This window comes from Dryobates pubescens, chromosome 18 (genome assembly GCF_014839835.1).
Source record: "Dryobates pubescens isolate bDryPub1 chromosome 18, bDryPub1.pri, whole genome shotgun sequence".
In the NCBI taxonomy this organism is placed as follows: domain Eukaryota; kingdom Metazoa; phylum Chordata; class Aves; order Piciformes; family Picidae; genus Dryobates; species Dryobates pubescens.
Window position 1 is genome coordinate 8,833,196 of NC_071629.1, and position 142,535 is coordinate 8,975,730.

General features: G+C 43.2%; 3 protein-coding genes across 6 annotated transcripts; 2 read left to right on the top strand and 1 right to left on the bottom strand.

Moving 5' to 3' along the window:
- Window positions 1–2,937: 2,937 nt before the first annotated feature.
- Window positions 2,938–42,263, top strand: MTM1 (myotubularin 1). Of its 2 annotated transcripts, none has more exons than XM_054169521.1 (16): window positions 2,938–3,035; window positions 4,534–4,690; window positions 13,885–13,956; window positions 15,639–15,711; window positions 17,197–17,291; window positions 18,288–18,398; window positions 19,317–19,418; window positions 26,590–26,673; window positions 27,880–28,029; window positions 29,798–29,986; window positions 33,118–33,303; window positions 34,296–34,502; window positions 36,693–36,785; window positions 37,587–37,700; window positions 38,051–38,227; window positions 39,781–42,263. In XM_054169521.1, the coding sequence occupies exons 3-16, from the start codon at window positions 13,894–13,896 to the stop codon at window positions 39,946–39,948; spliced, it is 1,812 nt and encodes a 603-aa protein (XP_054025496.1). In that variant the 5' UTR covers window positions 2,938–3,035; window positions 4,534–4,690; window positions 13,885–13,893; the 3' UTR covers window positions 39,949–42,263. The 2 variants fall into 2 exon arrangements, with proteins under 2 accessions (XP_054025496.1, XP_054025497.1); XM_054169522.1 differs by having other exon boundaries at window positions 39,784–42,263.
- A 965-nt stretch (window positions 42,264–43,228) lies between these two features.
- MTMR1 (myotubularin related protein 1) lies at window positions 43,229–81,629 on the top strand. Of its 3 annotated transcripts, XM_054169404.1 has the most exons (17): window positions 43,229–43,480; window positions 46,183–46,288; window positions 48,400–48,423; window positions 50,606–50,656; window positions 51,965–52,040; window positions 52,933–53,027; window positions 53,206–53,313; window positions 53,705–53,806; window positions 54,494–54,577; window positions 55,225–55,374; window positions 55,682–55,870; window positions 56,712–56,897; window positions 59,607–59,813; window positions 60,634–60,726; window positions 65,775–65,888; window positions 67,852–68,028; window positions 80,736–81,629. In XM_054169404.1, the coding sequence occupies exons 1-17, from the start codon at window positions 43,362–43,364 to the stop codon at window positions 80,898–80,900; spliced, it is 2,046 nt and encodes a 681-aa protein (XP_054025379.1). In that variant the 5' UTR covers window positions 43,229–43,361; the 3' UTR covers window positions 80,901–81,629. The 3 variants fall into 3 exon arrangements, with proteins under 3 accessions (XP_054025379.1, XP_054025380.1, XP_054025381.1); XM_054169405.1 differs by lacking the exon at window positions 48,400–48,423; XM_054169406.1 differs by lacking the exons at window positions 48,400–48,423; window positions 50,606–50,656.
- A 6,239-nt stretch (window positions 81,630–87,868) lies between these two features.
- CD99L2 (CD99 molecule like 2) lies at window positions 87,869–118,133 on the bottom strand. The gene is made up of 11 exons (XM_054169519.1): window positions 118,013–118,133; window positions 99,478–99,543; window positions 98,143–98,181; window positions 96,881–96,976; window positions 95,784–95,861; window positions 94,972–95,064; window positions 93,129–93,191; window positions 92,027–92,059; window positions 91,813–91,932; window positions 89,188–89,253; window positions 87,869–88,727 (listed from the first exon to the last, which is right to left on the bottom strand). Exons 1-11 carry the CDS (start codon window positions 118,068–118,070, stop codon window positions 88,663–88,665), a joined length of 777 nt encoding a protein of 258 aa, XP_054025494.1. The 5' UTR covers window positions 118,071–118,133; the 3' UTR covers window positions 87,869–88,662.
- Between the last annotated feature and the right edge of the window lie 24,402 nt (window positions 118,134–142,535).

The following is a 142,535-nucleotide window of genomic DNA, read 5'->3' on the forward strand; positions in this document are numbered from 1 at the left end:
CAATGAGGTTCTTCCTCGTATTTATTATTTGCACTGCCATAGTGCTACAGGATCAGGATCAACACAAAAGACAGTCCTGCCCTGAGAGCTTTACAAAGTGTGTAAAGTGAGGACTGAGGAATACAGGCAGGAGAGGCAGCATGAAGACATGTGACGCTGTATTGTAGACATTACAGCAGAGAAAAGTTTTAGGGAGAATTTTGAAGAAAAATTATCAGTAACTTTTGGGCTGTTTATAGGAAATAAAAGGCAGCCAAAAGGATGCACAAAAGGTGAGGTGAAGACAGCCTACCAAGATCTCCAAAGTACAATAATGTGGGTAAGAATTGTTAGAATAGACTGAGCCAGCACTACAGGGATGAAAAGAGAAGAATGACATGGTGAAAATGACAAACTAAGGAAAATGATCTTTGTAGAAGTGTTCTCAATAAGCATGACCAAGACAAGGTTATACTTTCCAAGCCCAAAGGAAAGGATGCTGCAGTAACTGAGATTTCAGAAGGTGGGAGTTTAAGCCACATGAAGATTTAGACATAGTCTGAATGTAAAGGGCTAGGGAAAGGTCTGAGTCAAAGATGATTATGTACGGGAAGAAAATACTGTAATAGATAAAGTAGAGAGTACTTCTGGGAGAAGACTCAACACTATTTAACTGTACTGAGCTTAAAATGACATTAGGGTTGTCAATTAACCAGTTTTTATCCAGATGGTCCAGGGATTGGGGCTGGAGTATTTGTGTGCTGTCTGACCCAGGCACCATATGCTGCAATACAAAGGAGCGAGGAGCAGGCTCAGAAATACAGAGGCACTGAAAACATCCCAGAACCCCACTCACACACACATTTATTAACATGTGCTCTCCCAGGTTCAAATAGCCATCAGGTGAGTCATCAGTCAGGTGACTCAAAGCGTGTTTCTTCCAGATCACATCATCTTCAGGCATCTGACCATGCAGGTGTAGGGCTCAGGAGGCGTTTGTGACTGCATGAAGCAGATGGTGAAGTCCCACTGAACAGTCATAAGAAGGTAATAGAGACACAAGCCAAGAGTTTAGGAAAGCGTGCCAATCTGCAATGAAGAGGCATAGCTGTGAAAAATCTGAGTGAAAATTGCTGTTTGAACTGTAGTTGTACACATTAGCTGGAGATAAACCACAGAGTGACTAGAGGAGTGGCCCAGTGGGAAAGGCCTGGTTAACATCTACTGGAGGCTGGGAGGCACATAAGAAGAAAATCCCACAAAATGTGCTGATAGGTGGTTTAGGAAATGAGGAGGAAAAAAAAGGGAGAGGACAGTGACTGAATAAGACTTACGTCATTTGACAGATTAGGGTGGAATAATAGTTGTGGTCATTAAAGGTCATATAAGCAAAAGGACTTCTGAGACTTTGTCTTTGTAAAGAAATGCAAAGGGCATAAGCCAGGTTAGAAAAGATCTAGGGCAAAACTGATAGAAAAAAATTTATGAGAGAGTATTTGTGGAGGGCACTTTTAGTGATCTGAGCTGTGAAGTGTCATCAGAAATGAGTAAGGCAGAAAAAATAAATCTTTCTAGTTCTCATGATGTCAGAGAAAAGCTTTAAAATGTGATCTGAATGAAACCTTGAATGAATGATTAAAGATTTTCTGTGTGTACCTACATACATGTAGACCAACAAATGTATACCTATAAATATAAATGTAAATATGTATATAGGTATACGTATGAACCAGTATCTTGATTTATGATTTGCAGTTGGCAATACCACACTGGAATCAGCCAAAGCAAAACTTCACAACCACATCAGTGAATTTTCTATTACTGGAGAGAGGATGTCAGAAGCAAAGGCGTATCATACCAGAAGACAATAGAAACTGCTGCCTACATGAAATGAACTAATGTTTAATCTCCTTTTGCCCACTGCTTGGTTCTGCTAATTATTAATGTAAAACACACAGTTCCATGCTTGTTGTTGAAAAATATTTTTATTTCAGAAACAATTTTTCCATCATAAGAGAAGCCAACCCAATTCCTTTGTGTTTTTTTTTTGTTTTGGTTTGTTTTAGAATTCCAGATGTAAATTGTAGTAAAGGAGAGACCTAAATGTAATGAATACAATGAACACAATTAATTTTGCAACTATTGTCTTGCAGCTCCTTCTGAAAGAAACAACACATGCATGGATGATTTCAAAGCACCTTCAGTTCAGTTAGCTTTTCAGATGGTGTAACTGTTTGTTCACAGACAACAAGCAGCTGTTAAATTGAAATAGAGAAAGACTTTTCCAAGAAAATATGGAAAAGCAGAGGTGATGGTGGTTGGTTTGATGTTTGCAAACCGGCAGGTGACCATCTTCTAAGGGAGTTAGCGCTGCCGTGGTGCTGGTGTGAGGTGGGCACTGGGCTGTGAGTAGTGGGTTAAACTGAGTATGAAGCTTGTAATTGTTTGGAATCGTGAAGAAGCCCCAAAGTACTCTTGGCTTACATTATTTAAAATCCCCCCCCGCTTTTTTCCCCCCTTTGATCAGCTCTTCTGTAGTATCCAGTCCTGAAAGCAGGGAGAGGCATTGTCTCTCCACTGGCAGGAGAACAAGTCAAGGCTGGACACACTTATTTCTTAACTAAAAAATAATTCATTTTATAATATTGAATACATTTTATAATGCCACAATCCCCTTTTCCTGAGAGCACAAAGTATGAGATAGCAAAGGGTCCCTGAATCACCACCTTGCCCTCTAGATGTACGCAGCTGCTCTCTGTGCGGTGGCAAGGAGCCATTTTACAATGGATTTAAAAAGAAAAAAAAAAAAATCTGACACAAACAGAATCACAGAATCAGAATTAACCCCTCGCCCCTAGGCTCGCCCCAGGCCCGCCCCAGGCCTACACCTCCCGGCAGCACCCACGGCCCGCCGCTCCCGGCAGCCCCCGGGGAGCCGCCCGGCGGGGCGGAGCGGGCGTGGGCCTGTCACGTGAGCGGCCGAGGTGGGCCCGCGCGGGGCGGGGAGCGCTCGGCGCCGCACTCGGGCCCGCGACGGCGTCGGCGGCAGCGCCGGGGTGAGTCTCCGTGGGGCCCGGGCTGGGCAGCAAGGTTACCTCGGCGGGCTCCGCCTCTGTCCCCGCACCCCCAGCCCCTCCCCGCGCCGGGTAGCCTTTCCTCCCGTGTCCCTGCAATATGCCCTAGCAGGGGCTGTTGCTGGACCGGGCCTTGTCTCCCACCCAGTCTCTCAGCCTCAGGGCACGGCACCCCTCGCGTGCCCTTTCGCCTGCCTCGGCTTCCCGGAGTGATCTGCGGGTTGCTGGAAATTTCTGTCAGGGCCGCCCTTTAGTTCCCCGAGCGCTGTGGGCGTCCCGCATCCCGGCGGGCCGCGGTCCCTGCCCGCCTGCCGGGAGTCACCTGTGGACGCCGAGCGGCTGGCGGGGCCCTGCGGCCGGTGGGACGCAGCGACTGGGGCTGTTCGTGCTGCTGGCTCCGGCTGCTCCTGACTCACGCCCTGATGTGCTCAATAAAGTGTAGAAGCGAGACGTTGCTGAAGCGCGTAGCCCATTGTCATAGCTTAGCAGAGATACCTTGGAACTGTAATTTTTACCTTTCCCGTAAAAACAAATGATGTCCTGTGACAAGAAAATATTCCGAGTGCTCTTGACTTGCTTTCAGACTTTTCAGCCACGGTAATGTTAATTTCTGATTGGCTTAGATTTTGGCTAGAAGCATGTGACTTCAGTGTTCGCGGCTGAAAAGCTGAACCCTTCCATTTCAGAACAAACCTTTGTAATTGATTTAAACCAAGAAGTCACTCTTGAAGATAATAGCCTGATTCTACTTGCTGTTTTTTGTGCTGTGACCATTAAAAAGCTCAATTCCTCATGTCACAAGATAGGAGATACAAAAGTGTTTTCAATAAAGGTGGTTTTGTTTTGGATTGGTTGCCCCCCTCACCCTTGGTTAGAAGGAGACTTCCAAAAGACCACTTTGACAAAGAGACAGGCTTGTAGCATCGAGGCTGAGCAAACTTTGGGGTTAATGTATTTCTGATAACTTACAGTTACAATATTAACTAAAAATAGTTTAGATTGCAAAACTAATTTAGTGGGAAGTAACTGTAAATCTTTAATAGTGTGTGTGTTCTCTTAAAGGAGACAACACACTAATTTTTCTAAGAAGTTGAATTGAGTAAAACCAAGGTTTGTTTTGTGATCATTTCTTTCTGACTTTGTCAAGTCTCATAGCAGATTTCATAGGAAAGTCATTCCTGAATGTATTTTGGAAAATAAACAAGTGGCAGTATTCTTGGGAATGGATGAGAGAAGAAGCTGCAGAAAGATGCAGATGCGTGGGGAGCATAAGCATGGTTAAACACCTGTGTAAGATTTGCATGCCAGAAATATTTCAAACCTCTATCTTGAAACTTCTAGAAGAGAAAGTTCTTCTAAATTCCAATTACTTAATGCCAAACCTCCTGACACAAAATAAAACATGAAAAGAACTAGTACTGTTTGTTGAAATATTTTGGCAGTGCTAACAATGTCTTCCTACCTGTTCCATATCCGTCAGGGGCCATCTACAGCACGAAAGTCAGAGACTGTTCCAAAGTCAAAGGAATGTGCACACTGTTGTCCTCTCATCTCATACTGAAGTGGATGTCTCTGTATTTTCTACAGCTGAAATGACTTATTAAACCCAGGGGCTTCTGAGCAAGAGGAAAACAAAAGTAAGTGTTTTCAAGTAGATTGGCTTATGCCGTTGTGTAAGATCAATTGTGTGGTTTTTTCAACAAATTCTGAGTAGTTGGTGTGTAACCTCTGCTGGGCTGTTGCAGGTAATGAATAGAAAGGCTGCATGCTACAGACTCAGTGTGATGTGACTGAATCCATCAATGCATAACATATGTAGGCAGATGTGGAGTACAGAAGTGTCAGACTTTGTGTCTGGTGAAGTACCTTCCTGCTACTTGAAAAGGGGCACACCCAAAAGTCTGGTGCTGCCTCAGTGATGACTTGGGCATTTCTGTATTCCTAGGGATTGAAACAAAGAATCATTTGTAGATGACTTCATGCTAATTATTAGTCTACTTTTCAAATAGACAAAGTCAGAAGGGTATTTTCTCTGTGCTATTATGTGTATTCAGAGAAGCAATTCTTGTAGTAGAAGGAGGAACTAAACAGGGCAGATGAAAGAGAGCGAGTCTGATGCATGGGTTGTAGGTGTTCTCAAAAGAAAGTCAGAGGAAAGCCTGAGTAGGGGGTGTCATTTTAACAGTTACAGTGCCATTTTTTTAATACAGTATATCATTATATAACAGATAGAATTTCCATTTCTCTTGTGGAATCATCAGTTAAATCTTTAGCAATAAAACTACAGTGGCCTAAGGGGATATCTTTCAAGAAGAATGAGCAGAGAGCAACTGAAGGCTTTCTTAATAGAAAACTTTGAAGCTGTGTTTGCTGTCCCATAGGCTTTCCTGTCAACCGCATCAGCTTTTGACAATGTGGGAGGTATACAGTCCTTGCAGGGGATGCAGAGTAGAGAAAATAGGGTGGGTTTAGAAAGCCACAGATCAGCCTTCAGGCATAGGTTTCCTACAGATGTACTGCTGATTCTAGAGGTAGTGTGACAAATGGTTCCTAAAAAAGCACCACTTGCTTCTGTCATGCGATCTAATCTGGCTGAATTTAACATCTGCTTGTACAGTGCTTCATGCATAGAGGGGAAACTACTCTGTTCTTTGATCGACTCACATGAGTGAACTTCAACTTCAGAACTCAGTTACCAGTGTAAATACTAAGAAAGAGTCAGGAAAAGAGATCAACATGGCAAGCGAAAGATACTACAGATAGAACAAATACAGGAGAAGCAATAAGTGAGTTAGCATTACAGGGAATAGACCTCTGACAATTGGTAGAAAATAGGCCTTAGCAATAATTATGTTTATTACCACTGAAGCAGATGCTCTTTTCCTTGATGTGATATAAAGCATGAGAAATACTTAACTAACAGATCAAAGTCCATCAGCAGATAAGTTACTTGGTGTCCATGATGGCATGCGTCATCCTGCATCATCTCTTCTTTGTGAGAGAGCTTGTAATTCTCTTACAAGAAAGCTTGGAAAGATAAAAGCCTGGGATATCACCCCAAGCTATATTTTCAATATAATTTGAAAGGAGGAAGCAATTGAGGTGATAATTAGAAAAAGTAATGTTAGAAACTTTTATGTTAGGTCTTGTTGAAAGTTTTGGTTTACTTTGAAAATAACACTGGGAGTCAAATTCCGTAAGAACTTAAGACAGTAAAATAAAAGCTTCAAACTGAGGCAGGAGAAATATCAGTTGAGACAGAATTGAAGATTCTTTTACTCCCCCCCACCTATTATTTATTCAATACCTGGCTTCTGTCTACAAGCTACAAGAGTTTTTATTTTATGTTGTTAAGGAAACATATACACAGAAGTGTAGAGAATGTGGTGGCACTGAGAAAATACTTGCCTAACTTACTGCCATTTGTACAGCTTTATTGTCAGGCTATTATTTTGTGTTTGTGCAAGGTCTTCCTTCTAGTGTCTTCAAAAATAACTTGGTATAGTGAGCGTGTAAAATAGGCGTGGGCAAACAACTGGCGCACATCTAATTTGTTTGCTGAGTTAGCAGTCACTTGAGTGTTGTGAAATTTTGTTGCTTTGCACTTGTTCATACTGAGTCTTTTAGGGACAGTGTTTTACCCTTTCCAATACAGGGCAAAAAAGTGAAAACAAAATGCTTTTTCTGGGAGAGGGAACGTTTCTGATCCTTCACAAACAAATTCAGCAGTCTACACCAAGTTTTACAGTATGCTGTTTACTGTCCAGCAGAGAATTGGCAAAATGAGAGATTCTGGGGTGCATTTTTCTTAAAGAGAGGAAACCTTCTGGAGAATTAGGATTTAGCAAACAGGTAACTCCAGCATTCAGGGTCAAGCCGGATGGGGCTCTGAGCAACCTGATCTAGTTAAAGATGTCCCTGTGCAGTACGGAGGTATCAGACTAGACAACTTTTGAAGGTCCCTTCCAATGAAGCAGTCCATGATTATTTAAAGAAACTAAAGGTTTTCTTCAATAACCCTCTATGTTGGTGTCTTTCACTGTTGCAGGAAGCTTTTATGTGGGTTCTTTAAAATTTCATTTGGAAATAAATATGGGCAAATATTTCTGTGGTGTGGGTTTGGGGGGGCATGGTGTGTTGTTTTTTTATTTAAACTTACCTGTTTGAAATGTATGTTCTGCCTTATGCCACTTTTGGTAGCTTTTTTAAACTTTGGAGACTTCTCTTATGTTATTTTTGTTTATTGAATATAGTCCCTTTGTGTTAAAATATAACTGGTTAAATGAGTGCCAAAGAGATGTATTTATTTCAATGGACTTGATTAGTTCCTTGTGGCACTTGGCTCTCACTGTTTCTTTTTGGTTGATTGGTGCTGTTTGGTTAGAGACAGCTGCTGTCTGGAAAACTGCCCTTATTGCTGTACATATTTCTTGTGACTTGTTTTGTGTCCCTGTGTATCTTTATATGTAATTCTAAAATTTTGTTAACCTTTAATGAGATGAATGATTACTCTTGATTTCACTAGATTAAGTTCTCACTTATTACAGTTAAAGCTGATGCTTGTTTTGGTGACTGATATAACTCGGATGCTGTTCTTGGCTAGACCCTTCAGAACTATTGCTTTCCCATATATAAGTATTTTATTTATTTAAGGGATTTTATATTCCTTTCTGTTTAATGCATAGAATTTTTTTTTCCTTCTCCCTTCATTGTTGTCTTAAGCTTAACTTTGCTGCTCTTTCAGCAATTCCTAGAGTCTGCTCTACTTTGTATGATATTTCTGAAAACCTGTGTATTACGTATTATCTCTTCTGTGCAGTTGTGGTGCTCACAGATGTGGTTTTGGTGTTAGGACTTTGTATTTTATGCTTTTAATTGTATTACGGGAAACCCAAGGCAGTGTATTCATACTTGCTCTCTAAGTGGCTCCTGTACCAAATAAGACACTACAATCTTTAACACCAGCATACCTCCTCATTATAAAACTGCTTTTTACATATTTTTTTTGTCTTGCATCAAGTGTCATATAACTGTCCAGTTGTAACTGTAACTCTTCTTAGACGTGCTGTAGTTGTTTTCTGAATCACTGTGACAGCAACTGAAATGGCTTAGTAAATTCTGTAACTGTGTTTTTAGGAGAGACCTTGAGGATGCGTAGACTTTCCATTCTTGCACAAGTCATAATCTGGAGCAGGATTATGAGAACTTTTTGGTGCTGACCTGTGTCATCTTCCATGCTGTCCTGTGTCATTGTTATTGGTGTGTGAGAGAAAATGTTCAGTGCAACTTCTTCTTGTTAATTTTTACTGTATTGGTAAACCTGGTAACTTTCTTATCCAATTACCTATATATTGTATATATATTTATACACATACACACAAAATAATGTGTCACTCATGTCTTTTCATCATGTTTCCCTCTTAGTGCATTCTGTAGATTTCTTCTTACATGATAATTTAGCAGTTTCATTTCCTCAATCTCTGGGTTAACATATTGAACATTATAGACTATATAAAGCATGAAAACTTCATTTTTCATTGTGTGGTCAGAATGGTTATTGTTCCCAATGGTTGATACAAACATGAAGGTGTTTTCTGTTGTTTTGTTATTTATTTGTGGGGGTTTGTTTGTTTGTTCCCCACCCAGGTTTTAATACAGTGATAGAGGATCAAAAATATTAAATGTGTAGAAAGTGGTGCTCACAATTACTTAATGCAGTTTACTTGATCTCAGATGTTTGTGTCTTAATCCCCTGGCAGATGCATCTTATGTTGTGTTTGGGCACAAACTAGTTCTTTATACATGTAAAGATTTTATGTTTATGCAAGCATGGCTCAGTTATACAACAGTTACAGAGTGTTTGGTGTGATTCTGGTGTGAAGATGTAGCCTGAAAAGGACCAGTAAAATGACAAATGAGTTTTAGTTTGTTCCTGGATCATAAACAATGTAAATGACTTCCACTAGGCTGTTGTCAATCTGAACACAGTTTATAAAGAGTCTCAGTGGTCTTTCCAGGCTGTCCTGCACACAATCTTCTAACCTGTTGACAGTGAATAGCCCCAATGAAAATGGCCATTTCAGGTTCCTTAACCCTCAAAATCTTATTTACATATTTTAAAGTTAATTTAGATTTTTCTCTGTGGACATATGCTTGTGTCTGTCAGCATTTACTCATAAAGAGCAGATGGGATCCTTGAATTGACTTCTTAAAATCTGGCCTTCAGTGCCTACCCTTTCAGATGTTGTTGTGCCTCCATTGCCTTGAATCCTAGGAAGTGCAAGTATAAATACCATCTTTAATGAAAATACAGATCCCAAGTAGTTTAATTGTTGTTGTAAGGTCATTGGAGCCTGGATTTCTTGGTAGTGTTACTATATTAAGTTCTGGTAACTTTAACAAAGCTTTGTTTGTTAGTGTAAGTTAAATCCAGTAAAATTGCTTTGTCTCTTTGCTGTTCTGATTTGTTTTAAATTTTCAGAGTAATTGTACTTCTGTTTGGCTGCTGACAAATGTGAGCTTTGTATGCAGTTTTTGTGCAAGTAGAGAAGTGCATATGGTTGATAGTGGGGAATAAATGCGTTTGCAGTGGAAAACTACTTGCAAGATTTTTCTCAGTGTGGAAGGACTACTGCTGCTCTGTGATAATGAAATTTGTAGCTATTTTAAGATTATGATGGAGTAATGTTTTTTGAATTGTTCATGGCAGTATTACTCTGGGAGGTTGCCAGAAGCTGCTTCTACAGTTTGTCAGAAAAAGAAATAATATTATAAAAGGAAATATTTCATGTTCATTTTCAATGTTTTTGAAAACTTGTTTGGTGTTTTTTTTTTTTTTCATACAAAGAAGGTCACTTCTTTAAGGGTGTGTTCTTTTTGGATGGGTACTTTTAAATGAGAACTTAATCTTGTCTGTTGCCTGAAGATGATAGAAGGATAGAGTAGTTCAGGTTGGAAGGGACTTCACAAGGTCTCTAGTTTAACACATCGCTCAAAGCCAGATCAGACCCAGCTGCTCAAAGCTTTATTGAGCTGGCTCTTAAAAACCTCTGAGGATGGAGGTTGCAACCTCCCTGGGCCCTATTTTCACTGCCCAGCTGCTCTTACGGTGCAAAAGAAAGATGCTTTTTTATTCCCTGAAATCAAGCTGGAATCTAGTTTGGTTTGGTTTCTGTTGTGTCTTGTCTCACCACTCACCACCTTGAGAATCCTGGCTCTCTCTGCTCAGTAACCACCTCAAAGGTACTGGTGGGCAGCTGTGTGTTCCCACTGAATAAAGCTGGCTGTTCTGCCTGAGCGATTCCCAGCTCCCTCAGCCTCACATTCTAGTGCAGGTGTTCCAGGTCCTGGTGCTCTTGGTGATTCTCAGCTGAACTTATTGCAGTTTATCAATGCCTGTCTTGTTCTGAGGTCCAAAAGTGGATACTGTTCAAAATGCAATCTAGTGGGTCTAATCTTAATTTTTTGACTATTATTTACTTACAGAATTCAGGGAAATGTGGGTAGTTATGAATATGCTTATTAATATTTGGGTTAAGTGTGATTTCATTTCAAAGCAAAACTTAGTTGGCATTAAAAGTATTCTTCCACTGATAAACACACTTGCATTAATTTTAGTGAAAATGTTTGATGGATTAAAAAAAAATAATCTGACAGATAATAACACCTTACCTTCAGTACATACTCAACTTAATTAACCCTAAATAAATCTAATTTGCATCATGGAAGTGTTGGAAATTGAAATATTCTATAGAAATTGAAGTCAGTGAGTGAAATCATTCTTCCTGTAAAGTATGTTTAAAGAAATCAGTCTCATGGAGTGTTGGGGAAATTTTACATGGAGTAAACTGTGGTGGGTTGAAAATTGCCCCCCAACATTAAATTTGCTAGACTAGCTCAGGTGGAAGCAAATGAAAGCTGTATTTACAAGCAAAACTACAATCTACAATGCACTGCAACAAATATGTTCAAATATACAATATTTAGAGATATTTACAATTGTTAAACAGCACAAGGATCCCCCCGGTCTTTGGCTAATAGCTTCTCCCTCCTTGCCCCTTCTTACCCCCCTGTACATAAAAAGGCCAAGAGAAAGGGTAGCCAAAACAATGCAGCCAAGGTCAAGCAGAAGCCAGTTAGTATCTCTCTCAGAGTGAAAAAGCAAGAAGAAGAGAGGGAAATTTTTTACATTACTAGCTTAAGTCCATTATTTTTCCATTGGGATTGTTTAGTACTGCCATTATTTTCCTTTTTATGCCCAATAGTGATTTATTTGCATTTTATTACTTTCTGTTCAAGATCTGTGAAAATTTTTTAAAGGCATAGCCTGGAACTACCACAGAAACTTACACAGCCAAAGTTTTGCAAGAGCCGCACAGACATTTTGCTTGTTGCAAGCTTGGAGAGGAGCTGAGCTACAAATGTTCTAGGAAGAGAAGGTTTTCTGAGAATCTGAAAGGATCTCTTTTGCTGCTTTCAATTTACACCGAGGTTTGGAAAAGTTGTGGTCAGTGTTCTGGAGTCAGATGATTTATTTCAGAATTGTAACTCACCTAATGTAATGCTACAGTTGAGCCAAAGCTTAGTGAATGTGCAGGAAGGGAGGAAACTTTTCAAACACTGGTACTGCAGAGCTACGATACAGTTGGAGGCAGTATCGAAAGGCATAAGGTGTGTCCAAAGGAGCTTTTGTTCTGATGCGTTTAGGCAGTGGGTTGTTACTGAGGTGAGTGTCCAGGACCCTGGGTGGGCTTGTGTGACCTCTGCTGAAGCTCAGCGTTCTGTAGTTTTTCTAGTGGGGTGGCTGTGGTTTCCAGACCAAACAGCTAGCTTGGGTGTGCCAGTACCTGCTGCAGTCAAAATTTCCATTTTGCAGTACAGATCTATTCAGGGTTGCCCCATCTTTTAAAATCACTTTTCTGGGGCTTGTTTATGCTCACTTGTCTCTCATGGTTGATACAACCTTAATTTAAATTTATGTGAGTTCTAGTTAAAAGCACTTTAGATGCTGGCATAGGAAAACTGGGGCTGCTGTGCTTTTGTTTCTGTCTCACTTGGCATTTCTTGACATATGAACAAAAATCCCTTTGTACAGAAAATGTTTTAAAGCCAGCTTCTGAGTAAGCATACCTTTTATCTTTATAAAGGTATAAGCTTTTATAAATTAATGAAAGTCATCTAAACAAATATTGGGTGTTCACAATTTAACATAGCAATATTGAAAAACTTAATCCACTTTAAGTTTTGTAGTAGGTAAGATATTCCAAGGAAGGAAAAACTGATATTTTCTTCTCTGAATTTTCCAAACTTGTCTTAATTTTCTAGTCAAAGCATTAGTCTCCAGTGTTACAACAGTTTTTCTGTGGAGAGTAGTTTGAAAGAGCAATAATGTTGATTTTCTAATAGCTTTTTCTTTAGGTTGTTGGTCTTGCACTAGAATGAGCTCGGGATCCTGTTTCTGTATGGGAAAAAGCTGAGAGTGATGGAGACCCAGAAAGGAAGTCCTGTCTCCCTGTGACAGTCCCACAGCCCCTTGTGGTGTTCAAAAGCATTTTTCTGTAATTTCTCAGTTTAAGTTCTTTTGTTATGTGGAAGGGTGTGATTTTTACACTGCTGAGTCTTATCACCGAATATTGCTGGTTTAAACACAATGTCAGGTTTCTTGTGTTTTCCTTATGGAATATTGAAGACTTGGGCATGGTTTTGTCCCTTCTTCCTGCACAGACACATTCCTGTGTTGTTACAGTAGTTTCAAAACGTATTGGACGTTGCAGTTTAATCTGTCACTGTTGCTTGTGCGGGACTATTGCAGCCTCACTGAGCCCACTTTCGTGCCGGAGCATGGGCTGGTTTGTTGTGCAGAGATCTGTGCAAACTTCTTCCAGTACTAGGAAGGGAGACAAAGTACTTAAGGCTTCAATGTTTCATTTATGGAATAGAAACAAAGAATCACTTTCTCCCCAAAACAAAGGAAGAAAAACTCTTGTTCAAGATTGCTGTAGGATGTCGGATGGGCTCGGTGAATGGAAGGGGAATTACAATTTGGTATGAATTTACAGTTTGGAGTAACTTCAAGTATGAGTGTTTTGCCAGTGTTTGTTCTAGAAGTCCTTCGTGCAATGTCAGGAAGTGATTAAGATGATGAATCCTGTAGCATGCAATTCTGTCTTTAATCAATACCATTTAACATAAGTAAAATCCTTTCCCTTTAAGCATATCAAGGCTATTCAGACCAGAAGGCTGGACACTCCCCCTTCTGGTGTGCAAACTGCAGGTTCAGTTTAGGAAATGGGGGATTGTTTTTAAATGGAGAAGTACTGTTGAACTCCTCCTTTTTCCTTCTCTTTTTCTTAAGTTTGAAACACTTGAGTGTTCACTGACATACTTGTGAATTCAAGAGCTCAGCAATAATTTTAGTTTGTTCTTGTTTTCCTAAATGACAAGTCCTTATACAAATGCTCCAAGTAGGCTGCATTTCTTACTGTGTGTATCCTGTCACTTAAAACAAGCACTCTAATGTCTGTTGACTGAACTAATAATAGCATTCAAACAACTGAATTCCCAAATACTCAGCTTGAGTCAGAATCAAGTAAGAATCAATCCCAGAATTAGTTAAGAATTTCTTGCTAGGTTTGGATGCTTTTAAATAATGACCTTCAATTACAAGGCATTATGTAAGTATTATTATTATTTTAATTAATATAAACTTGCAAAACATTCTTGCAAGCTCTTGGATGTCTGCCTGTGGATCTCTAAAGTCTAAAATCTTTCCTATAAATAATACTTAGTCCAGGAGGAAGTTTTAAGTGCCTAATTTGTGTTTTCTCATCAGGTACTCGGTATGGCCTCATCATCAATGCCTAAATATAATTCTAACTCCCTGGAAAGTTCCTCAAGTAAAAGGGTGAGTGCAGCTTTTTTTTTTTTTCCCCTTCCCTTTTTATGTTCTAATTTTGGAGGTCACAGATCTTCCATGTTTGGGTAGGAAAAATAAGTATTTGAATGACTTTTTTCTTAAATGTACATACTTAATTTTATTGATGAAGTTCCAATGCTTTCAACTGAGTTGATTTTAAACAATTCAGAGTGAATGGGTAAAATATCCTCTCTATCACAAGATATGAGAGCCTCCTTAAAATCAGTTCCAGTGTACTTACTCTTATCTTTGCTATTCTGTGGCACTCTTAAAAATGTTGGCACTTAGATGCTGTGGAAAGATTCTGTGCTGCAATTGATAAGTGGTAACGCATTGTCTGTGGGTGGCTCAGTTTTACAGTGTTCATTTGTAGTGGGAAATACATTAAAGCAATGTAGATAACCCCCATAATCCCCCAAAGGGAAAGAAGGATGACCCAGGGAACTATAGGCCAGTCAGTCTCACCTCTGTGACTGGTAAGATCATGGAGCAGATCCTCCTGGAGGCACTGCTGAGACAGAAGAATAATGAAGAGGTGATTGGGTACAGTCAGCACAGCTTCACCAAGGGTAAATCCTGCGTGACAAACCTGGTGGCCTTCCATGCATAGCCAGCAGGTCGAGGAAGATGATTCTCCCTCTCTACTCTGTTCTGGTGGGACCCCACCTGGAGTACTGCCTCCAGTTCTGGAGTCCCTAATACAGGAAGGATCTGGACATGCTGGAACGTGTCTAGAGAAGGGCCACAAGGATGATTAGAGGACTGGAGCACCTCTTCTGTAGGGACAGACAGAGAGAGCTGGAGCTGTTCAGTCTGGAGAAGAGAAGGTTCTGAGGAGATATTATTGTGGCATTCCAGTATCTTAAGGGGGGCCTACAAGAAGGCTGGTGAGGGACATTTTAGGGTGTCAGGTAATGATAAGACTAGGGGGAATGGAACACAAATAGGAATGGGTAGATTCAGATTGGCTGTTGAGAAGTAGTTCTTCACCAGGAGGGTGGTGAGACACTGGAACAGGTTGCCCAGAGAGGTGGTAGAAGCCTCATCCCTGGAGGTTTTTAAGACCAGGCTGGATGTGGGTCTGAGCAACCTCATGTAGTGTGAGGTGTCCCTGCCCATGGCAGGGGGGTTGGAACTAGATGATGCTTGAGGTCCCTTCCAACCCTAACAATTCTATGATTCTGTGATTCTAAATGGCATACCCCTCTGCTTTTTGATGCTGCATGGCTGAAGAAAATGCTTTTTTGACATTTCTTCCAAACCAGATTATTTTCTATTAATCATTCTTAAAGGCTATTGACAGGGAGAAAGTCCCAAATAAGTAGTTTGCTTGTAATAGTGATTGTTGAGTGAATTTGTTCTTGCAATTTGGAAAATTAAATGCACAAAACTTTCTGAGAACTTACAGTATAGAAATTTGATTCCAGTTTAATGCAAATGTAGGTAAATACCCTTTTAGAAGGAGAAAGGCTAAAACACGCTTGTGTTGCAGAGCGATTCAACCTTTAGATGTTTAGGATAGCAGTGCATATTCCTTGTTTGTCAGTTTCTGCTGTGGGGAAACCCTGTTATTTCCCATGCAGAAATTGCTTTCAAGAGTTTTTTCAAAATCTTAAATTTGATGAAATTGTAAAGAAAATTGATGTGCTGTTGTATTTCTCTTTCTTTAGACTCTGAACGATGGAACTAACTGGGAACACAATGAAGAAATACCTCGTCTGCCAGGAGAGACTAGAGTCACAGGTATGAAGCTACATAGCTGCCTAATGCAGTATATGTTTAGGAGTTGACATATAGCTGTGTCTTACTGGAGTGCTTCATAGTTTAGACTGGTTTGGTCTGGGTGTTGGAATAAGTTATCCTAAAACATCTTGAATTTTTTGAAGCAATTGTGATAGGGACTTCTTGTTCACTTACCCAAATAACTTTAAGTCTTAAAAGTTGTGATTTCTTTACATAGCATATCCTCCAATACACAGAAATTGCAAGTCAAGATGAGTTGCAATTGTATCTACAGACAAGGTAGCACATGTCTTAGTGATGAGCCCCTCTAAGCTTTTTGAATTCAAGAGAATACTCCGTGCCACCCACTATGTATTGCTATCTTGTGCAGTAGTGTGGAACCTTAGCTCAGAGTGTGACTGCCCTAAGGACAGTGTTATGTTTCCTTGACACGACATGCACGTAGCTAGTATGCACTTGTTAGCCTTCACATACAGCAGTGTTGTAGCATAAGGAAGATTATTGTATTGCGTACACTCATTTCTTACTTGATGAAGGCTCTTTCTCGGGCGGAGCCTTTCACTCCTGGAAACTGGCACTGAGGTATCAGGATGCAACTGAAAGTGGTCTGTCTTCTGTTTGTGAAGCTTCTGATTTCCCCCTACCGAAAGATTTCTTGGGTGGGTTTGTAAACAACATTGAGGTGAAACCAAAGTGGTGATTCAGAGGAAGTAGTTGTTTTTAATGAGGGAAGCTGTGGGGAAGGCATGAGGGAGAGGCTGTGGGACTAGGATGAGTATTTGATGTGATCCATACAAAAATTGTTTGTGCTTTGGGGCAGTGTGCTGGAAGGAGGTTGCTTGTTGTGGACAGCGGATAAATAGGTTGGGCTAAAGAAATTAGTGGACAGAGAGAAATAGGTGGCTTGTAGTGCTTCACTTAAGTCTTTAATAGCACTGCTTCAGTAAAATCTTTCATTTTGAGTAGTATGTGTTAGCACTTAGTTACTGTCCTTGCTGAAACTGCTTATGGCTGTGCTGTGTTTGATTGCCTTAAATTGAAAGTAATGTTTGTCTTCACATGGTGAATTCCCTAAACACTTTGCCACTTGAACAGGGTACTTCAATGCAGAGAACTGAAAGATGTAACAGTATCAAAAGGAGAATGTGTGTGTTCTGGGATAGTGAATGGATTGGTTCAGTAATCATGGAGCAGAGTAAAATCTACATGCTGTTCTGTGTCCTCTCTCTTACGTAGTGCTCAGAAAGAGAAGCATACCCATGTAATTAGGGAAGGCTGCTGAAATCTGGGATGTAACTTTGGCAATGTTAGTATGTGAAGCTTTCCCATTTTCTTAATCCAAGTGTAGACCATTCAGATTTACTGCTTTTTAAATTCTTTGATCTCTTGGAGTGGCTCCTGTGTGTAAAACTCTTTATTTTACTGCTACTTCACTGATGCTTTTTTTTGTTTGGCAATCATTAAGAAATGCTGTGTTTCTTACAGACAAAGATGTTATATATATGTGTCCATTTAATGGCCCTGTTAAAGGAAGAGTGTACATCACAAACTACAGGCTGTACCTAAGAAGTGTGGAAAATGTGAGTAATGTGCCAGTTACTTCTGTGGGATAAGTCAGTCTTAAAACCCCTTCCCTTCACCCAAACTGCTTTTTTTTTGTGTGTATGTGTGTTGAGTACATTTTGGTTTAGTTTTTGCATCCATCTCTTTATGGAATTGCATGGGAGGCTTTTTCCTTGAAATGGTCAGTAATGTATTTAACAACCTTATCTTAATTGTGTAATGGCTAAATAGTAATTGCCTTTGTGCCACTGAGAAATCTGTATAAAAAAGGAAGTTCTTTAAAGTAAAAGGTGTTGTAAAAGTGTGATTTCTGCCTGGTAAATTTACAGTTTAATCATGCTGAACTGGTACCTTCATCTTTTTGTCTGTTGGAGCTTTTTGGTTCCCTTTACACTTAATCTGTGACAGATCAAGGATAGCAATCGATGATGTGCAATAGTTCTTAAAATGGCTATGAGTAAACCATGATTTTGATTGGCCATTCTATTGGAAAATAAGAATACTTTGATCAGTAGAAATTCCCATAGGTTGGGAGGAGTAGTAGTGTGTTTGATAAGCAGTAATGTGAAGGAGTAAATGCACTTATTACCTGTCTCATCAGAATTAGGTACATTTTTATAACTATTGAAGTTAGAACTTTCTGGTTGTAACTAACTCTGCTAGTAATTTCTTTTTCATTTGTTCTATTTTATGTATCAATAAAGCAGTCTTAGCAAGGAGAGGGCAATCAGAAGTATGTAGCAGAAGGCATCTTTTAGGGTGTGGCCACCTTTATGCCTGCATGCTGTATTAGGCATGAAGTATTTTTGTTGCATGTGAATTGGATGATGTTCAAGGCTGTGGAGTGACTGTACTGATTTCATAACATACTGGGAGGGGAGACTCAACCAAATGCAGAAACATTTGCTTCCTGTGTGTCTTTCACGTCTGCTTTCTATTCTAGAATGCATAAGAAGAATTTGCTTGAGTCATCTTCTCAGATTAACCTTTCCTTACTCAAACTTCCCTTGCAGGATCCAGTTGTGGTATTGAATGTTCCATTAGGTGTGATTTCAAGGATTGAAAAAATGGGAGGCGCTTCAAGCAGAGGGGAGAACTCTTACGGATTAGATATCACCTGTAAAGTAAGGCTCTCCGGTAGTTCAATAGAAAATGAAATTGAGGTTACTTTTCTTTCTGCTTGCCTATTTATGGGAATGAAAAACCCCATGTTCCTCACAGCTGAGTTTAGAAAGGGCTTTTTGGAACCGGACAGGGAATACCTTTTGTATAAAGATTATTTAACTGTCGTCTCGGCATGCAAGGGGAGGGATTGGTCTTCTTTTCAGAATCACTAATGCACAAGCTTTGCACAGGAGTCTTGTTTTGGGGCATTATGCCTGCACTGTCTCATGATTTCATTTGTTCTAAAAGTGCTTCATTTTTTGTTTTTTCTAATCCTAAAATCTTTGAAGAATATCTTGAAAGTGGCGGGGGGAGGGGTGGTATAAGATGTAAAGGCATTGAAAATCTTACTAGCTTGCTCTCCTTAGTCTCACCAAAAATAGTTGCTGTGAAAAAAATACAGTCATAGGGGGGTTCCCTGTGGATAATTTAGGATCATTTGACTCATTAATGGAGTGTGTATACACATTTGATTTTTAGCAGTTAATGTGCAGATTGCTTGTTTTTGACATTAGTGATGAGAAAATAGCTAGGGTCAGTGTAGTCTAGACAGATTATTGGCAAATTTTCATTTTGAAAACAGAATAACTCCCATCCTGTAAACATTCAGTAGCCCGTGAGACTTTTGAGTGGATCAGATCCAGTCATTTCTAATGGCTTTATGCCAAAGCAGTGTTTGCATCACACAGTGTGGAACTGCTTTATTTGTAGGATTCTTAGGCTCCGTTTTATTTTATAGGATAAGAAATAAAACCGAACAGTCACAATGGTTTGCAAGCAGATTCTGAATCCTGTTTAGAGTATAATATAGCATTTCTACATCAGATAAAAGTATCTTACTGCTTTGGTTCACTTAGAAGATAATGCCTTTGTTTTAGGATATGAGAAATTTACGGTTTGCATTAAAACAAGAAGGGCACAGTAGAAGAGATATATTTGAAGTCCTCACAAAATATGCTTTTCCTCAGTCACATAACTTGGTAAGTTACATTATTTATACTATTGAGTTATTTTGATGCAGTGTTCTTGCCAATTAATTTTAACTTTTTGATCCACTGATGTACATTGTAGCTGCTTAAAGAGAGTAACCACAGAATCTGGTGTCAGCATAAAGAGAGTTACTGTTTTTATGTTGAACACTGATCCGTACAGATCTGGTCCATGCAGATCTCATTGCTTAGAGAGTACAAGTTATCCACCCTCACTGGGGAGTATAGCAGTACATCTTACTTAATTTCTTGAAAATGTTGAACTGGTGGGCAGCCTCCAAGGCAATGATAAATATAAGTCACCAAGGGTTTTACTTCAGGAAAAGACATGGTAAGACAGCAATTGTTTTACTGATGAAACTGAAGAAGAATAGAACAGGGGGCTAATGCAGTAATTAATTCACACACTTTTATTTCAGGTGAAACATACAACTTAAGGAAGGAATTGAGTGGCAGTGATGTTAGCTAGCCACTACCTTCAGCTTCTTTGCCAAAATCTGTGCAGTGTGCTTGGTGAATAATTTTGATACCTCTTCAGTAAATGCCTTTTTTGGTCTTTTGTTAAACTCAGTTTACATTTCAGTGGGGTGCTTTCCTTTAGGATAACTCTGTAAGAGCTCTCTGTGCAAAATGGTGGAGGGTTTTGCTAGGAATTCTTAAGAACTCTGTTCAGAGAATTGTTGAGTCTATGAGGCTACAGGAAGGATCTTACTTCCTTCTCTAAAGATACATGTCACTCAGTGGGCTATGCCCAATATGTAATTCTTCAAAGCTTTTTTCCCTCAAATTTTGCATCCTGTATGCATGTAGTCTGTGGAATGAGAACATAAGATAAATGCTTTTGCTTAGAATATTTTGTAGTGCTGTAGTGCATAGTCTTAAGACATTAATTTTCTGTGTTTGGGTAGGTGTGGGAAATACTCACAGAAAACTGTTGTAGAATAAGTTAATTTAAGTCTACTGCTGGCATTTTATGTGTCTTACCATAGAGAATGAGTTTAAAGCATAACAGGATACATGGACTTTGAAAGGGTGATGGAAAAATGACAGCAAGAAGAAATAGCAAATCAGAGAAGTTTAGGTTAGAAAGAGCTGCTACAGATCATCTGGACCAGGCTTCTCTTGCAAGTAGGGCCTTAGATTTGGTTATCCAGTGCACGGTCAAGTGTAGTCTTGAACATTTCCTGCCAGGCAGATTCCATCATATTTATGAGCAATCTCATCAGATACTTAATTGGTAAAGAATTTCTAAAGTTTTTGCGTTGCACTGATGGTTGTGGTACTTGGTGATGGTTTAGTGGTGTCCTGCCCAGCTACAGGGCTTGAATAACATGGTGGTGAGATGGGGACTTGCATTAGGTTTTGTCATCCAAAAAGACCTAATGTTCATCTCTAGTATTGGTAGTAAGTACTGTGTGGAGTACTACAATTCCTGCTTTGGTGGTTAATCCTGTTGAACCTAGTAAAGCTCATCCTTACATGGCCTGGCCCATTTAAATGTAACATCAACAGCAAAATCTTGGTCAAGGCAGAGGCAATTTTGCTTTCAGATTCAGTGAAGCACAAATCTTGGGAATAGTGCTGCTATGGAGAATGGCTGTACCTCTTGGCTGTATCTCTTGGGCATCTCTAGAGCAGAATATAACCATTAGTGATTCTATAGCCTGTGATATATCACAAATTTACACCTGTCCTTAGTCACTAATGTCACAATGTGAATAAGCTCTTAACTTTAAAATGAGCTAAGCAAGTATGTGATGTTTTTGGGGTGTTTTCACTGTACCCCAGCAAGTGATTTAAACTGATGCTGCCACAGGTGGGTATTTCTGCCTGGTTGTTCATTCCTGCCTTGAGTTCCCCTGCATGAGTTTGAGGCTGTGTGATGAACCAGACAGGGAACTGAAAGAGGCTAAACCAAGGAGGAAAAAAATAATAAAAGCTTTGGCCTGAGTAATTTCCTAGGAATTTACCAACCATACCTTATGGCATGGTATCATTGACATCTAGGGGTGGATATGAATGAAGGGGAATGACAGGACTGCCTCTTCCAGTGGTTAGTTTAGAAAATGGTTTCACTGTCTGAATATGTCAGCATGTCTGGGATGCCTGCCTTCTCCTTTGAACATATGCTCACACTCTGACCATGCAGATCTTTTACAAAGAATGTGCTGTGGCTTCACATGACAGCTGAGTGAGGATGGCAACCTCTGCTACTCAAATGCTGAGTTCTTGCTTTTCTCTGGCCTCTTTCCCTCTACCTTCCAGCCATGTGGTTTATGATTCCCCTCATACCAAAATGACAGTTTTATAATCCCTGGGTAAGCCAATGTAGTTCATTTATGCAGCACAAAAGTCTTCTGTCTTCTGAGTCTTGTGCCACTTGGAGTAGTTTGAGGAGATCTGGTTTCAAATTGGTGTGCATCAGAACGAGTGCAGGCGAGGGTATGTGAGTGGAACAAGGAGCTGGAAGGAGAAAAGAGGCATACCTCATTTTTAGCAGTGTTAAACTGATAATTTTGCTCAGATCACCTTGTGGAACAGCATTCTCAATCTCCATCTGGTTCAGCAATACTGATGCTGGTGCAGCTGGAGTGGAAAGAAGGAATCATCAGGACAGTAAAGGCCTAAACTTCTATTGTTTTCGCTTTTAATAGTATATCATATTTTTATCTGCCTGATTTTTATCTATATTGGACCCATATCCTTAGAGCTGATCCTAAACAAGAACTTTGATAGATGCTTTGCTTCCATTTTCTTTATGGTATAGCATTCTTGGACAAAAAACTTATTTTGAAGGGTTTTGTCTACCATCCCAAAAGCAGCGTTTGAGAGCCTGTAATCACAGATCTGTTTGCAGCTATTCGTGAGTCTCTCAGCATTGTCATATGTGCTTACTTCCAGAAACTAATTCTTGTGGCTCTCCAGTTTGGGCATAAGTTGGATTCAGATCACCTTAAATCAATAACATAATGTAAAATCTGATAGCTCTTCTGATTGACAGCTTGGCTGATATGGAACAAACAGCTGCTATCTGTAATCCTCTGCTGCATTTTCAGGCTTTTGCTAATTGAAAGAAAATCATTGCTGAAAGTTGTTTTTTTTAAAAGCTGAAGAAAACACCAAAACCAACCAGACAAAAAACCCCACCCAAACAAACACAACAAGCAATGAAATAAAAACCCCCATGCCCCTAAATCAAATGTTTGTAGTACTTCACAAAAGATATGTTTAGTCTCTGTCGTTTAGTTTCTACATAGCAGCTGCTTCACTTCCTGATGTTTTCTTCAAAACAGACATCATCTTTTTTTCTGAGATTATTTGCCACCATAATACCTGCATGATACGTATTTATTTCTACCCATGATAGCTCTGTTTCTGTCTGACCTGGACCTCTCCCATGCCTGATGCAGCTAGTTACCCTGCTAATTTGAAATGTCTGAGACTCTGATCATGCCAGTACTGCGGTTGGATGGTGATTTTTAGATGGCAGTGAGGCCTGATGTAGGTGCCTGTCTGATTTTGCACAAAAACCTATCGCTGAGGCTTCATTCTATATTACTTACATCAGTCTCTGCATATTTGCAAATGATCAGAAGTTAATTATGTAAATACTGCAACATCTGATCTTAAGATGAACAGGTAAGATGCAACTGGCAGAGTTGTGTAATGACATATTAAAGATAATATCTTTACTTTTAAACACACTGAGAAACTGAGAGTCTTTTCACTGAGTAAAAGCTTAGTGATTTATGCTATATGAAAAACATAAACCAGTAAGGTTGAAACAGGAAAAAAACAATTTGCTTTGTTTGCATGTGTTTAACACCTCCTTGTTCTAGTTTTGCTTTCTTCTTCTGTAATGCATAAAGATAGGTAATATATTCAATAAATTCTCTATCTGTTCTGTATCTGATACATGCTCATACACAAGCAGAACGTGTATTTATCTGCTGAGATTCCATAAATAAATATATAACTATTTGTAAATAGACTGCTTGCCAAAGTGTGTTGTCAGACTGCAGCTGCTCTCTCCTTTATCTCACAGAACTACATTGTGTTATGAGCAGTCAATGTATCACATACTATTGTTGTGTGCAAAATGGTAATGATAAATTGAATGTTGAAGGCAAGCACTTAGTCTGTAGCAGGACTGAAAAAGAGGCTCTGTGTTGAAATTGTGGGTTAGCACCTGCAAGGAAGTAAACAGAATTATTTGCACAGTGAAGCATAAAAAGTAGCTTACCAAAAGTGTTGCAATATTTGAAGAGATTTTTGAAGTGAAGTAGTAGCATTCTGCTTTTAGAGTATGAATGCAATGAGATCCCTCCTTCCATTCTATGCAGAGTCAAAATCTTAAGTGATTTATTAACTCTTACTTGTTTTTAGCAACTACAGGTATTGATAAGTCCCAAGCCTTGCCACCCCATAAGTTTTCTGAGTGTTTACACTTCTAAAAATTTCTTGCCTCTTCATGCTTTCCTTGATTTCTTCTTTCCGTTTCCTTTGATATACTACTGGAAATTGGTGGACTTCCATCAGACATACAGTGCTAATTTTCATCAAACTTACAACAGCTATGGCTTTATTCAGTTGACAAACACTGATTTATTGAGCAGGTGATCTGCCTGAAACTTGTCCTGTTGCTTGTGCTTAGTATCCAATCAAACTAATCTGGATTTGGCTCAGGTATGCCTGTACAAATCACAGTTGTGCTTTCTGATTATACGTTCATTATTTTAAAATGCCTGATGATGATACAAAGAACCCCTCATTAAAATATACTTTTATTTCACTGCATTATTGTTTTGAACCTGAGCAGCTCTCCTGTGCAGGTTTTGGTTTTGTTAATTTCCAAAAACTTTTGTTGGAATTTAAATGTGTCTGGTGAAGCTGCAGCTGATTTAATTCCTGGGAAAGTAGGCTAGGTGCACTAGGAACTGTGGAGAAGTGCTTTCTGTTGCAGCAGCAGGATTAACAGTGTGAGAAGGGAAAGGAATTTATTTTGGTGGGAGGGGGTAAAGAAAAAAATGTGAGGGTGTTAGGGTGGAGGCTCAGAGTACCTCATGTTTTCTGGAGAGAAGCATGGTTTATCAGGGATGTACCATTGTTGTGGAGGGAACAAGAGATGTGTGAAGAAGGCATGGAGTGGAATTGACCAGTGTTTTTTTGCACTCTGGTATTTGAGAAGTGTACCTGTGTGCATAATGACGCACTGAGAGAGGCTGGCAGGGCTTTTCTGCTTTGTGGGGTCATGCAATTCCTACAGCTGCTGATGTAGTTTGCTTCTCTGACCTTCCTCTGCACTCTGAAAGATATAAATACACACCCAGCTGGTCCATACTAAATGCCTAGGGGCAGTGAAGTGGCTTCCCTGTTTTGATCCTGACTTGAGAGGTGTGCATACGTGGGGCACTAATGTGAAGGGACCTCCTATCCACAAAAAAGCTAAGCCATGTATATTTACTAAGCCAGCACCTCTCAAATCTTTCATCAAGTCATATGAGAGATATGCAGTGTATGTTGTAAGTGGCATCACTTTTCTGTCCTGGTTGCTTGCTGCACTATGGAGTTGCATTCAGTCCGTACGCTGTGAGATGAGAAGTTTAAGCAGTGTTAATCAAGATAGTTAAGACATACAGATACAAACATACATGTTTAGTCTGTAAGCTTGGGTTATTTAGTGCAAAAGTAGCAATATGTGGGTCAGTAGTGCAGACCTGAAGCTTACCTGAACTGTAACTTCTGGGATCTAAATATGTATTTGTCACATAGATTTGTCAGTTTGGTGCACAAGGATAATAAAAGGTCTAATTTACTCAATAGACATTACTTGATGTTGCTCATTATCACATTTTGTTTCTAATAAATAAAAGTAGTGCACAAATGTGTGCTAAATATGGCTTGTCCTGATACAAGTAAGAAAATGCAGTTTTATTCAAGCATATATCTTATGTTTGTTTAAGTATGTAGTTCTTAGTATTAAAATGGCTGTAAATGTGGATACCTTTTTACACATGATCTTACTTCTTGCTTGCCAGGTTTTCTACATTTCTGCCTGGTTCAGTTATAGGCCTGTGAAAATGATACAGCTTTTGGATGTTCAGTTTAATATTCAATTTCCTCTTTGAACAGAGAGGAGACTTTCTTGGTTACAAGTGAAATGTGATAGGCTCTTGAATACTTCCTGCTCCGGCTACTGCTACTTAGCTCAGGACCACGTGTTCTCTTCTGCATTCTCATTTGGTTTTGGTGTGTTTGTTTTGGTTTTTTTTTTAACAACTTAGTTTCATCCTCCAGTTGGCATCTGAAGGATTCATAAGCCACCAAAATCAATTTTCTCAATGAAGTAGATTCTTAAAATAAATTTTCTTTTTGCTTCCATCATAAACTATGAAAACAAAGAAAGGGAAAGCAGAGGTAGTTAGGTAATATTGCCCATTTGGAGTTGGCTGAAAGGAACAGGAAACTAATAGGCACGAGGAAGCTGTCAGAATTCTTGGTGAGGATGCTGTGTTGCATAAATGTGTCTTGAGAATGAGTAGTAATGCAGGAAAAGAGTAGATAATGTAGCCTGCTAAAAACATTTTGTTTTGTCTTCAATGGCAACTTGTAAAATTTCATGGAGTTGTACAGCAAATCGGATTTCTGTTTTAAGGATCAATAGGGGAAGTGCTGCAGAAAGATAACTGCTTCCTAATGGCAATGAATAGCAATTAAAGTATTTTTACACTTTCAATTTATTGTCTTAATATTTTATGTAGTAATTGCAGCTGTACCTAATGGAGACATTTTGGTAAAAAGACAGTAGTGTATTTGGGGAAGATGGTGGAATACAGGAAATAAACTGATAGAAACTATTTTAAAAAGTTTTAGCCTCCTGACAGTAAAAAATCAAGTGGTTTAGGCTTTGTAACTTTTATTACTGTCACTTCTTTTTTCAGATGTTGCCTTATTTTCATCATTTCATTAGCAGAATGTTTGTTGCTTCTAGATCTTCGCTTTACAGTCCTATAAATACCAGATATAAACAGAGATAATGGGAATGGCATGAAAAAGTAATTCCTATTTTGTGGTGAGCATTAGGGTATAACTGTTAATGAGCCTTCATATTTGCCACTTTCAGTCATAGTTTGGTGTAATAAGCTTCTTTTACATCCTACAGCTCTTTTTTGCATTTGCAAATGAAGAAAAGTTCTCTGAAAACGGCTGGATGGTGTACAACCCCATGTCTGAGTACAGGAGACAAGTGAGTTATGAAAGTTGCAGTTGCCTGGTGCTTTCATGTCTGCCAGCATACACAGCAGAACTGTTTGTACATTTCTCCTGCAGCTCTTTTGTAGAGAATGGGAGAAGACAGAAATGCAATTTGAAAAGCAAGTAGAGAAAAAAAGCCACTGGAACTTTAAACAAAAATTTACAATGTCCAAGGAAGGTAGTATTTGTTCCTTGAAGGAAGTTACTGATACCTCTTACAGTGTACCACTGTTAAATGAGCAGGGGACAAGAGAGAATGTGCCAATTATGCAGCTACAGTGTCCTAAATATAGATTTGATTTGGTCCTTGGTTTGGTCTACTTCCTGAAGTGAAGGGGGAAAAAGCAGCTTACTTTAGAAACAGCATTGCTTTATGGAAATTATTTATGTGTCTATCAGAATTCATCCTTGCTCTTCAGGTGGTTTGGGAAAAATATTGATGAAAGAGAATGATAAATTTAATGTTTAAAAATGTCTTCTAGACAGTTTATTTTTGCTTTAAAAAGGCAAACAATAAGGACTTCCTTAGATTGTGTTTTTGGTTGGGTTTTTTTTCCCCTCTCTTTAGTTTTTTTTTGGTTCAAGATTTAGAGGCCTAAGATCCAAAAAAGGTAAAGTACAAACGCCTACACAAAGCCCACTGTGCTATGCATGTGTGGAGGTTTCATCAGTCTCTCTCGATTTCCTGGCTGCTGTTTGTGAAATGCCTTACTGAGGAGACTGCAACTAAAAATTGTCATTTCTCAGTAAGAAAGCTACCCTGAATATTATTTTTAACCTGTAGGTAGTATCAGGCTACAGGGAACAAAAGTCGAGATGAGTTTTCCTCTCCCTGTCTTCTCAGGACCATAGTCTTTTCAGCAGGCAAAATGGAAAGGCAGAGTTTTGAGGGAAGAGAGAAGGTAACTGAAATAAATCTACTAGATTTAATCATTGTTTTGAAACTTGCTCTAAGAATGAAATTGTGTTTGTAAGAGTACATGAGATAGTGAAGCAGTTATTTAAGGTTGTGAATCTGTCAGCAATGAGCTGTTTTGTGTGGTCTTGTAATCTTTTTTCTTCTATTGTTTGGAAACAGTCCTGCAGTTAGGTTACATTGGTAGCTTGTTGCCACCATGTGGCCGTAATGTCATGTAGAATTCAAGAGCAGAATTCTTTGTAAGCTGAAAATGCACTGAAAACCTTTGTTATATTTCAGGGACTGCCTAATGATCGGTGGAGAGTGACTTTCATTAATGAACATTACAGCCTGTGTGACACCTACCCTTCGCTCTTAGTGGTGCCGTACAACGCATCTGATGAGGATCTCAAGAAAGTTGCTGCCTTCAGGTCCCGAAATAGAATCCCAGTGAGTGTTACATGACTAAAGTTACTTTAGAGTATAGCTAGTTTTAAATATGCATCCAAACAACTTTTTGCTGAACAGGACACAGAGGATGCTTTTTTTGGAAGTGGGTACAGCAAAACAGTTTTGATTGGCTGGTGAGTTTTACTGCTTCAAACTAGTGTCTTGGCCAAGCCGCATTTCTGGTTTTGCCCTGTAACAATCTTCCATTCCAACTTCGTTGTTTTAACTTTCCTAGTAACCACTGCCAGCATTGCAGATTCCCTTAATGAAGTATGAGCCTCAGGTCTGCCATCTGTAATGGTTTGTTGACTATTGTAGGATACACATAAAAACCGATAGCGAATGTTATCATCCTGTATGCAAACTGCATGGCATTCAAACATTTCCAATGGTCAGCTCTAAAATAAGACCTCATGCATAGTCTCTGTAGTCAGTCCTTGGGGGTTTTGACCCTTTAAATTGCTCTGAGGTATTTAAGATAAAGCCATTTGACTTTTGGGGTATGTTTCCATAAGTAAATTCTTTTGAGAACTCCTATTTATTGGCTCTTTACAGCACTCTAGGAAATGCTAATTTCTATCACAATGCAATTTGTTCTAACTCATATTTCAATGTGGCAAACACAGAAGAGGTGCTGGATCCTAAGCCAATGTCTTGAATCTCAGATTTCAAACAGACATGAAACTCCATACAATAACTATAGTCTAGGCCTATAATTGTAAATGAACTATATATGCACACATATATCCTTGTGTATAAAGCATGTATGTTAAATACAGTCTGTGCTTATAGTTCTGATAACCTAACTGCATCTTCTCTGTCATCTCAAAATTCATGACAGGGCTGTTGTATGCTTGCACAGTGAGAGTCATTTCCTTGGTTATAGTAATTTTATTCTTGTCAGGAAATAACCAATCATACTCCCCCACACACACACTGACAGGTCATGTTTTTAGCTATACAACTAAGGGTTGTGTTTTCAGGAGTGAATACTTTCAAAGATTCTCTTTCTTTTAACTCTAATGTTCTTTCACTCTGTAACCCACAACTTCCAGACTGGGTGAGAATACCTTTTTTTAATATCCTGTAGTGATGGAGTTGGAGCTCTTGCCTGCTTCTTGTGGTGCTTATCTTTAATCTCTTGCACTGCATTGTATTCCCTGTGCAGCTCACTGTCTGTTGTTTGTGGTAAGTTCCCTCTGGCTCAGAAGAACAACAAAGGCAGCATTACCCTCTGCTCCACTGCCCCCTCTTTGTGAAAAGGACTGAGGAACAAAATGTACTCTAAAGAGAAGGGGAAACATTCAAGATACTGCAGAAAGTTTCAACTTCCTTTCCTTATCCAAAAAAAGGGAAAAGTTGTTCTTGTAGAATTGGAGCATCTTAGTCACTGTTTCTACAATAAGTTCATTCATCTGAATTTGTTTCTTAGTTTCAGCAGGCATTGCTATGTTTGTTTCCAGTTTGCTTTGCAGAATTTTTTTGTGAAGCCTAAGACTTAAAAGAAACTATTAAAATGCATTTGATTATATAGGTAAGTATAAGTTCAGAAAGAGCTCAGTATGTAGGAGAATGAACCCTTTTAAAGGTTACCATTGATAAATTTGATGAGACTAAAGTGGGAGCAGTGTCAGGATTATATGAAGAAATAAAACTTTTTAGACTTGATTTTCATATTACCTATTTTACAGACTCTTAACTTCAAAACTGAAGTTATGATTTTGAAAATAAAATGTCTTTCTCTACTATGATTTTGACACGTGACTAGGTTCTGTCATGGATTCATCCAGAGACTCAAGCTGTTATTATGCGCTGCAGTCAGCCCCTTGTTGGAATGAGTGGCAAGCGGAACAAAGACGATGAAAGATACCTTGATATCATCAGGGAGGCTAATGGGCAAATCTCCAAGCTGACCATCTATGATGCTAGGCCCAATGTCAACGCAGTCGCCAACAAGGTAAACAGATGCTTAATAGTTTTATTTGGGAAGGGGGTTGGGGAGGAGTCTTTAGTTTGATGTTTTCTGTGAGGAGGTTTTTGGCAACAGTAGTAATATTAATGTAGATAAATTTACCTAATCAAATACATATTTACTAGACCATGAAGATAAATGACCGTCATAAGCAGGACTTTAGGACCATAGATGGATTTTCAGAGACACTTTACTCTCTGTTATCAGTCAAACACAGATTTTAGCAGGGTACTGAAATGAGATATGACTGCACTCTGAGGTAGATGTAGGCTGACCTGTAGTCCATGTCCTCTGTTGGAATGACATGCCACCTCTATGCACACCACAGCACTGCTCCATATGCTTTGGGAAAATTCTATCCTGGAAAGGCTGTATACATGAAGTTAAGACCATAGATAAGCATCCTTGGTTTGGTTCTTCCTAACCACTTCAGACCTATCCAGGCATCCAGCAAATAGAGAAACTGATGAGTAAGTTAATTTGGAGGTTTGCACTTTAAAGAGCAGTATGGGAATGATCTTGGATACCTAGATACCTGGTCTTCCCTAGGTTAATGTAGTTAGGTATGTGCAATAACAGAAGTAGTGTTTCCATCTGGCAGGGTGCTAATTTCTTTGCTAATCTGCAATCAAAGTCTAAATGGGATCAGAGTCATAAAAAGATCAGGTTAGAAGGGACCTTAATCACCTGGTTGAACATTTCAAGAAGAAAATGTGTCCTTGTGCCTGGCTTTACTCTCTGTTCCCCTTGATCTCTCGTGAGGACCAGATTGTTCAGGCATACTCAGATAATGCCAGTCACAGTGTGTCAGTGTTGTGATTGGCACAGAGCACAGCAGACATGGATGTGCTCCATGTTTATATGAAAAGTCTACTTAGGGAGAGTCAGTGAAAAGCAAAAGTATGCTGCTTGCTTTGTAAGAGAATGTACCAATTTTGCTCTTTCAATCTAGGATAGTTCCTTACCCACTGAACTTCAAGCACAAATGAAATGGACGTGACCTTCCTAATGAAGTTATGTGCCTGCACAGCAAAAAGCACGAGAGACACAAACTTAAGAGGGTTTTAGATCTTATGAAACAGTATGCTTATCTGGAAAAGAAGGGATTCTAACTTCTGAGTAGTTTTGGTTTTTTTTGATGTGAAATAGTTGTGCTGAAAAGAATATCAAATGGTAAAACTCTTTGTGTCTAGGAGGTTGAAACACAACAAATGTCAAGTTGTTTCAGAATTCAAGACAGCCAATTATGTTAGTGTTTTGCTCAGTGCAGCTTGAACACATGCATCTGTACCTTTAGAGCTATCTTCTCCAGAAATGAAAATATAGTTTATTAAGCAAGCAATAAGGCTTTTTTTGCCTGCCCCCCCCCACTTTTTTGGGAGGGGGTATAATGCATATTGTTCCAGGGAGTCTCTTCTAAGGGCTGTTTGGCTAGATTTTAATCTGATGGTTTGTAATTTGAGAGTCTGCCTCAATTGCTTATGTTTTACTCTACAAATTGAAATATCCTCTGCACACTGAATTTTTATGAGTGAACAACATATGTAATCCCTCTGTTTGCCTTGTGGAAGGAGTGCCAGCCCTTACTTTAACTTTAGTTTTTCCTCAGTTCTTGGACAAAGTAACATTTTGACCCCATTTGTTTCAAAGATGTATTATGCCCAAACTTTACACACACATTCTTACTGAAGTATGAAACATGGTTTTGAGCTTTTTAAAATAGTCTCTGTATTTCCCCTCTGTGTTTTAATTAATTCCTGCTATGTCTAAATATGAAATAATCATAGCAAAAAACCCACAAAAGGGTCCATTTCTAGATCTGGGGGACAGTAACATACAGAGTGCAAACCAGTGTTGATCAGCACTGGAAAAAGTTATCTTGATCAGCTGTGAGGATTAGTATAAGCAAAATCTTGGACTATGCTACTCATGCATTCCTATGTTCTTTGTACATAGGTCAAGACCACCCAGTCAGTAGGAGCTGCCTCAGTTGTGATACTAAAATTGCAATCATTCCTCACCAGGACTTCATAATACTTAAAGGAAAGAGAAAAATACAGTTACTACTTCTTGTAGCACAGAGCCTGGCAACTCTGAGAATAGCCCCACATCTGAGGAAGGAGATAGAAAGCACAGAATAGATATACCATGTGGCTAAGCAGAAATGTAGGTGGCACTAATGGGGGAAGGCTAAACCATGCTTTAGGTTGGTGGTGGTGACTGGAACAAAATTTTGTTTATCACAGTTCATGGCATGGTTTTCCTGTCTGCAGGAAATGCTCTGCCTTTGAAGCTATCTTTGGAAAAATCTCATCAGTGGTTCTGTGTCCTCAAATATGTGTGGGTTTTCCACTTCCTTTTGTGACCAGGCACATCCTCTGCTGTGGTGCTGATTAAATGTTTGGAGAGAGCAGCAGAATATACTTGAGCAGCAGCATATACTTTATGCTTGTGTGGCTCTTTAGTTTTCTAACCATCTAAATATGCATTTAGTCTTCAGCAATAAAATTTAATGTTAGAAAAGTTGCCTTAAAGTTCTCTTTGATGTTATTACTAATTTACTTCAAGGTAAGATTCTTGGACTTAATTCCTTGGTGGGAAATGTGAACATAAGTGACATTGTAATGTCAGCTGGTCAGGGAAAAGCTGTTTCCACCACGAATCTCAAAAGTGAGGAAAGTACAATGGTCTTTCTATTCTCAAAGCAGTCTGAGTCCTTACCTGGCTAGTTAATCCTATTCCAAGGCCTTCAAGCCCAGTATTGCAAACAAAATTTTAGATTTACTCTAAAATAGTTACTTCTTCCTTTTAGGTTTTCTTCCTTGAGGTTTTGAAAGGACATGGGCTAGCTGCAGCAACTGAAATGTATTTCTGTCCACATGCTATACTTAATACGCTTTGTCCGTTTGGACAAAGGAAAGCCTTCAAGTATTCTGCAGCATTTGTCCTAGAATAGTTTGTATCTGAGACTGCTATTTTGATCAAGCAACTGAAATGATATATTACTCAGCTACAAAATACAGTACAAATAAAAATCTGTTTCTTCATGCTCTGTTGAAGAGCTGCTACAGCAGTGTATGTAAGACTGGAGCAAACCTTGGATTTCTTGTTCATAGGCAACTGGGGGAGGATATGAAGGTGAAGATGCATATCCCAACACAGAACTTTTCTTCTTGGACATTCATAATATTCATGTCATGCGGGAATCTTTGAAGAAGTTGAAGGACATTGTTTATCCTAATGTGGAGGAATCACACTGGTTGTCAAGCCTGGAATCAACCCATTGGTTAGAACATATAAAGGTAACTTTTTTATGTTTGTTTCAAATAATGTTTGTCCAAATCTGTTGTATCAGACTTGATTTCTTTGTAGAACCTTTGAGATAGTCCTGACATGGAATGCATCAAACTGCTTGGACTACAACAGCAACATCATTGAGTGTGTGCTTTTCTGCCAACTAATCTTAGTGTATGCTATGTGATACCATTGCTAAGCAGCAGTAATTCAAGCAGTAAATTCAGTATTTCTCTGCCTCAAGTCAAACGTCAGGCTTAAGAGTGGAATGCATCATTAGTCTCATTGTCTTTACATATGTGAGACCTGATTAGTTTTTGTTCTAGCAATACAGGATTGCAGGTAAGTGTGATTACCTTAGTTGTCAGATGCATATGACTATTTTGAGTTAGGGCTTTGTAAAGAAATACTGTAATTTGGATCTTGGGGCACAAATACAATACTTAGAATACTGGTGAATTACCAGTTTTACTAGTTGACCTTCGAACCTTTCCTTGTATAGCTGTACAAATTTATTTAGAGTATTATGTAATGAACCTACTTCATCACATTTTCATGTTAATATTTGAAAAATAAGCATATTAGAAGGGCACAAGTTCCTTTTTTTAACAGCTGAGATACTTCAGTTCAAAGAAAGGATCCAAAATGTAATGCAGAACTTTTAGGGAGCATGTTCTATACTAAATCCTCTCTTCAAAAAAGAAGCTTATGGTTCTTTGGTCTATCAAGGGTGCTGTTTTCTGTCCTATTTTTTAAGAATGTGCTGTGAGATGAATTAGATCTTACTAAAGGATTAGGGAACCCAATCTCTTTCTCTGATTTTATGTAAGAAGTCTATTTGATCCCGTAGAATTCTTTTCCAATTAACTGCACTATGCTTTTCAGGTCTATTAATAGGAACAGTATCAGTTTAGGTGCTTGTGTAGATGCACAGAAATCAATTTATTTTTATTAGAATGCTAGCACTAATTTGCGTTGTTTCGTGTTTGTTCTTTGCTAGCTTGTCTTGACAGGAGCTATTCAAGTGGCAGACAAGGTATCCTCAGGAAGGAGCTCTGTGTTGGTTCACTGCAGTGATGGCTGGGACCGGACAGCGCAGCTAACATCTCTGGCCATGCTGATGCTGGACAGCTACTACAGGACAATTGAAGGCTTTGAAGTTCTGGTGCAAAAAGAATGGATAAGCTTTGGACACAAATTTGCATCAGTAAGAATTAGAAGATGATTGCAAGAACCATGCAATGTTTACATTCTAAAAAGCTTTTAAAGTTAAATGACTTCTTGTGTCAAGGTTTGATAATTCTTTTCAATAGTTTGGAATTCCAATTTAAAATGCTCGCAGGTAAATCTGAGCAGAGGTTTTGGACTTGTTTGATTAATATTTTTTTTCTATTTTTTCTCTGAGCTCATATTTTATCCTCTAAATCCCTTTTAAAAACACAGAATTGCTAGTCACTGTGTTTACTGAGCAAAGAGTATGAGAAGGCAGAACAGTGATGTCCTCCCAAACTTCTACTTAGAAGATCAGAGAAGACTAGGAGATGAGGCTTCTCCTTTACCTTCCTTTTGGACTATTTTGAAACCAAGTAGCAATCTTTGGAAATGTTTGAAGCCACACTGTTTTCTGTGAGTGCTGTACATTTTGATTTGATGAGTTGTTTAGCTTATAGTGAAGGCAGTTCTTTTTTTTGCAGTGTTCTGTAGAAGCAGTGGAATCATCCCCAGAGATATTTAAAAGACCTGTAGATGTGGTACTGAGGAGTATGGTCTAGTGGTGGACTTGGCAGTGCTAGGTTAACAGGCTTCATTATGTTAAAGATCTTTTTCAACCTAAATGATTCTATGATGAAAACTGGTAATGCAAGAAGAAAATATTTGCCTGCTCTAGTTAGTTTGGTTGTTGGAGAGGACGATGAAGTTTTAATAATAGAGGGCTAGGCACTTCAGTTCAGCTAGCACATCCTGAACCTCATCTCTGAAACTGCTTTTATGCCTTCCCTCAAGTGGGAAGCTGGAGAAAAATAGAGCATTTCTTATGTTGTCTTCTTACGTTCTTAAGTTTCCTTGTTGAAAAGGATTTCCCTACCCCACCTTTTCTATGTGTAGTGAACTTATTAGTCCCTATCCAGATGATAAAATACTTGATATATGCAGTGTTGTTCTAATAATGCATTCCAACGTAACACAAAATATTAGGGGTTAGAAGGGATCTCAAAAGATCATCCAGTCCAACCCCGCCCTGCTACAGTGGGATCACCTAGAGTAGGTCATAAAGGAAGGCATCCAGGTGGGGTTTGAATGTCTCCAGTGAAGGAGATTCCACAACCTCTCTGGGCAGCCTGTAAATATGAGATATAATTTTAGATGGAATATACTCAGGCATCCTAGTGAAAGTACTTTACTACTTAGTCAGCACCTGTATCACCATTACCATGTATCCGTTAACCTTGACAACTGGAGAGCAAGGCAAACCAATTTGTTTGTCTTCCTTAGAACGCTTTTCTAGTGATCTGCCACTGCCGAGTTCAGCTGTAATCCCTCATCTCCCCCTATCTCCTGCTATTTAATTCTGTTATTTTAAACTGTCTTTCAAATCGTAGTACAGAATAGTGTACTGGGTTTATCATTTTTCATGTTCTTAAGACATTAAGCCTGCTGTCTTACAGGCAGATAGACTGCATCTTAGTTCAACATACATGCTCTTTTGTCTCCTTCTGGCAAGTATATTGAAGCAGAATTATAGAGTTACTATTATCTCTTTTTTTCCTGAATCTTTTAGCTGTTCTCAGCTATCAAATGTGAAAAGGAAGGAAACAGCCATTACCAAACCTACTTTTTGTCTGTGAGGAGAACTCCTTTGCTACTTTGGCCTCCTCAGAATAAGCAGCTCACTCTAACCTTCTACATGCGTCTTCATTTTCTTTGAGCTCACTTGTGTTCAAAACCTCAGAGTGAATCTTAAAAGTTCAGGTTTGGAGAGGAAAGAGGAAAACCTGTGTGGATAGTTTGATGGTCTGGGTGACTTAAATGACAAAAGAAGGCAGATATATAACTTGACTTTTGACAAACTTATTAAATAACTATAGTGCAAAACATGTCTTAGTTACATGTGAAGTAATGGGTGCTTTTACAGTTATGCTTGTCCAGTGACTTGCAGCTTCTTAGAATAGGTGAAATAATCACTTCAGGATCTTCCTTGGACATCTTTGAAATACCTTGGCAGTATTTCTGTGTATCTACATCTTTCCTTCTTGGTGAAATAACTAGTTTTGAAATCATAAGAACAGGTCACTGTGTTACAGAAGCATTTATATTCCAGTGCAAAATAAGAAACAATATCTATTTGCCATAAACCAGACGGTTTTGGTTAACAGGAGGCTGTCTTGCTTCATTTCAGAGAATAGGCCATGGTGATAAAAATCATGCTGATGCAGACAGATCACCCATCTTTCTTCAGTTCATTGATTGTGTGTGGCAGATGTCTAAACAGGTATGTGATGTTATTCTTCAGAAGGCAACATTGTTAAGAGATTGCTGAATGAAAACCTTAGATCTTTACTTTAAAAGTAAGTATTTGAAGAGGGCAGCGTACCCCTGTGCTCTGACACTGTAGTCAAAAAGAGTGTGTTTACTTTTCAATCATACAATCACTACCATTTTTCTAAATGTGGTGTACAGGTTGCAGTTCTGTTGCTTAAGATGGTGTTGACCATGCATGCAAGGCTGGTGTGTCTCAACTACGGGCTTCACAGAAATGCCTTGGAAGATGTGACCCCCAGCAGAATGGTTTTAAAGGAATTGCATCTAACTGTCTTAATGGGGCCTGTTTCACTACAGGACACATTTTGTAAAAGCCTGAAAAGGAGGCTTGGAAGCTATTGAGTGCTGTGATTGAAATGTATTTTCAGAAAGTAAAGAAACAAAGCAGCAAACAGTCCATCTAGGGCCAAACTGTTCCTTTCCTGTGTGGTACTGAACTATGAAGAGTCCAGTGCAGGTATCTTACTCTGTCTCCCTAGTAAAATTAACTGTAACCACCCTGTATTATAATATTTTTTGAAGTTAAAGGCAGTTACAAAATTATGAGAAGAGTATTTTTTGGGGACTAGTTTGATAAAGTTAACACCTCATGTCATCTGAACACATACTCTGCTATAAAGTATATGAAAGGGTTACCACAAACATTATTTGTAGGTGTGTTCAGGCTTCTGAACACTGCTTTATCCTCTTAAGCAGGGCAGGTGCATCTCTCCCTGCTTTTAAAGAACAAATTTGTCTTTTCTGCTTTTAGTTCCCTACGGCCTTTGAATTCAATGAGCAGTTTTTGATCACAATCCTGGATCACTTGTACAGCTGTCGGTTTGGTACTTTCTTGTATAATAGTGAGTCTCATAGAGAAAAAGAGGTTAGTCAAACCCCTGCTTCTTACTCATACTGCTTTCTTCATTCTGCATGACTACAAAAAGTTTTGCTTGTATTGTATTTGTTTGTACTCCCTGTATGACAGTGGTTTTGAACTGGCTTTATTCTTATTATAGAATGGTTGCATGGTGAAATTTCGGGGTTTAGTAGCTTGAAAACTATGCAGTCACTAAAATACTTGTCAAGCTCTGGTTTGGGAATATTTCTAATACAGGAGCTGTGCTTCTAATTAAATCAGAAGTGTATTAATTTTTAGAATGTAATCATGGCTTCTATGATGAATTTCCTGATTTTGTGCAAATATTTACTGCTCTTATTTCCATTTCATTTTAGAAAGTGACTGAGAAAACATTATCATTATGGTCTTTGATAAACACTGAAAAATCTAAATACACAAATCCTTTTTATACTAAAGAGCTAAATCGAGCGCTCTATCCGGTAGCCAGTATGCGTCATTTAGAGCTCTGGGTCAATTACTACATCAGATGGAACCCAAGAATTCGGCAACAAGTAAGTACATTCTTTGTAATGTGCAAAATGCTTTTAGACTTTGGAAACAGGATTTTGTGTCCGAACTGACTTGTAAAAGAGTACCTGTAACCTCTTCAGGTCTTTAATACTGTGTTTTTACAGGCAGAGAGAAGAAAAGGTGAAGGTGATATAGTTCTTTGTCGACTTGCTCAGCTCTCCTCAGACCACTAAGCTTATTACACTGTTTACTACCAAGTCATCCTCGAGCTCTTTCTAGTCCCTTTTCTTGGGGACAGAGCTGGAGAACACTTTTTTTTAAGGGCATTTGATGCTACTAAAGGGTGAATGACAATGCTTAGAAATGAGTCTTACTGATCCCTGGAGAGTTAGGGCATTAGCATCACAAACACGCTCAGCTGCATTTGCTCAGTCTCTTACAAATTAAGATGACCTATTCAGTCCTTTCTTTCAAAACTGCTATCTGTCTTGATGGCTTATGGTAATATTGTCATTTTTTATGTAACTTTGTCCCAACATTGTTTATGCTGTGTAAGTGTTGAATGAAAGCTGTTATTGAAAATTATACAAGTGAATCAGATTGGATGCCCAGAAAAGCTTTTATCAAATTACACACAGTTAAGTTCTGTGCTTTTAATGTATAATATGTGGGCACTCAGTGTTTGTTACAGTCTTGCTAGAAATCTCAGTTATGTGCAATGCAAAGATGGTGGGTGCTCTTTACAAATTGTTGAGCTTTGAGTATGAGAAGATAGAGGAGGGATTTCTTTGACAGAAGCAGTCCTTGCGGTCCAGCCCCTGAATGTATTGGGAGTTTTCAAGCAATGCACTTCCTTTTCTGCAGCTGATCTCCTGTATTATTTACAATGCTTTAGAGGCTGCAAGAAAGCTAGACAGTTGGCTGTATTTTCTTACAAGTACGTTGCCAGTTTTAATTTGAAGCTCTAGTTTTAAAGCTTTTGTTGCTTGCTGTGAAAGATGAGGGGTGTTCTGCAAAAGGTGAATCTAGAGATTTATTCTAGAGAGTGAAGGATTATTGGGCATGCAAATTAGCTGTAAATCTACTTTAAAATGCACTGTGCCATTATTCAGGAGAGGTTTGTGGCAGGAGTTTCTTAGTAGAAATGCAAACCCATGCGATCATCTGTGCTGCTACTACTGGTCTCTCGTTTTCACCAATTTTTATTGCAAAATGCAACAGTTTCGTATTTTTCTGCACACAAAACAAATGTTTCATCTTGTCTTAAGCAACTGAATAGTGGACATGTGGCCTGAACCATTTTTTTAATGACCATCCTTGGTGCTATTATTTGCAAGGATGTTCTGCATCAGACTTTAGTCTGGATGGCTGGTAGTGGCTGGTAGTGCTTAGAGTTAAATCCTGGTTAGTGGCCTATCAAGTGCTGTTCCCCAGGGTTCAGTACTGGGGCCAGTACTCTTTAATACTTTCATAAACAATCTGGACAATATTGGAAACTACAAGTACTGCCAAGAGTGCACAAATACTACAGCAGCCTAACTGCGTAGAAGTAGTTGGACTTGAAGTGATAAGACTAATAGAGATTTCTTTCTAGCAGCCAAATCCGGTGGAGCAGCGTTACATGGAGCTCCTTGCATTACGTGATGATTACATAAGGAGACTTGAAGAACTACAGATCACAAATAATTCTAAGATATCCAATTCATCATCCTCATCAGCATCACCCTCACAAATGGTGTCTCAAGTACAAACCCATTTTTGAAGAAAATCTTGGCTTCGTTCTATACTGTAACCGCAAGTGGTGCTTAACATAGATCTATAGCATAAAGAGGAATATTTTAATGCCTTACATTAGACTGTCCTAACACAAATTATTTTAGACTGTCTTCATTTGAGGAGGACTTCAAGCAAAACCACCTCTTCAATTACGTGCCTTTCAGAACCTGTGGATGGGGAACATTACTAATAAACTTCCAGTTATGGAGGACTTTAAGAGTTATTTTGGAATATCTGGTACAATTGAAATTGATTTATTGGTTTCATAAGAATGCTTTAATTTATTACATTGTAGATTATGTTCCTGTAAGGAAATTCATGCTCAGTCTTACATGTCACAAGTAAATTTATTATTGATAATAGGAGTATTCACATTGCATAAAAGTAGGGGCATATGTATTCCTGTTAGGAAAAAAGGTGGTGGATTTCATGAGATGAAAAATAAATAGACATAAGATTTCAGAGAGAAGTGTTGAAATTTTCTCATTACCTGAGAATTCCAAGTTTTCCTTTGTTTCAAAAAAAAAAAAGAAATCTATGGAAGCAGTTTCACTGGCATGCTTCTAATTAAAGTTCAAATAGCTCAATAGATATCAAACTATGAGAAAAATCTATTTTGTGTTGGAAATTGATTTTATTTTTTTTAACAATGATGATTGTACTGCATTCTGAGAGGTCTTGTTTTGGCTAACTGTTCAGCACTAAGGTATATTACAAGTTATCACCATTGGCAGTATCGTTTCTTTGGGTTAATACAGAATAAAATGGTTCTACAGAAGATTTATGTAATTAAAACCAGACCCACAGAGACATTGCTTAATTATCGAGCAATAGCCATAGTACTAAAGCTTGTGCTTGTCTTCTAAATGTGCCTGTTTAAAGGAGATTTTATACCAAAGTAGGCAAAAATTTTCAGCTATATATACTGTTTAAAACTTGCACATTTATAGCTTACTGTTTAATTTAATTCTTGGTCATCAAATTTATTCCTAGTATATGAGGTTTGCATATAGTGTGTGTACTTACATGGAACCTTCCAGTGAATCCTAGTTTCAAGCCTACATCTCAGAGGCTTCTTGTAAACCTTTTAATTTGTTCCTTTCAGCTATTTTTAAATAGTTGCAGGCATTTCTTATGACAGCACAAACCTTGCTACTTGAGATTTAATGAAAACTTTGCATATTCTCAAAAGTTTAATGGTGTTCAGGCAATCCAGGAAATACTGCAATTCAGAATCCGTAGAGGACTCTAATATTGTTATTTTACAGGACATATTTTGATGCTTGAGGCTTCTGTCATTGTAAATTATTGTACATGTGGTGAGTTTGGATCTGCAAAATACAATAGGAATATATATATATATATAAATTAAGGTTTGTGTAAGTATATGTAATACAGTTTATTAGAAATTCTGCAAGTTTATAAAGTGTAAATATTTTGCATATGAAAACTAAATGTAAAGCTCTGTAGTTGGATAAAAGAAGTCAAAGTTTGGAGGACATCTGAATATTTTTAGAACAGTATTTTTTCAGAGGAATAAGAGTATACCGCCTCTTCATTTGATTCAGAATATACACTGAATTGCACTATTTTTTTCAGGGAAGCTCAGAGCATACAGCATGTGTGTTCTTAATGTATGTGCTTTATACGACTTTTGTCCTCTAAATTTCACTTTCCCATTGATGTTCCTCAATTTGTTTCCAAAATAACAACACAGTCCCAGAATCTTGCTTTAAGCTAAATAAGATGCATCACATCAGATAAATGATGAAGGATACTCGGTTGTTCATTATATACTTTACATTTTGAAAGCTATGCATACTCTGGTATATTTGCCTTCTACTTGTGGAAAAGCTATAACAAAAGCTATTTTTATTAGAATATTTAAAGTTTCTGTATTTGAGTTGAATGTATTGATGACATCTCCGAGTAGTGCGAAGTTCAGAAAAATCTAACTGTTTTTACTGTGTAAACACTACATGATAACCTATTGTGTTTGAGAGAGTGTAATATAATGGAAAGGAGCTTTTTGCACTTACATCATGACATATATACCATTCTTACTGGTTCAGTCCAATTTCTGTCTTTGAATCTTTCTAACGTAGCTCTGGGCAAACTTGAATTTATTTTTTTCCCCAAGTCGACAGATGTTTGTTTTAATTCTGTTTTTGCGTGGCATAGAGGTGTTTTTAATCCAACACTTTCTGGAAAATACAACTTTAAAGTTGTGAATGAAGGCATACAAACACAATGTTAACAGAATTCTAACTTTTCCCTTTTTCCACTTCAGTGCGTGATCTGGGCTGCGCTCCTGCAGCACACTGCATGCACACACAGCAAGTCTGTATGCCTCCCCAGACCCGTGGGTGCAGCAGCTGCCCCCTAAACGTGGTTGGTTCCCTGTTGTGGCTGTAATGGCCAAGAACCGGAGAAGCTTTTGAGGTGGTGAGTGAAGGGAGTTCAGGAGCTAAGTGCCTTTTCCGGGAGGGTTAGGAGGAGGGCGGGGATGTGAACATCAGCAGCTGTAAAGGCCCAGTATCCGATATGGAATAGCAATCTTGGAACAGTATTTTAGTTTTTTCCTTTCCTTACTTATATCCATGGACCGGAGAAGCCAACCTAGCATTTGTGCTGGGCTTCAACTACTTGTTCAGAAAGTTTTATTTGTTGAATACCTTCTGTATTTGCTCATGCCTTACCCACCCCAACATCACTGTTTATGGGTGTACCCTAGAAATTATTTGCATGCTACCTCCTTTGATGTGTTTGTAAAGTCTGCCTTGAGTTCAGTTTTTGTCTCAGACTGAGCATTTTGTTCCTGCTTTAGAAAGCCAGGTTTTCATAACTGACCAGGAATCTGTGCACCTTAACAGCGTTAGCTGCCCTTGCTGGACACCGCCACGGGACTGCTCTGGAGCTGGGTGTCATTTGTTGAGTGACATTGGGGCGGGGGGGTAACAGCTTGACACCGTCTGCCATGTATGTGTGTGATGGGGAAAAAATAAAAGATGTCAGTTTTAAGCCCTTTGCCTCTAACAGACGTTTACTGGCACACTGGAAGTGTAGTGTTCGCACATTTCCGTGGCAGCTGGCACCCGTCCATTCCATCCAGCAGCGTGGCCCCTCGGCAAGGTGCTGGGGTATCTGGGGCCCGGGCCGGACCCCCGAAGCCCGTGCGCGGGGCGACTGCAGCCGGGCCTTCCCCCGCCGCGCGGGGCCGCTGCCCGCCCTCACGGCGGCGCGGAGGCCTCTGGGTAAGCTCCGCCGCCAGGTGACAGCTCGGCCGCCGCCGGGGCCCGAGAGTGCCGGGCCGAGGCGGTAGGGTCGGGCCGGGGACCCGCGGAGGGGCGGGAGGCCGCCATCCTGCCGGCGCAGCGAGTCCCGCCGGCGGCCGGAAATATGGAGCGGGCGGCGGCGGGGCCGGCAGTGGAGGGCGGCGGTGTGAGCCGGAGACCCGTGCGGGCGGGAGGCGCGGCGGGGACAGCGTCGCGGCAGGCCAGCACGGAGACGCTGGACAGGTGAGCGGAGCCAGCGGCGAAAGGCGGGCGCCAGGGGGGGTGTCTCTGCTTCCCGCGCGCGGTGGGGACGCCGCGGCCTGCGCTCCCCGCGGGGCCGGGCGGCGGCGTCCCTCGGCTCGCGCCTCGGCGTATCGCAGCCCCCGGCCTTCGGGCGGCCTCCCCGCCGCCGCCCCGCGCCCCGAAACCGGCGTGGAGAGCGAAGCGGGGCTGCGGCGTGGAGCCGGCCAGCCCCGGCAGCTGCAATCTGGGGCTTCATTTTAGCCTAACCGGGCAGGCTAAGGGCAGATTTTCCTCGGCAGGGGAACTGCCTGTTGTCAAAGTTTCCTGCTTGCGGTTGTCTACTCTTAGTCATTAACGTCATCGGTTTTGCGAAGGCTGAGGCTGCCTGCAAGATTTGGGCCCAGGGTTAGGTTTTTGGGAAGTGCGCAGCTTCTCATCTTTCCAAACCCAAGTGAGACTGTTCTAGGATATGAAGTCTTTATTCCCGCTTCCCCGCCCCCTCCCTCTTCCCCCCCATTCAAGTGTGTGTTTCATTTGCAGAGCTGTAAGAGTCTTGGAGCGGTGCTGTGTGTCCCCGTTTAACTGTATGTGTATGTGATGGTTTGTGGCTCAGTGGCAGGCTGCAGGTGAGCAGGGTTTAGTGCCAGGTGCTCCCCCATCTCCTCTGCAGACCCTGGCAGAGCAACTCCTTCCTTTGGAAGTTTCCACCTAAAGGCAGGCTTCAGACCTGAATTGAAAAATCCTTAAACAAGGAGTAGAAACTAGTTTCACCGAGATAAAGAAAAAAGAGAAAAGGCTATTTAAAAATAAGTGGTGAGTTCTAGTCTCCATATTGTCTCTCTTTTCTGTTAGGAGAAACCTGGGAGTTCTACATCGTTCCAGTGAAGGTGGAAAGCAAATGTCCATTTCCCATCCCTAAAACATCTTTGTATTCCTTAGTAATGCACTTTGTCAACTTAATTTTTTTTCTTCTTGTCCTAATCTTGTTATACCCTGGAAAAGTTAAAATGTCCATTTGTCATATAGTTAATTGGTTTGCTGGTGTGGTGGTACCAGGCTACACTAATGTGTGTGATCTCAGATGAGACATAATGAAAGGAAGTGTACTAGTGGGTGTCCCACTTGACAGATGGTGGTAAGTCAGTGTGATCATCATCCTGTGGTACACTGATGCATCTTGAGACAGTGATTATAGGAGATGGGCCTGCGCTCAGATTCCTTTTCTTGCTGCTGTTAACTTTGTGGTTGTAGTGATTCCTGGTGAAGATAAGCTATAGAAAAACAATTCCTTAATGAACAAGTAAACACTTATTTGGAAACAAGCAAATTCTGAAAGAAATGCACTAAAAACTAAGAGATGTGAGAGGAGCAATAAATGAGACCAGAAAAGGATTACTGTAGGCTTTAGCTCATGTACTCTTTTGCAAAACTTAAAAGTTTTTCTCAGTGAATCTGGACTCCAGCACTAAGCTGAGTATCTTCCTTGGTCAAGCAGTAATAGCATAGGTGTGTTATAGTAGCAAAATGATATTTTGTGATCTAGTGCTGTGTAGAACTTTGCAGATGGGGAGAAAGCTACTAGAATTTATTAGAGGAGTTCTGAAAGAGCTTTTCAGTTCAGATACGGAGTTGTTGCATGTATCTTCACCTTGTATTTACCTATCCTAGCAGAGCTCATATGAGAAAAGACCTCTAGTTAAATAGTAATTGTTCATCTTATGCTGTTACCCACCGTCTTAATGTCCTAGTTGTGGAGCACCTATGGTGCTGGGTATGTAGTTACTCACCTCAATGTCACAGGATGCTCCCAGATTCCACAGTTTATTAATTAATTCTAAAAATGAATTAACATTTTCTTTCTGTATCTGACTTCTGAACAAGCTCTGGATCTGTAGAAGAGCCCAGCTGTTTGATGAAATCACAGTTATCCAAGGCATCAGCTGAGACTGCTGTGCCACTTCCCTGGCATTCTCAGGATTTCATCAGATGCTGGTACTCTTCAAAGTGTTATCTGTAAGCAGCACTAGTTCAGGCAACTGTTCTCAAAATGCCTCATCAGGAATGTGGTGGATTCTCCTGTTAAGTGCTTTGTCTTTAGGATTCCTATAAACACCCTACAGTGCACAATTCCTTGTTGTAGCATGGGAAGACCTGTCCCATAGATTACTCAGAGATTGTTTTATGAATAAGGGGGGAAAAAAAAGGCTAATTAGAAGTAGTCCTTTAGAAAACCTGTGTTTCCTACATTTAGTGTTGATACAGAATGCAACACTAATGCAGTATAGATTTTTAAATTCTAGCATAATTTAATGTTGAGAATTTACTGAATAATTAGGAAATAATAATAAAGAAAGTGTAAGGAGTCTCCTGTTTCTTCAAACCATCCATAGAAGGAATTTGCTCAAGTAGTAAGTGTGTGAATGATGAAAAAAATTACTCTGCATAAGGAAACATTTTACAAGTTGCTAGGACCCTAACCTTGCTTTTAACCTACTGACAGCTCTACAGCTCTGATAAGTTCTAGTAAAATCCTTTTCCCTAATTTAATCAGCACAATAGTTGCATTCTGCCTGCAAAGCAAGCTAATTTTTACATTGGTGATTATTTATGGTCTTGTTTTCTGGATGTGCTCAGTTGCTGTGCTGTTCTCAAGATACATTTTGAATTGTTGCTAAATAATTTGAAATCTTCTGGTTTTGTAGCCCGACTGGATCCCATGTGGAATGGTGTAAACAGCTGATAGCTGCAACCATTTCTAGTCAGATTTCAGGGTCTGTCCCATCAGAAGGTGTGTCCAGAGACTACAGGGTAAGTGATTTGAGGAATGCATTGATTTGTTTAAGGTAAAACAGTGAATGATCATGAAAGTCCTTGCTACCTTGATTATGAGGTGGTGAGTACTTAGGAAATTGCTGAATGTTTCAGAACTAGAAACATCTCATTATGTGTAGGAGTCTCTTGAATAAGCTTCATGGTTTCCTCTGTATTTGGAATAGTGGCATTGAAGTCTACAGAATAAAAGTTAAGAGAGAGGTGAAAGGAAAACTAAAAGTCAATGTTTTGAATAAAATGTCAAAAGTGAGTTGTCTTTTCTTTTGATTACTACATAGGAAAATTTTTGTTAAGTACGTTTAGAGGTTGAAATAGTTTCTAGTGTGTGTCTTTCATAGTGCAGAATAGAGCTCTCCAGATAAATGCATGTCTTTGTTACTCTGCAAGGAACATAAATGACTATCCTTTTTCATGGGGTTTCACCAGGAGAGAAAGCATTTCACTTCAAACAAACAAACAAATCATGTTTTTCGTTCCCTCCCAGCAGCATTGTTGTCACTCAGGCAATGATTGCACAGGATTAACACCTTATAGGTTCCATTATGCTTTTTGACCCCTATTCTTTCAGCTTATTTGCTGTGTCCATTATGGAGCCAGACAACTGAGCTATTGAGTAGAGCATATGTAGTTTTACTTCTCTTACAAATTGTTAGAAGTCATCTGTCTTTCAGGTCCCTTTAAGAAACCCGGACTGTTGCTACCTAGATCCGTTTTCTCCTTCCTATATTTGGAAGAGTTTCATGATCTTCATGCAGAATGGTCAAATGAAGATACTGTCTTCTTTTTGGTTTTACTATATTTCATATTATTTTCTAATATGCTCTGTTATTAAAAAGTTTGTTGCCCAGAGAGCAGGTCATATTCAGCCCAAGCTTAAAAGATGAATCTGCAGAACGTTTTTGACCGTAGTCTACTTAAAAATTCCCCTCACAGAGTTTCATGCTATTGGCACAGTCAGCAGCTTATACTCATAAAAAAGTACAGCTCTTCCCTACAGTGGCAGCTGAATTGCAAATGCTTACTTCAGGTCAAGGCTAACATCTTTGATAAAACATTGAGGGAAGCCTTGCATTACAGCTGTCGATGTTGTATTTGCCCTGTAGATCAAGGACTTGATTTTAGTAAAACCCAAGTGTGTAAGCTTGGTGTTCAGATCCCTGAGTTAGAATGCATTCCCTTGGAATAAAGAGCGCTTTTTAATTCTAAATAACCTCCTTCTCTATACCAAAGACTATCTTAAAACAACTCAGGAACTTCAGGTGGGGCCAGATGTGCGTGTTTGCTTCTGGAACTCATGAGTAGGTTTACCAGGAACTCATTGCTTTATTCTTTTTTTTACCCTTTTCATAATGTTCTAAACCATATTTTTGCAAAACCAGATAAACATATGGATTCCTGTATCTTACGGAGTTACTTATGTTGCTCTCTTTAACTTCTCTCACCAGAATGTAACTTAAGAGAGTACAGAAGCAAAAGGAAGCAAAGGGATTGCAAATGAAATCGCCAAAACTAGAGAGTGCTGAATGTTCTTGCTTGCTAAACCTGCAAGAACATGATCTTACTCTGAGTTTGAACTCTGGAGAATATTCTTAAATGAGGGTTTCATACCAATGAAACTCACTTAGATAGAGTTAGCTGAATAATAGACATCTTCAGAAATAACCTGAGGAGAGTTGTGACTAACCTTGTTACTCCGTTTGAATCTAAAAGATACGGTGGTTATACTTCATGGCTGTTGTTGTAGGCTCATTGTCTTCCGCACAGAGATATTGCCAGACTTTTTCTTCTTTTTCCACAATAGCACATTGTAAATGGATAAAAGGGTGGTTAGGAATGAATATTTCAGAAGAGCTTGGCATTTGTTGCATCACTAAAATGAAGTGGCTAGATTGTTTTTACATCAAAACCATTCTGCAAATGAGAGTTACTAGATCTGCATCGTTTCGTTTTGTTCTTTCAAAATCCGTCCATAATTAAAATGTTTGGAAGTAGAGTTCTTCTGAAAATCTGATGAAGCACAATGTAATATCTTTGACAAACCAACTCCATGTGTTTTGTTGGGTAACATTTTATATTTTAACTAACAGGTGTACAGGAGGCCTGTCATACGGGTAAGATTACCTTTGGCTAGCAGCGAAACGGCCTCCTACCTGTTTGTCTTTTGTGCTGTGTGAGATCTTGGTGTGTCGAGCATTCTTCTTTACTTCATTAATGGGTTTTATGAAGCAGTCAGACCGTTTTGCTATGCAGTGCAACAGCTTTTCTGCCATAGAAATGCTTTATATAGACTACAGTGTTTTTGTGAGCAATAAAAGTCAGTGTGTAAGAGAGCAATATTTTAAAATTATGTTATGAATGTGCTGTACTAACTTCAATTTTATTACGTCAGTTTTGACAAAAGGGATGCTTGCAACTGGGCCTTACATGCTTTGGACTACAGAGTGCAGAATTAGCAGCTCTAATGTGTTATCTATGCTAAAGAATATTAGTGGTAAAAGTGTTACGTCTTTGTCTATCCTGTTTAAATAAGACACCAATTCATGCTTGCCTTTGTACGTGCTTTACCTTAATTGTTACCACCCTGTGGTAGGATTGAAAGTTAGGTTTAAAATTAGGCACTAGTGCAATGACCTGCATCTTTTTAATGATCGTTTTGAGACTGGGCCTTGCCCATTGTTCATTGGAGATACAAAAAAAAAGCGTGCCTTGTTTTCTTGTCTCTCTCTCTTAGTAACATTTATGGAGTGAGAAATGATCTGGATAGTGTTCTGACATTGTTCATGAAATGTGTCGAATGCTTTTATTCAAACAAAGACTTCTTGTTCGGTCTTAAACCGAGAGAAGGAGTCTGAAAGATTGCTTTTTCTCATCCGTTGTTTACATATTGGAAAATAATTTTAGTCCAACCACACAAATCCACAAGCTGAGTTCTATTTATTTTTTTTTTTTTAATAGATAGCTCTTGAAATAATTGGTCTGGGTTGAGTAACAAAAAATGTATTGTTTTCATTCAGTTTTTCACAGTTGTTTGGTCTTTGGTCTTTGAATGATCTGCTGTGCTTCTCATTTATTACAAATCTTACGGTGTATTTGTTGGTTATCCTGGTTTCCTTCCAGAGATCACAGTGTGTACTTTGCTTTCATTTCAGAAACAGCACTTTCATGGATTTGAATTTAAGTAATTTCTATTTATCAGAACCCCTACCTATATATATATATGTGTTAGGAGTCCTTTATAATTTGAAAGGAATATTTAATTGATTTTAACTCCTTTAGAATTCAAATTATCTGAAGATACCTGAAGTCCTCCTTCTAAGTTTTTGTTTTTTGAAGGTTCTACGGAAATGCTGTAAAAATTAAAAAATAACTTTAGGAAACATCTGTAAATGTAGTCTGAGGCTGGTTTTGCAGTTCATCAAGTGAAAAGTTCTTTGCATGTGAACTGGGAATAACAGAGTGTCGTGAACACAACTTCTCTCTAGTTAATAGGGAAGAACAATTTTGGCTGAACATATTAAAACAATCACTTCACATAACCCTATGACATTTGTGCTTCTTTCTGGAGTGCACAGGGACCTTATGTTTATTAAAGAAATTCAATTAATATTCAGGATTTGCTGCCAATATGATGCAAAAGTAAACTAACATAAAAATGTGAATTGTTTGCATATTTTGCTCCAAGGAGTAATTTTGAGTCCTGTAAACTTACCGACTGCTACCCACAACAATCCAGAAATTGCTGGAAAAACATCTGAAACCATGTGAAAACTGAAAGTTCAATTAAACATGTTTTACACAGTAAAGTCTTTTTTTTAATTGTCTAGATGCTTCTATCTGATGTCAACCTATTTTTTCCTTGAAAGATTGCATGAGTTTTCCCCTAATGCTGCCATTGCAAGCTGTACTCAATTTCGTCTATTGATAAGCATGTGGCATACTTTGGATTCATTTTCTTCACTCTATGGTTGTTTGTCTTAAAAAGACAGTACATACTTTCATGTTCTTATCTACCAGCACTGACTCTTTTGTGAAAAAAGGGAGTACATTTTTCATTTTGTGTTCTGCCAAATAAAAGTATAGTGCTAAGAGCTTGAATTCCCTTCTGTGGAAAGTAGCTTGTGCCAGGAGTGGCAGATTTTGAATAGCTAAGCTGGAGTTTTAAGTATATGCTGTCCTTTTAAGGAAAGGAAAGTAACATAGGGCAACAAGAAAGAAAAGATTCTAGCCTTTCACCTGTTGTCTGCATGTTTTTTCCTGTTCTCTCTTGCCCTACTGCTGCCTCATGCAATGCAGGAGATTCAGGATGGACACAATGGCTATCATTCTGAAGCAGAACCCGATCAGGTGGCAAGTTTTACTCATCTTTCATTCATTAACTGTGTAGCAAGGTACTATATATTAGTACTTGTACAGTACAGACATTCTCATGCAAGAGAATCCATAGAAGTAATTTAGTGTATTAACACTTTTTTGCTAGGTAGGGTTTTCTTGTAGTATCATGTAGTCTAAAATATGTTTCTGCACATAAGCCCCTGTCTGACAGAGCACATCCATCCTACCAAGTTTGTAAGTGTTGGCTAATTCTCTGCACATCATCTTTTGTGATGGGTGCTGTTACCTTTCAAGAAAATCTAAAGTCATAGATCAATTGAAATATCTTTAGAAATTATTCATCAATGAGGGCCTGGGTAGTTTAGAGGCAAACTGATCCCATCTGTAATACAAGGGAAGAGTTATTTGTTTACTGTAACATAGCCCATTATAATTATTCCCACTTCAGGATGTAAAAAATTTAAACTTAATAACTCATCACATGGACTTGAGAGAGAGAGCACTTTCTCACATGGTCCTTAAAAGTCTTGCAAGCCCGTTTATTCTTCATTAAAATCTTCAGTACATTGTAACTGCCCACAAAGAACCCAAAGGATCAATCTTGTATCATTCAAGAATGAAGCCATTTACCTAAATGAATATGTATGGAGGTAGCCTTCATATTAAATTGCTAATTGTTCTTCTGTATTTCATTATTACTTCATTCATGATCTAATCTGGATCCAAAATTCCTGTAATAGACCTCCATAACCCTGGGCGCTATCAGTAGGGTACTGATTGAAAGAGCATCATGGGGTGCTTCTGACTTCTTGCTATCAAAAATAGAAAGTTAAAAAAATGTTAAGTATATAAAGCTTCTGCCATAGAATTCTCACAGGAAGTACTCAAATACTAAGTAAACAAGTATGAATAGGGGGAAAAAAAAAGTTACTATGAGCTTTAAAACGCTTTTAAGTGGATAAAATACCCCAAATAACACTGGCATGTAGCAAAAGGCTAACAAACTAGCAATTATAAATTTGGGCTGATCTTCTTCTTCTCATTTTTGTAAGCTTTATGTAGCTAGCACGTGAAACTAATGTTTGCATAAATGCTTTATTACTAATATGTTGCTAACTTGCATGTCTGTGCTACAATACTGAATTTTGTGTTTGGCTCTTTTTGGTTCTTTGGTACTGTTTAATACAGTTGTGCCTTGTGAAAAAAAAAGATACACTTCTTGTGTTCAGTAATCTGGTAGTAACAGTACTTTGCATCAAAATGTATTGATGTAGTGCAGATGGAAAGTGAGATTTACTCATGGTTTTGGATTTCTGCCAGGCACTGCGGGATGGAAACAAGCTAGCACAGATGGAAGAGGCTCCACTTTTTCCTGGAGAATCAATCAAAGTGATTGGTAAGCATACCACTGGATACTACACTGAATGCTATTAAATGGCTGGTTTATTTAAAGAAACAAATGTTATTTCCTTTTCACTTTTATTATTTTATTGCCACTTTAGCATAGCTAATGTGATGTGAATTTCTTTTCTTTTAAATCCAAATGTAAGAAGGAGAAATTGGTTTCAGAGGGTGACTGTTCACATATGTGACTGTTCACATATGTGACTGTTCACATATGTGACTGTTCTTTGTTTCAAGGGTTAATTTGGTCCATATAGCTGTGTTAGTTGTATTTGTGCTTGTAGATTGAAAAGCTTCAAAATTGTGGTATCAAAAGAAGATGAATCTGGAAAACTTCATGTCCAGTTCTTAATGAGATTTGTTTTGCTTTAGCTCGTGTCAGCAATCTCTGCATTAGCAGTGCAGTAGTTGGCTAGAGAAGAGTTCTAGCACTTCCCAATAATAGTGAAAATGAGGTATGGGCATATAACTGAACTACTTGGAGCTCAGTTGCAGTGACTGCCTATTTGGATGCTCTCTCTGAGGTGAGCGTGGGTGCTGTACACCTCAGGGCAGGGACCAGAGCTGCCTGCAGCTAGGAATACCAGCAGTTACTTTGTTACCTGCCTACCCTTACAGCAGCCCGTGCTAGCTGAGCCTTGCCCCATTTGCTCAGCAGTTGCTGAGCAGCAGTGGGACTTGAGGCATTTGATTGTTTTCATTGTTGAGGTAAAGACAGCTCTTTCAGTCCTGACAGTGTCTGAGGGGTAGGCGTTCCTATTGAGGTCAGGCATCAAAATCTTACAGAGCTGCAAAATTCTTGCTCTTTAAAAGTGGATGTAGATTTGTATGGAACAAATGTGTATAATGGTAAAATTGGTTTGTTTTATTGGTCTGTTTTCCAGCTAAAGATGTTATGTATATCTGTCCATTCATGGGAGCAGTCAGTGGTACACTAACAGTGACTGACTTCAGGATGTTTATCAAAAGTGTTGAAAGGGTAAGACTTTGCTATCTGATTGCATATTGTTTCAGGTGGGGATGTTGCTGAAGTAGATTTCACAAAGTGACAAATTTGGTGTGAGTTGTAGTTGTCTGCAGTGAAATGTACATGAAAAATCTTAGGTTATGTTCCTCCTAATGTAACCACATTCTTTTCTTTTGTGTACAAAACTCAGGATCCACCTTTTGTTGTTGATGTTCCTCTTGGAGTCATAAATAGAGTTGAAAAAATTGGAGTACAGAGCCATGGAGACAACTCGTGTGGTATAGAAATAGTTTGCAAGGTATGGCATGGTAGAGATTTGTTCATATTGAAGTATATTCATTCCATATTTCTGCAAGGGGAATCTGTATACACTTGCTGGTTTTCTGTCTGATCAGTTCCCTCTATTTGAACCCTGCTTCATTTAGATAATTATTTCAATTCCTGTTGTGATACTTAGTCTTAAACACTTCTGCCTTTTCTCTCAAGTGGATTCATAGGAAAAGTGGCTATTTTTATATCTAGCAACTGTAATGATGATCCTAGTCACCATATGAACGCTCACAGAACTCTAATGCGGCTTAGATTGTGTTAGTGACTTAGTGCTACGTATGTGCCTTCCTTCAATTTCTTACCACTGTTTTTCCCCTTAATTCATCATAGAGTAAAACAGTGCAGCTTGTTTTTGACAGGATATGAGAAATCTGCGGCTGGCCTATAAACAGGAGGAGCAGAACAGGTTGGAGATTTTTGAAAACCTTGTAATACGTGCATTTCCTGTTTCAAACGGGCTGGTAAGTCTTCAGATGCAGAAAAGGCTGTCACTGGCTCTTCCTCATTTTTGGAAGATGTAAGTGGGGGAAATACGAGGTCTATATAAGAGGCATTGAAATGTTGATCGTTCAAATCTATTACAGAGCAGGCAAGCTGCTCTGACTCCGTTTCTGTTCTGCATTAGTTCATAAAACTCTACTCTGTGGCCTGCTATCAGTGAAGTTAATTTGTACATAGCCCCTGAGGTCTAGATTTGCCTAATGTTGCTGATTAAAAATGGGTATGTATTGACTCTTACTTTCTGCAGTAGATAATTCAGACTTGAAGGTCTGTCTAAAACCACAGATGGGTACAATTAGTCATCTTACTAGTTAGCTGCAGAATGTTATTTCGGTTGGGGGGGTAGGAGACCAATTTCCTCATCCTGGTTATGCCATCAATGTGTTGTGTGATAGCTGGCAAGCAACATCAACTCTGTGTCCTATCTTGGTTTTATTAATTGCATAGCATGTACTTGAAGGAGAAAACACGTCTTGCAGTTTCTTTCTAGCACAGTGTGGTCCAGTCATGACCAAAGGTTTTATGTGTACTGTTAAAGAGTTTTACAGGTGTTAAATATGCAGTACTAGAAAGGTCACTGTTTTGGAGCTTATTGTGCATTACACCCCATCAGATGGTAATTTAGGCTTTTGCTTTGCTGTTCTTAGCCTCTTTTTGCATTCAGCTATAAAGAAAAGTTTGCTGTTAATGGCTGGAAAGTGTATGATCCAATGGCAGAATATAAGAGGCAGGTAAGTTACATGAGTATTTGGTGTATTTATTTTTTTTCTCACATTTCTCCCAAAGCCATTCAAACCAGAAAAAATATTTTCAACTCTAGCTACACTCAGACACTGTCTAGCTCCCAAGTTTAGATACTAAAATGCCTAGTGGCTTGACTGTGGGAGTGTTGAGCACCTGCTAAATTTCATGGAGATAGCAGGTGCTGAGTACTTGGGCAGAGTGGTCTTTCTTAACAGGCATTCTTAAATACACATTTTCAAAGTGCTGTTGCTGGAAAATACAGGCTTTGAAAACTTTGGGTTTGAATAAGTGTCATTAAATAGAAGGGTGACTGTAGTTTACCATTGTAAATCTACAGTTTCCTAGTTAGCAAAGTATTTTTATTTCACTATATGATCACTTTCTAGCTTAGTATGCAGTTTATTTGAATTAGTATTTTGCATGTAATTTTTGAAGGCAATAAAAAAGGGAAGACTTTTAATGTTTTGGTTTATGGTTCAACATGAAGACCTATATTTTACAGCTTATTTAGAAGAAAAATGAGGGCACAGTTTTATTAAGCAAGTACAGAGCATATAAACATTTTTGTCAGCCTAAACTCAGATTTGTTAAGGTCTAACCTGAAAAGTACAAACATTTGCTTACTTTCATACAGGGCTTGCCCAATGAGAGTTGGAAAATATCCAAAATTAACAGCACCTATGAGCTTTGTGATACATATCCTGCAGTTCTCGTTGTGCCAACCAGTGTAAAGGATGATGACCTCACAAAAGTGGCTGCGTTTAGAGCAAAAGGCAGAGTTCCAGTAAGTGAAACTTTTACAAGGAGATACTTACAAGCTACAATTTCTTAAAATTTCTTAAGACTGTCTGAGAATTTCATAAAATTCTCAGAGTTCTTTGAGATGTTTACAATCACTTTGTATCTCAAGCTCAGATTTGGGCTGAGCAGTGCTAGTGTGCCATCATTATGGTTTTGCACCAGCTTGCGCTTAAATTTGCATTTATTAGCCAGGAAACAATGCCATGCAGGCAGTGTGGTTGTTTAATTGCACCCTGGCCTGCTGCTGTTGTAGTGGTGTAGTAAACTAACGTGATTTTCTTTCCTTACAGGTTTTATCCTGGATTCATCCTGAAAGCCAAGCAACAATAACACGGTGCAGTCAGCCCTCAGTAGGCCCAAATGATAAGCGTTGCAAAGAAGATGAAAAGTATTTGCAGACAATCATGGATGCCAATGCTCAGTCACATAAACTTATCATCTTCGATGCCAGACAGAACAGTGTTGCAGATACAAACAAGGTAGGTTGGAGTCAAAGCTAGCATTAGAAGTTCTGTGCTGCAAGTCTGAAGACTGAGTAAGAGATGAGGATGAGGAGAACTTGATGTGAAAAACAGCTAAAAAAGGGTCTCTAAAGAGGGGTTGGGAAGGAAGGTAAGTTCCTTGTTGCTTAGCCTGGAGAAGAGGAGGCTCAGGGGAGACCTCATTGCTGTATACAACTACCTGAAGGGTGGTTGTAGACAGGCAGGGGCTGGTCTCGTCTCGCAGGCAACCAGCACCAGAACAAGAGGACATAGTCTCAAACTGCGCCAGGGGAGGTTTAGACTGGATGTTAGGAAGAAATTCTTCATAGAGAGAGTGGTTGGCCGTTGGAATGGGCTGCCTGGGGAGATGGTGGAGTTGCCATCATTGGAGGTGTTTAGGAGGAGACTTGATGGGGTCTTTGGTTGCATGGTTCAGTTGATTAGATGGTGTTGGATGATAGGTTGGACACGATCTTGAAGGTCTCTTCCAACCTGGTTTATTCTATTCTATTCTATTTTGGAAAATCCCATCAAGAGTTGAAGGCAGCATGAAGGCATAACAGAAATGATGTGGTAAAGCCCATGGAGGACCAGTGGCTTCAGTAATAAAAGGGAGAGGGTGTGTATGTGTATTATCAAATGAAGCCTATTAGAATTATTTTTCACCTACAAAGATTACTGTAGTGCTTTGCAGAAAGCAAAAGCCAAAAATATATAATTAGTGCTGAGAAGCACTTTCAGAAAATTCTGAAACTTGACCAAAATACTACTATATATACGGACATCTTCTACATGTTCTTTTCTTTGTCTTTTTTCTTTTTCACTTTTTGAATGACAGGCAAAAGGAGGAGGATATGAAAGTGAAAGTGCCTACCCAAATGCAGAGCTGGTCTTTCTGGAAATTCACAACATACATGTGATGAGAGAATCCCTGCGTAAACTGAAAGAGATAGTTTATCCTACTATCGATGAGACTCGGTGGCTGTCAAATGTGGACTCGACGCATTGGCTGGAATATATAAGGGTAAAACACTTTCTGATGAGAGAAACCATTTGGTTTGTTCTAAGCTATGTTTTTAACTTGCATTTCTGAAAGTACTACTAAAAGAATACGTTTAACAGATCTATCTTGTTTAAAACAAATAAAGGAAAAAAAGAGTTTGTAAATGGTCACTTAGAACACAGCATTTGAGCATTCCATAATAAGTTTGTATTTCCACCTTTACGTGTTGGTAGGCAATGAGTTAATTCCTGATAGCACAGGATCGTATTTAGTGTTGGACAGTGTTTTATTTTCTTGAGAGGGAATGTTTGTGAGCAGTCCAGGGTTATCCCTGCTTTTTGGAAGAATGCCCTGGGAACTTCAGATTTTATCTGAGCAGCTGCCAAGAGGACTTGACTGTAAATTCTACAGTCTTTCTCATCCTTCCCTCCTTCAATGCAGTGTTTGGTGTTCATGTGTTGGGCACCTACATTTTCATGGGCTGTTTATAGTCGGTGCTTTACTGGGTTATAATCTGCTCTGTTATTTGGCACAACACTAAAATAAATCACCACCATACTGAGTTTTACAGTCTGCTTCACTAATCTATGAAATGTTTTAAAATAGATTATTTCATTACCCTGTTTATTATAAGTATGGATGAAGTGGAATTTGTTTTATTATCAGCTGGCTCAAATGTCACTCATGCAAGACATGTTTGGGATTGTTCATTCCTTTGACCCTTTCCTGGTAACTAGTGCTTGCTAACTGCTGTGGGAGAACCAGCAGAGGGAGCAAATGCTTAAATTAAGAACTAAATAAATGTAATGGTCTTTTGGGAACAGGTTAATATCCTTATTCACTAAAAGTGGGACTGTTTCAAACAGCTTTGGGAATCTGCATATCTGGAAACATTTTTTTTTATCAGACATGGTCTTAAGTACCAAAATCTGTTTTTGAAAACGGAATCGTTTGAGCCAGCGGTCACCTTTCATTGATGTTGCCTTCAGTGGGGTTCCTGAGCTTAGCCAATGTCAGAAGGGCACTTTGATACCACTGCTGCACGGATGACAAGAGCAGAGCAATTTGTGCTTTTATCCAAGACTTGCACGCCTTCCTTGCCTATTCAGTTTGGCTTGTAATATAGGTTAACAAACCCACATCTTTGCTCGAGCACAGCTTCTGTTTTCTGGGCTTGGACCAGTGTGATTATATCCCAGTTTAATGAAATGCATTATTGGAACTTCACCTTCCTAGCTCTGGGCACACAGAACATTCTGATGGAGGCACCGGTAACATTTTGTCTGGGTGAAGATGGCAGTTAACAGCAGGAGTTACTTGATGCTTTTTTGTACACCCAGGATGTGGTGCCCTCCTCACATCCCTCCCCCTCAGAGTATTTTCTGTCTTTCAGGGTAGAAGTAGTGTTTAGTAATTATTTTTAAACCAATTCTCATTTTTGAACCCATCTAAAATAATTCATTAGGAGCCCTAAGTGAAATACTGTGTTGGTTGCTAAGCTTTGAAACATTTTCAGCTTTACTCCCTCATCTGCATTCTGTTTAGGACAATTTAGAGCAAGCTATTTTATACAGATTCATTTTCTGCTTTTATCAAAGACCAAACTGTTTTAATATTTGCACTTTTCAGTGCAGTGGAGCTTTGTAGCTGAAGTAGTTGGTGATTAATGAGTTCAGGCCACAAGCTCTGTTCTCCCATAGAAGCTTTTATATTGTTTTCTGCTATTTCCATCCTGGCACCCTTCAGTTTTGCCATAAATAATACAGTCAATGAAAGATACAGTCAATGAAAATTGTCTCTAAAGCATGGTTCTTGAAATAGCTTTGAAGACTGGTCTTGTGCACAGCTGCTTCAGTGGATGCTGGCTTTCTTGCTTCCCAGAAAATGTTTTTACATGCCTGGGAAGGGAAGAATACAAATGTTTTGCAAGATTCCATTTTCTGATGTTGTGAGCTGCAGCACAGGAATTTGTCTTGCGGTCCCATTCTAGTATTTGTTTTCTTCACGTATTTTGCAGTGCCACAATAGGCCATGTTGCAGAGACAAATCTTCACAGGAGAGAGGCTATTCAAGTTTAAAAAAACTGCAGAGTGGCATAAGAGAACAAGAGAGGGAGTTTGTGGGGTAGAAGGGTAACAAATTCACACTGGTGATCTCAGCCCTGTGCCATATCTATCTTATGCTCTCCAGCGTGCTTCAGAATCCAGGCTATTAGGTGTTCTTCTCATGGCTTGAATACAGTGTCTGTTTCATTCACCAGCACGGTGGCACAGGCTCCCATCCAGGGGTTTCTGTGTTTGTGTTGTGCTTTTTATTTAGATTAGCTGGATAGTTTGTCCTTCTCTGAACTTAGTGTTTGACAACTGAACACTGAGGAAGAGTGATTGATTTCTGTGAAATTGAACATTCCAAACACTGACCTTTGAGCCTTTGGCATAGGTTGCAGTATTTGTCTTTTCATCATGATACAGAGTTTCAGTTTTGATGTGGAGAAGGGATTCCCAGGTTTTTTACCATGTGCTACTAATAATGGAGAGCTGTTGGGAGCTGTCTCCTGGACAGCAGTTCTTTTTACCTCTAGGAGTATGCATACCACCATTTGGAAATGCCTCATTTAAAGCAGTGTCGTCCAGGTGCTTAACTAGTTAAGAGTAAAAGCTTGTAGCTCTGTTTGATTTTGGTAGAGTTTTGGTTAGTGTTTAATATGCTTTGTTTTTCTGTTTCTTTAAGATGCTTCTTGCTGGGGCAGTGAGAATTGCAGATAAAATTGAATCTGGTAAAACTTCCGTAGTGGTTCACTGCAGCGACGGCTGGGACAGAACAGCACAGCTCACGGCGCTGGCTATGCTCATGCTGGACAGCTATTACAGAACCATTAAAGGCTTTGAAGTCCTTATAGAGAAAGAATGGATCAGTTTTGGACACCGATTTGCAATGGTAAGCTAAAAGATCTAATGTGCAATTTGTCACCTTCAAGGCCTTTTATTTTGAATAGCATCTTTTCTCCCAATGCTCTGCTGCATTATAGTTATTATTGCTGGTGTCCTTATTTTAATGGTGTGAGTGTGTCAGGGAATTGAGACCTGATCTTTTTTAACAGGAAACCTGTGAGAGAGATACAATATGAATTAAGGAAGGATTAAGTGGCTTGAACGTAATGGTAAAATGAATGAATTAAAGTTTCTTTTACAAGGAATAGGGATTGCAGCACATTGCTTCCTCTTTAACAATCTTATGAATGGAGAAAGAAGGAAAACAATTAAGGTGTCTAGAAGTTTAAATTGCTGGAACCATGCTGCTGATTTAATATTGAAATGTTTATTTAATACAGGGGCCAGTGAGGAATTAGGACATAAATTATGGTGCCATTTTGTGAGCTCTGACTCTAAGATAGCTTAGGAGAAATGACATGTAGTTATGGCAGGTGGATATGGAGTAATTGTCATTTCAGTACAGTCTTACTAGGTACCTACTAGTTTGACCCACTGGTAGCAATAAATGGCTGTGCAGTGAAAGATGGGAAAACAACTGGCACAGTGCTTTGGCCAAGTGTCTTTCCAGCTTGGCTCAACAGCAAGGGCATGGCCATAAATGAATATTGGGAGGCATTTTTAGAAGTTGAAGAACACAGGTTCTCATTATGGAAGATCTGCTTGTCTTGTACATAGTTGGAACATATGTTAGAGTTACTCTGGTTGGAATTGTTGGAGTGGTACTGTAAACTAGACCGAAATGAAAAGTTTGGTTTGACTTTCAGCGAGTCGGACATGGAGATGATGATCATGCTGATGCAGACAGATCTCCCATTTTCCTTCAGTTCATCGACTGTGTTTGGCAGATGACAAAGCAGGTAAGATGCTTAACAGTGTGTTTCTGTGAGAGTCTCAGTCTTGGAGACATAAGTCATGTAGGAGACAAGTTTGCAGAGCAGTTGCTTGTTGGTTGCGCTGTCACTGCGCTGTGCACATAGGGAAAGTTTTTTGCTCAAAAGTGAGGTACAAGGAGCTAGATGTGTTGACTTGAAACCAAAACAGTAGTAATCCTTTTTGCTTAAATTGGGCTTCCAAAGAATTGTCTGTTGACATAAACGAGGGTTATTGATGAGTTAAATTATTGGCATTGCGTGTTCACTGGTAGAAGTAAATGTGTGTATGAATTTCTATTGTCCTTAAGCAAAAATTTAGGCTGATTGTGAACTGAAGGGAGGAGAGGGTTCTCCTGTACATGTCTTAAATTTGAAATATAAGTTGATGTTGGCATAATTATGCATACAAGAGCAGCATTTCTAGCATATAATAATACAAACATATTACCAGATACATTTGTCTTGTGTTTCTTTTGCCTCTGGCTCAGGGGAGACCTTTGAAATTGGTGGCATTTAAGGTACCAGAATAACACAATTTGAAAAAAATCTTAATATGTTAAATTATAGAACAGCTTTAGCCTTGATTTCCCTTTTTTGTACCTCCACGAGCATAAACTGTTTAAAGGACATCAAAGAGCAGCATATTGCTCTTCTTTAATGGTGTTACTGAAATAAGTTGTCCACATGAAGGGTTTATTTCCAAGTAAATTAGAAGTGCTTGATTCCTTTTCCCCCTTTTATTTCCTCTCTCTCTCTCTTTTGTTTTTCCTTCTTAAAGCCTAGCATAGCTCTGTGCTCTTACAGTAAAAGCTATTATACTGAAGTCTGTATAGTGTGTGATTTCTTTTGAAGAGGGGAGGGTAACAGCCTGGTTAGCACTCCCAGATCTCTTGCCTTAGTCTTCTTGTTCTGAACGTGATTCTTAAAAACTTAGATCATAGTTTCCAAAACTTGTGTTTGAAGCAGTCATCTTCGGTGCTTTATGAAAGTTCCCTGCTGTAATACTGGGCCCTTGTCCAGAGGCTCTTGAAGACTTTCTCTTTCCATGTAGCTTGTTTCAGCATTAACGTGCTCTTTAGCATGGCTTGAGAAAATAAATGAAAAATTCTGTCCCTCTCTCAGAGGAAAGCTAATAACAATAGCAAAGAGAAGCCGTTCTAAACACCTGGAAGGAACAAAAGTCCTCTGGGGACACCCTTAATTGAGAGCAGCCTCTTCTATTTTTGTGATCTCCCTTGCTGCCTCCTATTTCTTGCTATAAACAGTTTAGATCCCTCTAGTTAAAAAAAAAGGGGGGAGTGGGGAGGGAGTTGAGGGGTGGGGAGAAATCTATGAAACATTTTGCCAATACCACATCTGTTCAAAACCTGGTTTCAGAAACTTCTGAAGTGCATGTACAGCAGTGGCTTTGAAAAGTCACTGGTGTTGCAGCAGGAAAAAACCCAAAGAAAATCTCATTCCTGGAGGGTTCTCCCACGCTTATTTTTATTTTTCAGTTGACTTCAAAACCTAGAGAATAGATGTGAAAATCAGGATTACCTTGACATGGACCTATGGAAACCAGGATTCTGTTTTCTCTCTCGCTTGTAAAACAGTGCTAGTTTCGTTCTGTAGAATCCATGGTAAACATATGTGAAATGTTCCAACGCTCAAATAAGTGTTAATGACTGCGGGAGAGTGTAAGGGCTCGGGTTTGGGCAGGCACTCAAAACAAGCACATTTTCTTGTCTGAGTTCTGAAAATTATGTTCTTAAAACAGCCAATTGCTACAGTGAGAGAATCTTGTAACTTCCCACTATGATACAAACTTCCAGGCAGCTTCAGACAATGAAACTTAATCCTTGACAGCCTTATATTTTCCCTTTTTTTATCGTCTTTGTGACACACAGATAGAGTAATAAAGAACTTGAGAGAAGTACATTGATACCAGATTTTAATAGAAAGCATATGGCAATGTGATTTCCTTTCTCTGTTAGTAAATTCTGTGGATTTTGAATAGTAATTGTCGAATTGGAAAGGCCACGTGTGATCTGATGAAATACTGATGCCCTGTTAAAAATGAAGCAAAGCTGTAAAGCCTGCATGTAGCATTACAGATCAGGTGTAGCTCCCTGCCTTTCATGCACAGTACCCACATAGGAGGAAGTTGTGTTTAGAGTTGGTAGAAAGTTGCATCCTGTTTGCTACTGGCTGTCATCTGTTGTCAGAGATACATTTTTCATGGGTTTCAGTAGTGTACCGTTAGGAAATCTAACATTCAGTTAACCCAACTCAGTTCAATTTCACAATTCTAAAAACTATTTTGCAAAGTGTTTCACCTTTAAATGTTAACTATAGTGCAAAAGGAATTAGTTGATTACAAAGAAGTTCATTTTGCCTGTCTTTGAATCAAATGCCACTAAGACATCATCAGGCTTTTAAATGAGAGAGTTCCTCTTTTGAATACCTCCCTTACAAAAACCCCCAGCAACTCCAGCAGCATCAAGTAGGAGATTTTAATGACCTGTGTGTTCTCTCACAATTAGCGGATTTGACAAGAAGTAAATTTTCATTTGGGGAATTTTTCCACCTGAATCTTCAAACAGACACTAATGGGCTTGGAACTACAGAGGAAAGCATTTTTAGGTCAGTGATTTTTCAGCAGCAGTAATAGAAGCTTTACAGTCTTGATACATCAGCTCCAACAGTACAACTCTTGTATCCAAAGACAGGGTTTCAATAAAGTGCTATCACTTATTAATAAATTAGTTGGAGTGCAACCACTGATGTATGGAATTTTGAATATGCTTCACTGGATTGGAATAGCAGCCATGTCGGCATCTATCTGATTAGTATGGACCCATCACAACACAGAGCCCTGATGTGACAAGGCTCATTAAGTGCTTTCAGTTAAAGAGAGTCCCTTTAGGAGAGGCTTTGTCTTCAAAGTTATTTCCAAATATAATTTTGATCTTTTGCACACTATTTTTGTTCTGTCCGATTTCTGCTTTGGAATGGGTGCAAGAGATTGAGGTCTGAGACCTATGAGTCTTCTCCTGTCTTGATTCAGCACACCAGCAGTTATCTTCATACTTCTTAAAAATCATAGCTGTGTTGTTAACATCTTTGTATTGCAATTGAGTTTTGGCATGATTTCCTGGAGAGGAGGAAGTGCTTTAAATGATAACTTTTGACCATGACTGAAAAAGAGAACTTGATAATCATAAGTTCCTGTACCTCTTATGAAAACAAATGGCTAGGGGTTTGAAAACAACCTAGTGATTTGAGAGGGAGGCCCCAGTGTGAGCATACTGTGCTGTTGGACAGTGTGTAGTCCATACAGGAGGCAGAAGAAGGAAGGCTCTCCTTTGTTTTGTCAGGCATAATGATAGTTTCCTTTCTCAGAGTTTTCAGTTGAAAGTTGGTATAGATCAGCTTGAAGTCTTGAAAGAGATTGTTTTTGTGGTGTTTGATGTAAATCAATTTATTTTCGAAGAACATTGCTTAAAACTTAGATCTTTCTGAATTTAATACAAGCACACTCATTGTGTGTTACTCAACTCTTTACCTTCAACACGAGTAAACATTTGCCCTTCATAAATCACAGATGACACCAAGGAGGAATTTCTGGATCAGCTAGTTCATCCACAGTCCCAGTTGCTGCATTATTCCTCCTAGCCATACTTTTCTTTTCTTGTTCTTGTTCTTTTTTTTTTGTTCTTTTTGTTTTGTTTTGTTTTGTTTTTTGTTATTTAAAGTAGCTGTGGAGTCACTCATGCCAAGGTGTTCAGTGTTCTTCGGTGGCACACAACAGAAACCAGTCTGCTATTTTCTTCGGATCTGAATTGCTGGTTTGAGATTTTGCAGTGTAGCAGGAAATTCTTCTGTATGAATCTGTAACTTTGCATGTTAGACTTCTGGAAAGATTTACTCCTTTAGTGGGAATGAACAAAATTTGTTTTATTTCTTCTGCAAATTATAGAATCATAGAATTGTTAGGGTTGGAAGGGACCTCAAGGATCATCTAGTTCCAACCCCCCCTGCCATGGGCAGGGACACCTCGCACTCGATCAGGCTGCCCAGAGCCACATCCAGCCTTGACGTTAAAAATTACTCTCTTACAACATTTTCTTTCATGGTAATGATAGCAGTGCTACTTCTTAGATTTTCCTTTAGTCTTTTAATATTTTGTTTCTCTTAAATGTTCATCATTCTGAGTTTGTGTTTTTGAGACTCTTGTCATACTGAACATGAAGTTATTTTGACACATCAAGCAGTTGCCATATGTAGTCCTATAATAAAATTTGATTCCATCTGAATAGGTAGCAGCAGCCCATGTGGTCTGCATTAATTTCTTCCTTTTATGATTTTTTAGAGCATGACAGATTAAGATATATATTAAACACTTCGAGTGTTTTCAAATTTCTAACTCTTTCTGTCCTAAAATGTATCCGGTAACTCCAGCTTGTGAATAAAACACCTAGTGGTGCTCAGTGCAGTAACAGTTCTTTCACTTCAGAAGTACAGGATTTACTTTTCAATACAAAAGAAGGAGGATTAAAGGCTTATTGTACATAGTTGATGGTAACTCCAGGGGTGAAGTAGAGGAAAAAGTAACTTACTTGGGTAGAAAGTGAAAGAAACATTTGAAATGTTTGTTAAGCACACTGTATGTGCAGTAGTCATTGTTATCCCATTCACTGCATGGTAGAATAGGATATAAAATAATTTCTTATCCTAGAACAAGAGAATTAAAGCCTGCATTGGAAACAGCTTGGGTTTGTTAGAGCTCCTTAAAATGGATTATTTTGTGTCACCAGTTCCATGTTAGCTAATGTTTGTATTCCAGTATACTTGCATAACGAATGTAAGGTTTGTCTCTCAGGAGTGTCTCTTAAGAAGTATGTAGGTGAAATGTATTGCTGCAATGGAGTAATTAGTAAATAAGGAAAAAGAAGTCTTGCCTATATCTTTTTATTATTTCTTATGTTGAGTTTTGTCCTTTCTACACTGCTTAAAATGAAATTTCAAGTTATATGCCAATTTTTTTTCAGTTTCCTGCAGCCTTTGAATTCAACGAGTTATTTTTGATCACCATTCTGGATCACCTTTACAGCTGTCTCTTTGGGACTTTCTTATGTAACTGTGAAAAAGAGAGATTAAAAGAGGTAAATCATCAGTGTAAGGCCCATTCTCAGTTTACGGATTTTGTATGAGAATGCTTAAAATGCAAGACCTAAGAACATGCGAGCTGTGGTTTTGGATGTGTTTGTGACGTAGTCTTAGAAGACAACACAGGAAATTTCATGGTATGAGAGATGCCTTGCTATTAAATGAAATGACACTCTTAGAATCATAGAATCACTAAGGTTGGAAAAGACCTTTAAGATCATTGAGTCCAACCATAACCATGACTTCTAAACCATGTCCTGAAGATCCAGATCTACATGCTTCTTGAACACTTCCAGGGATGGCGACTCCATCACCTCCCTGACAGCCTGTTCCAGCACCTCACCCCTCTCACAGTAAAGATGTTTTTACTAATGTTCAATCTTACTTTGCTGTTAACCTGTTCAGGGGTTTGAGGGTTTTAGAATGTCCTCTTTCAGATATTTCTAGCCACTGTGTGCAACTTTAAATCATCATTATCAAATCACGTTAGCATTTCTGTTGTTATTTCTGAAGGAATACCTGTGGATGACTTTGAAAGTCACACTAGAACATAATTGCATAGAACATGCAGTTGGTGTTTAAAATACCTAAATAAATGTAGCTAGGACTTTATGGAATACTTCCAGTTTGGAAAAAAAAAATCAAATGCATGTTAATATTCTAAATGCATGTTAATATTCTAAGTACACTTTTGCTTACTTTCAGCTTTGTTGGTTTAAATATTTCATATAATGCAGAATAGAATTAACCAGGTTGGAAAGACCTTCAAGATCATCAAGTCCAACCTATCACCCAGCACTATCTAATCCACTAAACCGTGGCACCAAGCACCCCATCCAGTCTCTTCTTAAACACCTCCAGTGATGGTGACTCCACCACCTCCTGGGGTCAGCCCATTCCAATGGACAGTCACTCTTTCTGTGAAAAATTTCTTCCTAACATCCAGCCTAAACCTCTGCGGTGCAGCTTGAGACTGTGTCCTCTTGTTCTGGTGCTGGTTGCCTGGGAGAAGAGACCAACCCCCACATGGCTACAACCTCCCTTCAGGTCATTTTAGCAATAAGGTCTCCTCTGAGCCTCCTCTTCTCCAGGCTAAGCAACCCCAGCTCCCTCAGCCTCAGTATTTTTTTAAAGCAAGCAGCAATCCTTTGCCATATTTAGTTTTGTACTTTTGTTTTTGTTGTTGTTGTTTCTTTCTACTGCTTCTGCAGAGAAAAGTTGCATGTGAATACCACAAGATGGAGCTGAATAACATGTTCTCAGCAAATGCGGGGTTTCCAGGCAGCTTTCTTTCATAAATGAATAGTCAGGTGCAATTCTCAATAAAGAAAAGCAATTTAAGATACAGCAGTAGTAGAAACACATGCTTTACAGCACTGAAGGAGGGTAAAATTGCAGCATGAATCTGCTGTAAGTTTAGATTTCCAGTCTTTGATGTAAGCGTGATCATGCTGATTACACTTAGAATGTTACAACTAGCAGAAATGCAAATAAAATAGACATTTTAAAGCACAGTATCAATTGATAGGAGCAAATAGCATGAGGGGAAGAATTGAATAAGTACTTTTCACAGATGCTGGTTTTGGACCTTCTGAACTATGTATCTCTTCCCTGATTTTCTTGTCTTGTTTTTATGTTGGTCAGTGGGTAAGCTTGTATTTAAGTAGCTGTAAACATTCCTATAAATTATGAGCAATACAGCTTTCACTTTCTCAACTAGAGCTTAGTGCCTCTGAAAATGGTATTCTTGGATCTCCCCTATTGGACCAGAATAAGTGTTCAGCTGTTTTGCTAAAGATTTAAAGGTGTTTCATGATCAGCTACTGGAGGCATTCTCAGAGTTCTTGCCGTTTTCTAATAGGCGAGATAAATTTGACAGGTAAAATTACTAACATGTAGAAATCAACCTCATAGTAAGGTTTTGCAATCCATATAATGAATGTTCTTTTATTTTATTAGGAGGTAAGCACAAAGACTGTGTCGCTGTGGTCCTATATAAACAGCCAGTTAGATGAGTTCACAAATCCTTTCTACGTAAACTATGAAAACCATGTCCTGTATCCTGTTGCCAGTCTGAACCATTTGGAGCTGTGGGTGAACTACTACGTCAGGTGGAACCCAAGGATGCGGCCTCAGGTATGAGCTTTCGCATGACTTTTATGTTTAAATGAAAAGCACAGAGATGGGGGGGGGGCGGGAAAAAATCTCTCTTTTTCATAGTGTCAAATGCAGCATTTGATTTCCAAAGTGCTCATCTGCTGCATGTATTTCAGCTGATAAGTAGAAGGTGATTTTCTCAAAGGAGATGTGGGATGAGTTCAAACTTGGTATAATGATGTTTTCACCGCTGGAATAGGGAGTCACAGCATCACTGTATTGGCTTGTGCAAGGTAACAGGTTAACAGGTTTTGTTGTCAGAAGATGACTTTCGTAACGCTTCTATAATGCCGTGTAAGGCTTTTTAATACTTTTATTGCCTTAACCTCCTTGTAGTGTTGAGTGTGCTTTTGTTTTTAATCATGTTTTGCCCTTTACCAACAATGATATAAAATATAGCAGCAATTTCTGAAAGAACTGGGCTACGTACCGACTCATTTTGGAGGCTTTCTAAACTGAGCATCACGTGGATGCTTGTTTTCAGTTGACCTTTACTGTTTCAAGCTGATATGCTAAAGATTAAACACTCCCTGTATGTGCTCCTTGATTCATCCAGTATTTGTTCTTACAAGTAATGTCTGCTATTCAGATAAATCTTTGCATCTCTTCAAATACTCCATATGCTCTTATGCTTAGAAGTCTGAAGAAAGAACGTGCAGTTTGTGTCACAACCGTAATATATCTGAGGGTGCTACACCGTCTCTTTATTAAGATAACATTCCAAGGTACCCCCAAGCATATTATGATAAATTACCTGTATTAAGTGACTGCTCAAAAGCTGCTTTCATCTTCCAGTAGTCAGAATGAGATGTGAGTTTCAAATTTATTAAGACACCCACAAGTCAGAGGCTGTTGTAAAAGATGGTGTTCCAAGGTAAGTTTCAAGGACAGTACACTGGTAGAAGTCCAGGCATCAGAGAAACACCTTTTAAGGTCCTGGAAAAGTCTGGCTTGCCTGCTTCCTCACTGAGGTGTCTCCTCCGAGCTGCTTCGTTTCCCTCACGTGTTCTGTTGTGGTTGATCCAGTCCTCTGACTGTTAGGTACCTGTTAAAACCTTGAAGATGGTATATTTTAATCTTTGTGGGTTTAAAGTAAATTTGTCAACTGCTTTTTAGCACAGCATCATCTTTCCATTAGCCTGTTTGCTGGAAAACATCTGTGTGGTTTATGCATGCTGTAGTGTAACCAAACTGCCGCAGTGTCAGTGTCTGACTTGTATTTAATTGAGATCTGTAGGCCCTGAATGCGAGCAGGATTTGTAAACACATCGAAAAGCTAGTCCCTGCCCAAAAGAGAGGAGGGTGAGGGAGAGATCACATAATGAAAAAATAGCAGAGCTATCATGCACTTAGTGGCAAGCTCTGCTCGCTGCCTCTCTGGTGGAGAGTGCTCTGTCCACTTCTGTTGGAGAGCACTCTGCAGGCACTCCAACATATGTGAATCATTGCTCTTCATTGGTATTTGAGAACAGGTCCCTCAGATCAGCAGGCTGAAGGTAACAAAATTTGATGATGCTGGTAACTGCCTTAACTTCAGTACCACTTTTTTTCTTGAACAAATAATACAACTGTTTGGACTCTTTGGTTTTACCACATTAGCTTTGTCTTGTGAAGATACATCGTGACTTTCCTCTTGTCATGAGCCTGAATTTATGTGATATTTGTGACAAACATTTGGAAGTGTTTCACCTCTACTTGGATATATTTGCTGCAGAAATTAGAATTTTTTTTGTTGTGTTCTTCAGCCTAATTATGAAAGCACAAACTCAGGCAAGCACATAAATAAATGGTCTTTGTAATCACAATATACTAACTTTGCTTTCTTCTGTATTTGTGTTGTCTAGTTTCACACTGTTAGCCAATTCAGTAGCATTCAGGCCCATTCAGTGACAGAAAAAACCCCAGTGACCATTGTGACACTCAGCAGGTTTTCACTTATCTTCAGTGAAAAAATGTCTTAATCAGTGGGTTTATTAAAAGAATGGGCATTGCTGCCTACTGATAAAAGGTGTTGTTGTTGAATACCTTTTAATGTAGTTCTTTTGGTAACCAAGTGGAGTTAGAGAAAATGAAATACTTAATGTGAATAAAGAGCTCTGTGATGAATAGCAGTTCAAGGCAAACTCATGTGCTGCTCTATCAGCTGCAGAGACCAGAAAATGCTTATTATCTTCTGGGAGCTCACCAAAAAGGAGAATGTCTAGTAGGTGACTTTAAGGGAAGGTGAATAGTCCTTTAATATAATCAGAATGGATGTTTGTTTCCCATTTTCAACCAACTTGGTATTATGGGAGAGGAAACTCACAGGGCAGGTTTTGGTTTGAGGCAATATCTTAAGGTTTTCCAATTTCAACTTGAGTAGTGAGTGAGGCTTGAATTTTGAAATGGGCTGAGAGAAGTTCATCATTGCACTTCATTGAATTTTCCATTGGAAATAGGCATACATTTATTTTTTAATTACAAAATTAATGCAAACTGGATGCAGCCATTTAGTTTTGCATTGAATATCTGTGTTTCATCAGACTTAACGGTACAGTAAGGTCTGAGATATTCTTCATTGCAGTAGGACATACAGAGTTTAACATAGTGTCAGTCAGTGTTGGAAGGGACCACAAGGATCATCCAGTTCCAACGCCCCTGCCATGGGCAGGGACACCTCACACTAGATCAGGCTGGCCAGAGCCTCATCCAGCCTGGGCTTAAACGCCTCCAGGGATGGGACCTCAACCACCTCCCTGGACAACCCATTCCAGGGCTTCACCACTCTCATGGTGAAGAACTTCCTCCTCGTGTCCAGCCTGAATCTCCCCACCTCCAGCTTCATTCCATTCCCCCTAGTCCTATCACTACCTGATAGCCTGAGAAGTCCCTCCCCAGCCTTCTTGTAGGCCCCCTTCAGATACTGGAAGGCCACAATTAGGTCACCTTGGAGCCTTCTCTTCTCCAGACTGAACAGCCCCAACTCTTTCAGTCTGTCCTCATAGGAGAGGTGCTCCAGCCCTCTGATCATCCTCATGGCCCTATTTCTGGGAAAATTCCTCATAATGCTGTGTCTTCAGTTGTAACCAAGTGTTGTGGAAGGCTGAATTGGTGGTTTAAATGCTGTTTATTTGTACCAGAGCCCCATTTTGGGATTGCATCTGTATTGCAGTAAATCCTGTGCAATTAGGTAACACACAGCCTCTTCCCATAGGGTTCAAAGCTCAAGTGTCTGAGAAGTGAACGCTGGAAAATTCTAGGTTAAATATGGACTTCTCTTGTACATTCCATTTTCGCTAAAGTACACTTCAACAAGGTCATTCTAATTCTTAAGTGAAATAAAATGTTCCTTAGTTTCAGTTTGGAGGTATTACATCATTATTGACTTCTTGTCCCAAGCAAATTAGATAAATTTTAGCCCTATCTTACTTGAGTTTCTTGACTGAGGAGAATTTTTTCAGATTTGCCCTTTCCTTAGGTTGGAAAAATGCATAATTGCATGTGACCTATGGAAGACAAGCTCTTTCATTCTCTCTTACAGAGGCATGTACTCTGTCGGTACCTACTACTGGACTTAAGATGACCCTGCCGGTCTGGAATAGATAAGACAGCATGCTTTTGGTTTTCTTCAGTTGATGATATATATTTCTCTTTCCTTTTCTGTGCAGTCATTCAGACTTTCTTGAGACTCTTGAGGGGTTCTGTCTGCCAGATGTCAGTTAGCTATTTGCTTGGGCAACTCTGGAAGATGGGGAGAACAGAAAAAAATCTGCTGCTGTTTATGACTTCTGCAGGGGCAGTATTTTGGAACTAATGCGTTCTTACCGTTCACAGATGCACGACACGAGTAACAGTTCTGGTCCTTTCAGTTCAAGCTGTATCTTGCTGTGTGAGAGGCAAGGAAAGAATGTGTTTTAGTCACAAAACTTGCACAGTCCATTAGGGCTTAAACTTCTTGTGGTTAAATTGTGGGGTGGTTTTTGTTCTGGGGTGGGTTTTTTGTTTTTCTATGCCTGGAAGTTTTCTTTCAAGCTCTGTTGCGGGAATTTGGCCACTGGGATAGAAATCATGTCACAGGAATCCCTTTAAGTTTTTCAGATCCATTCTTTGTGTGTGTGTGTGGATATGAACTACAGCACAGGAGGTTCCACCTCAACATGAGGAGAAACTTCTTCACTGTGAGGGTCACAGAGCACTGGAACCGGCTGCCCCGAGAGGTTGTGAAGCTGTCTTGTCTGGAGACTTTCGAGACCTATCTGGATGCATTCCTGTGTGACCTGTGCTAGCTTCTGTTGTCTTGCTCTGGCAGGGGAGTTTGGCTCAGTGATCTTTGGAGGTCCCTTCCAACCCCTGACATCTTGTGATCCTGTGTGTGTGGACTTTCATCCAGGATATAAGGCTAGCACTCTCTATAACCTAGAAATTCAATTCAGCTACTGCTGAAGGCAGTCTTTGAGTCTTCCATGGAAAGCCAGGTAAGCTCTGTTTGTAGGTTAACACTTGGCTTGAAAAAAGAAACTGAAAAGGTAGGAATAGATAACTGTTTATTTAGCCTATACAGAAATGACTGGAAGGCAGGTCAATAAGTTACAGTGCTGCTTGCTTTGTTTGTTTTTATGCTGTGTATAGAATTGCAGAAGGATTTGATGTGTTGAACAATTGAGTGATTAGATGTCAGTTGAACTTCAGTGTTAAAGAGCACAAAACATTGCATGTTTAGAAGAACACATAAGATGTTAATCATCACTGGAAAACAGTTGAGAATAAGCTGAAAGACATAGTTACTGAGATGCTTTATTCTACATGTAACAGGATATAACTTAAGAGTCTGGCACATGGGGTGTTCATGTTCTTCATACCTGCCTTCAGTCACCTTGCCTGGCCTTTTCCTCTGAGCATGTTGACATTGGTTGTAATATTTTCAAAGTGTATACATTTGATTTAACAGCATTTTGTGGCAGGACAAACCCATCACGTGGCTCTAGAAATGCCTGGCGTGGCTGCTCTGTTGTCCATGATCTTGAGTCTAACTTTTTGCATGAAAGAATGAGGCAGGAGAAGGAATCACCTGGTGGGTTAGATAGCTGAGCATTGCCCTAGCTAAGATTTCATCCCTTCATTTAGCACAGGGTTTCTTGTGAGACAAGGCAAGATTCTACAGTACCTGAGAGTTTCCCTCTATCTGGATGTCTAAATCTAGATTTCCAGTCTGGTTTACTGCAGGCAATTTAGATCTGCAGATAAAACTCTCAGCATTCAATTGTTATGGAATGAAATACAGATGAACTGCTTATGCTGTGTGCTGGAATGATCTCTAGGTATTGAAGAAAAAAAAAAGATGGGTATCCTGTAAGGAGCACAGCAGGAGAAGATGCACAGAAAAGGAGAAACTACTGCTGTGTAAATAAACTTCATTTTGGGGAGTTCCTAGCATACTTTGAAAGCAAGCACTCAAAGCATTGCTCTAGTGTATCAGATTCCAAATCTAACTAGGCCATAGGTTTTAACAAGCAATGGCATCAGCTTGTGGCATGTAGAGTTTCCCAAGTCTGGAAGGCTGTGCAGCTGTTCGCAAAAACCTCTGTTCTAGTTCCACATGGTGTAGAGTTCATAATTTCTGTTGGCTAGTCATGGCTTTTGCAGGAGGCCAGGGGTTTTTGCTTGGTTTCTAAGGAGCATACCTCTACAGCAAGTGGGTAACTGTTGATTAATATTGAAAAGCTGCTGTTTTCATTGTGTGAGAATGGCTTTTTCTATGCCTGTGGTGTTAACCGGGTTTTAAAAGCGAGTCTGTCAAGAGTTCCAGCTCTTCACAGAGAGGAGCAAAAAGCTGAAGTGAAAGCTACTGTTGTCTTTCCAGTGCACAGAGCAGGGTTTTTTAAAAACTGACAGTCTTAAGTCAAGCAGTGAATTTGAAATAACCATTTTCCTCTGCAGCCTTTCTTCCCTGTTACTGAAATAGATAAAGTATACTTGCTGAACGAGACAGAATAGATTCACTGTTGAACAATTTTCATCTGCATGACTGTCCTTGAGCTAGTACAGTAATACACAGTAGATATCCATCTAATTAAGACTTGGTGCTGCTGTAAGTGAGTAGCTATTATAATTTCTTTTGTACCTATCTTTGTGTTGACAAATTTTGCTGTCCAAAAGCACTGTGGGATCCTGAAAGATTACTTGGGAATGAAAACCTGAAAGTCAATATTGCAAGGGAAGCGTAGTAATTCTGTGAAGAGGAGGGGTTGGATTTTTTAGGAAACTAAGCTGTCTTATGTCTAGATGTAGTATGTGTGTGGCATAGCATAGTTGTACTTTGTGTGGGTGTAATTAACCTCCTCCCCCCAATTTTATCTTTCCTCAAGTCCTCATCTAGCAGGAATCACAGAAGCACAGAATGTTAGAGGTTGAAAGGGACTTCCGAGATCGAGTCCAACCCCCTCTGCCAAAGCAGGAGCACCTAGGGTTGGTCACACAAGACTGCATCCAGGCAGGTGTTGAAAGTCTCTAGAGAAGGAGACTCCACAATGTCTGTGAGCCTGCTCCAGTGCTCTGTCCAACCTCACTGACACCATGGGGAGGTGGGGGAGTGATCGTGGGGGGAAGAAAACCAGTCGCTGGCCCTTTTCCCCACTACTTAGTGCTGTTGGCAATGTCCTTACTCTTGCCTCTGCTTGGACTGTATTGCTGTATTAGATGTAAATGCCACTTTTGTTTTTACATGTTTCAAGTAACTTGATGTGATTAGAGAAATCTGATTTTATTTCTCATAAACAGTTAAATGACAGGGTTTGTTTTGAGGTTACCCCACCAAAATATCTTCAAATGCAGTACATTGACTTTTACATTTCTCCTTTCTTTTTACTGGAATATTTTGTTAAATAACAGAAATGAAATGTACTGTTTTTCAGCACCTTGAGGTAATAGTTTAAATAGTATGTGAAAAACATCCTGAAAACCTAACATAAACAATGGCTCAGCCAATTTTCCAGCCCAACAAACCTACAAATGTGATACCAGGTTAGGTTTCATCCATGTAGGCTTCTCTTGTGCAGCAGGAGATCTTTGCTTCCCCTTGGAGTATGGACAGAAATGATGGGGACTTGGTGGTAGTGGCTGGGTGTTGCCTAGCAGCATTACTGCAGCAACACACTGGGAAGCTGGCATGACAAAGGAGAGGATGCACAATCCTCTGGATATCTGGTATCTATACAGTGGAGTAGAGCAGCAAAAAATAACACAAATGCAACTGGATGATGGGTACAGAGTCATCTTTTGAGCTTCCACTTCTAATTTGAGAGGCAGCATGAGAGAGTAGAAGACAGTCTGCTGTTAGACTCCCAACAAACTCATTCCAGTCAAATCAATTATATGATTTCTTAACAGGACTGTAATAAAAGCTTGCCATGGAGACACTACTTGTGCTGTGCAAGTATACACTTCTAGGGTTAAGGTGCTAACAAGATCTCACAATAACCCATCTTCTCCAAACTTCTTGTTCCTTACAGAATCTGTCACTCTTCCACTTCCTTTTATTCTACACAGAAGCAAAGTAAAGGAGAACTTCATTCAGAGCAAGCCATTGCAGGTGTTTTTGTGAAGGCTGTTGTAACTCTCTCCTTCTGAAGAAGGCTTTGTTTGAGAGAGGAATCGCTCACTGAAACACAATGGTGTGAAGTGGCAAAAATAGAGATGTTTTCTGTAAGAATTTGCACAGGATGGTATGAGGAAGTACTGGCAGCAACAGGTCTGCCTGGGAGGAGGAGGGCTTCCTCCTCCTTCCAAGATGGAAAGAGGCTTCCAGAAAGCTGCACAATACCATGATTCTCTTTGGTTCTCTTACTGGTTTCATGGATAGATAGGACTTGAGGTTGAGGCTTTGCTTTGTTCGTTGCCCTCCCTTCCCCCCCGTAGTTCTCTATTTTTTTCATTCTTTTACATGTGAACTGGCTGCTTTCTTTCCAGAAGGGGAACTTTCACTAAAAGAATTGAAGGTGTCTGGGGCAAAACACAGCTCCTCATGTCAGGCTGCTTTTCAGGCCTTTTTGTAAGAATATCTATGGTAATTTTTTTTGGGTCTTTCAGCTGCCTACACCAGCCTTTTTATATCTCTCAAGTATGTAATTCTAACATGGACCTTTATCACTTAAAGTCAGTTAGTGTCAGCTGCTTTAAAATACTCCTAAAGTGCTAGAGATTTCTCTGGACTGAAATTGAGATGTTATTTCATGAATTGAAGTATGTATTAGAGGTTTAATGTGTGTAATATGTCCTTGGGATTTTGCTGTTTTACACCAGCATGCATCTACATAATGCTGTGTTTTAATAGCAAGCTAGAAGAATCTTTTCTTGGGGTGGACCTGACATTAGAAAACCATTTGTGTTTGCACTACCGTATGAAATGACCCGATGGTATTTATGTAGAGATGTCTTGCAGTGTTTACATCCAGCATGCAATTATTAGAAGATGGCCCACATTTTAAAGGTGATCCTTTTTTTTGTTGTTTCACATTATAAGACACTACTCTGCCTAGCTAACAGCTTTGCTGGGTTCTGATACAAATCCAAGTGCTGGGTGCTGCACTTTGGCCAGAATAACCCCATGCAGAGCTACAGGCTGGGGTCGGAGTGGCTGGAGAGCTGCCAAACAGAAAGGGACCTGGGGGTACTGATTGACAGCCACCTAAACATGAGCCAGCAGTGTGCCCAGGTAGCCAGGAAGGCCAATGGCATTCTGGCATGCATCAAGAATAGTGTGGCCAGCAGGAGCAGGGAAGTCATTGTGTCCCTGTACTCTGCATTGGTTAGGCCGCACCTTGAGTCCTGTGTCCAGTTCTAGGCCCTTCAGTTTAAGAAGGACATTGAGACACTTGAACATGTCCAGAGAAGGGCAACGAGGCTGGGGAGAGGCCTTGAGCACAGCCCTACGAGGAGAGGCTGAGGGAGCTGGGATTGTTTAGCCTGGAGAAGAGGAGGCTGAGGGAAGACCTTATTGCTCTCTACAACTACCTGAAGGGTGGTTGTAGCCAGGAGGGGGTTGGTCTCTTCTCCCAGGCAACCAGCACCAGAACAAGAGGACACAGTCTCAAGCTGCACCAGGGGAAGTTTAGGCTGGAGGTGAGGAGAAAGTTCTTCCCAGAGAGAGTTGTTTGCCATTGGAATGTGCTGCCCAGGGAAGTGGTGGAGTCTCCATCCCTGGAGGTGTTCAAGAGGGGATTGGACATGGCACTTGGTGCCATGGTTCAGTAGTCTTGAGGCCTGTGGTGACAGGTTGGACTTGATGATCTTTGAGGTCTCTTCCAACCTTGGTGATTCTGTGATTCACCAAGTGTGTATATGTGACTGAATTGTTTTTTGTAGAACTTCAATCCCAGCAGACTCAGTTGCTCATGAGAATGTGCCTAAGAAAGATGTTTCCCCTTATCAAAATGCTGGTACTCTAGACTTCTTTTGTGGAATATTTCTGTAAACATTCCATCTCTAGGGCAAATGTGAGATTTTAGTAAGAAAAATAGTGTTTCAGGAATGTGCCTGAAAGATATTCATCCAGTTTGGAGGTCTGAGCTGAAACCACATAAGAGAATTCTCAAAGTCTGAGAATAAATGAAAGTGAAAGGGCTGAGAGATGGATTTTCCACAGTCTGGGAAAAGTGTGGCTAACTGGGAATAGGAACTGGGTGTGCTCCAGGTGTTGGAGCTCTTTGCTTTCTGTTCAACAGTGGAATACAATCTGGGAGAGCAGGCTGCAGGGGGCATGGCTGCAGGCCAAGGAAGAATTTTCCTCTGGGTGAGGGAGCAGGATGCTCCTCTAGAATGATGAAGTTTCTCCCTGCCTTTGCCCCAGGATTATTCTGTTGTAAGGGAGAGGACCTGGAGCAGAGCAGTGACCGTGCGTGCGCTCATGTGCTGGGTGTCCTGCTTGATACCCGCAAGGCCGAACTGCGGTATCCCTGAGTTCTCTGTTAAACCAGTTTGTGATCCAAGGTATGCAAAACCAGGAGGTGCTTGCTTCAGAGCCTTGCCTGTAGAAGTCAAGTGTTAATACTCCCGTACCTCATTATGGTGCTGCAGAAATAAAATTTGTTTCTTGACGTGAGATGAAAGTACAGAAAAGGAAACTTAAGCGTTTCAAGTTCAGAAGAATAAATAAAGGATGGGGTCAGACACTGCAGAGAAAACTAAATATTGAATAACTGCTCACTAATTGAGTAGCATCAAACTGTGCATTGAATAAATGAGGAATACAAGGGGGAAGCTAGTGTTTTAATGTTTATTTAACCAACAGTTTTATACAGATGTACAGGAAGGCTGAATTGAGTGTGGAGAAGGAATCTTCATTCTGACACCTCCTCATTTTTTGAGAGCATAATTTTGCAGTCTCAATGTTGAAGAGGTTTTTGTGTGACTCGAATCTACACAGACTTCTTAAATGTCATTATTGTTATTTAGCTAATTTATTTAGAGACAGTCCTGTTCTTTGAGGTGGACGTGTGGGGAGAACAGCGCTTGCGTCAAAAGTTTGGGCTTGTGCCTCATTGAATTAGGTTCTGGGGGAAGGCAGAAGAAGGATTGAGATGTGCAGCCACACTTTCCCTCCTCAAAGCACTTTACGCCGTGTGCCAAGTTCTGCAGCAGCTTTTGTGTTGTGTATCCTGAAAGGCTTTGTAGCAGGTTCCCCAAAAGCCATTTGTGCAGAGCTGCTTTTTCTGCGTGCTGGAGCATCATGCAGTGGAACACGCCGGCTAATGCTGGTGAAAGGTGTCTAAGAGAAATTGACCTGTTCTGCTGAATCATGATTAAGCTGGGTGGGAATCAGGTGAACATATCTCCTGTGACCCAGGGCTTGCATGACTAATGACATCAAGGGTAAATCACTCTGCTGTGGACCTAAGCCTTTCAGGAAAATGCCTTGGTAAAGCAGTCTGAAGTGGGAGTGTATGAGGAAGGGATCTTTTATTTGAGAAAGGAAAAAATGGGGGTGGGGGGCAGAGTTGTATGTGCTAAATCAAGACCAGAATGTCTTCATTTTCACTTAACTTACATTTGCCATAGCAGAAAATCTTGGTCAACCTTCTTCACCAAAGTCAGTTTTGCTGTGTTTTCAGGTGTTTGCATTTACTGCCTCAGAAACAGGAGATTGGCTTTCTGGAGGGTGTGCTTTGTGGTTTAGTGAAGGAGGCTGTTGTCTGTGGGCTTATGGTGGATGCAGGGGAAGAGTGCAAGAAGAGAAGGAATTCATTGCATAATGAAGGCAGGACTCAGGGGTCAGTGGGAGCTTGGTGGCGTGCAGCAATTGTTTTACTGAATACTAGGAAAGTTTGACTGTTGAAGTTGCTGTGGGTGACATGTTGGATGAATTGATGACTCTCAAGGTACTGAGAGCAGCACTTTGTGAATATACTGAAGTTTCTTTTATGGGCTGAGCCACAAAGAAGATACTATATGGCTAAAAAAAATGTTGACCTAAAACACTATTTGATGCTGGTTTATTCTTTTAAGTTAGAAGTCAAGATAGAAATGAAATGATATTTTCCTCTTTCAGAAACAAGAGTGTTAGGGTTTACAAATATCTAAATCTCATGCATGGATTTTTGATGTGCTTTCTTTAAAAAGCCAGAACTCATGCAAGTGTCAAGTGTGACTCAGTTGTGTGTTGATGGCAAGAAGAGAATCCCCTTCTGGTTTTTGATGTCTTCTGCACGTAGCACCATGTGAGGATTTCACACTCATGTGTGCATCCCAGCCCTGTAATCGCTTTTAAGCAGTAGGGAGTGATCGTGGGTGAATGCAGTTCCCTGGAGCCCAGGCTGGGAATTAGAACATCCAGCAATACACAGGGTTACCATTGCTGCATCTCCCCAGCCCAGTTAAATTCTTTCCCTATCTTACTCTTTCCAGAAGCTATGAACATTTAGAGATCATGCAGGATAAAAGAAATCAAAAGAAATTTGCAGTCAAACTGGTTTTGGCCTTTCCTTGGCAGTCAGAAGAAGGAAGGGTCTCTCTCTCTCTCTGCTTGTGTGAGAGAACAGGTCCAGTTGCAAAACTAGTGTGGCTAACATCTTGCTTTGGCCATGATTCTGAATGTTCCAGATGAGGATGAAAAGCACCTAGAGCTCTGATGCAGAATGGTGCATTTCTGGTGGTGGCAGAAACCTGTGCAACCTACTTCTATGATAGGTTTATGGGAGTGTGACTCTGGGAGGCCTGCCACAAGCACAATTCACTGGGCTATTGCACTTTTCTCACTGACAAGCTGGAAGGGGTCAGACTCTTTAAAAGATGGCTGGTTAGAGGAGTAATAAGATGCTTCATACAGAGCCAACTTCGTGAACTCTTCTCTCTGTACATAGCAAGTTCTGTCCCAACAAGCAGGGGCAGCAGGTCCCAGGAAAGGCATATTAAGTTGAACTGAAAGTGGTATTGATAAGGGAGTGGGGTACATTTCCTGGAATAGGTTTGGTATCCCATCAAGACTGTTTGGAGTCTTTTGAATTGATTTCCTGCCAGCTGTGTTGTTGGAAAGGGACAGTTTGCTGAAATGGTTCATTTCAAATGACTACAGAAACACTTTCCCTGAATGTTGATATACTGAAATTCACAGATGTTGGATTCCTTCTGTCACTGAAGGAAACAGTGTAGGCATTGCTTGAGAAGACAACTCGCTATGAGAGTCAAAGTAAGCTTTTTCTTTCTTTACCCATCAGGTTCCAATCCATCAGAATCTTAAAGAGCTCCTTGCCATCCGGACAGAGCTGCAGAAGAAGGTGGAAGATTTGCAGAGGGAAGCTGCCACACGATCCATTTCTTCCTCCTCTGATAGAGGTTCATCTCCTTCCCATTCAGCCACGCCAGTGCACACCTCTGTGTGATGTGTAATAAAAGCCATGTGAAAAAATTTGTGTCAGGTGATGCAGAGAGGAGGGTGAAATGCTTTTCCCATCACAATAGGATTGTGAGTGACTTGTAATTGCTATGATCTACATGCCTTACTCTGTGTCTGATATTATCATGATGAGGCCAAAAAGAGCTTCAATAGATGTGATGTATTTTCTTGTTGGCAGTTCCCACATGTGTTTTGACAGCTCTAGCTAAATCACCAATTGTGAAATTAAACTTTGTTTTGAACAACTAACAATTTAACCATCCTAAAAGGGAATCCATCTGCCAAGCAGACAGAAAACTGCCTCTCATGCCGCCTAGGGTACCATGCCTGGTTGAGAGACTCAGACGAGACGCCACGTGACGCTTACACAGAGCACAGAACATTTTGCTGAATGGGAGCTGCGTATTTCACTCAGTAATATGTCTATTTTTTTGTTGTTGTTGCTAGAGCAATTTATTTTTTTAGGTAATGAATGCACTTGGAAATCGATTTGATGTCTTTCCCAGTGTAGTCGGTTTTTCCCTTTTGACTAAATATGCCATTAAGAGCGGTTGAAGCGAAGCTGGGTTTATCAAGTACACCAGACTGACTTGTATGATGTAATATATTTGGTACAGCACGCCTTTTAGGGTTTTTAATGCCTTTTGTACAAGTTGAAATAAAGTTTTTGGAACTGTTTAGTTCATTGTTCAGTTTCAGCCTCCTGAGCCGGGGGGCGGGGGGTAAACTTAACGCAGGTCAAAGTCGTGTACAAAGCAAAAGTTCGTTTTGTAGCCAGTGGTGATACCTGGGGTTGGAGTGCCAGCCAGCTGTGTAAATTGTATAGTCTGTATAGCTCCACAGTTTGTGTGTTTTGGTTCACAGTGTGCACACAAAATGCAAAGCCGTGTCCATTTATACACTTGTGTGTGTGAGATGCTAAACATCTGCAGAGTTCTGTGGGTTTTGAGTTCAGAAAATGGATCCTGCCTGTCCCAACTCTTTTGATGACCTTAACTTGTAATGACTTTGTTTGACAAAGGTTTGAAATAGTACGATCTTAATTGCTTTTCTTGAAATAAAGCCTCTTGGCTTTTTGTTTTTTAAGTTGCTGCTAGCATGTTTTTCCTCTGAAGTGAATAGTTCAACTGTGTTCTCTATAAAACACACATTCCCAACTTTCTTTCCTCTCCCCTCTCCAAACATTCATTTGATTGCTATAACATCCAGCCTTTTTAAAAAATGATTCAGGGGCCTTTTCAGAAGGCCCAGAAGTGGTTACCTGCTGACAGTTTTCCCTGGGATCATTTTCCTTGCTGTGTTTCATGAGAATTTGGTTCTTCTCCTTAGGCTACTTAGATACTGCAGCTCTGCATTTTGACTCATGCTTGTACTGCTCCAAGTTCTAAGCCCCCCTCTTAAGAGCCAGTTGATTCTCTGTGCTAATTGTGGTTTTTACTGCCTGTGGTATCACTTCTAACTGCACGTTTGTGCTTACTGTGAGCTGCCTCTTCTCTGTTTCTCTGCATTCATATATGTTACGTGTAGTTGATGAGCTGCTGAGCACTTGCCTAGCTTCAGCTGGCAAGGCTAATGTGCTGTATCCAGCCTTAGAGGTTTCCTGTGCAGTGCAGGTATTTCAACATGTTTTTTTTGTTCCAGTGGATGCTTTCTATATGAGATACTCACCTACAAGAACAAAGGTTAGGAAGGCTTGTCGTGTTGCATCTCTTAAGCAACCTCAGGCTTCTTATAAAGAGATGAAAGATGTTTTCCTGTACAAATGGCTCTGCTGAACAGGATGCCAGCAGTGAATCCTACATTGCCAAAATATGTTGAGCTGGTATTGAATTAAACTTCCATACTTGGGATTTCCTTCACATTTTAACTCTACATTAAAGTACGTTATCTCGAAAATGCAGTGCTAAAGAAAATCTTCTCAAGTTTTTCTCTTTATTGGTGCTAATAATCACAACATTTCCTCTATCATTATTGTAAAAGAGATGGCTGGATTACCTCAGGCATTCTGAGATTTTTTTTTTTAAAGCTTACATTTCCAGAGCTAAAATCTGAGCATGGAGTTTTGGTAGAAGAACACCAGTTACTGCAGCTGTTTATCAGATCCGTGGGGAGGGCACTGGGGGAGTTAGATGTTAGATGTGTAAGCACAATGGGTGTTCCAGGTTGTACTTGGCAGGGAAGTTTTCAAAGGTCTCATATTGCTCATAGATGCTAGTTAAAGCATAGTTTTGAAGGGGTGACTGACTGCTCAGTCTGCTTTCTGGTAATTAGTGTGTTTTGTTGGGTGTTTTTTTTTCTTTCTATTAACAACTAATTTTGTCATTATTTTTTAAGTTTTTAATGAAGCAGCATTGAACTGGTTGAGGAAAGAGCAGAGCCCTGTTCCCTGATGATGTACCTTGGACAGAACTATTAACTTCTGATGCAAAAGCTGGATCTTCATTGGCTTTGTTGTTTTGTTTTGGCTCTGCTGGTGTAAAAAGGGGATGTGCAGAAATAGCAAGCAGTTAAATCTGACCTGTGGGATTTTCCTATTATCAGTGACATGTGAGAGGGAGAACAGCCTGAACCCAGTGTCCCAGAATGGGATGAAGCCTTGGTAACCAAATGAAACATCATTCGGCTATAAAGTAAGTTTAGTGAATCATCAGCATCTGACACTTTGCCATTTTAGTCCTCTTTCAGAGCTGAATTATACTTTTTCCTCTTTATAGATAAAAGCAGCTCTTTTGTTGTTTGTAATTAAAATGGAAGAAGGCTTTAAAGCTGGTAAACACTCCTGTCTGCCTGGGTTTGTTCCCTGCGTAGGCAGCCTTCCTCTCAAGGAGTTAAAGCTTGAACCAAGTGCTTGGTTTTTCTTGTTTTCTGAGAAAAGCTGCACTGATTCATACACTGGCTCTAGCAACAGCAAAACCAGCTGGAAATAAGGAATCAGCAGCTCTCATTCATGTGCCTTGAGCCCCACAGCAGAGGACAAAGTAAGTGGGCAATTTAGAGTATTCCCCTTGAAGCATTTAGCTTAAAGCAAAATAAACCAAGAATGTCAGTTCGCTGAGAGATCACATCTGCTGAACTAAGGGGGTATCAGAGTAGAAATCTTCTGACTACCAGCTACTGGGCAGTGGGAAAGAAAGAGTTTTATTTCTGCAGGAAATATGAGTCAGAAGTAGCTGGTTTAAAATATAAACCACCTTTTTTTTTTCCGACAGAGTAAGCGCTGTGTCCTTATACGAAGGTGAAAATGCATGGGAGAGTCATCTACTAGATGTGAAGATCCAGGGAGGCGTGCAGGAAACCTGGGGTAGTGGAAAGACTGAAAACCAGATGAGCCTGAGGGCAGCCAGAGATGCAGGACACTACCTGGAGTTGCACTGCTGGATGACCTGAGGCGAGTGTACATGTGTGTAAACACTTCACTTTTACCATTAAAGTTGTCCTCATGTTACTTGTGTTCTCACAAAGACCACTTGCTTTTGGTTTTGCAAATCAAGTTGTTAGTGTCCAGCTCTGGGGCTCCCCAGAGACATGGACCTGCTGGAGCAAGTCCAGAGGAGGGTCACAAAGATGACAAGAGGGCTGGAGCATCTCTCTATGAAGACAGGCTGAAAGAACTGGGGCTGTTCAGCCTAGAGAAGAGAAGGTTCCAGGGTGACCTTATAGCTGCTTTTCAGTATCTGAATGGGACCTACAGGAAGGCTGGGGCAGGAGTGTTTAGAAGGGCTTGTGGTCATAGGGCAAGGGGCAGTGGTGTTTAAAAGAGCTTGTGGTGACATGAGGAGGGGCAGTGGGAGGTTTAGGTTGGACATAAGGAGGAAGTTCTTCATAATGAGTGGTAAAATACTGGAACAGGTTGCTGAAGGATGTGATTGAGGCCTTGTCCCTGGAGACACTCAGACTCACTGCGGTCCTTGCCACTTGAAACTAGTTGGAGATGTCCCTGCTCACTGCAGGGTGCTTGGGCAAGATGACCTTTGAGGGTCCCTTCCATCCCAATGCAATCTGTGAATCTGTGTAGTTGCAGAGAGGCGATGGATAAAGAGGATGCAGGCCACCATTGCAGTTAGCTTCCAATATGGGGAAAAAAAACCCAAACAAACCAACAAAAACCCACAAAAATAAATCAAGTCTAAAATGTCTTAGTAGTCAACTTGGTTTATTTGGTGTTTTCCAATGGTAGTCAAATTCTGATTTTTACCCCATGAACCTTACATACACATTTAGCATAATTCATCTAACCTTACAGTGCAACACTGGACTTCTCATTTGGTGTAGCTCACTTCTGCATCAGCAAACAATATGCCTTGCTTTTAAGTAAGGCCTTCATGACAAAGCTGCTCTAATTTCTTGCCTTTGTTTCTGAACTTCATTTGTTCCTGAACCTCCTGTGTTGCAGAAGCAGATTTTTAAAGCCTTAACCTGTTGGTTACTTTATCAGAACCCTACTTTATCAGAACTTCCACTTCTGCTGCCACAACAAATGAGTAAAGAACAATAATGCAGCACTTGTAAGGGTCCATTAGTGGGCTTGCATGAAAATGAGTCTACAGAGCCAAAAAAATCTGAAATTCATGTCAGTATTCTCAACTGAGGAATCTAAAAGGACGAAACTACTACAGTATTGCTAAAGGTCAAAGGAGCTGCTACAGTATTGCCAAAGGAAAATGCAAGGAGCAGGCAGAATAAACACCAGGAAAGGAGCTAACCCTCCCAATTCTCTGCTTTCTCTGCAATTGAGAAACCTTAAGGGAATCATTTTATTAAAAACAGCTTTAGGTAAGCCGAAGGGAGGGGTGACAGTAAAAAGAGCTCACAGCACAGGTGGTAGCTAAGCTCTCAGGACAACTGTAAATGTATTTTTTTGACTCGTGCAAAAAAAGTCATCCTGATTTTTCCAGTCTTTTCTGGCCTTTTTTTATGAAGGATGAGGAAGTTCATACCAGGAATACAGAACCTAAGGGCAGGATTTGAAAATTCCATGTCCCATTTGAAAGAGAAGAGCTACTAATCAAATGAGGGGCAGGTGTTTCAGAACCTGGGTCACTACTAGGAAAATACAGAGTCCTCCTCTGCTTTGCTGGAATGCCTACAATATAGATGACACAGGGACTCCCTGTTTCTCGGGGACTGCTCTGGCACTTCAGATGGAGGAGGAGACAAGCTGCAATCAATTTAAACCTTTACTGACATTTAGATGTTAAGACTTTTGGCTTTTGTCAGGTTTTGAAGAGAAGACCCAAGTGTGATTTCTTCAGTGCGGTATTTGTTGGTATTTTCCTCTTTGAATCCTAGAGAAAGAGATCTTGAATTCTGCTACTGTACACTTTGGAGGAAGTATTCCCTTTCACTGGGCATTTTTTGCTTTCCTTATACATAGAAATTACACCAAGGCATTAAGTGTTCACCAAAGCCACAGAAAAGGCCCTGAGGAAAGAAGCTACTTCTGAGTTGTAAAAAGTGTGTGTGTAGGGGGTGTGTTGTAAGTGAAACAGCCATGGTTTTGGTTGGGGTTTTGGTTGGTGGTTGGTTTATGGTTTGGTTGGGGGTTTTGTGTGATTTAGGCACTTGTTTCTCCTCTGTTCTTGGGTAAGAGTTTCCCAGAGGAGGGGTAAGTGCCTTAACACCCCACTGCACTGTACACTGGACAAACAGGGAGGGCACAGTGAATGCTGTAAAACCAGTGATCGGCATCTACTGAAAACACCATCGCTGGCAAAAGGAGAAATGGAACTGCAGTTGCGTGATCTAAGCCAGGACAATGGCTCCTATTGATCATGAGTGCCATGGTGTAACACCTACAATAACTTTCTCAAAATATTTTGTCATGCTACAGCTCTCAAATGTATTTGGCTAAGAAAGAAAAGCAGGAGATGGTACTTGGTAATGGAGACACCAAAACTCCACTGTGTGGCTTTATCACACCTGAGCTCCTGCCGTGATGATCCAAATCCTTCCTCCACGAAAATCCTTCTCTGGGAGCAAGCAAACACAAAGTGCACCCCAGCTCTAGTTCCACCGATAACTACATTTTTTTGGTTGTTTTCTAATCCAAACACACTTGTAAAGCAAAGCAGCAGCAGTTTATAGATAGCAGCACTGTTGTGTTCTGAATCCGTGAGGCACCATTTATCCCTAGAACTCCTCTCCCTCACAACCCCGCTGGCTGTTCTGCTAGAGCTAGTGTAAGGCTTTAAAAATGCAAGTGTTAAAAAGAGCATCAAGAATTGTGCAGCTATTGCAAAATACTTAACCATGCTACTAGGCAATTTCCTTTCAAATGGAGCTATTAGGCAGTGATGCTCCTAGGCTGATTCACCCCCTGGCCAGGCCTTCTGTAAGTTGTGTCTACCTGAAAACCCTGAAAAGCTTTTTTTTTTTGCTTAAATATATATATATACATTCACACAATGTGGGATTTGCAAAACAGTACAAAATGCAAACATCTCAGGTTTCTATATAAACAATGAGTACCTTTTACACCTTGTGAAGTGCGTTTTTCTTCACTTGAGAGCATGCTTTGTAGGCAATCATTGATTTGGATAAATGCATCAGAAAGTGGCAGTATCACATTTTCAGCAGTGATAAAAAAGGGCTGGGGAGGAATTGAAGACATAAACACAAATTCTTGCAAGATAGTGAAGGTCAGGTCTCGATACCAGTTCCACAGCACTGAGGAGGGTTGTGTGAGCTCTTGCTCACAGGGGTTGGGGTGGGGGCATCAGCGCTGCCTGCTGCTTCCCAGAAGGCTGCAGGAACCCCACGCAGGACAGCAGTGGAGCACCATTCGCTCAGGAGATTCTGCCTCTTTCAAAGGTTAGCAAGTGACACAAGGGATGAAGATGCCAGAGTGCATCTTGCTAAGCTTGACCTCTCTTTTGGTAGTGAACATTACAAGTTGTAACAGACACTTACTGTATTTTCTTTTGCATTAAATCTGTAGTATGTTCTACAGAGAGCTGAACCTGCCCTTGAAAGCATCCAAACACAGAGTTTTCATTTCAGCGACGACGCGGGTAGACAATGTCAAAGGTTTTACTAAAGTCCAGGTAGACAATGTTCATGGCACTTCCCTCATCCACTAGGTGTGTTGCCTTGTTGTCCTTTCCTGGCACCCAGCTCAGACTGACATGCCTGTAGTTCCCTGGATCATCCTTTCAGCCCTTCTTGTCAATGGCTGTCACATTAGCTAGCCTTCAGTCAGCTGGAACCTGCCCAGTTAGCCAGGACTGTTGACAAATCATCAGGAGTAGCTTGGTGAGCACATCTGCCAGCTCCTTAAGAACCCTCTGGTGGATCCCATCCAGTCCCATAGACTTGTGCACATCTCAGAGGCACAATAGGTCGTTGATCATTTCCTCCTGGATTGTGGGAGCAAGAGTCTTTGCATGGTTGGCTTTGGGTTGCTATGTACAGGCACTTCACTGTCCTCAATCCTGTAAGCTCTTCAACTCCTCAAGAAAGACCTTGTCCCTTAATTAAAACTGACCACTACTGAAGCACCTTCTGTTTGGTTTGCATACAACTGGATGTTAAACCTACACTATGACTTTGCTGTAAACATAATACCTCTTTACAAAAAAATACACAAATGCTACCACTCTAACCCTAAAGCCTAGAGCAGTAAGAAGCCAGTTCAAGCCTTAGTACACATTGAATAGCTTTGGAGTCAAATTAAATAATAAGCTAAATTACAAGCGTGTAAGATCTCCGTTTGCCGCTGACTGATTCCTTTCTAGCCCCAGGCCATGCTTTTACATCTTTCCACTGTCTTGTTTTGGTGGTTCTGCTGACTGTGTTTGCAGTACTGAATATTTAACTAGGGAGAGAAAAAAAAACAACACAACAAATACAACAGATGATGAGTACAATAGCACACAATGGAACCAGAGTGCAAGCAACGGGTGCCCAGTACTGGCTGGTTGTATGTGACAGTGGAAAAGCCTTTGTCACAGCCTCAATTATCTTAGGAAAGAAGGATCATGGTTTTCTTGTATAAGCCACTCTTGATGGCTGAAAACATTAAAGCTAAATATTAACTGCCAGCATTTGCAGCATGAGCTCCTTGGTCTCTTCCCATGGCTTTCCTTTGTGTGCAATAAAGCAGGGGGAGAAACACTGCAGTGGGTGTTTCACAAAAAGCTGAAGCATCACCTAAGTGCTGTCTTCATCAAAGAGATGCAGTGACTTAGTACAGCACAAGGGACGTTAAGAAAGTCCCTCAGTAAAGCTGCTTTTGTGGGTGGATGCAGACAGGGTAAGAAATGCCAGGTTCTCACCTTGGGGTTCCTCGCTCACAACAGCTTCCATGTTTTCTCCTTTCACATATTCTGCATTAAGTCCCTCTGAGAAGTAACAATAAAGAAAGTGAGCTGGGCGGGTAGAAAGTAAAAATCATTTGCTTTGATGCCCTCCCTTAAAAACCCTGGTAACGGGGCCTAGCTGCTGTAAAAGCCAAGATACCTTTTTGCAGCCTCCTCTGCATTAACAGCAGTACAAAAATACCAGTAAACCACTCAGTGCTGAGGAAGTGTTGCTGGATTTTGAAGTGGCCACGCAGGCTTACCTAGAAGGCACAGCTTCTAGCAGCAGCCCCTTTCTCTGAGTCCCTGGTTTCATCTTATGTGAGGCAGCAAGGCTAATCACTGTGCTAAGGCTCAGTAAGGAGAAGTGCATGGAAGAGTTACAGCTTCTGGACAGGGCTGCTGTGTAGCAGAGGCTGCGGCTCAGCACAGATAGATGGTCTGCTTCTCATTAAGAGCTAAGTTATGCAGAGCTGCAAGAAGCTGGGCTGTGGTGATGAAGCAGGATCCCAGTGGGGTGTCAAATCCTGAGTAAGTCCCTTATTTAAATGCAAAGAAGTCTCTGGTGTTTGCAACAAGTGCAGCCCAGGCATACAGGCAAGGCTGGTGGGGAGGCAGGTGGCTGCAAGGTGGCAGTGAGAAGGTGTGCAAAGGAAAGGAGGTGGCTCTGATCACCCTGGTCCAGATCAGAGTTGCAGAAGATTGAGTTAAGACTGTTTAGGATGCATCACCACACGTCAGCCGTGCTCTGTAGCTTCTCCAGGACCTCTCTGGAGAGAGGCAGAGACATGAGTCCTGTGCTAACCACTGTGCCCTGTTAGGGAGGGAGCAGGATGGGGTAGGGACCATGGTGGTTTTCAAAGGAAGGCTGAGGCAGTCCATACTGTGGCCAGGCAACATGCACTTTTAGGCATCTAAACTTCATATGCATCCAAAAGCAGCACAAAGTGTGGAAGGGACCCACTACGCCCTACCAGCAGGTTTTGACAGGGCTCATTTGTACCTCATGGGGAAAGAGGAAGGCAGGGAGCAGTGCTTGAGCCAAAGCAAAACCATGCAATGGGAGGCCTCATTCAGCAATGGGGCAGCTGATGCCACCAAGGCAATTTTCTGCAGCTGACTAAAGGAACCTCCATGCCAGCACAGACAGTGCAGGAGGGGAACCTGCCAGAGCAGCACTTGATGACTCCTGTCCTGCCTGGGCATAGCGAAGTGGCTTGGGGCAGAGGAACATGGAGAGGCTGAGCCATAGCCCAGGACACAGCAGCTGTGGTGTAAGAAATGGAAGTGGGATAAGAACATTAGTCAGCATTCTACTCATCCTTTAGAGGAACAAGCAAATGCTGGTCGGAAGAGGCTCAAAACCAAGCAACAGAGCCACAGCTTGCCACCACAGGAGGACAGGTGGGCAAGGAGAAAAGCTGAGCCTGTGCCTCCGTGCTTGCAGGGTGTGGTCATCACACAGCACTGCTGCCTCCTCCAGGACACGTGTTTTGCTGGGATAACACCAAATGCAATTTATGTTCTTCAATGAAAAGCCACATTTGCAGTAGCTGACGGCTCTTAGATTTCTGTCATGCATTGCAATGCAGCTAAGGCCTGACATTAGCCCAGCATGCCATGTCTGATGGCTTAAATTAATCCTCCTTTATAATTAACTTTAATTTCCTGCCGCCTTTCTGGGGCTTTGTGTCTCTCAGCTTCCCCCTCATCAAAGCCTTTACTCTTTTTTTTTTTGTTGTTTAATTATTTATTCTTGCCAAAATATCATTTAAGTGGGGGGAAACATACAAGGGTGTTTCATTCCATCACATTCATTTGACTTTTCCTGCTGATCTAATTTACCGAAATGCTCCTGTTTGTCTCAGGCACAACTGGGAAAATAGCACCGTTCCAGCACAAACTTCCAACCCCAAACACCCTTTTCCCCCAGAGCAAAGGAAACTGGCAGATTTCAGCTGATGAATTTCAAAAGAGCTTTTCTGCATCTGTTTACAACCCACCCCAGAACGGGCTGCAGGAGCCCACCATGGCCAGGCTGGAGCTGTGAGGTGAGGCTGTCAGGGCACCCTTACAGCTAGCAGCTTTACGGAGCAGCTGATGCACAAGGTGCCTCATGAGAGCATGAAGCTTTGCTGCTTAATTTGCCCTTAATTGCAGTGATTGCTGCAGGACTGTGGGAGGGTGGGCTGGGCTGCATCACTCACAGCTGCAGGTGCTTGTTCAGTTTCCTTCGCTTCTGCCTGGTGATTTTTTTACCTCTTGCTGAAATTTTAGGTGAGTTTTTGTTTTGTTTTGGGGTGTATTTCCCCCCTATATTTATCTTATTTGGTGTCACCATGTTCATCTTTGTCTTGGCTGTCTGTGTGAGGGGCTGTGCACAGCCTGTGGAGTGGCAGTGAGTGCTGGGGATGTTGGTGCTGGTGGGTCTCTGCCTGTGCAATGCCTGACCAGGTGGGGTGTTTCATAATCCACGGCTGGGCTTTGCTCTGCCAGCTCTGGGTCACTGGATGCCTGACAGCAAGTGGCAGTGGGATTCAGGGGTCACATGGGTAGGTGTTTACTCTGTACCCCCGAGGCACTTGATGTGGGGGGACTTACGCTGGATGCTGAAGCAGAACTTCTTCTGCTGGTAGGAGATGTAGCTGGAGACAGCCCCGATGAGCGCCATGGCCAGGCCGCTGGCAATGCCGGCGATCGTCCCTGTCTCCACCGCTGTGCCTGTGGGGTGCAGAGAGCAGGGTGCTGTGCAGCAGGGGCACACACACCACCCAGCCCAGCACACCACCAACCCCCTGGCCCTGGTGGTACCTACCTCCGTAGTTGTTGTCTGTGCTACCCCCATCACCTGTAAGAGACATGAGCCTGTCAGTGGCTCTGCATCCCTCTGCTCCCTCCACCTCTGTGCCAGGCAGCATGAGAGGGAGCAGGGAGAGGGGCAGCAACCTGGTCCCAGGGGTGCCTCTGGGCTGGGGAGCAATGTCTCTGCTGTCCCACACCTCTGGCTGCCCAGGGTGACCCCTTGCTGTTTCTCAGAGAGGTCTGAAGCTGCTCCTCTCCCCCACCATGTGTGCCTGGAGGGAGCTTTGGGATGAGCCTCTGCAGAGGACACCTCTGCCTGTTAACCTCAGATTAACCTCACCCTTACCCCATGCCACTGTTGGTGTAAAGAGCAGATAGATGAAATGCTGTCTGACAGTTACACAGCACACTTGTGCCATCAGAGAGGTGACTGGATAAACTCCATAATGTCAGGGGGTCTTCACTTGGCTTGAAGCCTACTTTAAAATCACCTTCCCTGAAGAAACAGGGCTGGGAGGAGAAGCTACTCCTCCTGGAATCTTCTGTCTTCACTGAGTCACTTGCATCCTGAATTTATGGAAGCAGGTCAGTATTGTATTAATGTCTCTAATGCAATTTGTCCTTGGCACGGGGATCCATTAATTGTTGATTGGCCTTGTGGTGTTCATCTCTTTACTCAACTGCTTTTAACATTTAATGCTGTGGATCCTTGCAAGTGTGCAAGCTTATCCCACTCTTGCTGGTTTTCTGCCCTGTTTCAACCATTGGTGGTTGCATAGTGGAAAGCAAGCAAAGGCTTGTGCCCTCTCACAGCACAGGGTTGGACATCTGCTTTCAAGGTGGATGGGAAGGTGCAGCTCCCATCTGCTCTGGTGGCAGCTGGAGCTGCAGAGCCTTTGTGAGATCCCAACCATGCACCTCCATCTGCTGGCATCATGTGTGACCATGAAGGCCAGAAATGTGTCCTCGCCCTGGCCCCATGACTGAGACCTCCATAGCCATCAAAGATGAGCACTACTCTGCTCAAGATGGTTTCTAGGAGTGTGACTGACATGGGGATTATTGCCCAAGCTGTGACTGCTACAGCAACCAAAGATACATAGGTCACTGCTTACCCTTCTTCTTGTCCGGGCTGTAGCCGCCATCCACGATGTCCTCCAGGTCACTGTCTGAAAAGGCTTTAAATACAACAACAAATGGTGGTTGGCACCCAAAGGGAGACATGGCCCCAGTGGGAGGTAGTGGCCATGGGCTTCACAGGCTGCATGACATACAGGGGAGCTTATCCTCTTAACCTGCACAAAGCCAAATTGTTCCAGCAAAACACCAAAACCTCCTTCCCAAAGGAGAAAACGTAGCCAGGGCTGCCTAGAAAACAACACAGCAGGAAGGAGAAATAGTGTGTGGCTGTCTTGGGATGAAAGAGGTCCCCAAAACCAATTGCCTTTGGATGGACAGGGCCTGGAAACAAGACTTTTGGGGGATTCTGGGTGGGGGTCATCTGTAAGCATCACACACCCAGGGTGGGATCGGCCTCCTGCAAGCCCTTGCTCCTGGGGAATGTTTCTCTGCTGGGCAGAGGCTTCTGTCCTAAGATTCTTTTCTGCAGAACTCTCTGGCTGTTTTGAAGAGCTGTGTGTGGCTCTCTGTGCACCAAGGCCCAGAGCAGGGGTAAGCATGGAGATTTAAACCAGTGGACTCCCAGTCAGCCAGATAGATTATCCCAGGGTCCTGCAGGCAGGGACCTGACTGTGCCTCTTCCCAAAAGAAAAAAGGAGGTCTAGTGGAAGAAGTGAGCACCAGCACATCTTGGCATAGGTGAAAAATATGTCTTGGACGTGGTTGCAGAGGGAATGTTGTGCAGGATGGGCACAGAGAAGGGTGGCCTGGGCATCAGCAGCTGAATGAGCAGAGCTGTTGAACTCCTTGGTCCTAGTCCCAGAGGGATCTTCACAGTGCAGCAACATGCATGATGGGAGAAAAGATCAAACAACGAGCCAGCAAAAGGCTCCTTCTCTGATGCTGTGTTTTGGGAAGGGTTACCTTTGCCACAACAGCCTGAAAGAGACCGCCCTTATTCACCAGCTTCCCACACAAAACCAGATTTATGGTGTTGGTAATGAGCGTACAAAGAGAACCCCCCCTGACTCTCACAGAACTTGGAGAGGTCTGAGGCAGCCCAGAGTGCAGCAAGGCCGGAGGAATCATGTGCTGGTTTGTGGTGGGTGCCACGTTCCAGCAGTTCAACACCTCAACCTTTGCTGAAACCTCAACAAGCCCAGAATATCAAAGTGCAGACAAGTCACCTAGTTAAGACGATCTAATAAAATACCTGACTGTTAATTACACGTGTGAGCAGGGGCCATAGCCATCTCGACATCAATAAACTACCCATGCAAAGTCTGTTTTCCAGCTCAAGTGCTCAAGGGAACAATCCTGGCAGACAAGTGATTCATTTACCAGAGTCTTTTAGAGATGGAAAAAACCTCTCCCAGCCCGTAGTGTGTGCTATGCCAGGCCTTCAGCCTGCTCCAGATTTGTGTCTTGGCAATGGCTGCAAACCCCAACAGCACATGCCCTTGGTTAAAGAGCTGTCAGGTATGTGGACAAGGGGGAATTTAGCATGATCATCATATTTCAATGGGTCAGAAGAGACCCTGGGAAAGAAACCTGCAGACAGGCAACAGTTCATTAGCCAGAGCCCCTCTTTGCCAAGGACCACTGAGGTGGGGGCTCCTTCCTCCCCGCTGGAAGGCAAACCTTCCCCTCCTCTGTGTGGGCAGGGAAGAGGCAGCAGTGCTGGCTGCAGCCAGGTGCCTCGGGCAGGGAAGCCCCTGGGTTTCTCCTTACGCTGTCACTTGGCAGGGATAGTGCCTGGCAGTGACAGTGTGTTCCCAGGAGGGGCAGGGCAGGATCTCCTGCAGGCCCTGGTGGCGAGGGGAGGGGAAATCAACATACCTTCACCTGGCTTTACATTCGATCTCCCAGCATCTTTCCCATCGTTTTTATCATCAAGGGCATCAGCCAGGTCAAAATCCATAGGATCCTTTCCTAGGAAGCAACATGGGGGTTAGCAGTGCTAAGGGACTCTGCAATAAATGCATTAATCAAGGGAATGCTTAGCTTGCTCAGGGAAAAGTGCTGGTGAAAGGGATGAAGCCCCCTGACAGAAGCACCTCCTAGTTTTCCTCTGCAGCTCTTCCAAACCCATCCTGTTTCATGTCCCTGCACCACTGTGGTGAGAAAAGCCATGTTCTTTCCACAGAGTCTCACACCATGGCTCGAGTACCAGGCAGGCAGGTAAGTCAGGCTGGGTAGGAAAGGTCAGAGCCAAGCAGGTGTTCCCCAGGACCCATTAGTGGAGGGGAAGGAGGTGGCTGTGCTCTGCTGGCATGCAGGCTGGAGCCGCCTGAGTCTTGACTGCGTGGTGTCACTGCCCCCCAGTTGGCACCCTGAGCAGCCTGGCTCCAACACAGCAGCTGTTGTGCTGTGCCATGGTGCACTGTGCCATGCCAGGGAGGACAGCATGCCTGCAGCCTCACATCAGGCAGGAGAATGCAAAATGGTCCAGGATCCATCGAGACCCCCGAGGGAAGTGCAGGGAAATGCTGAGATCTCTGTCTGCTGTGTGGGTTTTCCTCCCAAGGTGTCTGATGTGAACAGAGGGGGCAAAGGGTCGCAGTGCCACTGACATGGCCCATCCCAAAGCCTCTGTCTGTGCAGCAGTGAAGCCAGGGCAAAGCCATGGCAACTGGGGAGCTCACACTCACCTGGGTTATACTTGGGGGGAGCCCTTGTAGTTTTTGGCTGCCTGGTTGTGGTGCTGTGGATGCCATCCCAAAAGTTGTCTGAAGGGAAGGAAAAAATCCAAGAGCTCAACATGACATTACCCTGGGAGGGGAGCTGCTTCCTTCAGGGAGACTGGGGCTGTGCTGGGGCAGTTCAGTGCTCTGGTCTCTCCACAGCTTCAGCTGCCCTTGACACCAGGGGCACCTCATGCCCGTTGGTGCTCCCAGGATGCTTGAGCCCTCAATGTGGGTGGTGGGATCTCCTGCACCAGGCCTGGTGTCAGTGGGTCTTGAATTTGAGAAGGGGACAAGCAGAGCTACCAAGAAACACCCCCTAGACATGCTGCAGGTGGGACACATGCTGCCACCTGTTCCTGAGCGCTCTGCCACCTTGAGGGCAGCCCTGCACTGTGGCACACAAGAGCACAACCAGGCACTGCTGGAAAGATCCTTAAGGATGTGATTCTCTGTTGATGATGCTCCCCACCCAACAGCATTTTACAAATGCTGCTGGGCAAAGCCCCCTGGTATGGCTCAGGCAGGGCATGGGGACAGCAAGGAAGGGAGGATGGTAAAATGCCAATGATGATGCTCCTAGCACATCTCCTCTGCCAGTTCTTCTATGAACAGTGGCGCAGGAGGATGTGATCACCTTTTAAGGACCTTAAAAGGTGACCACCTTTAGGACAAGAGGATATGGCCCCAAGTTGTGTCAGGAGGGCTTTAGATGGGGCATAACAAAGAATTTCTTCACAGAAAGGGTTGGCAAATCCTAGAAGAAGCTGCCAAGGGAAGTGGTGGAGTCACCAGCCCTGGAGGTATTTAAAAGATGTGTAACTGTGGTGCTGAGGAACATGGTCTAGTGGTGGACTTGGCAGGGCCAGGCTGGGCCTTAAAAATCTTTTTCCAACCTAAACCTATGAAGTCACCTGTTGCTGGAGCTGGTGTGTCAGTGCTGGATCCCAGCTGCCCGGCCGCTGGGATGGCTCCTGGTTACCTTGGGGAGCATTTTTCCCATCCAGAGCCCCAAAGCTGGGCACACATGCACCCTCCCCAGGGCACAGGGAATTCTGTAGTACCTGGCTTGCCTGGCCTGGGGAAGGGCTTTGGAGTTGGCTTGGGTGGTTTGGTGGTAGTCTCCACAGGGGTGTCAAAGTAATCAGCCAAATCAAAGCCTGTGTGGGAGAGAAGGGATTATTAAACCCCCCATAATGTTATGGAGATGGTGTAAGGCTTTCAGGACACTTCCCCAGCACAGCAGCTCTGTGGGTGCTGTGCAAGAGTCACTGCACCATGGCCCACCATGGCCCCCAGCTCTGGTGTCGGCATGAGTGACACCAGGCTGAGCAGCCCATGCACAGGACAGGGACCAAAGCACAGCAACCCGCCACAGGAGCCCTTTGGTGCCATCACTCATCTGAGAAGCACTCCCTGGGGAAGAAGCTTCAGCCTCAGCATGCATCCATTTCTCAGGGAGAGTTTATTGGCTCCAAGAGCCTCTCCTTTAGGCTGCAATCCAAATGCCGAAGCCCTGTGCATGCTTCTAGCACTTGGCTTTTCTTGTGCCAAGAGAAGACCACAGTGGCCAAGGAGCTGGACAGTCAGATTTGCACCAAGATCCTCATGCAGGGCAAGTGGATTCACTCATGAGTGCTCCCCTGCTGCAGTTTATTTTGGGCTCCTCTGGCAGGGTTGAGCAAGCCTCAGCTCTTGTGACTGCTCTATATTTAAGTAGGTGTGTTTGGCCAGAACTGCGCCACAAGAGCTGCCAGCAGTCACACTTGGGTGAATTTAAAGGAGCTTCCTCAGCCAGGGCAGGTGCTGTGGAGCTACCCAGCCAGCACATCTGACAGGCACAAAGAGCTGAACAAACAATCTTCCCTGGCTTTGGGAAATGCCACTAGGCTGGGCCTTTCTGTAGAGGTTGGGGCTACCTTGGAGTGAAAAAAAGAAGGAAAATATCCTTTGGGTTCGTTCCTGGAAGGAAAGCTAGCAGGTGCCATGCAGCCAGAAACAAAAGCCCTTGTGTAGCTGAGGGATGATTTGTGTCTTTCCCATTAGGATACTGCAAAGTGTGCAAAATTCAGCCTTGGCTGTAAATGCTCCACTGCCACTCGCCTTCAGCATGGACAGAAATATCAATATTGCATTTACTTGAGCTGTACAGGAGGAATGCACATCTGCATGCTGCTACCAGCTCTCTTATGAGCAAGCAAAGGTGTCTCAAAGCCTCTGCTAAGGCAGCAGCACCCAGCTGCACCCATGCAGCCCGTGGTTACAACCCTCATGAGAGGCAAATCTCGTGCTGTGCTTAAATGAGATACATGGGAGGAGGCCTCACCTGTCCCACCTGCTGGCTTCTTGGGGCCTTTGGGAGTGGCTGCGACAGAACAGATGGGGAGGAGAATGTTAGTCATGGGCATCAGCAAAAATGTGTCACTTCAGGTTTGAAAATAAACGGCAAAGATTTCACCACAAGCTTTCCAGCTGACCATCATCTGTAAACTTGGGAGCCCAGATCCACCAAACCCACCATACACAGCACGTGGGGGCAAGGAGTGGGACTGCCGTGCACCAGGGCAAGAGGCTGCAGCTCCATGCAGGACTGAGCCCAGGGCTCTGCAGTGGCTGAGGCTGGGGCTGAATGCTGCCACTGTGCAGGCCAGCAGCCCACCACAAGGAGAGCAGAGAGCTGCAATGAACTGCTCTGAGGGAAGACTCCTGGAGACAACAGTAAACAGAGCAAGAATAGATACTGTCCAGAACAGTATGAAAAACAAGGCTAGGCTGCCAGTGTTTTGTTGCTCCCTGCCTGGTCTGTTAGTTAGATGACAGACAAATTCCAGTGCTGCATTATGTATGGGGGGTTCCGTCAGCTGGAGGGATTCTGGCGACACCCCAGCTCCGCTGGTCACCCCTAAACCCCACTCTGCTCAGCCTATGGAGGAGGTGCTTTTTATTTTTTAACACCCCTATAAACCACTATCTATTAATAGTGGCTGGCATTACAAGTACATGAATAAATTATGAGCAAGAGTTGTGGCTGCTCTATTCCCATGAATTTCCATTTGCGCCTCTGAATACCAGAGTGCTTCTGCGGGGCTTCATTTCCAGCGTGCTGGCACAGTTTGATAAGACCCAACTCCAGACCCTTCATCTGCTTTTATTCTGGGCTGATGTGATGAAGTCCAGCCAGGGGGAGGCTGTGGGGACAGTGCTGGCTCTTCCTCCACTCACAACTAGAACTCCATCCTGGAGAAACACTGCTTTCCCTCGGCACGAGGTGGATGTAGGGTGTTTCTCACCACGTCTCCCCACATGCTGTATTCAAGGGCTTGCTGGGCAGAGGTGATGAGGTAGTCTACCACTGGAGGTGTTTGGGAGAAGACTTGAAGGCATGCTTGGTGCCATGGTTTAGTTGATTAGATGGTGTTGGATGATAGGTTGGACACAATGACCTCCAACCTGGTCTGGTCTGGTCTGGTCTGGTCTGGTCTGGTCTGGTCTGGTCTGGTCTATTCTATTCTATTCTATTCTATTCTATTCTATTCTATTCTATTCTATTCCTGCCAGCACTTTCCCACCAGCATCAGGCCCCAAAGAACAAATGGCATCTATCAATATCTGCTTGTTTCCTCCTCTTCAAAAAAAAAAAGAACAAATAAATGTGACTTACGTCGCTTGGTGACAATGTCAAGGAGGGCATCTTCTAGGTTTAAGTCAGCTGAGTCGTCCCCATGACCTGGAGACAAAGAATCAGCACTGGTTGTACTTGCAGTTGCCTTTAAACATGACAGGGCTAGGCTCATTTGCTCCAATTGCTTTAGTTTTTAGAGAACTCTCTGGGCTTTTCCAAGCCTGACCCATCACCAGTGATGAGGAAGACATCAGCCTTCTCCAGCTGCTGTGACTGTTAAATTGCAGAGCAGTCATCTCTGGATTTTCCATTCGTCTGCCCTAATGGATGTGGTATAAAAACACATGCTATGCTTAAATTTGTCAAGGAGAGCCTAACACTTCATCTCCAGGGCTGTCACTCACGTGTGGCTGTGCTCACCATTATGCATGTTTGCTGAACACCATGAAAACATTGGGACAGCACAGCCAAGGGTGGCGAAAAACAAACGAGCCCAATGCACCTCTGCTTCACCACAGCCTCCCAACATCAAAGCCTTCCTATGAAAACGCTGCTGCTGGCTGCCAAGCACAACTTGGCATTTCAGAGGCCACCTGCATCATTCTGCCTGGGCAATGCAAACTCCCATCCTAGGGACACACCTGACAGGCAGAGGCAATTTGGTTTTGTTAGGGATGCTTCACCACAACTCCAGTCACTCTGCAATATCCCGGGGACAGCTCGGTGCTGCGCCGCGCTCTCCTGCCATAGGGCCAGCTAATCCTTCCTTTCTCCATCTTGGGGTTTTTTTGCATCCTGTTAATTACTGTTGACTTACCCTAGTTCTGAATGTATTTGTCTTGATAAATTCATGCTTTTACATCTCAGAGCATGCTGAGTAATTAATATCCTTTGGGTTTGCTAAGTACTGCAGCACTGTAAGAGAACATTAAAATGGCTTTCCTCTTATTCCTACTGCTAAATGTATTTAGCTATTGCCACCTGAGCTCCAGCGTGCTTCATGAATAAATTTAAAGCTTTACTGACAAGGACAATAACAAGTGGAAGGCACCAGTCCATCAGAAAGCAGGTATCAGCATTTCGGTGAAAAACTTCCACTGAGAGTGGTCACTAAGTACTGCAACAGCTCCAGCTCCGGTTTCACTTACTCACACATCACATCTCATTGCATTTGCTGCCTAGTTAAAGGTACCTTCGGCGGACCCGAGAGTGATTTAAATTCAGTGACTATGGCTGGGAAGTTGCTCTGGGCTTCCCTCCCCTGGAGAAGCGCTCGGAGTTAAGCTACTGCTGGGGGTGTGTGTGTAAGTAATGCGTACCAGCACACGGCTGCAGTTCCCATCGAGAGGAGGCAGGGGTGCCAGCGCCTCCCCTGTCAGCCCGGAGCGAGGGCTGGTGGCAGGCGGTGCCCCGGCGCAGGTGCAGCCCGTTACCAGGTGTGAGATGGCACAGAGCGAGGCGCACGGGCGAGCCCTTGTGCAGCACGGCAGTGTGGCAGGGCTGTGCTTGGCACCCTCAGCCTTCACACATGACCCTCTGCTCCTTTGGCAAAATATTTGCCTCTTGGGCCTTACTGCTGGTGAAACACTGGCCCTGTGAGACAAGCAATGCTCTCCTGCTCTGACAACCCAGGTGAAGCCACAGGGTCATCAGGCGGTGTGTCTGTACTAAGGAGCAAAATAAGGCACGTCCACGGTGCCTAAAAACCCAACCTGCCCAGCTCCACCCTGCCAAAGCACCAGCACACCCCTGCTGAGACCCCACCAGCTCATTACTGCTGAGGCTGACTGTCCCAAGCTTGCTATTCTGGCAACTTCATGTCAGCTCCCCTTCCCTGCACGGCTTTTCCCCCAGCCTTTAGGGGACTTTCAGGAACCAGACAGGCTTTGTCTTTCTATTTTAATCTGTGTTTAAAAAAAGGTGGAAGGGGGAAACCATGGTGCATCTCTGGCAGGACAAGAAGCCCTACAAATCCAGCTGGGAGAAATGCATCATCACCACATTTCCTTTCAGTTCCCCTTGCCTCTGTAGCAGGCAGTGAGCTGGCAGAAGGGAGGTAGCAGCAGCACCAAGAATCGCATTGGTATGCCAGAGGCTGTCCCTCCCCTCTCCTCCCTGCTCTCTGTGATTAAATAAATCTTAAGGGCACTGACTAGCAGCACTCCAAGCCCTGCAGTTAGCACATCCTCCCTGTGCTTTGCCTCTGATGTGGGAGCACAGATACAAAGCGACAGAGAGCAGGCAGCCATGAGGGTCTGTGCTGTTTGCCTAGTCTTCTGCAGAAGGGCTACCGGGGTTGTGGGGCTGCAAGGAGATACCCACCCTCCATGGGCCCTGCAAGGAATGCCAAGTGCCTCAAAAATGCCCACCTCCCGCCCGCCCCCAACCCAGTTTCTGGGGGCCCATCGGTCCCATCGACTGGGCAGCACTTATACCTCCCTGGGTTTGGTGACAACTCCTCTTGGCATCTCTCCCTGCAGGACAGGGTACCCACCGAGGAGGGGGCCACTTCCAAAATCGCTCTCCAAGGAGCCACTTGGCACATCAGTGGGTCCAGCAGGGATGAAAAGTGTTCAGGGCCCTCCATCCTTATGGGGCTGATGTAAACCAGCAACCACTAACAAGTCCTGGGTTGCAGCTGCATCCCAGCTGCCACTGGGAAAAGGTGTGCATGGAGCCCACGGGAAGGTTAGGAAGACTGTTGATGCACGGAATCGCCTGGTAAAAGCTTCCTGGGAGCTGCAGCCCATTTCCCAGGGCTTTCCCACCACTGCCCACAGCAAGCTGAGATCCTTTCCAAAGCAATTTAAACCCAAGACTCCCCTAGGCACTGGCAGGCATTAATAACAGATTGACAGCTGAAGCTAACATCTTTATTTCATGCAAAGGGTGTTAGAGAGACATGTTACACCTTTTAAGGATCAATAACCAAAGGCTGTCACCACATGCACACAAACCTGCCTGCTTGCTTCAACAGGTAAGAGCAGAGCACTTCCCTGCTCCTTCTTCTATTCAGCTTTTAAGTGGTGACAAATTTGGCACTTTACAGCCACTTAAACCCAACCAGCACTCAATACCTAGGGCTGTCTGCAAACGCAGGCTTTTGGGAGGTGGCACAGCTGCTCCCTGTTCTGTTTCATGCAAATCCCTTTGATCCTGGGGCCCTGGACCTGCTCCATGGTCATGGCAGAAGTGGGGCTCCTGGGCTACCAAAGCCCATCCTCAGGGCAGAAGCTGTGACACATTCCCACCTGCTGGAGGTAACAAGCAGCCCCCTGTTGGGTAGCAGAGGTGTTTGTCTGTAAGGTGAGCCCATCAGTCAGGGTCCCTGTGCTGGCTTTGGCTGAGAGAGTTAATTGTTTCTACAGTAGCTGCTATGGGGCTGCTCTTTGGATTTGTGCTGAAAACTGTGTTAATAACACAGGGATGTTTTGGTTACTGCTGAGCAACGCTCACACAGTCAAGGCCTTTTCTGCTCCTCACACCACCCCATCAGCAAACAGGATGGGGGTGAACAAGGACCTGGAAGGGGACACAGCTGGGACAACTGACCCTAACTGACCAAAGGGATATCCCTTTCCATGTGCTATCATGCTCAACAGTCTAGAGCTGGGGGAAGAAGGAAGTGGGGATATTTGAAGTAGTATTGTCTTCCTAAGTTACCATCACCTGTGATGGAACCCTGCTTTCCTGGGGATGGCTGAACCTGCCTGCCCATGGGAAGTGCTGGATTAATTCCTTGCTTTGCTTTGCTTGTGTGCATGGCTTTTGCTTTACCCATTGAACTGTCTTTATCTCAACCCACAAGCTGTCTTCCTTTCACCCTTCTGATTCTCTCCCCCATCCCACTATGAGGGAGTGAGCAAGCAGCTGTGTGGGGCTTAGCTGCCAGCTGGGGTTAAACCACGTCAGTCAATCATACCCTGACATCTCACCTGCCCTCTATGACATTCCCACACTGCCTGCAACCTGTTACAGGACTGCAAAGCCACCAAGAAGCACAATCATCCTCTGCTGGTTGCTCTGTGTTGGGGAGTGGCATGGCATCGTTGTCGGGGCTGATGACTATGCTAGTTTGGGGGTCTTTTTCCCCACACTTGCACTGGGTCCTTGGAAGAACTCTTTTCTCTGGCTGCTGGAAGCAAATGCACATTCCCAAGGGCAGCTGGGAGGTGACTCAAGGCCTGTGTGCCAGCTGGCCAAGGGCACTGGAGCAGGACTGCAGGTCTGTGGTTGGGGGAAAACAGGCAAATATGATGTGTTTTCCATATTTTATTTCAGCATGACAATCAGAAGAAACCAAGACAGGGCATCTGCTGGTACCTAATATGAATCCCCCAATTCCAGACCAGGGAGGTGGGGGGAATCCAAGTCTACAGCTGTGCTGGGAGGAGGCTGTAAAACAGAGGTAAGAGTTATGGTCGAGCTGGCGCCGCAGGCTCCCTTGCCTCTCACCGAGTCCCCTCGCCTTGCCGGGGGTATTTTTAATCAGAGCTAGCTGCTCTTTGAAGGTAGAAGGGTTCTGTGCCTTAATGTATTCTCTCCTCATTATTTTCTGTAGCAGGCAGCTCAAATGCACAATTGTACTCGTCAGCTTTTTAGTTCTTACAATTATATATATATTCTAATTAAGCCCCACTGTTTGACAAAGCCTGAATTACAGTATCATAACTCACACCCAGTATCTTGCTAAGCCGTCTGCAGGGCTCGGAGTGAGGTGCATTCCATTTTCAGTGCCAGCCCACGGAACTCTTTGTGCAATATATATATGTGTTTAGCTTCCCTGGGAATTGAGAGCCCGCCACGGTGCCAGATTGACAGCCCGGGAGACTGCCGGAGAATGCAAAGCAGGTACAAGGGCAGCAGAAACTCATTCCAACTGCCTGACTTCTAGCCACCTACCTCAGGAGCGATGCAGGGGCAGTGGGTGGAAAAGCGGGAGGAAAGCATGTGCTGAGGTACCCGAAAGCACCAGGGGCTCCCCAGTGACCACCGTGTCTGTGCAGCTCTGAGTTACAGCATCGGCACACGGAGGGTCCCTGAGCAGGGCACCCACTGCTCTGCTGGCACCTCTGGGCAGGGTGCTGAGGTTGGAGGGGCTTTGGGTGCAGGGCTGTGTGCTCTGCTGATACTGGGCCGCATTCTCACAGTGGTGTTTCCTGCTGTCTCAGCAAAGATACAGCCCCATAGCTGTGCAGGGAGCCTACAGTCACTGCTCTGTGGCTGCTCTGCAGCAGCTGGGGTGACTCTGACAGCACTGAGGGTCCCCAGGGACCTCTTTGGCTGCTGGCCAAAGCAGTGATCCCAGCCAGCACAGACCAGAGCTTCATACTTGCTGATGCTCTGCACTACCACTACCTGGGTGCTGGACTCAGCCACCTGCCAAATGTGGGAAATTCATTTGCAAGTGCCTAGTTGCTTGCAGCTCTTGAATTACTGCTAACTACTAAGACCAAAGCACAATGCTGTGTGTGTAGGGAGAGCAGAGCCCCTTGGAGCTGGGGTGTTACTGGTAGTTTGTGGGAACAGCATTGGTGGGCACCCTCTGAGCAGCTAGACTTCTCTCCAGACATGGAGAGGTTCAGGCTGTCTCCTGAACATTAGTTCTGCTCTCCTCTCTCCTCCTGACATTAGTTCTGCTTTGAAAAGCAGACTCTGAACTTCCTCCAGCTCCTTGGCCACTGCCAGGGAAGACAGACTGCCTAGGGACACGCTCCTGCACAAACATTCCTGCTGTCAGCCCACAAAGGTGAGGGGAGGCAGGGCTCTGCTGGGAAGCAACACGGGGTGAAACTTGTCCCCTGCACCCACCGCAGCAGCAGGACTGATGGCTGATGCCAGGGATACATTGCCTCAGTCCAGGGCACAGTCAGGGGAGAGCGGTAGGGCACAGCTTACCGGCTGGCATGGCCCTGCTCTTTGCGGGGGACAAGGCACCACAGCCATCCTCATTCCCCCTTCCTAGAGAAACATTTTGATTTCCAGAAGTACTAATCAAAATCACTCTTGATTATGGCAAAAACAACCTCTGCTGAATTTATTTTTTTCGTGCAATTAACAAGGGTATATGGTAATTCCAAGCAATCTTGCTCTTGAGATTAAAGGAAAGCCTGCCAGGAAGCACATGAATAAAGCTTTAAGATGAGAATTTGCATAATGAAGACTTTCTCTTTGTGGAAGGACTAATGGTGGTTACGTTTGAAAGGTATTAACGGAAATGCCCAAAGCCTCTGCTGAAGTCAGAGCGCTGCTGCCGAGCCACCGTGACCCACGCAGGCCCCTCGCCCACGCTGCCCTTCACACTGCCCGGTCCCCTCCCTGCAGGGAGCCTCAGGGCCACAACACTCCCAGTTCTGCCCCCTCCTTGGGCCACTTGAGCAGCAGGGCAAGCCGGGCTGGGCACACTGGGTGGGGCAGAGGGGCAGCGGAGCCCCCGCCAAGCAGCGCAGTCTGCAGCGCAGGGCAACGTGCCTGCTCCGGGGCTTCACAGGGACATTCAGTGATTCTGTGTGCCAGAGCAGCTGGGCAGGAAGCAGAGGTCTGTTACAATTTGATTTCAAAGCTTACTAGGGATAATTTAAATGATCCGGTGGCAGCACCCAATATGCTCTGCACCCAGCAAGAGTGAGGGGATCAGCAAGGAAATCACACCCCCCCCGAGCAGCCTGCTTTTGCTGTCTCTGCTTGCTGTGCTGCTCTGCTGCTGCCGTGCTGGGGTCCATTTTGGTCACAGCAGTGAGGATGTGCTCAGGCTGGCAGATGGCCAGGGCATCACAGCTGTTTCGGTGCTGCTGTACTGGACAGGCTGGAACTCCAGCATGATCTTGAGTCAAAGTGACTGTGACCTGTGCATGAGCCCATGAAGAGGAGCAGGACACTCTGAAGTGGCTGTGGTGGAGTCCATGCCAGAGGATCTGTGGCCATGGTAATGTCTGTGCCACGACAGATATGCCTCTGAAGGGATTGTGGCTCAAGGATAAATCCCCACTGGAGAAGGTATACCTTGAAGCATCAATGGCTGTGCACGAGGTCATGATGGAGCACCTCAGAGCATGTGGCCATGGATAAGCCCATGACAAGCAGCTGCACCCCTAGAGGGACTGCAGCCATGTGTAAAGCCATGCTGGAACAGGTTTATCTTTGAAGGTACTGTGGCCCATGGATAAGGCCACTCTGGCACAGGTACACCTGAAAGCAACTGTGGCTGTGGATGTCTATGTTGCAGCAGGTACACCTGTGAAGGGACTGTGGCTCATAGATAAGGCTCCACTTGGAGCAGGCACAACTCTAAGAAACTACAGTCTGTGGGTGAATTCAAGCCAGAGCAGGGGCAAGGGGAGGAGTTAATTGTGATGTTAAACCAAACAGCCTGGTCCAAAGAGACCAAGAGTGGACTTTGTAATGGAAAAAATACCTCTAAACTGTTGTAACACAGGACTTTAACTGCATGCTATGGGAATGACCATAGCAGGAACCACTCAAACCAGTGGAGAAGCCTTGCAAGAAGCAGTGCAAGTGCAGCAGTGACTTGAAACTGAGCTGGCTTTGGTGCCCAGTAATTCCATGCAACACACCACCTCTCCTATCCTGAGTGATCAGCATAACAGATGGAGTCCAAAGTCATGAGGTACTGTGGTTTAACCCTAGCCAGCCCTTCTTGGAGCAGCAGCAGCTCCCACCACCAAACCCACCAGTCACTACCACCACCCAGCCTCCACTGCCAAACCCATCCAGGCTTCACCACCAAAATCACTAGCCTCCATCAACAAATCCACCCAGTCTCCATCACCAAGCCCACCAGTCTCCATCACCAGACCCACCAGCCATCTCCCAAAGGAGCAGAAAGCACACTCAAATCCAGAAGCATTTCTCATGCTAAACTCTTAGCCTAACTTTCTCCTCCCTCCCTCCTTCCCCTGCTCTCAGTCTTACCAACTCAAACCAGTGCTGATTACCCTATTTCCCTGTTTTACTACAACAATGAGATGAGGAAGGACATTTGTGGAGTGGCTCAGTCCCTGCCAGGTGATTTTGCTTTTGAAATCCGTGCAGGGCTGCTAGCTTGAAGGCTGCAGAAGTGTAGCAAGAGTCTTCCTCCACACACTTGGGGACTGAGATGTGAGGGAGCAGATTTGCTGTCGGAGGGAAACAAAGTGTTTCCACACATCTGACTGCTCTGCTGGTGTGGTGCCAGTGTGTCACTGCCTTAAAGCTGGGAACAGGAGGGGGCTGCAAGTGCCAGCTGGCCTTGAGACACTGCAGCTCTGATACAAACAGCCTAATCCTGGGGATGATGTACTGAGCACCCATGGGCAACCACAACATCTGTTTTGGGCAAGAGGAGAGGTGTGTGTGCCCAGCCCAGGGCGGTGCAGGGCGGGGAGGGAAGGTGAGGGGTCCACACCATGCCTCATGCAATCTCACAGAAGTCAGTGTAACAGCAGTGAGGCTATGGAGGAGCTCTGCTGCCCGGGGGACTGTCCTATCCCTGCAGGCTGACAGGGAGCAGGCCACAGCCTCGGTGTTTGTGGCATTGCAAAGGGCCCTTGTGTACCCTTTAATGTGATTTCCAAACCACTCTCTGGGAACAACCCCAAGGAGGAGAATGGCTGCACAGTGCCATGAAGTACATCATCCCCAAGGTCTGTGCAGGGATCACCCAGGGTTTGACCTGCTGAATTGAAGTGTCTGGCCACCCAGATGCTGCAAAGCTGGGCTGGAGCCCTCAGCTCTGCAGGAGACCAGCAGTTCCCTGACCCACAAGGGCACTCCAGGCTCCCCAGGTGCACTGCCCACAGCAGTAACACCCAGCACAGACAAACACTTGGATGGACAAACACTTCCATGTGTCACCAGCAGCCCTCAACAGCTCAGTGTGAAAGCAAAACCCTGTGAAGAGCAGCATTACTGGAGCTAGGCCAGGCGCTGCATCAGGGTTTCCCACAGGATGCCTTGGACTGTCAGCCGCTGACCAGGTCTAACCCACAGCACCTAAGTCTTGTCTATGACACGTGAAACATTTCACCAGGTCTCCTTCCACCTCAGCATGGTTGGAAAGCAGGTGTCTCTGATCTGGTAATACAAGATGCCAATCACAATGTTTTTCTTCAGTATCAGCACTCAAAGTTTTCAAGGTTTCCAAGGCTCTCTGACACCTCTGTGCATAGAGTGGGTGACATTTTCTAAGCAAGAAGGTAATAATTCTTTGACGTTTGTGTCAAAGATGCCTCTGGTACAGCACTGTCAAAACCTGTTTTCCATTAGTCACAGATAAACTGCATTGGGCTGGAAAGTTTTGGGCCCAAGTATTTAAGTTTCCTCCTTTCTAGGGAGAGTCTGAGCCCAGCTGCACAAAGGATGACCGTGGGATGACGCCCATCATTTTGTGCCTGTGTTGTGTACCAGGACATTGTGGCCATGGACTAATGAGGGAAGAAGGAGCTCAGCCTGTCCCAGCCCTCCCAGGACCGCTGCTGCTGAGCCTCAAAAGCAAATCTCTGACCCTCCCATGGATTCTGGGAAAATGCCCCAGGTAACTCTCAATAATTCAAAGGCACATCACATAAGAAAGGGAGTTGCATCTTCTCACTCTTTTGCTGTTCTGTTGGGGGTTTTGTTTTGAGGACAAAAATCTTACTATACCTAAAGGGTATATGTGGATGACATAGTTGTTATTTTAATTCCCACACCCCAACCACTTGCAAGTAGCAGAGGGGAAATAAGCACTGACCCCACCACAAAGGTGGGTTGAAGGTGGCTTAGGTCACTAAAGAACTAGCAGTGACATCCAGGACTCAAGTCTGTCCCTGCCCAGATACAGTGTGCGGGGGTCTGCAGGAGAAGTGGATTACTGCTCCTGCATCAAGGGAAAGGGAGACATGGTGGTGCCCTGATCCCTCTCTTGAGAAGTTCCATTCTGTTCTCCCTGCAATGTGGGCAGTTGGCTGCAGCCCAGTGCAGTGACACCAAGAGCCAGCCCTGCCAGGGAAAGGGCAGCTGGGAGCAGGAGCCAAGATCTGAGCTGAAACCACTTTGGGGGCAGCCTTGGCACCACCTGTATCCAGATGTCCTGCCCCTGGCCTTTGCCACAGCTTCACAAGGTAGAAAGTGGGAAACATGAAGCCCAACTTGCTCAGTCCATGGTCCCTAGTGAAAGTCAGAAAACACATGAAGTTCCTTTCCACCTATGACTGTGAGTGAGGGGTTAAAATCGGGGTGCCTTCATGCTTTCCTGCATGCAGAAACTTTGCAAGGTACATCCACATTAGCCACCTGATTTCTGCTTACATGTTAAGCAATGACTGAATTTGCCTGGGGCCAAAGATGCCTGTTTATCAACCAGGCAACAAACTGTGGCATGAAAGCACTTTGCTCATAAGCCAGCATGGAGCAACTTTGATGACACAGCCAGCGATGCAGGAGCCCACAGAAAAGCAAAGCTGGAGATTAAACGCTTAGCACCTGATTCCCGATGGGAAGAGATTGCTCTCAGCAGATAAAGATCAAGAGAAGATGCTGTAGTTAAAAGTAGGTAAATAGGGAATTACACAGTAAAATGCTGCTTCATCACTTGGGATGTGCTGCTCCTGTCGTACTGAGCTATTCAAAATCGGAAGCAGAGCAGCAGTGGAAATGAAGACTTAGGCGATGCTGACAGATGGAGTGAGGCCCTGGGAGAACACAGGGGGGGCAGGGGGGGTTACAGCCCTCTCCTCTGGCTGAAGGCATTTGTCTGTCCCCTGTCACTGCAGCCTGCAATGCAGGGCTCCTGCTTGGCTGCTGCAGCGCAGCGCCTGCAGCTGCCTGTTGGCCTTCCCACAGCACCTGGGTACTGGGATCAGAGTGGGAGTTGTGGAGCAGCCTCTGGGGCTCGCTGTCTGCACCCCTCCTGCACTGGGTGTGCTGGGACACACAGGACTCTCCTGGCCATGCTCCTGCTCCCTGATACTTTGGGAAGCATAGCAGACCCAAGCCATGCAGCCAAGGGGCTGAACTGTCCTGCCATAGGATGGGCCTTCCACCAAGGACAGACAGCAGGGTAAGAAACCACACAGCCCCCTACTCCAACTAAGAAGTGTGATTGTTTTAGGCTGTGCTTTTAAGAAAGGGACAGTTGCTGGAACACTCTGGCTCAATGTTTTGGTGAAATAATGAAAACAAAGATATTCTAAATTAATTTTATTGGTAGATTGGTAGAATGCAACTTTAAATTTTTAGCTTTAGTTCAGTTTGAATCACAGTCAGTTACAGATTGATCTCCTGGTTCTCTCTTCCCCACCCTGAGACAATAAATACATTATGTGGTGGTGAGAGAAAGTTCAGTTCTCCCCCCCCCCCCCCCCCCCCCCAAGAAGCAACGGCAGAGATCTGCTGGGGCTAATTTTAAGCAGGTGCTGCAAGAACAGCAGTGATTTTAAATTGCCAGCCATGGCCAGCTGTTGCTGGGGTGGGTTACTTTACCCTTCCTGCTGGGTGCAACACCACTCTTCTTGGCTTGCTTGCAGCAAGAGGAGCTGCTTTCTGAGCTGGAAGCTGTGCTACATCCTTCGGCCTTTTGCAACAGCTCATTTTTCAATAAGGTAGGTTTGGCTCCTTGTTTTCATAGAGGAATTTGGAGGAGTCCCCTGGGAGCAGAGTTTGGGGTGTACATCTAGCCTCTGCTGCTTCTTGTGCCCAGCACAAGCAACTGGGTAGGTGAAGCCTGCTTTAACCTAGAGCTGTCTCCTACAACCAGCTGGTGAGCACCTGCCATGTTCCCCTCACCTCCCAAATGCACTATGAGGTGGCAAAGTGGAGTTCTCTGTTCTGTGGGTGGGAAAGATCTGGTGGGGGGGAAAAGTGTTTATGTTAAGTCAATGACATCAGAGCAAGTTCTGGAAGCCTTTGTGACAGAATTTAATGATTTCTTTTAATAAGAAAAAAAAATTCATGACTATAATTTGTCACTTTCTGCATCATGAAAGACAGCTGTTCAACCCCAAGACAAAACACTTTTCTAGATGAAGGAGGTGCACAGCCACCCGTTTTGCCTCCCATCACCAGAGAAACAGCTGCCTTATAACCAGAGCACCATTTGCTATGGATGTGGCATGAAATAATTTAAACACAAAAATAGGCACTCACTGACTTCAAAGAGAACTCCACCAGCAGGTCTTTTGACCCTACTTGTGGAGGAAACAGCACCAACATTTACAAACCCAACTGTTTGTGAACTGTGACTTTAATTCCAGTGTTATGGCTCTGAGACTTCCTCTGCAAAAAGTGATCTAAATCATTTACTCTGTTAAGGCCATCATTACAAATGAGAGAGAACCTTTTCTCCAAACATATGTTTAACCTCCTTTAAGAGTGCTCTGTTTTCTGTATGAGGCCAAAGACATGTACTGGGATCTGTCTGTGTTTTCAAAAGCAGATGCAGGCTCCAAGCTTAGTGCTGTGGATTTGTGGAACTTGCAGATTCTAGTTTCTTGGCAAATAATGACACACAAACAGCATGGCATCCACTCAGTGGCTCCTGACAGTGTGTGAGACGGTCTGTCACCAGCAGCAGTAGCTGATGCCCAGCTGAAGCACCTGGGTTAGAAACCAGCCTATTTCAGGGCCAGAAAGAAGTTTTTTTCCTGGGAGTGAGGGGGATGCTTAGGCCAGGCTTGCACCCACTGGAATCATCACCCTAGATGGTTCAGCTCTGGGGATGTGCAACCTCTTCAGACCAGTGTTGTGTTGTCATCAGGTTGTATGGGGAATGTGCTGCCCAGGGAGGTGGTGGAGTCACCATCCCTGGAGGTGTTCAAGAGGGGATTGGACGTGGCACTTGGTGCCATGGTCTAGTAGTCATGAGGTCTTGGGTGAAAGGTTGGACTTGATGATCTTTGAGGTCTTTTCCAACCTTATTGATTCTATGATTCCCTGGACCAAAGAACTTATTGGGTGGGAAAATGTGCTGGGCAAGGGGGAGCTTGTCAGTTCTTGGTCTACCTCTCTATAGTGTGAAAGCATACCCTGGGGTATGCCCAGGCTTTGCAGTGTATGGAAATCTCCAAGATGAATGCTACCTTCTGGGTGGCAGGATGGGACCTAGGAAAGTTTTTGCTCCAAAGTAGGTAGACAGGGTCTGGCATTAGCTTTGCTCAAATTGTGTTGTCTGGAAAGATGACCCAAGCCCTGCAGTAGCGAAGATACCTAGATGGAGGTGGTTGGTCATCATGGAGATGCATGCTTCACTTGTCTGTATGACCTATATGGGATGACAGCAAGCAGCTATCTGGTATAGAGACCCTCCCCTAACTACCCCTAGAAGCACTTTTGTCAGCAGACCACACTTTAGGGTCACAGATTAATGTGCTGTTCCAAATCTTCCCACATACCTAATGCCCCTTCTACAGCACAAGCATCTCCTTTGTCAGCTGCAGCAGGGGCTGGAAAACCCTTCTGCTTGTTTATCTTTCCCATCTTTCCCTGCTGGACTCCCCAGTGCAGCTGCCCCTAAACACCCAGCCAGGAACACATCCTTCTGAAGCAGAATTTCAGTAAGATTCTTCCAATTTTGACAAGGTCTTTCTGTCCAGGTTTCTTGGTGCACAGGCACAGAGAGCAGTGCAAAGGGGAAGCAAAACGCTGAACAATTGTCTTTGCCCAGCACCTTGCTTGCTTGGAGCCAACCTGCGGAGTCATGCAACAGCAGAACAATGCTGTATACAGTCTCTCCTCCCTTTCTGAGTCACCACCTCTAAAATCATGCCAGGGCCTCTGTGTTTGCTTTCTTTGGCTTCTCCACATGTATATGATGTGCCAGCACTGAAGCCCTACAGCAGGGAAGGAGTGGGCCAGGTCTGAAGATGCTGCTCATGTGGGTGAGTATCTCAGGGAAGAGAAGCTTGCACTCAGCAGGCTTTCTGCCTGTGGTCCTGGTACTCCTATCACAGCAATTCTCTGTGTTTCCTAGACAAGGTTGGAAAGCAATGAAAAGGGATTCTGGAGTGCCTACAAGTCAGTTTGGTAAATACATATTAGCATGGACTTCAGCCACATCGCACCAGTAGGCTGAGCTTTCAGAAGACCAAAGTAGACATGACCTTGTGCATCTCCACTGAAATCCCTGCAGGTATACAGAAAATGTTTGCCTCTTGCTTTGCAATGGCTCACAGGCTTGTATTGAGGCTCTGTTTTCTTCTCAAAAGCATCCTTCGCTCAGCAAAGGTGTTCGTGCGCTCACATCATAAATCACAGCTAGTGACTCCAGCATCTGGGTCCCCAGCTTTGAAGTTTCCCTTTCAAAAAAGGCCCTTTCATGTTCTGTGTTTTGATATGCCACATTCACCTTCCCATGTTTTCCTCTGTTCAAACTCTTCCACCAATTGTGAATTTCATCAATCTGATTAAAAAGGAAATAATGCAAAGGTTTTCTCTTTGCCATCAGTGTTACGTAGTGTATGAAGCGTACGTTTTGTTACTGAAGTGGCTTCTGAAGCACTGCCTAATAAAACCCTGGGTCTTCCTTTACTTAATTGTAAAGTCAATGCCTTAAACCTCCAGGAGATTTTTTTTTTTCCAAGGAGAAACAAAATAGTTTTTAAAACTGAGCAGTCCTAAAACTTTACTCCAGTCAATGCTGGAGATCAATAGACTCTTCTGGTTTATGTGCTTCGAGGGCTGAAAGGGTTGCAACAGATGGTAAGGAATAAAAACACATTTTTGTAGAGGCAAAAAAAAAAGAGATGGCCATTTCAAAGCATTGGTATCACTAGGCTGGTAGAAGAAAAAGTTCTGAAATATAGGGAGTATGGAAATTAATTATTTCTAAAGCTATATGCATAACTATCTGGGCATGGCACACTTAATTAATGCAGATTTGATTTAAGATCAGAGATAATTTGTAAGAAAACCCATTTAGCTTTTCCTGCTTTGTCAAGCTCACTAAAGGCAGTATCCAAGTCAAAATAATTCTTAAAGTGTGTTACTTTGACTCACTGATACCTAGTACTTAAAACTTTAACAACATAATAAGGTATTATAACAACAAAAAATAATTGTGGGCAGGTAAACACCTTACAGAGTGCAGCTATCAATGCCAAACCAAGGCTTTTGCTTCTACTCCCAGTAATTCCTTCTGCATCTCTCCCACAAGCATGGTGATTGACCCTGGCAAGTGACGGGCACAGAGCCAGTGGGTCACCTGGCACCAGCACTCCCTTTTCTGCCAGCTGTGTCCACCACTGCAAAGTGGAGCCTGGACACCTGCAAAAAAAACAGCTGGAAAAGAGCTGGCTCCTTTCTGCCTTCTCTGCACTCTTAGTTGGGCACTGTTGTGCAGAGGAGCTGCCTGCAGTGACTGCAGCCATCTGTGCAATAGTTATGAATAACTAATTATACTAATATTCCTTTCACATTTAAGTAATTATTGTAATTGCTGGTGGGATATTGTAGTCAGACTCGAGAGGAGAGGTGATCTCTGAGACACTGTCTTAATAGATGCAGGATGTCAACACAGAGAGTCGCCCGTCACTGCTGATACTGTAGCTTTGGAGGATGTGCCAAACTATTCCTGTTGCCAGTTTGCAATCACAAACTTCTTCAAGTTTTTCTTACACAAGGCAAAGCATAAAATCTAGATGTGCCCCTTATGCCCAGCCCACAAGAGGTAACCTGCAAGGACGCTGTACTCGGATGTCAAATCTGCTGCCTTCCCAGGAAAACACATGAGCATGTTTCTGCACTGGCTTACCACGAGAGCAAGGATAGGAGAGGGGGGAAAAAACAACCACAGAAAGTTCTTTCTCTGACTGTTTTCCTTATGATTTTCCACAAGCATGTGGCTAAGCCTGGCTGACTCAAATATAACTACTTTCTGGAGAAGCCACAGATCTGCATGTTTAAAACATGCTAGCACAAGGAGTGCTCGCCTCTGGCTGCAGCAAAGGCTTTGCAGGGCATTTGGTTTCCTACTCTGCTTCAAAATACTTTCATACTTCTGCCCCTTATTGCATTAAACTGCACCTGAGTTTAGTGGCAGTAGAAGATGACTTGGAGCCCTGCAAGCAATTCCTGTTTCTAGCATTGCACCCTCAGCCAGATGGGTGGTGAGGGCACAGGGAGCATGGCAGCTTAGAGGTGCAGAAAAATGCAGCATGGCTAAAGCTCACAGTAGTGTATGAAGGAAATGCTGTGGAATTTGACCAAAAGGAAACCTAAACCCCACCACGTATTTTCAATTAAGAATTGAGGGTTTGTTCCTGCTCTACAGGAGAGCCACAGACAAGATGCATGTTCTTCTCGTGCCAGGAGCGGATCTGGACCTCAGCTCCATGAATCATGTAAGTACCAATTTTGTTCTCTAAGTTTGCTATCCTTGGTTCTTTGAAATTTGTAAATCTCTGAGTTTGTAAGAGTTAATCACCCATCACCAGCAATGCTGGAAAGACTGTTTCAGAACAAGAGGAAAAAAAAAAAGAGAGAGAGTCAAAAGCCCTGCCTCAGTAACCCACTTCCTTCCTTCCCACCACCTCCTATTTTCCTGTGGGCACAGGATGACAGCAGAGAAGTCTCCCTGGTACCCAAAAGGCCAGTTCAGTGCTAGGGTTGGGAAGGACTTTCTGAGCCTCTGTCAGAGTACTGCAAAGCTGCTCCAAAACATTCGGGAGAGTAGACGGAGGGAGGAGCAGGCACTTGCCCATGGAGCGGGAGAGCCACTACAGAAACACCATGGGAGGAACCAGAGGCCACGTGGAAAGGCTGAAGCCACACACCAGTACCTGTCTCTACGTGCCCAGTGTTGACAGGGCTCTGCGTGGAAGAGGTTGCAAGTGCAGCACCTGCTTACCTTTGTATAGTTATTTCCATGGAGAGGCAATTTAAAGCAGCTCAGACAGGAGCTGAACTTAATGTTGCTCAATTACCTGTGAAACCTCACTGGCAGGAATGATTTATGAACGTTTCAGTGAAATTGTTTTCGATACAAACACAGCCAAGGATATTTAAGAGCTGGACCCTGCAGCTCGGTGCTCCAAAATGAAACAGAACAGCATTTTTCTTTGCCCACACTGCAAACAACACAGAATGCAAATAGCTCTACTGCTAACTAATCAGATTTTCTTTATTAGTTTAATCTAAACCCAGACTTCATTCAGTCTTCTAGCTCAGCCTGTCAAACTGATATCCACTAACTAAAACCACAGCTGCTACACTGGTGAGCATAAATAACTCCATACTACGCTGTTACCCTTCTAGGTGCATGAGCAGGTAAGTACCTAACCCAATCAGAGACTAATTCTAGGCTGACTTATGGTAAACCTCATCTCTTCCAACTGCAGAAGCTGCTCATGGCCCAGCAGTGTTTCTCAGAAAAACCACACTTCCCAAGACCTTTTACCTGATTGCAGCCTATTTGCTCTGTACAACCTTGCAGAGGACTTGTTTGTTTTTCTATTTAAACATAGAGCATATTAACAGGTTTTTGGAGTTTTTTTTTAAAGAAACAAAATAATTGTAGTAAGATTTGCATTGATTTTAATTCCCACCCCCTAACAAAAACCCAAACAAAAGCAACCCCACGAAACAATCCTGAACCACCCTCCCCCAGAAAACAACAAACAAAATACGTGTTTGGTTGTTGGTGGTTTTTTCCCCCCTATCTTTCTAGTTAGTGTCCAACTGGGACTGCTTTCTGGGTTAGACCATTCTGATCTGCAGAAATAGCAGTGGGACTGAAATAAGAGAGAATACAACCATCATCCTGAGAAATTTGGGTCACGCAGAGAATCCACTATTCTAACAGCTCAGTAAGCAGAGAGACAAAAAAACAAACTCCTTTCCAGACTACCCAATGACTCCCTCTGTTTCAGATTACTCGAGGCAGGGGCTGCTGCACGGCTTCATACCTACAGAATGGCACGTTCGTTTAAATACCAGTTGTGACACTTTCTCACAAAGAGACATCCGTCGCATTCGAGGATGCTTTAATCCCCTGTATTGTCACCTAATGATGGGTTTAGAGCCATCTTATCTGCTAGATACCTGTATAGACGCATCCCTAGCCGCCGGGTGGGGGGACAAAGGCCAGTCCCTATCGGAGGCCGGTAAGAGTCCAGGCCGGGGGGATCCGAAGGAACCTGAGGGGTGACAGGGAATGGCCTCGGCCGGGCCCGGCCCTACGCAGGGGCTGGCGTTCCGCCATCAGCTGCGGAGCCGGGGCGCTCTGCGCGGGGTGGGGCCTCGGGGGGTGCAGCCGCCCCCCAGGGCGATCCCTCGGGCGGTGCATCCTCCTGGGAGCCCCCTGCTAGGGACCCTCCTTGGAGGTGCATCTCCCCGCCCCCGAGAGCCTCTCCCGGCCCCGAGATTACATGCAAGCGGGGGGAGGCCTCCCATTAGAGAAGTCACCATAGCGGGGGGTGCCTGCAAGCCCTGCGGGGTGACCCCGGGCGGACAGTGAAAGGGGGTCCGCCGGCCTCAGCCGGGCCCGGCGCTGCGATCATGCGCAAACCGCACCGCGTCCCCCTGCCGCGCCCCGACACCCCCCTGCCCCGGGCCTCCCCCCTCCCGCTGCCGCCCCGCGGTGCCCGCGGCCGGGCCGCCCTACCTGCGCCCAGCAGCGCGGCGAAGGCGAGGAGGAGCCCCAGGAGACGGCGGCTGGCCATGTCGCGGCGGGGCTGCGCATCTGCCGCGGAACAGCCGCCAGTCTCCGCCGGGGCGGGACGAGGCGAGGCGGGGCGGGGCGGGCGCACGATGCCACCGCCCCCACTGCTCCCAGCTTCCCGCACCCTCTGGGCTGCCTTTCTGCCCGGGCGTGTGCCCCTGCCAGGGAAAGCAGTGAGCGACGGGGAGAACTGCGGTCCGCGGAGGATCCCTGGCAGCGGAGGCTGCCGCGCTGGGTGGCTCCGTGCCCTGCTCGCCTCTTCCCGTCGCGGCGAAAACGGGTTTCTGCCACCCCGGCCCTGGTGCACATTCTTCCGCCGGGCGTGTGCGGTGGGTGCTGCTGGGCTCAGCCCCATGTTTACTCACCGGAGTGGGGAGAACCTGGGCTGCAAACAGCGATGAGGAGATGCGCAGGAAGACTTTGCGGGATGTTGGGCTGGTGCAGCGTGGATGTAATGCGCCAAAGCGGTGGGGAGGGCTCAGCGGGCAGGACCCCCGGTGGCCGTAGGAGCCCTGGGTGTCGGTGGGCAGGAACCCGGTGAATGTGGGAACCTTGGGTGCCAGTGGGCAGGACGCCCGGGGGCTCTGGGCGCTAGCTAGAATGCAGCGGTGATGGCGGGATGAGACGGTGGTGCAGGCTCTGCCCAGCTCCCGGGAAAGGTCTCTGCCGAAGTGCAGGGGAGGGAGCTGGTGCATGCTTTAGTGCTAAGGTTTTGACGTGAAGGTTACGGAGCCATGGAAATGTTGGCTGGAAGCGACCTCTGGAGGTCTCTAACCCAAACGCCCCCTCAGAGCGGGCCCCACGCACCGCAGGGTACATCAGCCAGGGCTATGTCTGGTGGGAAGTTGAAAACTTTAAGGGATGGAGGCTCCTCCACTTTACTGGGTGATCTACAGCACTGTCTCCCCACTGCCTAGTGGAGGAGATTCTTCTGGGTCCAATCCTTCTCTCTTACTGATGCTTTGGCCATCACCCCTGTTGTACTGACTGCCACTGCCATTAAGAGTTTATCGCTGTCATCTTGGTAACTGCCCTTATGCAGCTATAAGCTTCAATTAGATCAGCCCTCAGCCACCTTCTTGCCAATGCAAGCAAGCTGCTCCTTGTGGTTTGTATGCACCAGGTGTTGCACCCTCTTCTCTACATCTCTTTTAAGTGTAATAATAAGGTAAATATCTTCTTTGTTGATGCTGCGGCTGAGTGTTGTTACTGCATCAGGTCTGGACAGCGCTGTTCGTCCTTGATGGCAACATCACTTGAAAGGATAGTGAGCAAAGAAACCATGGAGGAGTTACTGTCCTCTTTAGAAATGTTCAATTTGAAGGCTGTGATGGGATAGCAGGAGGAAAGATGCTCTACTGCAGACTGCAGGCTCCACAGCTCCCAGTTTCTTGCCTTCCACAAGTCTTCTGGAGGGGGAAATCTCTAAAGTTTGCACTAGAGCATGTTTCAGAAAGTTGCACAGTTCAGCATGTACCATGCAGATGCTTCTGTATCATGCAGTTCTCTCTGCTGCTGCAGCAGCAAACGGGAGTTACAGGGGTCCTGGTTTACAGAAAAGATGAACTAGAGAAGATGCAGTTCAGCTGCTGCAGAAGGCTGTCCATGCATTCACAATATCGTTTCTTCCTATTTGTTCCCCAATAACCTCCATCAGCTATTTGCATTTCAATGGCTTTCCAAGCCTGTGGTAATTGTTGGGGGAGGAGGCGGGTAAAAAGGCCTTTATAGTAGAGTTAGATCAGCTTTTGCAAGCCTGAAGGCCTGAGGGAGCATCGAAGCAGCTGATGCAACCCGTGACACTATATTGTTTCCTGTTCTGTGTGAGCCTGGGGTGCACACCAGTGCTTGTGAGTTGATTCATAACTACAAAGGAAAGTATGAATGTGGCATTGGCAGGAAGGCAGCAGCGCTGTGCTCCGAGGCTGGATGGAAACAGGGCTGTGAGAATTGGGAATTCTTGATGGAACAGCTCATCTGGCTAAACCCCTTGACATCCGGGGGTGCTGTCCCTAGCATGTCATGCCCAGCCAGAGCTGGGGCTCTCTGTGGTGAGTGCAAGTTGTGCCTTTAAGGGAGTCTGGGCCCAAGGCTGCTGGAGAGCCTGGGTGCTGGCCAGCAAGTGACTCAGCATCGCCTGACCTGCACCAGGAATCCAGGCTATTCTTGGTTTGGGGTGTGTTTAAGGCAGGCAGCCCAGGCTTAAACACTTCCAGTTGCTCTGCAGAGGATGTGCCTGTGCTGAGACTGGAGCCTGGCACACGTCATGTCCAGGAGTGCAAGTGCTGTGTTCCCCTTGGATCACTTTCCTCCAGGCTCAAAGAGAATACGACCTTTCCATTTTCTTCTCTTGAGATAGATTAGATCTATAATCTTTAAATAGCCAATTAAACAGCCATTGGAGAAACTTTCAGTAAGGAAATACATTTGTCTCTAGTTATACTTTAATAGCTATCATGCTTAACTCCTCTTACTGCCTTGAAAATCTGCTCCCTGGGCTTAGCATGCTTTTGTCTCTCTGAGCTAAAACATGTTTAAAGGGAAGGGAAAATGGTGATCCAAAAGGTTATGCTGGGAGAGACAAAAATCTGATTTAGGATCTTTTTCTTTCTGAATCTGTTAAAAAAATTTAGCAGGCTCAGAACATGTAATCCGTTACATCTGAGAACCCCTTGCAGCCACTCATCAATTAGCTCTCATAAGCAATGGGCACATAAAAAGCATCAATTTAGCTGCTGCTGAAGTGCTGCTGTTTTAAAAGCAGAGTGAGCTGTCATGTAGAAATGCATACCCTTGCCACACAGTTATCCGTGATGGAAAATGAAAATACTATACACAATTTAAAATGAACAATTTCAGAGGCTGAATTAAATTTCCACCTGTATCCCTATCCTGCCTGAGGTGTTATTTGTTTATGGCCCCATTCCCAAATGCAACAATCCTTTTTTAAGTTAAAAAAAATTAGGGGTGGGGGATGGGAGAGGAAATTGCTAATTTGGAGGTATTTTAAATTCCCTTAAGAAGCTGGAATGCATCTGGTCAAATTTTCTGAATGCCTTGTTTTCTAAAGTCTTGATTAAATTTATGATCCAAGCTGTTCCTTTATATATTAAAAAAAAAAAAAAAGGAAAGGAAAGAAAAAGGCAGTAAACAGCAGTAAGATTGCAAACAATCCTTAGCCTGCACCGCCCCAGTGGCCCTGCAGTTAAAGGGCTCAGAGATATTGCCAGTCTCTTCCGTCACAGCTGCATCACACTGTGAAGAGAGAAGGAGCAGGTTTCCCTGGGCAATGGGCTGGCAGGTCACGGTGCTGCCAGCTCTGGTCCTGTGCCAGAGCTGAGATCCAGCAGACTTTTCTCCATCAATGGCAGCAGCTGAGCTGAGGGAAGTGGCTGTGGGTCTTTGGTACTTGGTTCCACCTCCATCCTGCTGCATGCTGTGGCTGGCTGCAGTGGCTTGCCTGGTGGAAGTCACAGCTGAGTAGAGCTCCCTATAAACAGGCTTACTGCTCTTCTCACTGCCTGCCAAGTGCCAGGCACTGCTTGCTGTAACCATTTTCCCAGAGAGCCTCCAGACTGGTTCCTTGCAGAACTGATGCATTAGGGGTTGTTTGTACAAGCTGATTTTAAGTATGTAATTTCTCTCCTAAATTAGATGTCTAGACTTCTGCTATAATCAAAGGTGAGAGGCAGGTTCCTAATTACACTGCTCTAAATTACACCCTAAAAGATCCCTTGTCTGTATGGGGAGCATGGGCACCTTATGTAGGTGCTTAAAATGGGTCCAAATATTCCCTGTTGTGTGATGGGTCTGCCACTGCTACTGTAAACAAATACAGAACCTCCTTGGTTTGTGTAAATCAAAAACTTTAGCTTCTTACAGGGGAAATGTTAGTAGTACTTGAATGGAAATTAACTGGAGAGTACATTTATTTTTGGCCAGTCCCCTGGGAGCACCTGCCAAGCATTACTTCTCATTTCAAGCCTGGCTGTTCCTGCTGAGAAAGTCTGATGGAGCTTCGAGTCTGGGTCAAGGTGAGTGCCTGGCTCTTCGTCAGCTGTCTGTGCCATTTGAAAGGGAAAGAGAAAGCTAAGAGGCAGATTGTGTGTGAGGAGTGTTGTGTTTGTTCTAAGGAGCTTGGGAATGAGAAGAAACTGGACTGCTTGGGTGTGGTTTATGTACTGATGAAATGCCTCTGTCCATCCCAAGCAGCAGTGTGCAGTTTTAGAATAAATATTGAATCGTAAATTAAATGAAGAAAATTAATTCTGGGCTCGTCTACTCCAGGCCAAGTGCTTAAAACAAGGCTGCTGTGCACCTGTTTGAAACTGGAGTAACTGACACAAGCCATGGTGCCTATGTAAAAGGTTTCTGAGAGTCATTAAAGCCATCGTGTGAACATGCTCGAGTGTCAGCAATGTGGACTTAAGCACTGGGGAGGACCAGGCATTCCCCTTCCATGGGAGCACAACCAGAGTGTGCACAGGGATATGCTTTGCTTGGTGCCTGAAAGGTCCCCAGTGCCAAATGGGAGCTAGCATGGCCAGGCTGCCTCCTTTCCTGCTTCCCAGCATGATGGTGCTGGGTGCTGCCCCGCTGTTCCGCCAGCAGGACTCACAGGCAGAGATGTGCAGGACTTTATTTTGTTAGAATAACTGTGATCTCAAATGGAAGGGCACCAGAGCGTTAGGGTCAGTTCACATCTTTCAGAAATGCAACAGAGACTCGTGTTTATTCTCCAGATTCCTGAAAAGCAGAAAAACCTGGCATTTTCTTCTTCTTTTCTTTTTTTATTATTCTTTTTTATTTTCCACCAGGGACAGAAATCACTGGCTGAGAATCTGAGGCCTGAACCCAAAGAAAACATGCCTCAAGAATCAGTGTAACTGCTCACAGCCAAGGTTTTCATTTTTTTTTTCCTCAGCCTACTCCATAAGTCTGCAGAATCCAAGAGGGGCTACAGAGTGTAAGGTGACGTCCAGTGGATCAGTGAAGAGCTGTAAAAGAGCTTTCCTGCAGTTAAAAACTTTGTGGCACAGACCTTAGTTTTTCAGAAAGACCTTGTGTGTTTTTTGGCTGACTGGTGAGGAATGTTCATAGTTACAAGTGGGGAGTTGTGGTTTCTTTAAGGGAAAAATCCTCCCAAACCCTCAAACTTGGTTTCACCAAAATCTTTGTTCCTGTGGCTGAGAGTGTGCAGTATTACCTGCAGTAGTAAAATGGTGTATAAAGCAGCCTTATTCAGACTGAGAAGTGTGGAAATTGGAGTGCAGAACAAGTAGTGTCAGGGAGTCAAGTTGTCTGCATGGTCATTTTCCCCCTTGCACTGGAGAGGTGTGATCTATGTGGCTGTGTTAGTACAGTGGTGGCATGGTCACTGGCAAGGAGCAGGTACAACTCAGGGCTAATACTGCCTGGGAGGAGAGTGGGTTTGTTGCCAAATTCTAGATGCTGGCTTTTGGAAAAAAAAAATAAATTATTATCTTCTTGGCTCCTGAACCTAAAGGAGACTTTTAGCACAGCTAAATTGTACATGACCCTCGGGAAGGATTTCAAGGCCAAACCACTAAAAATCCCAGACTCTTTCATCTAAATACAGCCCTAGCAAATCACCATGGTCTCAGTCTAACATGCACTCTGTCTTGTACAATGTCATCTCCCTTTTGTGTGTAAGGCTTTGTTTGTTTACTCATTCTACCTGTTCCATCAAATGTAACAGAAGTTATGTACAAACAAAGGAAAGTAAGGCTTTTAAAATCTCAGATCTGTGGGATTGTTCTTAAATAGTGTGTGGGGGTTGTCATTGTGTTCTGTGTTGTGTTGTTGTATTGTGCTGTGTAGTGGTGGTTTTTTTTAACCATGCTACAAAAGTTGGTGATCAGGCAGTTATAATGCATTTTGTTACAGGTTCAAAACCTTATCAAGAAGTGCTCACATGTCTGGTACTTTCTCTGTGACTCTTCTTTACATGTGAGACAGAGTTAAAACCCCCAAGTTTTGCAGGTGGGCAAGTTTTTCTCGGATCAGGGCACAGTTGTTCCCTTGTTGGGGTTGTCAAGCCTTGTTACAGGCTGGTAATCTCTGCCACATTAGCTGGATAGATATGAATTTGATGTTTTGAACATAGTATTATGGGAGTAATTTTCTTATTATCAGACCCTGGAGACATATATTAAGAGCTATTATGTGTCACTTAGGGGAAAAAAAACCCACAACCAACTATAAAATTCTGGCCCTGTTTCCATGGTTTTTGGTGTGTGCTGGTCTGGGCTCTTGGGCTGGTCACCACGCTATGGAGTATGTGACCTGACCCCTGCTGGTGGAAGGGATCACTCAACCTTAGATGAGGTTGGTTGCCTACAAACCCAGTTGTTTCTACTGCTGATGCCACCGAGTGGATCTCCAGGTGTAGCAGAACTCCAGGGTTAGCAAAAAGCAGAGCTGGTGGGTGTTTAACTGCTGACTTAATGAACAGAAAAAGATCTGACACTGTTTTGACACATGCCTGAAGTGATTCTGTTTTACGCTCACACGGCTTTTTTTCCCTTTTTCTTTTCTGTCTTAATTTTAACTCTTTTCCCTTCCCTCTTACTATCGCTGTGATCACAACCCTTTCCTTCCCCTCTTCCCTCCCTTGTCCCCTCCTGTATTCTTTAGCATTTTTCTGATTTGGGGAGAACTTAACAGCCTCATTTCATCCTGGTCCTGGTCTGTGTAGGATGCGTGCAGCAATGGCAAGCCTGCTGCTGAGATGCAAAGAGCAAACATTACCTAGCAGAGCAGGCTGATGTGTCAGGCAGACCTCTGGCTGCCAGCAGGTGATTTCAGAGTATAAACTTCACCCATAGCAAAGAAGAGCTCAGACTCTCTGCTGTCACAGCCGTTGGTAGAGAGCACGTGTGTGCATGGAGGTATTCAGGCCTAATGCAGTTCATCCAAAGTTTTATCCTCCGCTTCTCAGTCCAGGTGCTCTGGGCAGGCATAGAGAAGGAGCTATCTTTGTGCTAAAGATCTTCCTATCAAAACAGACTCTTATTGCTAGACTGTAGTGTAACAACCAACTTCAATACCCAGACAGAATTCTCACTGAAGTCAAAGGTTTTATTTCCAGTGAGAAATTAGTAAGCACTGCAGATTTTGGAATACTATCAACATTAAAACAACAGTCTGGACTGTGTTTTCCCTGCTGTTGTCATGTGAAATACTTAGGGGTGACTATAAGTGTAAGTCTCTGTTACTCTTTCATTTTGTTCATTTGATGGCAGAATTGCTGTCTGCTCAGTTAATTAATTTCTTCTGCCGTGCTCGGGTCTCTCACACAACACCAGTAAAAGAAATAAGTCTGAGAGGGAGACGATATAGTGCAAACCCACAAAGTTTTTAGAGGGACCCTGGGGAGGTTAGAGGTTCTGAAAGCTGGTTTTATTATTTAAAATTGGTTTTCCTGTAGAACACAAGTGCTTGTGCTACTGCAACGTCAGTGGTCAGAGCAGCTGGATGGGAAGGAGTTTGGTTTACCCACTTGGAAACCCATTTTGAAATTCTGTGACAATGCACTGCAATCCTTAGTGATGAAGAAGCTGTTTCTTCCCCATTCAAAGCTGCCAGACCATTCTAGCACTAGGGTGAGGTTTGTGCTGTCTCCAGCTTCCTGATGAGCTCTGGGAGCACAGTCTCCTTTGTGGAGTCTGTTGTCATTCCTGCAGTGGTCAGGCCATGAGCTGTTCCTCTCTGAACAGCACTGATGACAGTTAGGTTTTCCTTTCCCCATCCTGAGCCAACTGTACAATGTAAATATTGCTATTGCTGTTTTACAGGTGAGGGGAAGATGGGTGGGAAGAAACTTGATTTGCCTAGAGAGCTCAGCCCTGTGGCTGTGCCGCGAACTGAGCAGCTTGCACTGACGGGAGAGCTGGGACAAGAGGCTCATGCTATCACTGCTCCAGGAGTTGCCAAGGAACCTCAAATGCCACCTGCTTGGCTCCATGTGGAACAGCACCAGCTTTGATTCACGTGTCTTTAAGCTGGTGCATTGCTGGTGGTGTGACCGGCTGTGGTTTGCCTTGAGCTGAGGAGCGCAGGCTGTGTGCATCTGGAGCCCAGGCTGGTGGGGCTCTCATGCTGCTGTTGCCAGATGGTAGAGCCAACACTCACCATGGTTCTTCCCTTCTTAGCATCTCTCTGTGGCATGGGACAGTGCTTGGCCCCTCGCTGCTGATTTTATAAAGACTATAAAATGGTCCATGTCATCTGGCATGTTTCTGTGTGTTGTCACTCCTTGGGAAAGCTCAGTGCCATGAGCCTACTGTCTTCCAGATGCAACGTCTGCCATCCCTGCTCCTCCCGGCGGAGCCAGTGCCGTCCCTAGTGGGAGTGTTTGCTACATCAAAGCCCCGGTTTGTGCTGTGAGCGGATGATTTCTCTGGTATATTTACACTTGTAAGGAAAGATATTTTTTTTTTCCCCTTGTAAATATCACGGCACTTCTGTTGCTTCTGTGCTGGCCCATCTGTGCACCATTTTCACTTGTATTGACTCATGTTCACAGAGTAGTAAGAACTATCTCCGAGTGTTTTAATTTCTGCATCAGATTGGGCCCATTTTGTTCTTTCGGTTGGCTCCTAGGCAGCTAAGCACTGGGTTTTCTTTACTGTTAATGACATCTCTGGACTCTATTGGGTTGGTATAGATCGTAATGAAGCAGTTCAGATTTTTTCTTGAAAAACACACTTCCTGTGGGGTTTGTTCTCTGTTCTGAGATGGGCTTTTTGACTGGTTTCTGCATGACCAGAAGTCACTGGGTATGTTCCCCCTCTGAAAGTCGGTGCAACATCTTTGTCTGACATAAGGTCTGAAGTTCAGATATTCCAGAAGAAATGTTAGGTTAAGTTTGGCTGTACAGCTTGCATTCATGCCTATTGAGGTGTGCTGTGCTGTTTTTAATGAGTGATCACATACTTATTTTCTTCACCTCTGTCTCTTTGGCTAACCTGAGTATACAGCAGCTGTTTACTGAACAAGTCTTGAATATTTTGGCTTGTCTTTGCTGCTCCACGTGCACTCAGGGTCATCCTCATTGTCTACAGGTCAGACCTTGCTCTGGAGGTAGGCTGATGACAGGCTTTTTTTAATAGCTGCCTCCTCAGTTTTTGCTGAGATGTAGGGTCTGTATCCTTACCCAGCTTGAGCTATGCTCCAGCTCTCTTCTGGCCTGGTACCACTGAGGTCCTGCAACCAAAGGGTATATTTGCAATGAATGCCCTACCAAGCCCTGCAGCTGCAGGAGTATCTTTGGTCACTGCATGTGCTGCCTCACTGGTGTGTCTAGCACAGCAGGGCACTGAGCTTGCTCAGCATGAAGAAGAGTCAGAGTAGCTGCTTGGATCTCTGCTGCACGTGTGTGAACAGCAAATGTATATATGTATGTGTGTGTGTGTACATGTACATACATATATATATATATAAAGTCTGAGACTGAAAACAGGCAAACTATGATCCTTTTTTTTCCTTCTGAGAATATGAAAAAATGTGTATTTCACAGCACTTGAGTCTGCCAGTATTTCAAGGTACTGCTTTTAGAAGTGTGGAGACATGACAGCATTTCAGTAGATGACAAAAAGATCCTTTTAACAGGGGCAAAAGTGTCTTTTTCCTTAAACATATTCTTGGGAAAGACTTGAGCCATTTCAGCTGAAATGAAAAAGTTTAGCCTGAGGCCAAACCCAGCTGGAGAAATTTTCAGCCCAAACAATTAATTATGGATGAAATTACAAGCAACTAAAACTGGAGTTACACAATAGTCAACTGTAATTACAGTGGTACTTTCAGCTCTGCCTGTAACATTTACACGTGTCACCCAGTGTTCTTGGGTGACTCAGGAAGAGCAGTATATAAACCCCAGCTTGCTGGCTTGAGAGGATGGGAGCAAGCATTTCATACCAGAAATTATCTGCTTCTGAAAGATGAATTAACAGTGACAGAGAAGTGTCTTGTCTGTGTTTAGTGTTTAGCCAGGGTCAGGTTTAGCTGGGCTATTATGTTTCTGTTGCACATGAGAGGAAGGGCATAATGAAGAGGGAGCTTCCTGTGACAGGGAAGAGCTTGGGCAGGAGGAAGCTGGGATGGCAAAGATTAATGGGGCTGCATCCCATCTACAGTGTCCCCATCTGAGCAAGGCTTTCCTGGGAAACTGGAAGGTAACCTCCCAGTGATGGAAGCTGCTGTAAAATCAGTTCCTTGTTTAGCAGGGAGAATGCACCAAGACCGCAAGTGCATTCCTCATGGAAGTGTTCACCATCATGGGCAAGCATTTTAGAAGGGGGAATAGTCTTGTCTTTTTTGGCTGCTAAATTGATCTGCATGTGAACTGTCTCAGCAGTAGAGCTAGTGCTGACAAACAGTCATCTTTGGTGATGAAAGGAGTGCAGGTGAGAGAAAATTTAGTGGGAGGAGATCCTGCTCTGAATTTCTTGTGGAAACTGTAATTATGTGATTCAGCGTAGAGAGGTATGAGGGTTTCTAGTGTAAGCCATAAAAAACACTTAGAGAAGCAGCCTATGGTTGAGGCTGCTCATTCAGACCTTATCTACTCACATTGGATTGTGGAAATCTTAGCACTCCACCTTATCTCTTCTCCCTCGGGAGATCAGTGATGAGAGAGTTTGACCTCTCGCTTACCGTTTCAAATCAAACCTAGTGAAATAGTGGCTTGGCCGTGCAGTGCCTCAATCCCTTAATGAAATAGTCTTGTTCCCTGCCCTTGTGGGTAGAAATATGTCATGCCAAAATACCACTTAAGCAGTACCTGGAGGATAGTCATAACAGAGTATGGCAGGAACAGTCTCCCTTCCTCCAGGCCTTCCCTGCAGGTGCAGAGCTTAGGATGTTCAAGGCGGTGGAATTCTGTACCTCTGCTCCAGGGCAGCTCCTGATTTGTATATGAAGAGGATCTCTGTTTCTGTGCTTGTTCCCGGGCTTTTGCAGTTCCCTGCAGACTTAAATGAACTTTAAATCAGCATTAATTCAAAATATTCATCACAAGGAGATCCCAGATCTAGAATGGATGTTCTCCAAAAGCAAGGGTGTCTCAGTGCCAGCATAGGAGTACCCATACAGAGAGCTCCCAATCAGAGTGGGCCCAGAGTCTGCTTTGCTTTCTCACACTTAGAGCTGGTATATTTTAAAGGATATCAAGCAGCAAATGTGGCAAAGGGGAAAAATTGTTACAGACTGTGTTTGGCAGAAAACCAGCAAAGATAAAATACCATACGTTCTGTGCAAAGAGCTCCTACATAAATGATTCATTCACTAGAACACAGCTGGGGTCAACACCTTCCATTTGAATAGCCCAAAGTTATGCAAATATTTTTATGTGGATTAAAAAGAAAAAAAGAAAAAGAAAGAAAGAAAGAAAGAAAAAAAAAAAAGAGACAATATATTCTGTTCCAATAAAAGAGCTCTTCATCTGTGTAACTTTTAAGAATCAAAATCCCACAAGAACGGTGTCACTGTGCTATACACATATATACAGCAGCTGAATAGCTAGAAAAATGACAAGAGAAGCCCTAGAGATGCAAACTCTGAAAAGGCTGCTTGTTTTCCTCTGTATTGCCAGCGAAGTCTGCTCAACAAATTGTGTGTGGTGGAGATCACACTATTTCAAAATATCAAATTGCTAATTAAAGAAACTACTCAAGGAAACTTTCCAGTAGAACAATATATGCAGTGGGATAATAGTAGTCACTATTTCTTTAATGAGTTTCTTTCCTAACCAGAATTTCTTACAATACATTCAGCGCAGCCATTCAGTTAGATTATTATGAATCACATGTGTATTATTTCTGGTTGGGTATTAACATAAAAAATCCTGATGAACCATAGTATTACAAAAACAGGTCTAGTGTACGGAATGCAGTATCATTCCTGCAGATAAAAGCCTGCAAATGAAGGTCCTTGTGCAGCAATACAATTTAATGTGTTGGTTTCTGGGCTTAATTTGCAAAGGTGCTGAGCAACTACGTGTCCAACTGAAGCCAGAAAGAGCAGGGTGTCCCTGGATGGTCAGATATGTTGATCCGCAGCATGAGCATTGCTCTGCAGCACAACATGCCATTCTGCAGGGTCTGCAAAAGGTGAAGGGAGGGAGAAGTCTTTCTTGGTGGTGTTCTCATAATTTGGTTGGTTGTGTTGGAGATTTTCTTAACTATTTCTATTTTGCTATAGGAAGATGATTTAGCAAGGTCATCCAAAGGACAGTGGGCACAAGCCCTCATGAAACAATGTATGTAGATGAAGTCAAGCAACTAGCAATTTAGTTGTGGAGCAGAGAGAAGAGTGGAGAACGTAAAAGATCCCTTAAATCCTTTCTTCCCCATTCTGTGAGAGGACAATGGTGAAAATATCCCCCTCTGATTCTCAATAGAAATTGACATAATGAGGTGGATTTCTAAAAATATTCCAAGAAGGTGGACAGCTGTTCTGGTGGTTTGGTAGTGGTAACTGTGTGCACCTCATTGGGTGTTCTTGAAAATCCTTCATTTTTGCTTCTGTTTCATTTCATCTGGTGAACAAGAATGACCTCTTGATCTTGAGTTTTGCATTCCAAATAACCATTTGTCATATTTCTCTCACGTGAGAGCAAACAACCATTTAACGCAAAGAATGCAAGGACTTCCTAAGTATAAAGGTAAGGCATTTCCTCCTCATATGTTTGATTGCCTCACTTTAGATAAGCAGTCTTTGATGAGTCATTGGTTTAGTTCATATTATCTGACCACACAGCTGGAGACCTGTGGAATGACTGCTCCTTTTAAAAATCTTCTTGCACAGCCTCTGGTGCTCTTCAAGATTTAGCCTCTTCTTTAGCATCAGACTCAATGATAATGGTAGTATTGGGACAGTGGCTTTGGAAGGCTCTTCAGTAGCTGGTCCTCACTCTTGTGCTGGCTACTGTGACTCTTCTACATTTTCTTGCACTGATTGACTGCCATTTCTGTCAAATAAGAACTGAAACAAACCTGATGAGAATGAAACACTTGGAGGAGGACAGCAGCTTGCTTTGGCCATTGTTTGAAGACTGTGGAACCAAAGACTTCAGGTTGAGCATCAGCACTTTACTGTGCTGCTACACTAACTCCTATCAGAAAGATTAGAGAACTTAAATACGTGAATTAATATGGTTCTTGGTCTATACTGGCCAGCAGACTGGGCCAGGGTCCTGCTTTCTCTGTGTTGGTTGCAGATAGGCCAGTCTGTTAGGAAATCACTGGTTGCTAAACATCAGCAGGACACTAGAGTGGTCAGGCCACTTGTGCCATTGTTTTCTTGGCATGTAAGATTCTCTTGAATATTTGCCATGAAAGTTAGTGACTTGGTGAGCTATTTCAAAGCATGACCTGTGGCATACGACTGAGGTCAGGGAATATGGATTAGCTTAATTCTCATGTGTGCAAAGCACCCTGTCAAATACTGAGAAAAATTTTGGACAATCTACCAGTCCAGACTTCACTCATCAAGTCCAGACTTGGCTGTTTAGTCTCTAATGTCTAACTAGCGAGCCAAAATCCCAGTTCAATCACCACTGTCCTCAGCATCTTCAGAATGTGAATTAGATGTGGATTCTATCTAGTGGGTAAATTGTTAGTTAGAAGCAAATAGTAAAAAAAAATGTTAGTAAGAAGCAAATAAATGTTGGTGGTGGGACTACTTCATCCCAGAAAGGAGTCAGGAAAGAAAGATGTGAAGGACTGAAGATCAGATTGCTTGTACTGCCCTCATTGGAGCAGTCTTTGGGTGGTTCTCCTCTCAGTCCAGAAGGCATCATGTGGGATCCGAGAGTTGCTGGTTTAGGAAGCCGTTGGCACCTGAAAGGTGGAAAGTGTATAAAAACCAACATTGGTGAAGGGCAGCAAAGGACCACAAAGTCCCTCACGCTGACCATGGACTCTCCTGTTTTTCTTTGTTTGGTCAGGAGTATTCCCACCCTGCCTCAGATGCTCTCCCCTTTCCTGCCTTGCAGAGCATTTTTCTTTGCATCTCAGTGGATTTATTCTTCTCCTTATCTAATTTTAATTAAAGCTCCTTTCTCCTCTCCCTCCCCCCCAAACATAATCAACTGAAGAAAAATGAGCTGGTAAGTCATTGTTTTTACCACTCTGGCAGCAAACGAATGTTATGTCTGGCGCGCTCGGCACCAAGTCAGAAAATGAATCAGCAGCTGTTGTGACAGAAGCTTTTTCCTGAATGGGGAAACAGAGACAAAAAGAAAACAGGCCAAGGAGAGGTTTCTGCAGTGGGCATTGCCAGCCCCACACCACCGTGAAGAACATCTTTTTCCCTTGGCTGGGGAAGGGAACCTGGCTCCCAGAAGGGCCTCCCCTCTTGCACCCCTGCGTGGTGGCAGGGTCAGCAGAAGCCATTCTGTGACTGGTGTTGGCTGAGGGCCACTGCTTTCCCAGAAGGGCAGCAGTGGAACAAGGTGCCCCAGTGCTTTGGTGGGGAGCTGAAAATTTAGGGAAAGCAAGAGAGACCCAAATCCATGCAGGTCTTCCCGGGAGGCTCATCTTGGCCAGGTAAGCAGTGAGATGTTGATGCAGGTGCATGGGTCAAGAAACACTTCTTTGTCCTGAGACTGCATGTTGGCATGGTTTACATTGTACCCATTGATGAGAAAACGACAAACTTTTTCTTTGTTTCTTAATGGACTTGGACTCGTATTTAGCTGTCTCAAGCAGTAACCTGGAGTGCATTATAGATGGCATGCTGTCAGCTGCAAAATTCTGGAGGAAAGAGTGGTTTAAAGTACCCTCAGATCGTCTTCTATATTTTTCTTTATCCAATGGTTAACTTCTCATAGGGACTTAATTTGCTTTGTGACCTCTGGCATCTGCTACTTCTTTTACACCAAATGTTTGAGGGCGCTCAGATAAATGCTTTTGACTAATACTATGTCCCTGTTAATACATTGCAAACTATTTCTACGGGAGTGGCATGAAAGTTTTATCTGCTAAACAAATATTGCTGAGCTAAGCTAATACACAGAGTAGATCTGGAGGCATTGCCACACTGGAGCAGACACAAGGTCCAGCTGGAGAATAGCACTGTACAACTGGATGATGAGTAAAACTAGAGCTTCATCAGGTTTGTCTGAAGCAGAGAAGTAGGCTCCATATCTCCTTGGAAAGGGATGCTTTTGCTATGGTATTTTTAGGGTATATTGACAATTGAGCCAGCTGAGCTGGTGACTTGTAACCTGAAAAGCTTCAGTAAAGTCCAAAGGGACAGCATGTGGTTGCAAGTCAGGGCAGAGGTTGCCCTAGGTTTCTGGAGACAATTATCACAATATTTATAGCTCTTTTCATGCCGAATGGACAAGCAACATGTTTGTCCTTTCCCTGTCCCTATAAATTCCCTCCTCTCCTCTGCAAAACAGCGTGTGCTTTAACACCTGCCTTGTCACATGCTGCCAGTGACACAGGCTGAGGCAGGAGTTTCTTCCATGGCATGGCTGGAGGGACTCCCTCTGTCCCCGGTTTTCTCTTGCTGAGTGTACAGTGGTGTTCACAGTCCAGCCCATGGCCTCACCATGCCAGAAATCCCTCCTAGTTTTAGCTGGGTTCTATGTGCGGTGGAGTGGTTGGTTTATGTTAGTAGGACATGGGAAGAAAAAAAAAATAGAGATAAGGTCTGTTTGATGTTTTGTGCATCAGCTGCCAAGGTTTTTGGTGAAGTTGCATACTCTCTATTTCTGTTTCAGTTCCCTTTCCTCCAACACCAGCTCTCACATTCTGATGCAATAAAACATTGGTTTGTGTGTGCTGTAAAAACCTGAAATCCCATGGGAATGCTGGGCACAAAGCACCTGCAACTCCACCTGGTTACCCAGCTGAAGGAGGAGAGTGTGGTACTGCCAGCCCAGCCCACCACCATCACAGAAATTTGTTTTGACAGAGATTTGTCCAAATTTGAGAGAGATTTGTGCACTGATGGGACAGTCACAGCCTCAGATAATACCAATCCTCTAAGTCCTCGATTAACTGGTTTGTATCAGAAAAAGACCTTGGAGATGAGAAAGATTGCTCTACTAGGTTGTGATTAGTTTTCCTCTAACTTAGTTTTCCTCTAACCTTCTCTGGTTTTGTTTTATGACTTGTATGACTAATCGATTTGCAGTCCATCAAGAGGAACCTGTTTGACACCACTTTCTAGGAACACTGCTTTTTAGTATCTTCTTCTAGAATTTGTTGTCTTTTATTGGTCCTGGTCCTGCAAAGCATTTCCATCACATATCGGTGCAGTGGTACTCGGGTCACCTGCGTAGCAGCAGCTCAAGGGACCCTAGCCCTGCTGGAGGAGGGACAGGAGCCAGAGGCTTCTTTTGCTCCTGAGCTGCTGAAGTTAATGGGAGATGGGGCATCCTTCAAAGTAACTTCATGTGAGTCATTCCTGAGTGGACTTTTAAGTTAATTGGTTCTGTTTGCAAATGTGAAAAGGAGGCAGTGGTGTGCTAATGGCCACCACGTGCCATGCCCATTGAGGTGGTATGTAGGGACCTTTTCCTGCCAGCCTCACATGTAAAAAGTACTTGGCCTGATTCTTAAGGTGTGCCTGCAGCTCGCTTTGTGGGATTTACTGAAGTCGCTCTTGATTTGTTCCAGGCTGTGATTATGTAAGAGGAAAATTAAGTTCATTGATTATCTGAAGAATCAAAAGCAAAGCTGGAGGAGGGAAAAGTGCAGTGAAATTTCAGGACTGACTGGCCATCTGTGCAAGCATCAGCTATCTCCTAACTAACAGGCAGAGTCCACCTCCTTCAAACACTTACTGCTGAGCTTGTCAGCAGTGCTGACAGCGCCGAGTTCTCTCGAAGCAGCACCCGCAGGCATAGCTCTGCCGTTTTAAAGGCTTTCAGGATTAGGCCAGGGCTCCTGCACAGCTGCGGTGCCTTGCCCCTGTTTTACATACACTGAAAGATTTTTGAATGGACTTCAGAAGCCATTAGGAACCCAAATGTCGACTTGCACTTGCAAAATGTCTCTGGTTAATGTTTTCCTACTGACGCTCTGCTTTGCTCCCTGCCTGCCAGAGTTTCCTGTGACCTATTTGAAATATCACTCTCCTAAGTGAAAATGTGCCTCTCTTTTTCAAACTTGCAAAACTCACAAAAATAAATAGCCTAATTTGGCCAGTTAATAGCCCTCTCCTGGGGCTGCTCTCAGCAACTAAGAGGCCTTTTAAATACAACATTTGTGACTGCGTCATTAAAGCTCTGCATGATCCAAGCAGACTAAACCAAAAAGAAAGAAATGCCTTATTTGATCTAAGTTTTCTTTTCTTTTAAATAGTGACACTAGAGACCCATTTATTTTTAATTACACAATTGCTTTATTAAAAGCCTAAATTCTGCAGTCCCTAGTCATTGCTCAGGCAAAACTGCTATCACTGAAGGAAGAACCTGTAGGAGTCAATCCTAAAAATAGGGCAGCTGACAAAGTCTGCCTTTCAAAACGGCTTTGCTTTATTTTTGAAGGATTTTCCAAGTTAAAGAGAACTTGCCTCTACTTTGTTTTTCAGTTCTGCAGCAATTTGAAAGCCAAATGTAGGAAAGCAGTCACTCCAGAAAGCAAAAACCGCTCTGAGTTTTCCTTTCAGATTGTCCGTGCTGCCCCTTCTACGCTTAGATGCTGCTCTTTACGTAGCCACATTAGTATTTAGTGGCAGAGTGAGGGATGTAGGAGAATTAGCTTTAGCTCTGCCCAAACATCTCTCTGAGCCTGAGCAAGCTTTACTCCAGTGGGCTCTGAGCAGAGGTATTCCTCATGCCTACCTCATGGGAAGACTTGCACTGTGCCCAAATGAGCTCTGTGACGCTCCCAAGCCATCAGCCAGATTGCTGGCCCCTAAACACCTGCCCTGTGTTCCTACCAAACACAGAGCCTCCTGCAAACACTCCCTGGGATGGGGTTTATTCTGCTGTGCAGAGCTATGGGTACTGCTGTAGCAGCAGGCAAGCCCACCTCAAGTCCTGCAGCACCCCTGCCTCTCACATGGGGAACAAACCAGCTGCTGGAGACTGACAGATGGCAGGACTGATCCTGTGCTAGTACATGGGCTGTGCTACCTGAACACATTTCTGTCTTTGGACTCCATGTGAAGTACAGCTTTCCTTGCTAAGACTGTGCTGTTAGCAGTAGGAGAGGGAGCAGACTAGCTAGCCACATATACTGGATTATATTCCTGGGCTAAATTCCAGAGCCTTCAATTTTATTATCTAATTACCCAACCAAACTCATTTGTCTTTATTTTTCAGTCTTACCCACAGACCTCAGTTTAAATGCAGCTCTGTTACATGAAGTGCTGCCCAGGCAGTCTCCATTTGAAGAAATTCTCTGGTTTTCAGCTTTATTCACTCAAACTCTGTTTTCTTAGTGTAAAAAAGGATGCATGGCAGACATCCCAGCCTCGGTCAGTGGCAGAGGTGTATGTTAGGCTGTGCTGAGATGGAGATGGCTGCATTATCACAAGCAACTGTACCAGGGGGAGCAAGAGAAAAAAAAATAAAGCTCTAATTTTACATGAAGTTTGTGTAGCTAGATGTAGTCTTCATCACCAGTGTGATGCATCATTAGATTGCATACAGGGCTTTGTGGTGTAGGTTACTGCACTATATGGCTTTATTACCAAGTATAAACACCAATAGTTAGTAAACAAAAACAACAGGGGGAAAACTCTCCCCCCAGAAGTTAATGAGACATCAAGAACATATCGCTGGAAACTGGAGTCCAAGGGTACACCAATCGTGGTGTCCCAGCCTTTTCCTCTTCAGGTCAAAGCAGAAGCTTGGCCTTTCTTCTCTCTTTCTGAGTGCCCATGGCTAACATGTGGCATGAAACCCTCCAGCCATGCCTGCCAGAGGGCAGCAGTGTGAGGAACATGAGCCTTCCTCACCATATGTCACTACAGTGTACACATAATCCACGTACCATGCTGGGACAGACTGATTAGCATAACCCTGCCCCTGGGAGTGGCTTAGTTTACAACTACACTGCTGGTTTTGTGCTCCTTGCCTGTATTTCCTAAGGGAATGAAGATGCTGGCAAGGTTAAGTGAGGACCTAGAAAAGGGCTAAAGTAGAAAACTTTCCTCCAGATCTGGCAGTGTTCATGTTTCCTCTCCAGTTTGCAGGGTCTGTGGGAGTGGGGGAGGGAGGTGAGAGGTGGCAGATGCTGCAGAGCATGAGACTGCTGTCTCACCAGCTTGCTTTCATCTTAGAGAGACATGGGAGAGGAGCTCTCATGCAGTCTTTCTCCCTTAGAGGCCTCTTGCAGAAGGAGCCCTTCTGGTGCCGCTCACCCAGCCCCAGCATGCAGCCCACTGGGGTTGATGGGATCAGTCTGGTAGCATGCTGGAGCAGAAACCCAGGTGCTTTCTGGAGTCCAGTCTGCCCTCCAGGTCATCAGCTGCTCTCACTTCTCAGCAGACAGCATGACTGGGACAGGAGCAGCCATGGAGATGTGGTGTGGTGTGCTATGCCAAGAGCCTGAAAGGAATTGCTGCTCTACAGGGCAATGAAGTTGTGTTGCACCATGGGCAGGTATGTGACAGGGAGGGCGCTCTGGTCTGGCCTGTGCCAGTGGCGGAAATACTCTGCAGGGAGGTGGCACCTGCTTCAAGACAGGTCTCAGTTCATGCTGGATAAACAGCACATGGGAAGGAGGCTTCTGGAGCACAGCACACAGAAACTCCAGGACAAGGAGCAGACGGGGAAATGGATACAAGTCTGGTCAGCAGGAGGGAATAAGCAGCAGCAGAAAAGCTACTACATCTGGGGGTGGAGATGCTGAACTTGGAGTGTGCCTGGTAAAACCCTGTCAGGCTCCCAGAAGCATGTTGTGCTTTTGGAGGCTTTGCTCAGGGGTGCTTTCACACATGGCCACAATTCACTTCATTCTGCTCCTCTGGTGGCCGTGTTACTTACTGCCTTGTCTCTCCCTTTGCTTTTGTCTAGGTTTCCTCCAAGCAGAGAACAGCTGCCTGTATCTTCCCAGATGTTTCTTATGATCTCTTCCTTTCTAGCTTTTATCCCTGACCATAAGCATCACTTAGAACAATTAACACCTTGTGCTCCTAACATCTTGTGGTTTACAAGGCAGCTGGTTACTAGGGCAACAAATGCACTTTTTTCTTTCAGTGTATTGACTGAAAATCAACATTTTATATTAAAGGAAAAGAAAAATAATATTCTCTCTAGCCACAGTGAGTTACAACACCGTCTCTCCTGTAATCAAGATATTGCTGAATTATGGTGCTATAAACAAACACTTCTGATATAACCACAAACACTGTGGGACATGTAACACATTGGCAGTATATTTGAAGTGACAAACTCATTTATTGTGGGGAGTGGAGGGAGAAAAACACCTTTCCAGAAGCTGCTGCAAGGAATTACGGCAAAGAATGACCAGAGCTTAAGGATACAGAAGCAAAGTAATTCTACCAACCTGACTGGAATAAAGCACTTCAAAGTATGAAGAAGATCAGAGCAGTACTAGTAGCTCAGAAGGTGAGGACACAGGACTTGATTATTCTTTCCCTCCCACTGGCATAAATCAAGATTACTTCCATAGCACTTAATAGAATCACCATGCTGTGAGATTGGTGTAACGAAGTAGCTCCCAGGAGGCTGAGGGAAGTGAGCCCACAGCTACCCCATAAGGTTAGCAGGCTGGTGTGGAGGCTTCCTTGCTTGCAGGTGGGACTTGAGTAACAATCATGAATCATTAAGGTACACAACTATCTGAGATACCAAAGTGAGCAAGAGCACTAGATGTGAAACTAGCTCATGCCAGATGCTGTGGAGGCAGAGAACAGGCTGGAAGCTGCTTGCCAAAGAGGTTTCGTCTCTTGCTGTGTTCCAGGTGGCCGCTAGGTCAGTTTGGTCAGCAGGATTGGAAGAGAGCCATCATCTGCTTCTTCAATGGTCTGCCAGTCCCTGTGTTTGGTGAGTTTCAGGTTCTGAGATTTCCTTGCCCAAACAGGGTGATTTGGTGTGCTGTTTCATTATGCCACAATGTGCTAGTCTGTTTTGGTAGTGATCTCCATACATGTGAGTTGTCAGTAGTGACTCTTTTGGCCATAAACAGGACGGTGGATGGAGTAAAAGAAGCTGTTCAGTGACTCCTAAGCCACATAGAAAAGGACATCTGTGCCATGCAGTGGTAATGGGAGAAGGGTACCAAGGGATATTGCCTCCCTACATTCCCTTAGTAACAACCTGCCCCTAGAAAAGCTAATGTATATAACCCCCTACATGCATAGGTGACTTTGGTAATGACTGAGCTGTTGTGATCAGAAAGTACCTGTGCTTAAAGTTCATTGTGTCTTATATACCAACATGTAGAGTATGAATAGGTTATCCAAAGCTCGTGTGAGGTTCACAGGGCTGACTGAAGTAAAAGAACCCCACGTGTGTGACATGTAAGGTGACCTAGCTGACACTGTGGGTGAGGAAGGCTGGGTTTCCAAACATACCACTGAGGTTCTCTAGTTTTAAGTGAATTTGGGGTTGAGGGGAATATAGGTCCAAGCAATCCCACCTTAGAGTTTGCAATTGAGCACAAAAATGCATTGAACAGGAGCTGTTCAGATTACAGACTTCTGGTGGTTTTGACAGCAGAGCTCAAAAGTTCCTTGAATACGTCTGGCAGCCTGTAAGTGCTGAACTTCTTTAGATTTCAAAGCAAATAGATACCTCTTAACAAAGCCCACCTTGTGTCAGCTATCCTTAAAATTATGGCACATAGATTAAAATAAAATGTGTGTACTTGTCCCTCCTGGGACACCAGGGAAGGGAAAAGCATTATCAGAATTCTTTAAACTCATCTTAACAGTATTGAACCAATTATTTTGTTAAATCTGGGTTTGTTTTCTGCCTCTCAATGAGAACATTTGAAGTCTATCATCTCCACCATTTATGAGTTACCAGTATGCAAGTGTAAAATTTCCAATTGGAACATATGGTATCAGAGGGAACGAGGGGGAAATATCTGATTGCTTGTGCTCCCCAAACTCCAAATCTACTGCATTTAGTATTTTGCTCACAGTTCCTGCAGGGGGAAATAAAAGAAATCATCTCTGAGCTGAGACCAAGCAGTGAACATTTCACCCTGAGTAGGAATCTGTTTGAACAACTTAGAAGCAGCTGAAAAGGGAATAGAGTAGAAACTACATTTCTTCACTGGGGCTGCAGAACTTAGCAACAGAAACAAAAACCTTCTGAACCTTCTTCTCTAAGTTCTGACACCTGGTTTGGGGATGTGCTTGAAAACCCATGAAAGACCATTTTTCTCTGTGATAAGAAAGCGTCTGAGTGACCATACTAGTAGAGGAACCAACCACTTCACCTGCGTTAACTCACGGGGCTCGTGACCAGCTGCACTGTTTGTTCAAGGGCTTGCTGTGGATATGGAGCAGCCTTGGGCATGTAGTGTGCCTGGTGAATGAGAACGTGCTGGGAACTGATACCCAGCCTGTGTGGATGGCTGAGCTGAAGTGTTGAAGGAGACATTCCTGGTGTGATGGTGGTTATATAGCATGGGCTTGCAGTCCTCCCGCTGCCTAGAAACAGAGGATCACTAGGTGAAGTGTGAAACCCTTCACAGGTCCAGTTGCTGTCTCTGCTGAGTAACACCAAATGCTCTGGAGAAGGATAGAAGAACCTAAGGACTGGGATGTCATTTTATAGCCTGATCTTTTTCACAGAACTAGATCTGGGGATTCTGTCTGTCACAGCATGGAGACATGCTGTCCAAGCACACTACTAATGCATGTGGCTCCTGTACCCAGTGCATGGGGGCAGAAAAATGAGGAGGCCAGAGACTGGTTTTCTTCCCTTCATGATCACTCTCCAGCCTCCCCATGGTGTCAGTAAGGTTGGACAGAGCACTGGAACAGGCTGCTCAGAAAGATTGTGGAGTCTTCTTCTCTAGAGACTTTCAGGACCTGACTGGATGCATTCTTGGATGATCTGTCCTAAGTGATCCTGCTTTGGCAGTGGGGTTGGACTCAATGATCTCTGAAGATCCTTTCTAACCCCTACCATCATATGATTCTATGACAGTTCAAGGACTGCTAGCAGAGCTGGGCACCAGGCAGTGGGGCTGTGGTGGTCTGCAGACACCTGGCAAGACAGTCTGCCTCTGAGCAGACTGTGCAGGACATCTTGCTGGGCATGCTGCTTGGGTTAACCCCTACAACTCTATTCAGCACTGGCCTGAATCTCACCACACAATGGCACAAGCTCTTTGAGGCCAGTGGGCAATGCCAGCTATTAGGCACTGGGTAGTCACATTACTCCTGCAAATGGCCAGCCTTTTGCTGGCACTGTGAAACACATGGCCTCCTTGTACCACCACTGAGTTGGGTCATTCTTGCAGGGGCAGCTGTTTACCCCACACAGAAAATGATTGTGCAGACCTTCCTTCTGTGCCAGGTAGCAAGTATTCCTGTCCTTGGCTTCCCTGCAGAGCAGAGGCTGTTAGCTCTTGGCAGCTAGGCTGTAGGGTGCAAGAAGCAGGCATCTCACTCTTCAGCCTGGCAGAATAAGGAGGGATTGAGCCTGTAGCCCCAGGAATTGATGTGCCCAAACCACAGAAGAGGAGCCTTTCACTCGGCAGCACGGCTCGCTGTGTAGTGCCACGTGTACAATCACATCTATCCTTCCTGCCATTCAGACAAAAAGCAGCATGCTTTGGAGTAACTTCCCTGGGAGGGGGAGGAACAGATGTTTGAACCAGAAGCGTATGTGACAGTTGGGAGAGACAGCGTGGAAACGCACAGTTGAAAGGAGAAGTCTGATGGGAGTGTGATGACAGCAGCAGGACTCCAGTGACAAGGAGTGGGAAGGAGAACAAGCAGGGAGGAGTGTTACTTCGAAAGCTGAGCAAAGTGCACAAGAAGATGTGTCAGGAAAGCATCAGGGAAAGGAAGAGAGGAAATGTAAGAGTGGAGACAGGCTTTGGGATCTGTCTGCATGCATGTGTGACCTGTTGCCTGACAAAGAAAGGAAGTCCTTTTATTCCTCTGCCTTCTTCCACTGAGTTAACTCTTCTTGCAGCCAAGCTGCCTGGCCAGTTCTGGTGGAGCTCTTCAAGCACCCAGTTAGCACTTGTGAAAGTGCTTTGCTGCCTACGCTGCTCTAAAGCAGTGAGGTCTGGGGGTCCCGTGTGGCAGAGCTGTAGCAGCTGCCTGGGCCTTTCTTCTGTCTGGAGCCTTTGCCTAGCCCAGTAGCTGCATGCCTTGGGGTTTGTGGATGCTGCAAAAGGACGAGGAGATGTGACGGTCTCATAACAAGCTTCCCCTCTGCAGCTGTGTGGTAATCACAAGGGCAGGATGCACGAGGAGAGAAAGAGAAGTGAGTGCATGTTCCGCCTGCAGCAGGGAGGCACCTCTCCAGCAGCGCCTTACCCTG

What these genes read in the sequence shown, in the direction of transcription:
- MTM1 (XM_054169521.1), top strand. Translation starts at nt 13,894, where the DNA reads ATGGCCTCATCATCAATGCCTAAATATAATTCTAACTCCCTGGAAAGT. An exon ending in TCAACGCAGTCGCCAACAAG is followed by an intron (nt 29,987 to 33,117) that starts GTAAACAGATGC and finishes TCTTGTTCATAG; the next exon opens with GCAACTGGGGGAGGATATGA. An exon ending in TGTGGCAGATGTCTAAACAG is followed by an intron (nt 36,786 to 37,586) that starts GTATGTGATGTT and finishes TTCTGCTTTTAG; the next exon opens with TTCCCTACGGCCTTTGAATT.
- MTMR1 (XM_054169404.1), top strand. Translation starts at nt 43,362, where the DNA reads ATGGAGCGGGCGGCGGCGGGGCCGGCAGTGGAGGGCGGCGGTGTGAGC. An exon ending in TTCCTGTTTCAAACGGGCTG is followed by an intron (nt 53,807 to 54,493) that starts GTAAGTCTTCAG and finishes TGCTGTTCTTAG; the next exon opens with CCTCTTTTTGCATTCAGCTA. An exon ending in GTGTTGCAGATACAAACAAG is followed by an intron (nt 55,871 to 56,711) that starts GTAGGTTGGAGT and finishes TTTGAATGACAG; the next exon opens with GCAAAAGGAGGAGGATATGA.
- CD99L2 (XM_054169519.1), bottom strand. Translation starts at nt 118,070, where the DNA reads ATGGCCAGCCGCCGTCTCCTGGGGCTCCTCCTCGCCTTCGCCGCGCTG. An exon ending in TCCCCCCAAGTATAACCCAG is followed by an intron (nt 95,065 to 95,783) that starts GTGAGTGTGAGC and finishes GTTGCTTCCTAG; the next exon opens with GAAAGGATCCTATGGATTTT. An exon ending in GAATGTAAAGCCAGGTGAAG is followed by an intron (nt 93,192 to 94,971) that starts GTATGTTGATTT and finishes TTGTATTTAAAG; the next exon opens with CCTTTTCAGACAGTGACCTG.